General features: G+C 40.8%; 17 protein-coding genes and 4 long non-coding RNA genes across 44 annotated transcripts in view; 9 read left to right on the top strand and 12 right to left on the bottom strand.

Moving 5' to 3' along the window:
- Positions 1-1,048: 1,048 nt before the first annotated feature.
- gcgrb (glucagon receptor b) lies at positions 1,049-26,032 on the bottom strand. 5 transcript variants are annotated; one of them, XM_049720372.2, is made up of 15 exons: positions 25,874-26,025; positions 25,571-25,613; positions 10,537-10,687; positions 10,366-10,462; positions 10,184-10,294; positions 8,470-8,558; positions 8,152-8,258; positions 7,772-7,928; positions 7,006-7,165; positions 6,694-6,754; positions 6,445-6,514; positions 5,144-5,232; positions 3,286-3,430; positions 3,049-3,090; positions 1,049-2,767 (listed from the first exon to the last, which is right to left on the bottom strand). In XM_049720372.2, the coding sequence occupies exons 3-15, from the start codon at positions 10,588-10,590 to the stop codon at positions 2,348-2,350; spliced, it is 1,602 nt and encodes a 533-aa protein (XP_049576329.1). In that variant the 5' UTR covers positions 10,591-10,687; positions 25,571-25,613; positions 25,874-26,025; the 3' UTR covers positions 1,049-2,347. The 5 variants fall into 5 exon arrangements, with proteins under 5 accessions (XP_049576329.1, XP_049576333.1, XP_049576332.1 ...); XM_049720376.2 differs by having other exon boundaries at positions 8,152-8,255; positions 10,184-10,291; positions 25,571-26,032; XM_049720375.2 differs by having other exon boundaries at positions 8,152-8,255; positions 25,571-26,029.
- Positions 26,033-26,495: 463 nt separating this feature from the next.
- slc25a10b (solute carrier family 25 member 10b) lies at positions 26,496-32,797 on the bottom strand. The gene is made up of 11 exons (XM_049720377.2): positions 32,280-32,797; positions 29,919-30,038; positions 29,700-29,814; positions 29,569-29,617; positions 29,449-29,490; positions 29,317-29,360; positions 29,173-29,243; positions 28,394-28,486; positions 28,229-28,306; positions 28,099-28,155; positions 26,496-27,987 (listed from the first exon to the last, which is right to left on the bottom strand). Exons 1-11 carry the CDS (start codon positions 32,367-32,369, stop codon positions 27,886-27,888), a joined length of 861 nt encoding a protein of 286 aa, XP_049576334.1. The 5' UTR covers positions 32,370-32,797; the 3' UTR covers positions 26,496-27,885.
- Positions 32,798-33,707: 910 nt separating this feature from the next.
- scamp3 (secretory carrier membrane protein 3) lies at positions 33,708-37,361 on the top strand. Of its 2 annotated transcripts, none has more exons than XM_049720279.2 (10): positions 33,708-33,835; positions 33,931-34,051; positions 34,236-34,316; positions 34,521-34,643; positions 34,715-34,826; positions 34,919-35,047; positions 35,170-35,329; positions 35,416-35,517; positions 35,608-35,725; positions 35,875-37,361. In XM_049720279.2, the coding sequence occupies exons 2-10, from the start codon at positions 33,998-34,000 to the stop codon at positions 36,022-36,024; spliced, it is 1,029 nt and encodes a 342-aa protein (XP_049576236.1). In that variant the 5' UTR covers positions 33,708-33,835; positions 33,931-33,997; the 3' UTR covers positions 36,025-37,361. The 2 variants fall into 2 exon arrangements, with proteins under 2 accessions (XP_049576236.1, XP_049576237.1); XM_049720280.1 differs by having other exon boundaries at positions 33,726-33,835; positions 34,015-34,051.
- Positions 37,362-38,228: 867 nt separating this feature from the next.
- On the bottom strand, positions 38,229-40,630 carry LOC125968837 (claudin-9-like). Of its 2 annotated transcripts, none has more exons than XM_049720285.2 (2): positions 40,323-40,630; positions 38,229-39,818 (listed from the first exon to the last, which is right to left on the bottom strand). In XM_049720285.2, exon 2 carries the CDS (start codon positions 39,735-39,737, stop codon positions 39,069-39,071), a length of 669 nt encoding a protein of 222 aa, XP_049576242.1. In that variant the 5' UTR covers positions 39,738-39,818; positions 40,323-40,630; the 3' UTR covers positions 38,229-39,068. The 2 variants fall into 2 exon arrangements, with proteins under 2 accessions (XP_049576242.1, XP_049576240.1); XM_049720283.2 differs by having other exon boundaries at positions 38,229-39,879; positions 40,323-40,629.
- Positions 40,631-41,326: 696 nt separating this feature from the next.
- On the bottom strand, positions 41,327-43,672 carry LOC125968836 (GTPase IMAP family member 7). 2 transcript variants are annotated; one of them, XM_049720281.2, is made up of 3 exons: positions 43,252-43,667; positions 43,016-43,087; positions 41,327-42,496 (listed from the first exon to the last, which is right to left on the bottom strand). In XM_049720281.2, the coding sequence occupies exons 1-3, from the start codon at positions 43,259-43,261 to the stop codon at positions 41,565-41,567; spliced, it is 1,014 nt and encodes a 337-aa protein (XP_049576238.1). In that variant the 5' UTR covers positions 43,262-43,667; the 3' UTR covers positions 41,327-41,564. The 2 variants fall into 2 exon arrangements, with proteins under 2 accessions (XP_049576238.1, XP_049576239.1); XM_049720282.2 differs by lacking the exon at positions 43,016-43,087 and having other exon boundaries at positions 43,252-43,672.
- Positions 43,673-44,915: 1,243 nt separating this feature from the next.
- On the bottom strand, positions 44,916-48,350 carry rasd2b (RASD family member 2b). Its single transcript, XM_049721263.1, has 2 exons — positions 47,702-48,350; positions 44,916-46,919 (listed from the first exon to the last, which is right to left on the bottom strand). The coding sequence occupies exons 1-2, from the start codon at positions 48,306-48,308 to the stop codon at positions 46,390-46,392; spliced, it is 1,137 nt and encodes a 378-aa protein (XP_049577220.1). The 5' UTR covers positions 48,309-48,350; the 3' UTR covers positions 44,916-46,389.
- A 1,037-nt stretch (positions 48,351-49,387) lies between these two features.
- mycbpap (mycbp associated protein) lies at positions 49,388-55,315 on the top strand. The gene is made up of 13 exons (XM_049720814.2): positions 49,388-49,517; positions 49,595-49,713; positions 49,853-50,036; positions 50,134-50,249; positions 50,387-50,537; positions 51,032-51,144; positions 51,938-52,047; positions 52,378-52,474; positions 52,566-52,758; positions 52,883-53,070; positions 53,225-53,335; positions 54,018-54,113; positions 54,587-55,315. Exons 1-13 carry the CDS (start codon positions 49,424-49,426, stop codon positions 54,695-54,697), a joined length of 1,683 nt encoding a protein of 560 aa, XP_049576771.1. The 5' UTR covers positions 49,388-49,423; the 3' UTR covers positions 54,698-55,315.
- A 130-nt stretch (positions 55,316-55,445) lies between these two features.
- On the top strand, positions 55,446-62,979 carry epn3b (epsin 3b). Of its 8 annotated transcripts, none has more exons than XM_049720808.2 (12): positions 55,447-55,696; positions 57,678-57,809; positions 57,912-58,070; positions 58,343-58,426; positions 58,718-59,066; positions 59,187-59,308; positions 59,611-59,742; positions 61,389-61,512; positions 61,609-61,734; positions 61,829-61,924; positions 62,025-62,297; positions 62,375-62,979. In XM_049720808.2, the coding sequence occupies exons 1-12, from the start codon at positions 55,688-55,690 to the stop codon at positions 62,671-62,673; spliced, it is 1,905 nt and encodes a 634-aa protein (XP_049576765.1). In that variant the 5' UTR covers positions 55,447-55,687; the 3' UTR covers positions 62,674-62,979. The 8 variants fall into 8 exon arrangements, with proteins under 8 accessions (XP_049576762.1, XP_049576763.1, XP_049576765.1 ...); XM_049720809.2 differs by having other exon boundaries at positions 59,190-59,308; XM_049720810.2 differs by having other exon boundaries at positions 55,448-55,696; positions 59,190-59,308; positions 59,656-59,742.
- Positions 62,980-64,632: 1,653 nt separating this feature from the next.
- LOC125969098 (uncharacterized) lies at positions 64,633-66,779 on the bottom strand. The gene is made up of 2 exons (XR_007481441.2): positions 65,832-66,779; positions 64,633-65,422 (listed from the first exon to the last, which is right to left on the bottom strand). It is a non-coding gene; the product is annotated as an uncharacterized lncRNA (long non-coding RNA).
- A 109-nt stretch (positions 66,780-66,888) lies between these two features.
- On the top strand, positions 66,889-77,247 carry b3gntl1 (UDP-GlcNAc:betaGal beta-1,3-N-acetylglucosaminyltransferase-like 1). 2 transcript variants are annotated; one of them, XM_049720378.2, is made up of 12 exons: positions 66,890-67,424; positions 67,582-67,698; positions 67,895-67,994; positions 68,601-68,665; positions 69,320-69,385; positions 70,600-70,695; positions 73,225-73,320; positions 73,699-73,823; positions 74,470-74,605; positions 74,707-74,775; positions 74,845-74,919; positions 75,681-77,247. In XM_049720378.2, exons 1-12 carry the CDS (start codon positions 67,299-67,301, stop codon positions 75,759-75,761), a joined length of 1,152 nt encoding a protein of 383 aa, XP_049576335.1. In that variant the 5' UTR covers positions 66,890-67,298; the 3' UTR covers positions 75,762-77,247. The 2 variants fall into 2 exon arrangements, with proteins under 2 accessions (XP_049576336.1, XP_049576335.1); XM_049720379.2 differs by lacking the exon at positions 67,582-67,698 and having other exon boundaries at positions 66,889-67,424.
- LOC125968883 (uncharacterized) lies at positions 68,079-72,182 on the bottom strand. The gene is made up of 2 exons (XR_007481381.1): positions 70,789-72,182; positions 68,079-69,898 (listed from the first exon to the last, which is right to left on the bottom strand). It is a non-coding gene; the product is annotated as an uncharacterized lncRNA (long non-coding RNA).
- A 3,364-nt stretch (positions 77,248-80,611) lies between the features above and the next one.
- Positions 80,612-85,918, top strand: metrnlb (meteorin like, glial cell differentiation regulator b). The gene is made up of 5 exons (XM_049720380.2): positions 80,612-80,912; positions 81,819-82,002; positions 82,667-82,892; positions 84,073-84,132; positions 84,460-85,918. The coding sequence occupies exons 1-5, from the start codon at positions 80,806-80,808 to the stop codon at positions 84,774-84,776; spliced, it is 894 nt and encodes a 297-aa protein (XP_049576337.1). The 5' UTR covers positions 80,612-80,805; the 3' UTR covers positions 84,777-85,918.
- Positions 85,919-88,109: 2,191 nt separating this feature from the next.
- Positions 88,110-91,974, top strand: tekt4 (tektin 4). Its single transcript, XM_049721154.2, has 8 exons — positions 88,110-88,387; positions 88,608-89,151; positions 89,501-89,571; positions 89,692-89,835; positions 89,911-89,997; positions 90,087-90,222; positions 90,416-90,570; positions 90,646-91,974. Exons 1-8 carry the CDS (start codon positions 88,332-88,334, stop codon positions 90,857-90,859), a joined length of 1,407 nt encoding a protein of 468 aa, XP_049577111.1. The 5' UTR covers positions 88,110-88,331; the 3' UTR covers positions 90,860-91,974.
- Positions 91,975-93,033: 1,059 nt separating this feature from the next.
- On the top strand, positions 93,034-109,220 carry LOC125969514 (lysyl oxidase homolog 4). The gene is made up of 15 exons (XM_049721682.1): positions 93,034-93,146; positions 93,832-94,100; positions 94,177-94,739; positions 95,136-95,347; positions 99,377-99,415; positions 99,480-99,687; positions 99,960-100,140; positions 103,178-103,332; positions 103,408-103,575; positions 104,014-104,176; positions 104,263-104,506; positions 105,222-105,337; positions 105,470-105,606; positions 107,864-107,975; positions 108,435-109,220. Exons 2-15 carry the CDS (start codon positions 93,833-93,835, stop codon positions 108,503-108,505), a joined length of 2,637 nt encoding a protein of 878 aa, XP_049577639.1. The 5' UTR covers positions 93,034-93,146; position 93,832; the 3' UTR covers positions 108,506-109,220.
- On the bottom strand, positions 99,495-100,662 carry LOC125969526 (uncharacterized). The gene is made up of 3 exons (XR_007481611.1): positions 100,495-100,662; positions 99,945-100,130; positions 99,495-99,634 (listed from the first exon to the last, which is right to left on the bottom strand). It is a non-coding gene; the product is annotated as an uncharacterized lncRNA (long non-coding RNA).
- Positions 109,221-110,934: 1,714 nt separating the features above from the next.
- Positions 110,935-115,612, bottom strand: r3hcc1l (R3H domain and coiled-coil containing 1-like). 2 transcript variants are annotated; one of them, XM_049721697.1, is made up of 7 exons: positions 115,463-115,612; positions 114,748-115,217; positions 114,235-114,422; positions 113,736-113,806; positions 112,662-112,757; positions 112,434-112,574; positions 110,935-111,798 (listed from the first exon to the last, which is right to left on the bottom strand). In XM_049721697.1, exons 2-7 carry the CDS (start codon positions 115,180-115,182, stop codon positions 111,746-111,748), a joined length of 984 nt encoding a protein of 327 aa, XP_049577654.1. In that variant the 5' UTR covers positions 115,183-115,217; positions 115,463-115,612; the 3' UTR covers positions 110,935-111,745. The 2 variants fall into 2 exon arrangements, with proteins under 2 accessions (XP_049577654.1, XP_049577655.1); XM_049721698.2 differs by having other exon boundaries at positions 114,748-115,207; positions 115,463-115,606.
- A 121-nt stretch (positions 115,613-115,733) lies between these two features.
- crtac1a (cartilage acidic protein 1a) lies at positions 115,734-119,766 on the top strand. The gene is made up of 14 exons (XM_049721687.1): positions 115,734-115,859; positions 116,188-116,393; positions 116,476-116,672; positions 116,834-116,970; positions 117,048-117,204; positions 117,283-117,417; positions 117,535-117,671; positions 117,746-117,882; positions 118,062-118,144; positions 118,286-118,386; positions 118,460-118,628; positions 118,721-118,866; positions 118,933-118,972; positions 119,043-119,766. Exons 2-14 carry the CDS (start codon positions 116,197-116,199, stop codon positions 119,048-119,050), a joined length of 1,644 nt encoding a protein of 547 aa, XP_049577644.1. The 5' UTR covers positions 115,734-115,859; positions 116,188-116,196; the 3' UTR covers positions 119,051-119,766.
- Positions 119,763-123,997, bottom strand: golga7ba (golgin A7 family, member Ba). Its single transcript, XM_049721701.2, has 5 exons — positions 123,760-123,997; positions 121,587-121,712; positions 121,347-121,499; positions 120,864-120,965; positions 119,763-120,777 (listed from the first exon to the last, which is right to left on the bottom strand). The coding sequence occupies exons 1-5, from the start codon at positions 123,769-123,771 to the stop codon at positions 120,694-120,696; spliced, it is 477 nt and encodes a 158-aa protein (XP_049577658.1). The 5' UTR covers positions 123,772-123,997; the 3' UTR covers positions 119,763-120,693.
- A 3,087-nt stretch (positions 123,998-127,084) lies between these two features.
- Positions 127,085-132,722, bottom strand: zfyve27 (zinc finger, FYVE domain containing 27). 5 transcript variants are annotated; one of them, XR_007481609.2, is made up of 15 exons: positions 132,462-132,722; positions 131,489-131,726; positions 131,007-131,077; positions 130,757-130,943; positions 130,522-130,617; positions 130,111-130,223; positions 129,920-130,038; positions 129,675-129,746; positions 129,316-129,336; positions 129,101-129,121; positions 128,457-128,598; positions 128,330-128,376; positions 128,151-128,232; positions 127,794-127,934; positions 127,085-127,753 (listed from the first exon to the last, which is right to left on the bottom strand). XR_007481609.2 is itself a non-coding variant. In XM_049721693.2 (14 exons), exons 2-14 carry the CDS (start codon positions 131,722-131,724, stop codon positions 127,864-127,866), a joined length of 1,278 nt encoding a protein of 425 aa, XP_049577650.1. In that variant the 5' UTR covers positions 131,725-131,726; positions 132,462-132,722; the 3' UTR covers positions 127,085-127,863. The 5 variants fall into 5 exon arrangements, 4 of the variants coding, with proteins under 4 accessions (XP_049577650.1, XP_049577652.1, XP_049577651.1 ...); XM_049721693.2 differs by having other exon boundaries at positions 127,085-127,934; XM_049721695.2 differs by lacking the exon at positions 129,316-129,336 and having other exon boundaries at positions 127,085-127,934; positions 132,462-132,721.
- Positions 132,723-132,829: 107 nt separating this feature from the next.
- On the bottom strand, positions 132,830-133,684 carry LOC125969525 (uncharacterized). Its single transcript, XR_007481610.2, has 2 exons — positions 133,131-133,684; positions 132,830-133,042 (listed from the first exon to the last, which is right to left on the bottom strand). It is a non-coding gene; the product is annotated as an uncharacterized lncRNA (long non-coding RNA).
- Positions 133,685-133,800: 116 nt separating this feature from the next.
- slc25a23a (solute carrier family 25 member 23a) overlaps positions 133,801-134,580 on the top strand; it is a 5,004-nt gene continuing 4,224 nt past the window's right edge. For 2 of the 4 annotated variants that reach the window (XR_007481608.2, XM_049721688.2), the window contains exons 1-2: positions 133,802-133,990; positions 134,134-134,344. Coding sequence is in view for 3 of the 4 variants with exons in the window: in XM_049721688.2 (XP_049577645.1) it covers positions 134,150-134,344 (195 nt within the window). In the remaining variant the exon portion in view is untranslated. Of the gene's footprint in view, positions 133,991-134,133; positions 134,345-134,580 lie in introns of all 4 variants that reach the window. The other 2 variants (XM_049721692.2, XM_049721690.2) reach the window with 2 other exon arrangements.

Raw genomic sequence — 134,580 nt, forward strand, 5'->3', positions numbered from 1 at the left:
CAATCCAAATGGAACTGGGCAGGACTATGTTTGGTACACCTAATGTTGGATACCGTAGTCTCCCCTGACAACAGAGTCTAATTAGGAACTTAAAATAAAGACATGGAAACACTTTGTACTAACACCATCACATCACAGAATAATGTCCCAAAATGAGCTTTAACCAGAGCTGCCAACCTATTGAAATTCACTTTCAGGTCGATTTATCCGAATTGTCACATTTAAAAATTCTGCCATGAACATTACAGTGAATGAATACTGCTAAAACAAGAACATTAGGTTTATCTTCCATTGTATCATCTCCAAACAACTCCAAATCTCTCACATTCAATACATAAAATACATTGAAGGCCACTCACCAGCGTAAGATGTTACAAAGGTGACTACATTCTCTCCAAAATTCTGGAAAAAAAGAGAAATACTTGGACTTCTGTAACAGATCGGAATGAAGCAGGGCAACCAAATGCAGTTTGAACCAGGGTTTATTGAAGGGAAAAGGGAGTTGGAAGAGAGGATTAGGGGAACAAACAAACAGAACCGGCAAATTGACATATCATAACGGATCGACCGACTGCCTAACCGAAACAGAACTGACAAAGACAGGAAACAAGAAACAAGAAGACATGAGACGACATTAACAACCCGACAGGAGTGAGGGGCAGACTGGGCTTAAATACAAGACAGGTAACAAGAGGCAGGTGACAGAGATTGAGGTAACAGGAGGGGAGGGGCGACGCCAACAGTAACCATAGTAACAGAAGATACTAAAGCAACCGGGGACGAGGTGTGACACCTCCTTGCTAAATCATAAATTGTGACATGGTAGCTAATCACAAGTTTCAATTGATTCTCGCTCACCGCCGTACTCAAGCCTGCTTACTGCAATGTTTTCAAAGAGAACGTATGATTAATAAATCATCGGTTATGCTCTCCAGTTTATAGATTTTGCACACATTAGATTTGAATACCATCCATTTGTCAGCTGTTGTGAAAATAATCATTATCATAGCATCTTGTTATGTAGAAAAGAAATACACTTGGAATACACTTGTTTTATGGACCAGAACACATTTAATTGAATGCACAGAGACACAATCCAACACAAAAATCGACTTTCATGTACTACTACTACTGTTTTCACATAGCTAAATTTGTTTTCAGGCTCATCTGACTTTTGAAATGATAAATGTTTTTTTTAAGACTTGAGTCTGCTGTCCTTCATTTGTTTTTATAATATTTTATTTTACCAACCATATACATATTTACAGACTAAATTCCATGTTGTCATACTCCAGTACAACAAATTAATCTTTGTCATATAATCTGAAGGAAAATAAATAAAAAACAAAAGATAAATTCATTTTTTACTCATATATATGTTTTTAAATAATAAAAAAGCCATTGGCTACACGTGGCACATTCTGCTTCAATGGAAGAAGAAAATGTGTACAAAGATCACGTCAGTGACTGTGCTATTCTTTCAAAAGAACTGCTAGTGCAGCAGCAACAAAATGCATGGCCTTCCCCTTACAATGGAAAGTTATTGTGCAAGGACTTTTGAGCAAACGCGCTCCATACAATTATGCGTGTGCGCGCATCCTTCCGATGAAATAGAGAGGTGAAAATGTGAGCGATGACAGAATTGCATGATGTTGGTGATTTAAAGCAGCATCACCTACTGCAACACAAGCGCTCAATTTGTGTTACATTGCTTTTCAAATCTTACAATGCCAGCATGATACTAGGTATTGTCTTTGAGTGAAAATGACACTATTTCAAAACATCTAGATGTGGCAGCCAGTACAGTCAAACATTACACCCATATTTCACCATTATACATTTACCAAAATATAGATAAAACATTGAAAAATTTAACAATAAAGACACACATTGAAATGTATACATAATTCTCCACCTATTTGGCTTTGGTCACTTAAAAAAAACACTTAAACAATGCGACAGACGCGCTAGTAGTCATTCTGCTGTAATACTTTAAGGACTGCTCTAGGTGCTGATGCGTTCAAGTGATGCATGCCGTAGTTCACATTCAGTTCCATCAACTTTTTTCAAAGGCATTGACACTGAGAGAGTCGTGTTGTAGAGTAGCACAAATGCAAATCCAATGCAACAAAGACACACAACAGAAGCATATTTCCAACAACATTAAAAGTACACCGTCACTAACACAGTCACACACATGATTTTAGTTGGACTCATCAATTTGTCAGCATGTCTGATGTCCCTCACGTCTTGTTTATTTTTTTCCCAAAGCATTACATGTTCCTTTTAACTCGTTCATTAGTTTAAAAGCATCAGTCTTGCTGATCAGTGCACATTCATGTAAGCTTCAGACATTGGTTTCTTTTCCTTCCAATGGGTAAGAGTGGCACTGCGCTCTCTCTTTTAGACACAGGTCCTCCGGGGTGCTGCTGGCATGGCTGGCGGAGCCTCGCTGGGGCAGGAAGGAGAGGTGAAAGGTGTGTTTGCTGACTTTCCCCATCTTGTTGCTGTAGGACACGACCAACTGGCGGTTTTCATCAGTCGCTGTGGGGCTGGATGAGCCTCTGTCAGCTTTTTTGTGTTGAGGTGTCCCCAATGAGCCCCCACTCGGGTCACTGGTGTTATTGTCAAGGAGATCAGGCAGGTTTCCAGTGGCGATGCTGCCGCTTTTGACGTGTGGCGTCTGGCTGTGGGTGTGTCGGTACTCCTCATCAATATCTTTACCCAGCTTCCACCGCTTCCACTTTTTCAGCATTTCTGACTGCACCTGGGGGATAATGGGATTGCTGATGGGATTGCTGATAGCTGCCGGCAAAGAGCCATGTTCACATGATGGGGGAGATTAAATAAAACACTCAAGTGGATGGATGTTCCTAGTCAAAGGGTACATTTCAAAGTTTAGTGATCACTGGAATGCCAATACGCTTGCACCATTTAGTGGTGAAGGCGGAAGTAGAGCAAAGCTTTCAAAGATGAAAAAAAACAACAAAAACCAAGGACGGTGATAATGACAGCCTCAGGCCCTCAGTATATGATCACCTTTCTCACCTCTTTGTTGACAAAGCAGTACAAGATGGCAACGAGCAGCCCCTGGGGAGAAAAGTAGAATTGGCAAGTGCGAGAAATTTTTTTCTTCCCTTTGGCTTGTTCAGAAAATAAATTCAGCAATGGAAATGGTACACTATAACTTTCCGTCTTTTTTTTTGTAAGATCATAGAATTTCATTGACCAAATGCAAGCCTCCATATTGTAGTAGTGTATTTACGACTGTGTACTACTTCAGACCTGGAAGGAGTTGAACAGGAGATCACAGAAGAGCCGTATCAGGCGCAGCATGGAACCTTTTGGGACGGACTCGTCGATGACAAAGGTGAAGAGAATGGCGTGAATCCCCAGCAGAGGGATAAGAGTCAGAGTGGACTTTGCTAATCTGGACCAAAATACAAACATTGAAGGATGTACAGTAAACAGGCTACATTGCCAATAATATTTCAAGATCATCTTTGTATGTGATGAAAACTGGTAGGTAAATCCTCCGTAATCCTGCTTTTTACATCTACAGAACATGACAGCTGTAGTTACATTTTATAATGTACATTTTTAGGACATGATTACTGAGACATATAGTATATTGTGAGATGATACTTGTGTTTGTTCGGAAAAAACAGGATGCATCAGACGGATCACTGTGGCACTGCATTTTGAAAGGCAGAGCAATGTTAAAGATACGAGTGTATGTAGTGTCATTTAAGTGTTTAGTGATCATAGTTTTTTTTTTTTAATATTTGTGGGCTAAACCATTGAAGCGTCTGCAAGACTGAGGCATTCCAGCATGCCTCACGGCTCAGGTTAGTCGTTCCCATTTAATACATGTGTACTATACTAATATAGGCTACAGCTGTTGGTTGCGTGCCAATTGGGGTACATTCTCGTATGTGCTTAAGTCAGGAAAGGCGCACAGCTGCACACTTTTCTGGCTGCTCAGATCCTCCCGTGGACTTAAGTGTGTTACTTATACACTATAAATAAAGGGAGTGACCCTGAAATGAGCATTCTTGATCTCTCCTCTTGATACCTCACTTATGCCGCCTTCTCTCATAGACTGAGGTGCCTTTCCTCTTGCACACTCCAGAGGCTGAGTAAGGCCAGCGCCCCAAGGTGAAACATCATATTGAATGTTTGGAGTCATTACAGCTGTCACAGTGGCAGCTGTCACCCGCCGATCAGCTGACTCGAGCTTCAGCGTCTCAGGGGTTCACCGACTGCACTAATGTGTCCCGACAACATTATGTCCCTGGCCAAACATGAACATTTATGGCGAAAAAAGAAGAGTTCAGTGCTGGGGGACTTTTTTTGTATCACCTTTTTGCAGGCTGGGTGTTTGAACGCGTTGCTCACCAATAATTGGAGTCCTCGTAATGGAGCCATTAGTCAGATTTGAATCATTTGCTTTCATTTAATCTATGCTGATCGAAATCCGTTAAAGTGCCTCACCCACGGGTGAGGCACGAGCAACACAAATGTGTGCAAATGCATGTTGCGCTTACTCATGAGCACAGCTTGAATCTTATTAAGTTATTGTTATTGGATTTAGCAAAATGCAAAAACAGATGCTCACTCAAAGTAGTCTGTGACCATTAAGATAACTTCTCGATCCACAATGCAAGTTAATTTCACAATAAAATTTAACTTAACAAATGCATTTTTATGGAATATGAAAACTCCACGCTCTGGAAATTGGGGCCACCTTCACGGAATCACGCCTCTTTGGTGGCCGTACACAAACTTCCAACTTACGCAAGGAAGGTGTGTCAGATGTCTGGATGGAAGAATAGCCACAACTTGAAGGTGTGCTAGCCAGGCGCGTAAAAAATAAAGACTTAAGCACAAACAGAATAATATGTTTTTTGTTGGAATGTTGCCTTGTTGCTCCCTGTTGCAAGCCAGTGGTCATCTGTCCAAGGCAATTATATCTATACCTGGCATCAATCTTAGGGAATTGTCAATTATTTGTGAAAAATTACTATTCATGGTCTGGTCCAATCCCTTTCCCCCATGAATAGCAGGGGTTCATTATACAGCAATTGTATGCAATTTGCAAGTCGACGTGTTTCGACTGAAATTACATTTAAAAAAATCTAACCTGAATTTGTAGTCTGTGTATCTCATCTGATGAGCTCTGAGCTTAGACATCAAGATTTTGATGATTCGTACAAAAATGAAGAAATTTATCTGCAATGACAAGAGACAGTGAATGTATCTGGGTTATTGATTTTATAACACTTACTCCCAGTACTTCCTGTCCAGCTTAACATGCAACACAAATGCACTTGCACATACGCAAACACAGAGTTACCATGGAGAAAAATAACAACATGGGTAAATACACATAATCAAATATTCATTAACAGTCCATATGATCTCGAAAAACACACTACAAAACACTACATCAATCACTGGAAAATATCTTTTCATATGTGAGCCTTTCATGGGAAATGTTGTTCGGGTACACTTCCTAGAAATGCTCAAAATGTTATCGGTCAAGTGGACACAAAAATACATTGAATCTTGAATCTCATAAACACACCAACATAAACGCAAGTGGAAAGCTAACAACATGCTCTTCCTATCAATTAATGTGTGTTGTCATCAGAGAGGGTGCTTGACGATGTCCGCAATGTGTGTGTGAGTACGTGAGTGTGTGCATGTGCCCATTTTGCTGTGTGTGGAGTTACTTTGTTCCATTTCTTTTTGTAACATATCATCTTTAGTCTGATTACAAGAAGATTGATTGTAAACCTAGCAGTTTAAGATTATATCATTACAGCACCTCGTAATGATTTGTAAATGTTGTTTTGTCACATGGCAGTAATCATGTTAAAATGCCACTTAAACCTGTTCTTCAATACGCATAATAATAAGAACCTATATTGTCAACACCATATTAAAATTAGGATTTTCAAGCTGATTCCTAAGGAAACGCTTTACCGTATTTTCCGGACTATAAGGCGCACCTTCAATGAATGGCCCATTTTAAAACTTTGTCCTTATATAAGGCGCACCGGACTATAAAGTGCATCATGTCAGATTTTTAATCCAAATCAAATCATTCTTTATCTTTTTTATTTCAACTTCAGATGCAACAAATTACTTTATAATCACAAAATAATGATCCATAGTCTTTTTGATTCATGATTCATAGTATTCAGTGGGCCACTTATGATTGATTTCATGACCCAATGCTTCGGGCCAGTTTAAATTTAGAAATTTGGTCCATATATAAGGCGCACCAGACTATAAGGCACACTGTCGGCTTTTGAGAAAATTTTAGGTTTTTAGGTGCGCCTTATCGTCCGGAAAATACAGTACTTTTTTTCCTGCCACCTGTACTTGATTCACATATTGCCACACAAAAACAAAGACAGAATCAGTGAATAGACTTACCAGGTAAGCAACCAATATTGGGGAACGAATGATCCACCAGAATCCCATGTTAATATTTCTCTCCCAGCACCTACACACACAAATACACAAACGCACACACACGCACGTGGGCATGCACACACATACAAAAGAAACACAGACACGCTTTAGTCGGTGTCTTAATACTAGGAGCTGTGCATAAATGAAATTAACATTTCTCCTAAAGTTAGATTAGAGAGGCATACAATCCCATTGAAAAACATGACTCACTCTTCATTCTCATAGAGGTACTTCACTGTGATCCAGGGCGAAACAAATACGAGTGGTGCTCCTGAGAATGAAGGAGAAATGTCAGGGTTGGATCATCTAAAGAAAAACATTACAAAGGCATAAAAAGGGACACATCATCGATTAGCCCTCATCTAAAGACCTTTTTTTTACTGGGCCTACTTGCATTTTACAAGCCTACCCAAAATTCCAAAATAGTTTTACTCCAGTATACATATATGATACATAACCATGCCAGTTAATGATGACTCTGAGAGTATTATTATGTGATAATGCCAAAAAAATGCTATTTACCCCAACCGATGGCCATGTAAATGTAAAAGTACTTCTTCTCACTAAACACAGTGATGACGAGCAGACTGTGCAGATAGATGCCCTCTACCAGCAGCCAATAGTTGTTGGCCATCACGGTGTACTGCATCATCACCATAGCGCCCCGACACCACATGACAGCCTGCACAGTAGTGGGGGACAAATAAGACAAGAACTGCAACCATGTTCACTCTTGTGCTTTCATTTTGTTCTTGCTCATTAATCAGAGTCAATTGCCTCATGATCATGGTCATTTCCGTGTGATTTCAAAAGGATGTGTGTTTGTTGCAGTGCGCGTGTGTGTGTTAGTGTGCACATGTCACTTCTTGTTTGAATAGTTACATAATAAAAACAACAATATGAAAAATTTACATTAAAATAAAATTGCAGCAAAAAGGCGAACTGTCATTGCTACGGCAACCCCTATTCACTTATTTAAGTGGTCTACATTATTAGTGGACCAGGCAGGGCTGCTGTCAACACTAATAATGTATGCATTATAAATGTGTGTGTGCTAGAAATAGTTCAAATGGTCAAAACGTAGCTTTAAATATAGTCAATCCTACACCAAGATGATTTTTTGTTGTTTTTGTTTGATGCTTATTATAAATTCGTCTCCATTGGGACCCTTGATTTTATTGACCAAAGTGCTTTAAGTGAAATTTATCTCCTTGAAATGTCATTAAATGAGCTTAACTGCCAAGGTATCAAATTCTCCTAGAGGCTGCTGTGATGCGAGTTCTCTCACCGGTATGTTGATCCAGGTTTGAACCCGACTTTCACCACTGCTCCTGGGGTCCAACGTAAGGGTCAGCAGGGCGTCTTTGACCAGAATGGACACGGCTCTCAGGATGAAGGAGGCAAACAAGTTCATGTGGATGTTGTTCCTCATGCAGTGCAGCTTCCTGGTGTAGAGTTGAAACTGTGTGACAAGGTTCAACTCATAGAGGTCCTGTCACTTTTCTTCTCATTGCAACCCTATCTAGTGGGATGTAGCACGACTTTCTCAATCCTCATACTTGACTCCCGTCTAAGATTAGTTTCTAGCTTCCATTGTTCTGGCTAATGTTAATGATTTTATGACTGTTTCTTCCTCCTACACTTGTTTTGTTCCACTGGATAATTTACCTGAAGCTGATGAGGATTCCCAGGGCCAGTAACAGAGCTCCCAGAGAAAGCGAATATCCCACAGTATACATGATCCGAAACTGACTGAGGATGCGACCATACTGCTGCTGTAAACAAAGCAGAGGTGGGGCTTTATCATCATGCAAAGCTTTTACTCCGCATAGAAAAGAGCTGTATGAACAAAAATTTCACATAGACTTTATACCACAGCCTGTCCTAATATTAGCTGCCCATCTGTGGTTTAAAACTGCCTTAAAGCAGTTGAAGAAGTCACATATTAGCATGCATCATTTGTAACACGGACAAACGCGCACTTACCTGGCCAGGGTCATCCTCACATTCACTCGTATTCTTCTGGGCCCATCTACCATCTTTGCCACAGAATCTGTACACCAAACCCTGCTGGACTGTTCAAACAAGCACATACATACATGATGAGGACCCCCACAAAAAATTAAGAGACCCCCTTTGTTCCTTCAATTTAATCTTCATTTTAAAAGCATTGTATGAATAAATGTACATTTGTTTGGACCAATATAATAAGAATAGCTCATGAGAGTTGAATTTAAGAGCTGATTGAGACATTTTCTAAAAGCAAACGAGGTGGTCTTTTTTTTTATGTGTCTGATTGCATCAACACAATACAACAATTCAACTTTTGTATTAGATTTTTAAATATACAGTAGTTTTGCATAGAACAGTCAACTGGGATTTTACGAAAAAACTTCAACTTAAAGTCAAGATAAAACACGTGAAAACATTAACATAGACATAAAAAAATAAATCATGAAATAGACGTAGTCCTTGAAATTATATATACTTATCGACTCTAAAGCACATTCATCATCACCATAGTGTGAAGGTTGACCAAATGATTAGGTAATGACATGGTAACAATAGTCTCTATATGAGCTCTGGGCTCCTTTCAGCCACATTGACTCAAAAGGACCGACACAAACTAAGCGTGCAACTGTGGAAGAAAGCCTTCATTTCTATAACTCAGATTTTCTGGACAATTGCTACATTTGTCCATGCTCATGAAAGACACGGACAAGAGATGACCCTTTTTCAAAGTGAATTATCCATCCAAGCATTATGTTTTCTATAGCACTTATCTTGCTCAGGTTTGCAAAAAATCAAATCTTATCTGTGAGTTTGGGGACTACAGCCTGGACTGGATTCCAGTCAATCTCAGGGCACATGTAGAAAAAGATGGCCTTTAAAAAAAATGTAAAAAGTCTTCATTTTATAACATTATTTTTTGGTATTTTTGTCATCTTCTGTCCTTGCTTCTGCCCCAAAACACTGGCCTTGGTGACAAAATAGATTCCACTGTTAATGTTTGGAAGTCAAGAAAGTGGAGGACAAGGAGAGCCACTACTTATTCTCAAACAGCTCAGAGTCTGAAGAAATAAGCCAACTCCATTAAGAAGAATAAAATCATTTGTATTTCCACTTACAGAGAATTAATTAGTGTCGCTCTGTGATTCCCAACCACTATGCCACATCATAGTGTCCCTGATTGCCATGTGCCACAGATATTACCCAATTACAATTATTTAGTGAGAGAATTATTCATTATTATCACAAAAATATTTAAAATTGTACATCATCTACTTCCACTGACTGGGAAGAAAATCTCCCACAACGACGCCCATTTCTCTACAAAACAATCAAAAGAACGAAAACACCACCCATGTGCAAAACCATCTTAACTTGAGCTGACTATGAAAATAGGGCTTTTATGTACATAGAAGAGTATACATTCATCCTTTTTGTGGATTATTTTTGTGGATTTAGTCACTCTTGATCCACTAATGCTTTTGAAACAAAGGCTCATTTTAATTAATGAGTTATGCAAATTAACAGTCAATATTTTGATTCTCTCTCTGTCTTCATTATTCTCCAATGCAAATCAACAGCAATTGTTTTGATTCCTTTGCTGTCTTCATTATTCTCCGCCTTCACCTTTGAGCACAAAGACGGCACACACTCGCACATTTCTTTTGATGCCATTCAGGAAAACACCGACCTTTATAATGCCATGGCAAGAACCAAGGGCATGAGACATTGACTGTGGTTCCAGGGAGTCCATCAGGCCAGCAGGCATACTGGTCAAAGGTCCTATTACACACTGCCCCTGCTGGCATCACAGCACGTTAAATTGGCAAAAGCAGTCGTTGCATTCGTCTGCATTCTTTCCAAAGGGCTCACCTGTTGTGGGGGGTACAGAGTTTAAAAAGTCTAAACACTGGTTCTTGTAGCTGCCCCACTGTTCCTTCAGACGCTCCAGGGATGTAGCTGAAGACACCTGTGGAAAGAGTTAATGTCCTGACCTTCGCTCGAATGTGACTGTGGAGCTCAGAATCAGGACGGAGGTCGTACCTTTGTGCAGCTGCAGAGCACGAGCAAGGCCAAGAGGAGACCCACCTGGGACATCCCACTGAAGCTGGGAGGATGAAGGAAGGTGGGGACGAGAACACAGAGGAGGAAGCCCCACACATGAGGTGCTCCGGGCCCGATTTCACTGTCGGTCCTGTACACACCATGGGGAGCGAGTTGTCAGACAGCACGGATGGAAATCACAAATAACAGCAGAGAAGAATTTGGAGGCCCCACGTCGCTGGTAAGATGATTTAATGGTTTAGGTCCTGATTAAATTAAAGAAATGATCATGAAACATAAAGAATGTAGAGGTCTGAGGTCTGCAGACTTGGGACAATTAGTTAAGCCCAGAGTTCAAAGCAAACATGGTGAAGCAGCATTTAGCTGTTAAGCTGCGCACAAATGTGAAGTGAGTTTAGCACCAAGTAAATGTTTATAAATCCATACCTATGATTAACGTCTTTCAAAGCATTTTCAAAATACTTTTCTCCAAAAATCTTTTACACTGCATGTTCTATTTGTCATTTTAGTAAGGTACTTTCATTTTTTTACTTTGTGTTTAAAAATGTATTCAGCTTTTTTCTATGTTAATGCTGCTAAATGTTTTAGGCTACTTTTAACTATGTGAAGCACATTGACATACATTTTCTATGTGCTTTTTAAAATAAAGACGCGTTGCCTTGTCTGATGTAACCCTCAGATTTTTGCCTACTTTTTCCGTCCCTTGAGAACTTCATTTGAAACTGTGCAGATGTGATTTTCTAGGCGTCAACACATTCAAGAATTTCAAAAGGTTTTTGTGTCTTATGCTGATATGCTACTGGCCAAGGTTCCCCATTGGTTATGTTGACGTATAAAGTTGAGTCACTACTTTCCACTTTAAAAGACCTTCTTCACTCATCATGCTGCATGTCTTTGTTCCTCCAAATGTAGTCTTTCACTGCCACCAAGGCTGGCTGCCAATAAACATTATAATTAAAATAAAATAAAAAATAAAAATTTAATTAGTTGAGTTGAGGTAAGGCCCAAGTTATCCCAAATGAGAACAGGCTGGAGAAAAAAAAAAAGGATGGATGGCTACCAAAAAAAAAATACATGATTTTTACCAGCTATGCCTCTGAAGACAGGAGACGTGGTATGATTTAGAGACACTGGTCAGGCATCTTCACATACGAAGTTGGAGAACAAAACGGAATCTGAAACGTTTCTGCAAAAAACACCTTATGTGTGAAAACATTTTTGGCTAAAACGTTTCAAATTCCATTCTGTTCCAATCTGTCTGTCTTCACCTTTGTTTGCCCAGTCTTGAGACACACATCGACAACTCGATGCGGAGGCATCACAACATATTCAGTCCCGGTAGTTGTCACCTTCACTTCAAAACATCTTCGAGACAAATGTCAATGCGGTATTGTCGACTCCTGTAACATTCTACTTCTTCAAAACAACATGCAGTTCTTATTTGAGACAAAAATGTCAATGACAATGCTCATTTCCAGAGAGTGCATCATTTGTTTGCAGACTGAAAAGGACCACAAAAGCATAAACAGAAGATGGAGCCATAAGATAGTTACGAATAAAGGTAACAACAATTTTATTTAGTCATGTTGCTAAGGTCCCAAATGTCAATTGCTTTTCAATCACAATTTTTAAACTACCGTGAAACATTAGGCTAATATTATCTTTCCAAACTGCAAACAATAATGTTACATTCGATTGCTCCTTTTCCCAAACAGTGATTTAAGGAAGTCATCATATCCATTCAGGATATTGCTTCTTTTTCAGCCTAGGGCGTGCAACATCGTTTTAAAAACAGCACAAATTGCATAATGAGCACATCTTAATTTTATGCACTGCAGTTTGCAATGACTGAATGTCATTTATGAGGTAATGTGTGCCTAAGTTCAACAAGTGTGTATACAAGCAAATGAAAGAAATAAAATAGGTACGAATAAGAGTCTGTATAAGAAGGATCCCAAGCAGTAACATCAATTTCTCTTTGTGTGCATATCGGTGTGTGCGTGGATCAAGGTGATCTGTTGGAAGGTTATCATCAATGAACCAGCATTTTGCCGAGCTTCATGCATTTGCATAGTATGTATGCACACATGCATATTACTTCTAAAACATTTATGTCGACGATTTGCAGTACCGCCCAGACGGCAGTGATTAAAAAATTGGACTTAAACATTTCCATGAAAAAAAAACCCATCATTTTAAATTTGATTTTATTTTTCGGCTTGTCTTAATTGGTTTTGTGTAAGTGAGAATGGTTTGTCTATGATTGTTTAAGAGTGCCCTGCGACAATTATGCAATTTTTTGAAATTAAATACAAATGTAAAGCAAAGCAGATGGAGTACAAAAAAACAATTGTTTGACGAAGACCAGACAAAGCAAAAATCTGGCAAATAAATATGAATAGAATAAATAACTAATTAAATACAAAGTGGAAAAAGAGAGCTGGTTGGTGGAGATAAAATTTGCACTGCATGAGTAAACACATAAGATATCCAGGAAAAGTGAACTCTCACAAAATGTTGTAAGAACCACAATCATTTTTCATATCTAACAGCACAAACTTGGTAAAACTAAAATCAGCACAATTTCCTGAGAATCATCAAACGCCTCATGGAAAGATTAAAATAATCAGCAGTCACATAAAGACAAATAGAGGGGCATCTTCCATTGTTGTCTTTTGCTTACTGTTCCTCTTCTTTGTTGAATTAATTGGCAGGTTACATTGTGTCATGCTGGGCATACACTGTACATAACTGACTCAGCTATCCGCTTTCTATCCACACAGCCTGCAGTGAAAACACTAGCCACATCAGGGTTTACTGTTACAAACCATATTGTTGCTGAACTGAAACGAACCTTTCAGTGGAAAAATGTAGGAATTTCTTTTTCCGTTTGCCAGTGTCATGTCATGTTTAAAGGCAAGCGTCCAATCAATGGTTGTGAAGAACTTTTTAACAGTTAACCGTGAACGTAGATAAGGAAGGAAGGAAAACGACAGAGCTGAGAGCAAGACGAATGTTCCATGCATTGTTAGTGTCCATCAAGAGCCACATCAGCAACCAGAAAACAAGCAAAAACGTAAGTTCAGATATTGGACAGACGTACACAAACATACCCGAATATATGTGTGTATACATATATATACAGGACTGTCTCAGAAAAGTAGAATATTGTGATAAAGTTCTTTATTTTTTGTAATGCAATTAAAAAAACAAAAATTGAATTCATAAATGGCTTGCAGTATCTCCGTTGATTTGTAATGAATCCAGAATGTATGACATTTTTGTTTTTTTTAATAAAAAACTTTATCACAATATTCTAATTTTCTGAGATAGTCCTGTATATATAATATACACACACACATATATGAGATTTCATAAGAGTGTGCGTCCTGTCTGTCATGCAATGCTGACCGCATAATCTCAAGTGTGACAACTGCCAACATAAGGGACACAACAGTCCTTGAGAGTGTGTTCCTCTATCTGCATGTGCATGTGTATGTGTGTGTTATTTCTACATACATGACAGCACATGTGCTGTTTAATAAGACAATCGCAGTACCCAGATGAAAACACACGCAAGATGTTGGATACAAACATTGCACTGGAAAAAACTGTTTTCACATTTGTAGGTCCGTCGATTCAGTGCAGATTTGGATGTAAAATAAAAATGATTAGACATGAAATCAAATGGGTTCATCACAAGCAATATTCAGCCTGAATAGAATGTAGCTTTTTTTACGACACAATTTTGATAAAATTGCATCTTTACAATCGCGGTGGTTATCTTTTCTATTACTGGTTGTTTGCGCAGGTGAATGACTGCCCAATTGCAGAAATATAAACGTATACGAGCTGTGTCAGAAAGGTTCAAGGCTGGTGTAAAAAAAAAAATAAAATAAAAAATAGATGTTTCAAACCCAAGCTACACATAAAATGTTTTCCCCTTCCAAGTAATTGTACTGTTGTGTGCGTGTTTATATATATAAACTTTAACGTCAACCTCTGAACTTTGCTACCCTCTTTGTCAATCAATTAGCAGAGAAGGATATGATGAGACCAACGAGAACAGACTTGCTGAGGAACAACATCAGCAGTGATGAGAAACCTAGTAAGCAAACCCAACATGACCCTCTGACTATCAATGGCGTTGCTGTGGAAAAGGTGAGAATGTGCACATCATCAGAGGCCAGTCCTGGACCAACAACACCTCATCACGTGTTAGGAAAGCTGTCGTGCGGGTGATGCTTCTTCAGTCTGCTGCCATCAGGGAGGGGGCAGACTGAGTGCAAAGTCTCAGGAGTCAAGACCAGCATGCTGAAGGACAGCTTCATCCACCAAGCTGTCAGGAAAGTGCCCACGTTCCCACCTCTTCCCCTTTTGCTCTCAAATCAAACATTCTCCTGGACTTTGACACACTCACAATTCTACATTTATAAGCGGCATATTTAGCTGACAACTTCAACTCTTGAATTAAAGTTGGTTATATTTAGCTGTTAAGACATTTTATGAATTCAAGCGCTGTATCCAAGCAACAGATTATACTACATGGTGCTAACAATATCCACTCATTCATTCATTTTTCATACTGCTGATGGTCGTAGGTTTGCTTGAAAGCCCAAGTTTAAACCACGCAAATGAATTCAAATGGCCTCACTAAGAGAAGGACACTAGTGTGTCACCTGTAGTGACAGGAATTGCAGAGGCAATGCCCCCACCCTGAAATATGAACTCCAGCAAGGTGCCAGGCCAGATAATTGATTTTGGGGTATTTTCTGATTTGTTTTTCCACATTTCCACCTGCCCATGGTAGGGAACATAAAAATAATTAAAATAATCTTTATGGGCTTTGTAAAACAAAACAAAAATGTGTTATGTGGAGTGCTGAGATATCCTTGACCCGCGCCCCCTGGCAACACCAAAAGGGAAAAAAAAACTATCGTCACCACAGTTATCCATGTAATGCTAATCCTTTGAATTTTTAATCACAGTGTGACCATAGGTCATTTTAACTTTTTTAATTATCATTTTAACATTATTCTGATGGTGCGCCTGCGTGTGCACACATTCACCATCCAGTGTCAAAGAAAATGATTTTTCTGGCTTGCAGGGAAACAAGGACTCCAGTTTGAGAACCACGAGTTTGAACATTTTAATTCAAACTACCATTGTTGATCATGATAACATATTGCCCTCAGGGGACTTGCGACATTGAAAGAAGTGTGTGCGCCCCCCAATGACAAAATTTAAGCATGTGTTGGAGTACCCACCAGCTCCACGTCTGCAATCCTAACCACTGCATCACCTTCAAGCTTTCCTCTACCCAACGTGTCAACCATTACTTTGTGTTGAGCAAGCATACTCACTAAAAGCAATAAACTATATGAAACATGACAGAAATGCAAATTTCTCCCCCTAAAGTGAATTAGTCATCAGTGGCGCTTGGAGATTGAATTGTATTGTCAGAGAATGTGTTACCATGGCAACAGGCAGTGAGACGTGCATAGAGTATGCAGTAGTTAAAATTCTTAAACTGACCATTTTATGGCTATTTTTTAATTCTCAAATGCTATCAAGGGTTCAATCAAGTCATTTTCTCCACTTTCTCCGCTCAACCCATTTTCATTTAATTTGACTTTTTACATTAGTTTTATTTCTTTCTTCATGAGTCATGTCTTTCCTAATGATTCTTTTTAAAATGTATTTTCTGAAAACAAAATTCGGTCATTAATTTTTCCTTTAATATCTTCTGTTAACTTCATCATCACATTGCAGGCTTACTTTCAATGCCTTCACACTTAACTTCTTGATGTCTGTGTACCTACTATAATAAGTTGTAAGAAGAAATTGCTCTATGGATAAAAGTCACAAAGACAAAAAAAAACCTTTTTCTGTATACATGCTGAATATTAAGATGAAAAAAAACCACACACATTAGCATTAAGCTACATCTTCCTCAAACAACAAGGGGACCTATTGTTCCTAAAAAAAATTGTCCAAATTTTCTTGGAGTAAAGAATTCTGGAGGTTAATTAAGGAGTCTCATGACTATCTCCCAATTGATGAAATAATTAATTGATAGGCAGACAGATAAATGGATATGCTGTAGAATATACTCCAAAATCTGTCCACTTGAGTCTCACGTTAAAATAAAATGCACTAGTTTGTTTTCTCCTTCCGACACGCTAAAATATAAGTTTCATTCATTGAAAACTCGAAAGCTATGCTTTTTCTCACTCCTTTTCGAATATCTTTTTTACCTCTCTCTTTTTTTTCTCTGTGTTTATTTTGCTTCCTCAATTTCATTTGGTTTTATGAAAGGATTTTGTCTGATAGCAAACAGGAAGCTCAGTATTGTTTGTGTATTTGAATGTTTGGAATAAAAGTTGTCAATCAATCAATCAATCAAAAAACTGTCTAAAGGTGAGAATTTATGTGTGAATGGTTTATACCCCGTCCCTTGCTTAATGTCAGCAAAGGCCTAAATGAGGATAGAAACCTTTGAGAAGGGAAATATAATGTTTGATGCCTCCCTGAACAAATGAAGCGCTACGATAATCAACATGATTAGTTCACATGAGAGTATGTTGGACTCCATGATGGCCCTTAAAATAACAAGAGGGCACGTGTGTGGCCAACAGCTAATGAAAACTTAATTTTCCACCTAATCATCAGTGATAAAGCGTGCACCCACTGACTAACGGCACACACGCACAGGGGAGCGCTCGCATAATTTTCAAGCATATGTTCCCATGTATCCAATGCATAAATTAACAATCCTTCACCCATGGATATTAGACACACAAACACAAAACCTATTACATCTCATTTATATTATGCAGTGGCTTGCATGGCAGATGTGAACCAACAAAGTATTTGCAATATGCAGCTGGTCCCATTTCACAGCACAATCCCATCTGATCATGTGAGATGTAATAAACTGAATTTGCTGTCATATTAATCCATCCATCCAACCATTGGATGGATCTGTACCGCTTGTCCCCATGGGGTCGCGGGTGTGCTGGAGCCTATTGTCATATTAATGTTCCGCAAAATAAATACGTACACACATGCTTGAGGAGCGCATAGTTTGAGATTATAAGTGGTGTACTGGAGCTATCTAAGACACTGAGGTATCTGCAAATGCTTGAAACTGCAGCGCTTCATAAAGTCTGTATCCATATGAGTACGACTGATCAATACCTACTGTATCATTTTTCGCTTTGGGCTTGGCTGCGGGGAAAAAAAAAACTTTGAGTGCATGCATAAAATGCCTTAATGCCAGACAAATAAATAAATAAGTAGTAAATACATCAATAAATACATAATAATAAATATGTATAAAATGCCTCAATGCCAGACAAATAAATAAGTAAATGCATCAATAAATACATAATAATAAATATGTATTATTACTATTGTTATTACTATTATTTCAAATCTGGCCCGGTCCTGGAGATAATCAAATACTATTATTTTTATTAGTATTAGTATTATTACTAACCCAAATTCAACCCAGTCTTGGATGTACATCAAATATGTACCCGATGTATTCGCGTTATGGCCGCTCACTCCACACTCATCTGACCAATACATCATCAAAAGCCAAATATGTGCTGTGTGCAGAGCTCACAGGTTTGGGATTGACCACTCCTGATTGTACAAACCAAAAGTAAAAGTGTTCATTTTATATTTGATCTTACATGAACATACGTAAGCATACAGTGGACATTTGTGGTGATAATAATGATTTAGCCGCGCAGGCACTTCTTTTGTGTTGCATGTCAATGACGTGACAACATCTTTAGGAATGAAATGAAGATATAGAGAAACGAACATCTCATTTCTCCAGAACATTTCGACCTCCTCCGCCCTTGCTCTTCTATCAATCTCTTCATGTCCTTGATGGGATTTCTAGTGGGAGGTGAGCGCTAGAGGAGCAAATACATGTGATGTTATGTTTCATGAGCATTAGAGTCAGTTGGATTTGTGTGCGTATATTTCACGTCACAAACACATCGGATTTAAAAAGAAATCCTAGCTGGGCTTCGTGTCCTGCAATGTGAAAGTAAATTGAGCTTCATAAGCGTTTTGATGTGATCCCCTACTATTGGTGGAACAGCAAAAATATTTCGTAGCTCTAGCATCTGTGCTGACTGTATTATTGTGTGTATTACTAATAAAGATTCACACCCTTAGGGAATTATCAAGGGAAACTATTACTTTTATACTACTAATTAAGATTTTTGCTTATTGCATTATTATGTAAATGTGACATTTTAATTGCTTCAATGTAAATAATTTTAATTGCTTGAATATAATGTGCAGCGCTACTGCTAACCTATCATGTGTGAAATTAAAGTAAGCTTTTGTGGGGTGTTTACTTTTGTCAGTGCGGTCGCTGTATGCGCCACATGTATGGATCTGTACATTAAACTAGTAAATCTAATTTAGTAATCTGGCGATGATGTGCTGCTCCCATGAGTGATGTTTGTCTTTTGAGGTCTACTACTCGCTTCTTTCTCCAAGCTCGAGGCTGTTTATTAACAAGTCGCTGCTTGAGTTATTTCAACCAGAATTTTTTCTGCTATTTGCGTTGCAGAATTTATTTTGTCCTGGTATAGTCTTTCATCTTATTTCCTTATTTGTATGTTTTTCTTGATAACACAATAAAACTAGGTGCAACCCCAAGTTTCCTATCTATTCTTTAAGTGAACGTTTAGTGCGTTGTAAATTTCTATGCTTTGTGTTTTTCGACCTAAGAAACAGACACAAAGATTTTTGTTGTTCGTAAAGACTACCATTCAAAAGTTTGGGGTCACTTAGAAATGTCCTGATTTTTTAAAATAAAATATCTATTTTTCAATGAGGATGACATTAAACTAATCAGGAATACACTCCATACATTGCTAATGTTGTAAATGACCATTCTAGCCATAAACGTCTTGTTTTTAAATATCTACATCGATGCATCAAGGCCCATTTCCATTGAGTTTGCTAATTGGACATGGCCCGGAAAATAATGCTTAAGTGGGGTTGTGGGGATTGCTGTGGATGGCCCCCAAAGATGGTGGCCCACTGCGAGCCCCTGTTTGTATAGATGAATGTATATGAAGCTGGAGAAAAATGTTTTAATACGACCGCCGAGAATAATTTTCAGCATATTTCTGCGGTGCTCACATAATTGCCTTGTCTAACAGAGAAAAAAGTAATTGGCATTACATTACTCTGTGTGCCCCCCACTCTCTCTCGCTTCCTCCGAGGTGTGTAAATTTTGAAAGAATGTCACTGATCTCTGATTCCTCCATTCACTCAGCGTAACCAACATTGTTTGATTCTATTCATAATAACCTGACATGCAATTAGCAGCATTATTGGAAGTGCCCATTGTGCAAGACTGATAATGGTTGTCAGAACAACAGGAGCCATGACAACAAACAGGCAGCATGACTAAAACATTAACTGGGAGTAACTGAAAGACATGAAAAGTGATATCCCAGACGGTATAAATGACTACCTGTCAAATCCGATCCATGTGCACTTGTTAGGAGACAGTCACATACTTGTACACAGTAGCTAAATTATCCATTCTCAAATCATGTCTTGTGGGAGTAAAGGGCAACACTTGAGAGACTAGACTTATTCACATTCTATTCACTGCATTCGATATTTGTCTCTCATCATCCTCCCACTTATTCACCTGCCTTTCCATGTTAGCCATTCACACTATAGAATATTATGTCCTCTTATTACATCTTCAACTGTAATTACATGTTCCAAGTATGCTAATAACGGTTCCTGTTGCAAGTCAGGCTTATCCAAAGATTTCCACCATTCCTCTGTTGGTTCTTTTTAAAGATGTGTGCATTCTTTAATATATTTCAGAAAATACATTTTAAAAAAATCAGCCAATTATTAAGTTCCAATTGGAATCCACAGAAATAAGCCCACTACCTTCATGTCTATGTCAAAGTATTCGTATACTGTAGGTCAGGGATGGGCAATGCCTCAGCTGGCATTGGGCCCCAAAACACACTGTACGAAGCCCCTGGATTAATCCCCACCCAACCCCCCTCCAAATTATTATTTTTTTTATTTTTAGGTCGGAACGGTGACACACTGGTTAGCACATCCGCCTCACAGTTCTGAGGTGTGGGGTTCAATTTCGGCTCTGGCCTTCCGGTGTGGAGTTTGCATGTTCTGCCTGTGCCTGTGTGGCTTTCTTCCAGGTACTCTGATTTCCTCCCACATTCCAAAAACATGCATAGCAGGCCTCTCCAAATTTGGATTGTTAGCGTGAATGTTTGTTTGTCTCTATTTGCCACAATTGGCTGGCGACCAGATCAAGGTGTACCCCACCTACTGCCCTAAGCCAGCTAGGATAAGCTCCAGCACACTCGAGACCCTCGTGAGGACAAGCGGTTTGGAAACAGGATGAATGAAAAAATATCTAAAAATATATCAAATATGTATTGACTGAAGTTTAAAGTTTCACCACTGACATTGCTTGGCAGACATTGCTTGGTTGCCCTTATGCTCAGTCTTCTACTGCAACTTGGATTTGGAATGATATACAGAACAAACATTCAAAGAAGCGAAACCTCATAGTAAAAGAAAAATGAAGGGCCCCCTTATGGTGGCAGCAGTGCATGTAACTTTAGTCACTTCTCGAAAAGGTTAACGGGCAAATGGAAATAAAATCATGTGAAGCAGCGGATATTTGTACACAAACAGTGCAGTAGCACGAGAAGACAGACACACTCCATTTGCCATGTATTATTCACACACAGTAAAATAAATAAATGAATAAAAGTATGCTTTTACACTGACGTATAAACTAAACTAAAGTATACACTGACGCCCCGCATAAAATCCAATAACAGCAAGACCGCGAAAGGTGAACTGTAATGCAGCGAGGGAACAATGCATATTTTTATAAAGTAAAATATTACTGAGTGCTGTGTCCATTATTTTAAAAAAACACATAACAAAAGAACTCAGCCTTTCCATTAATTTCAAAAGGGAAAAATTATTTGAGATTTAATGGACGCATCAGAGGTAAATGGCTTTATCAAATTTATGCTCAGAATGCGTGAAAGCATGTTGAGGAATAAAGAAAAGAGGTGATTTGAAAAGGAGCCATCAGAAAAATGGGAGAAACTGAGAAATGTAGTGGAGGACAGAAAGATGGTTCATTTCAAGCAAAGGGAAAATGTGGATAACGCCATTCCTCATGAGGCAGCGAAGATGATCACTATTATGGAGTGAACAGGACACATGAGAGACTTGGATGCAAAGAGAGGTGAGATGAGGTGAGGTGACAGATGACGCAGGTGCATCATGAATGTGACAGAGCTCTTCCAGCATTTCCATTTCACTGGCAGGCAGAGGCATTGACGAGCACAATGAGAATTAGATTTGTGTGGATTAGTAACAATTTTGTCAAACAAACATCGTGTAACACATGCGCAAACATCATAACTCATTAACATGCACCGCCTTGACTACATTATAACAGAATGTGCCGTTATGAACTTGTGCTACAACATTTTCCAGCTCGGTATTAATTTGCATATTTCAGAGGGCAAACGGAGCAGTGGTTGAGAGCATTAAGCAGAATCAACATGTGAACTGTTGTCATTACGACAACGTTTGCAAGAAAGTAACGTAATCCTCAACATGGGGTCAAGCACAAGCTATAAATAGTCATTTGTAGGATTTAAATACCCTTTTTAATTGCATAATGTTGCAAGATGAGATTATGTTGCAGACTCAAATGTGCTCACAAGTACAATTCTAGATCGCCAAGCAAGTGTAAAATATGTTAATATCTAACATGGAATGTGCCTCATGAATGTCATTGCTATTAAAAAAAAATAATTACACTGTAAACCATAAAAAAAAATTGTTCATAAGGGAAGTGAATGACTTGAATGAGCTGCGTCTTTGTTTCTGCCAGTTTTCGGCTCGTGTAAAATTATGAATTTCAGCGATTGCCTGGGCACAGATTTACATAACTATATATAGAGATATGAAAATGCACCTCAATTTCACTAGTGTGGAAAAAATATATATCCTGCAAGTCTCTTCCTCTTTGCTGCACGGCAAGGGGCAAACATGACTTTCTTTTCCCTGTGGTCATTTACAGACAAATTAGTGACATCAGCTTTGGACTAGGAGGAACATTATTAATGTGATTTTGTCATGAAGAGACACGTGTGTGTGTGTGTGTGTGTGTGTGTGTGTGTGTGTGTGTGTGTGTGTGTGTGTGTGTGTGTGTGTGTGTGTGTGTGTGTGTGTTGGTTCATGTGTGTGCAACTGTGCATACATGCATGCACGCGCGTGTGAGGGAGACAACACGCGTCAAAGGCCAGTCTCGGTCTGTGTTGATTAAATAAACAATTCTGTTTGTAGCGCAGACCTTCTCTCACCACGCATGCATTGAACATACACACACGAGCATGGCACGCCTCTTTACTGTACTTGTCACTAAAAAGTAATTTTTCTAAAAAGAGAATAATGGAGAAAAGGAACGAATCCAACCTACAATCCTAATACTGCATCTGCAACAAATGTATTCATCCATCCTCCAAACTGTTCATCCCATTCAGGGTCACGACATGCTGTGCCAGCTGACTTCAGGCAAAAGGCGGACGCTGCTTACGCGCTGACCTGGTTGCCAGTCTGGCAACAGGCACATATAGAAAAAGACAACCTTTCTCACTCACATTCACACCATCACGGGATGGGAAACGAAGCAATGTTGATTATGGGCACCACTACACCATCATTGACTACATCAAGCTCATCATGGCTAAGTGTAAACAAGCAACAACTCAGGAACAATAAAATAAACACTTTAACCAGCATTAACATTGCGCACTTGTTAATGATATACTGACTTTGCGTAAGAGAGGCGTGACAAGAGTGCTCATGCATGATCAGTCAAGCAGAACCAGAACACACTAATGAATAAAGAACAGAGGCAGATCAAATGGAAGATCATACAAAGAAAACAGATATGAAATATTCAGGGCAAGCTTTCACATGAGTCGGTTTCACATTCCAAACACATCAGCAAGGCTGCGAAGCCGCTGCAAAAAAAACCCCAAAACAATCAGCTTTCAATCAGCAAGAACTACAACAGCATTTTCGTGTGCAATTACGTGTTGTACTGTGTTTTTTTTTTTTTTCTTTTCTTCAAACTGGCAAGTACAATAGTGGAGTCTATTCTGTTATGCTTGAACAGTAGTGACTGGCATCTTCTCTAGCACTAATCGTCAAACTGCTTATGTGGGATGATCGATATTCTGACAAAAGCAGATGTTGCAGTTTTCATTCACGAGTTATATCATATCGCGCATATCACGTCAGTCATTTCACAGCGGGAAGATCAAATAACAGCAGAAGTGATTACTGACAATTCAGCAGTGGACCATGACATCCTCTTACATGTTGAACCTGGGGTGTCAGGCATGTACAATGAAGAGTATATAGAGAATATACAATGAGGATATGATCGAGTTAAAGAGCTGCTACAATGGACCGACCTCGGCTATTCACTCATCTCTTTTGCTATGTTAGTACTTTAACATTCGGTTCAACATCATCATCACCATACAGTGCTACCTTGATAAATAAGTTTAACGTTTATATTAATTCGCTATACCCTATTGAAATGATCTGAAATAGAAATACCATTTCTCCTATTTGTATTAAGCACGGAGTGACTGACCTATTCAATAGAGGCGAAAGTGTGGCTTTCATTCACCCTCCACTCAGCAAGTATGTATATATGCCAAAGTAATTTCATTCAATAGATAGAAAAGCAGCAAATAAAAAAAATAAAAATCTATTTCGAACAAATTGACACTGTGGAGTACAATTGACAGCAGACAGAGCATTAACGAATCCGTTTCTGCCTTCTGCCATGTCAAGAACTACTGAGCATCCTACACACTGTATTCAAAGGGAAGGACATGTGCTGTTCTGTGTGGCGGAAAATTGAGACATCTGTGTTCATTCCCACAACAGCGCAAAATACCCCATTTTTGTCTGTGTCAAGCTGTGTGTATCTGCAACAAAAAATAAAAAATCATTCTTGCCCGCAGATTTACACCGTGTCTCACTTTGGCTGGGGGAAAAAAAAAGCCCTCTGGGGCACTTTGACATTTTCTTTTAGATAAAAGGTGCTTCATAATTTAGATGTATTATTAATCATCATCATCATAAATCTGTGGTAGAAATGAGACTGCGATGTGTCCCACAGCTCGTATCAGGCTGATTCAAACATTAATAGATTCAGAGATCAGAGGAGCAATCACTCGCCTGCCTTTTGTCGCAACTCTCTCCCCCTGTCTGCTTTTTGATCAATAAAATGTCATCAAAAACTTAGCTTTTAACTTCAGCAAGACATTAGTGGACATCAGGCAATTGGTGCACTTTGTGCCTATTTTAAGACTCATATACACCAATAAGTTCCCAGCGCGTGTGTGCGTGCGTGTGTGCGTTTCTGCTAAAGAAACTTGAGTGGAACGCAGCAGTTTTTGCACAATCCTGCAGACTGGCAGAAAGGCCGGTTATTGTCATGTGGGTAACAACAAAACCTCTTTGGACAAGGTTATTAAAAATGTCTTTCCTCATGTGATGACAATTTATAATTTATATTAATGTGGGCTTGAGAACAAAAATAAAGTACTGCTTGAGGAAAAGAAAAGCAAAAGGAATTGCATCATCAAATAGATCGTATTATGATCACATGATGATCGGCATTAAACAAAAGGGTATTTAGTTCACTATCAACTGTACAGTAATGCGAGGCAAACCGCAATCTGTTATAATAGCAACAATACCACGAGTGAGGCAATAACCTTCGCCATGTGGACTTGCATTAGACAAAGTTTTAATCATACCATAGAAAGTGATCTAGCAATTCCATTTTAGTAGCCTACATTCGGTACAATTGAAAACATACACAAAATGTAAATGTTCAATGAAAACTAAGACTTTTTCTTACCTAGGCTTGCTGGTGTCCTCTTGCACCCCGGGGACACAGACACCTCCAGAGGTCCATCACACACCAGGCGCAGTCCAAGGCACGCAACCAAGACGCATCACAGAGTGCAGCAAAACAAAAGAGAAAGAAAGAAAGAAAGAAAGAAAGAAAGAAAGAAAGAAAGAAAGAAAGAAAGAAAGAAAGAAAGAAAGAAAGAAAGAAAGAAAGAAAGAAAGAAAGAAAGAAAGAAAGAAAGAAAGAAAGAAAGAAAGAAAGAAAGAAAGAAAGAAAGAAAGAAAGAGAAAAGAAACTGAACTGACTGACCTGTGTCGTTATTAAATTAACTCTTCTGAGCTCTATTTGAGTGTCTTGCAACGCTTTTTCTGGTAATGCACTTGCGAATGTTGCAGAGGGTTTGATGAAGAGAGTCTTGGCGCGTTGCACTCGAATACGATATCTGTCAGAGCAGGCAAGACATTTAAGAGGATTCCCGGCTACTACCTTCAAAATAAAAGGTAGTGTGCATTATTTGTCATTGCAGCCAAGATGAGTAAAGAAATTCCTGGTTAGACTTTTCAAAATAAAGCTTTTCCTTTCTAAACAGCTTTGCTCCTTTTTACACTTGGTACAATACTGTGCACACCAGTTTTAATATTTTTGACCCCTGAGTTCAAGTTATTCTACACAAATAAGCTCCAGTTAGTTCAGTACATCCATGCGGTCACCCTGATTTACTATACCTGTATTAACAATGTACCTGCATGCGACGGATGCTGTATGTTCATCTGACCTTTGGAACAGAACCATTTACATGCATTGTATGTACTGCTGATCTTTCTACCCACTGTTTACCTGAAGTGCATTTTGCTGGGCTTTAGCAGTTGATTCATAAAAGGCATACATAGAAGATGCTAAGTTAGATATACATAAATATTCATTTGAAACCTCACTTTTCATTAGTGTTTTAATTAAAAAGTTGATCACTTATTTGCAATAAAAATGCATAAACAACACAGAAGGCAACAGTTGTGTGTTCATACAGTTGGGTTAGAAAGGCTGATCGTTAGGTCACATTATCCAGGACAGGCAGCACAAGTCAATCTGGTGTTTTAAAAAAAAAAAAAAAAAAAAAAAAAAAACTGGGATGAAGGCGCAAGGCTGATGATGGGTGTGAAGCTAATCGCACAATGTCATACTGTCCCCTGGCGGACATACATAGTAAGGCAACATGACAAGGATTCTCATCTCGGCGGACAAACGGGCACATTTTCACAATTGATCGCATATAAAACTATTGTTCTCTTTTAACCAGCAACACTTACATTTCCCAAAACGTTTAAGGGTAGAACAATTTAGGTAATGTCTAGTCCGCATTTCAATAAAGTTCAGCTCTCAAAAATGATCAGATCCCAAGTCATTAAATTGACAGGCATGCAGCTCTGCACCACGGCTATACAAGGTTTGCATTAAAGAGTTCTTTCATTTTTCTATTTAAAAGTCAAAGTCATGTTTCTTCTTAAAAGTCAAGTGGGGGATATGGGGGTTTACCAAATGTACCATTATCATGTGATGTTAATGAGGCATCGTCCAATTGGACTGAATTATTAACAGATTGATGGAATAAAGCCACAAAGCTGGATAGACTACTACTTGACTTCCAGTTCTAAATCAAGTACAATACCAAACAATAGGCTCATGTAAAATAAAGGACTATAGGACATTTGGTCAGTACGGCTGGGAATGAATAATATACAATCACATATCTGACTACATGTATTAACTTCAGTTGTATTTGTTAACAATACATATGCTATTTATGTGGCAATACTGTGTGTTGACCTAATTTGGCACTCATTTGTTTTCCTGGCATAAACTATTACAACAGCAGTATATTATCGGCATGCTTTTCGTCACCTGCCCCACAAAAATGGATGAATCTAAATCTAGATGATGGCATTAGAAATTAGTTTAAGTCACAAGGAAGTCTATTATTTCCATGAAGATGTCATCAACTGAGGCTTGTAACTAAAATTTGGAAAAAATTGAAAAAATTGAAATTAAAACCACATCACATACCTGAAATCATACAGGACATGTTTCTCTTATCTTATGCTAGCAGGCTATTCCAATATTCCTGTCAGCATACCTTTGAATTTTCATTTTTCACAAATGGCTGGTTCCAGTATTTATCCCTCAAAATGTGCAAACACTCAGCTTCACGCCATGACGTAAGGTCGAGGTAGAGCAAGAGGAAGCAGCATGCCCAGGCCATGGCTTTTCCGTTCTTCTGAAGTTCACAGCAGAGTGGTTCAACACTGGCCGGTCACACTTTCCCATCAGGAGACAATTCGAATCCCAAAGTTCTTTTTCAGTTGCTCCAGGAACATGAATGTGAGCACTGTATGAGGAATCAAGCGGATCCCTGCTGGAACAAGGCCCTGACACACAATGTCAGCAGATCACTTTACAGTGCAGCTTAGAGAGGAAAAAGTCAAGTAACAACAATACTGCTGAGTCCTGTTATTTTCAAACAAAAGTGTCAGCACTACCTTATAAAATGCCAGGGGACCCAACTTGGCAGTTTCTTGTAAGCAATGCCGTACCCCCTGAAAGTAAACCTACACTGGTTAGATCAGTTCAAAATTACTGGATGAGAATGAAGAGGAAGTGGGCACTCACAGTATACTCTCCCTTTGAGTTCATGAGTCTCGTCTTAAGGACGTCAAGAGGCTGACAAAGGAACGTTGCACAGCCTCCCTGCACACATGAAAACACCAAAGAGCACGCTCTCAGATACATTTTGAGTACATGGTGAGCAAAGCATTTGATTAGCTCGATACTTACGGCAATGAAGCTGGAGAGGAAGTGTGTGAACATGTTATCTCCCAGCATTCCCGTTCCCAACACAAGCTGCTTGGCCTGGTCATAACATGCCAACTAATGGGTGGAGAAAAGATTAGTGAAATAACTCATCGGTTCTTTATCACCTCACATCTGAGTTGCAGACTGACAGCCACATACTGTAATTATCTCAGCCTCAAAAGTCAAATAAAAATATCCTAGGTCAGCATTGTCTGAGAATGTTCTTAGACTCAGTTTTATGAATATAAGGAGCCCTGGTAGTAATTTGTTAGGGCAATGCAAATATAGATGTATAGACACCATCATAAAGAATACGACACATTAGACACAAATAGAGACACAAACATGCCACTTCTTGCGTACACCAACAAGAATCTTGCCCCTGGCAATGGTTTTGCTTCAACAGCAGCCCTTGGTAATTCATGGTAAATTCAGAGCCTTCACTCTTTCATTTGAACGTACACTATAATGCAGACAAACGTGAAGCTCTTGCTGATTGCTCCATTCACTACTCATTAATATTTAAATGGAACCATTTCATCCACTTCTCAATTCATTTTAAAGATTGATTTAACAATAATGCATGAATGTGCCTTTAAATGACTTCAATCCAATTTAGTTATTATAATAGAGATGAGTAATGATTTTATATTAGTCATGTTTTGTTTAGTGTTTTAATTAGTTGGACAAAGTAAATTAAACATGAATTTTGAAGATGCCAAGAGGATGCATAAATTGGACTGCACAATAACTGGACTTGCCTGTCCCACGGTGACTAAGGCTCCTCTGCTGGACGCCATGGTGGCACCTGAGAAGAGCTTCCTCACACCCTCTGAGAGACAGCTCAGGTCAGAAACGATCAAGTTTTATTTTGCAGTCGCAGCACTCGTTATCCGTGCTCTTACCTTCTCTGAAGACTCTGAAGAGCCCATCGATGGCATGTTTGTAGCTAATGGAAGAAATCGCGTTTACGTAGGTGCACATAGAGGTTGAACATTAGGTCATTTCATACTTTGGTGACAATATGCATCACTTACTTTCTCCTGAGTTCAGCTGGTAGTTTCATGTCATTTTGCATCCTGGAAAACAAACATAAAGAAATAATATATAAATGATCAGACTTTACTTTAAAGCTAAGTGTGGTCAGGGCATGTTACCTGACATTCACCATGTCTGCTGGCGTGCCAACGAAGCCCCCAGTAAAACCTATTAAGGTACGATATATTGTTAGTTGATTGTTGTACGGTATTACTGAATGTAGCATATGAGTGGGTGTGCATGCACAGACCTCCAAACGCTCCCAACATGACTTTTTGGTAGAAAGGCATGGGGCCCTGGCTTTTGTTTCCAAGCATGTCCCTTACAGACTCATAGATGGCAAATCTGGTCAGCGAATAGGACATCTGAGCAGAAGAGGATGAAACAAATGAGACCTTAAGATACAAATCAACAACAAAAAAAAGGAAATTCTTTTCAATACATTGGCAATAACATGCACATAGCGCACCTGTCTGCAAAGGGAGGCAGAAAGTCCATTGTAAAGAGCAAGCACCCCATTGTTCTTCACCACATGGACAGCCATGCCAAACATTCTCTTCTTTACTTCCTGTTGCGTTTGGAGGTGCACCTGCAAACAACACACACACAACGCATGATAAACTTGAAATTAAAAACTAGTTCTTTCTCTTAAGTCAGTTGTTATCACCACTCTGTCTTGACTTCCCTCCCAGACAGAAGAGCTTTCAAAGACCACAAGCCATTTGACATCATATCATGAGCAAACTAGGTTACCTAATGAAAGAGAATGTGGTAACAGCTTCAGAGTAACGTAAGTTTTCTAAAGAGGATGTCCTGAGGGGGTCAGCAATTTCACAATGTGACCTTTGTCCTGCTAACGGAATTTCTGAGTCGTCACAGCAGTATTGCTGACAATCATTTGGTCTCCTCTGATAGATCTAAATTCTACACATATTTAAACCAAGTCAGATTGAAATGAAAAGCCACTAAATATTTTTAAGATTGGAAATTGCAGGTTTTGTATTTGTGGGTATAATAGACAGAAACACTGAATAGGGCTCTTTTCTAAAATAGAAGCCGGGTCCATATGCCTTTACTACATCCATAAAACACAGCATGTGGTGTGTATTCCATCCAAGATAAATTCCTTCTCCTGTGAAGTGTATATTTACTTTGAGCAGCCGAGACACATTACTCCCCTGGTCTATCACTCTAACTGCTTAACTACACTTCACTGTGTCACAAATGTAACAGTTACTTTTGCCCTACAACTGCTATTTTTTTTTTTTTTTTCTCAGAACAACTTTTAACATGCTGCAAAAAGCCCATGTCTCTTTAAATGCCCCCCTCCTCACTGCAAACCCACTGTCCTCTGATTGGTTTTCAGAAGTTGGCAAAGTGAAACGAAGCCTCTCTGCACTTTGGAAGAATGCCGGAAAAAGATGGCCAGGGACCAGACAAGTAAAAGTTGACTAAGCATATTTGGTTTAACTCTTCTTCTTCTGTCTCTTACAGTCTTAATGTGCAACGTGACTGGCTCCATAAAACTAAATGGATAACAGTGTGCAACAGATGACAAATAAACAATTCTTGCACAAAGCTGTTGAATAAGATAACTCATCTATAATGCAGCTTTGCTAATGTTCCAGTCGAACATAGAGCAAATTCCAATGAAAAGACAAGTGACCACATTAGGTCTCTTCACCAAACGTTAGTGATTATGTGCCTCATGTCAATAATTACACCTCACATGACCGCACCCACCCCCAGGGGCCAGTTTGTGTTGTCAAGGTCATGAGATGCAGCCTTTGCTATGTCATTGACATGCTAGTGTGCACTCTGGTAGTTTGCCCAGGAGCAATACATAAGAAGCAGCATAGATATACAGTAATTGATCATATGAAGCAATCAATCAATTAGGCACGGATGATAAAACTGCTATCAATTTAGGATTCAAGATTTTAGAGAATACTTGCGCATCACATAAATGATCTGAGTAAATGAGTCACACTGATTAAGGCTAGTGCTGCTCTTCTTTTGGCATTTCCTTAAATATTTTAAGTATTCCCAAAAGTTCATGAGAAGTTGCACAATAAATAAATAAATGAATAAATCAATGTAAAAACAAAAATAGTCATGAGCCTAGTTAAAAACTTAACGCAAGTAATGACTCAAATCCCCATATATCGTATAAAAAAACTCAAGACATATCAATAGGTTACAACAAATTACAAAGATAATGCACAACTTCGATTGACTGACAAGTATTTATTTGACGATATTTATTTTTGTAGCGGTTGTTCGTAGCAGTAAACAGGCTCACCGTTACACATGCAATTTGACTTGATTTTTTTTTGTTTGGTTTGTTTGTTTGCTATCATCTCACTGTTCAAAATAAAGATTTCAATCAATAAATCAAACTCCTCTTACATTTCATATTCAGACTCAGACTGTATTATGTTGTTAAGTGTAGAGTTGTCATACAATACCACAGGTCCACTCAATAGTAATTCCTGCACCCACATCACATGAGAAAACAAAGCATTGCATGTCTAACTAGGCTTCTTTTCCTGGGCCATTTTGTGAATCAGTCTGCCATTACTATTGTTATTGTTATTCTTGTGTTACCACCTGCACGACACCTGTGATCGTTTAGCCAAGTGCACTATGACAGACTAGTCACAGTAAACCCGATCGCTTTACACACTTTGTGCATCCCTCGCGTCAACGATATACAGATTAGAGAGGGAATGCTGTAAATCATGATTGTTGTTGAAAATAGCTGCAGGCTGTGTCAAGGCCTGCACCCCACGCCACCCCACTGGGAAAAGGGGGTCACCTAAAACCTCACCTTGAGGAGATCCAGAGGATGCGTGCAGCAGGCGGCTCCACAGGACGCCAAGCCGCCGAAATACCACCGCGACATCCGTTTCTCGGTCATGGCTGCGTCCTGTACCGTCTCACGGTGCAGCTACAGCGGTGGCAGCCTTCGTTGCTTCCCCGTCAGTCCGCTTGGATGGACTCTGCGCTACCACTGGTAATAGTGGTGGTAGTAGTAGGTGCACGTCCACGGACCCGCCGATAACCTCGTTAATCTTCAAACATTGTGCACTTTGGCTCCAGATGTACCGCGCACACTCCCGTCACATTTATGGAGCCGTACAGCGAGAGTGAGCGTGCATGCAGAGCACTTTACTGGTGTGCAGCGATTCAGGAAGCAGCTGAAATCCAGAGGGGAGGAGCAGCCAATTGACAGCGTGGACGCCGGAGCTGTCGACCCTCCCCTTGACAGTCGTGCCAAAGACCTCGCTGGACACACACACATGCAAACACACGCGCATGCACGCACGTAGCTCCATGCCACTTGTCACACACTTCACGGTCTTGTGTTGAGAATCTTAAAGAGGCATGTCCTCCGCCCTGCCGTGGGCCTCCATTTGTGTGCGATGTCTCTTTAAGAGGGCTCCCCAAGGTCTAAACCAGGGGTGGGCAAACTTTTTGACTTGCGGGCCGAATTGGGTTCTAAATTTTGACCGGGGGGGCCGAACCAGGAGCAGATGGATGTAGTGTTTGTGTGAAGTAATATAAACGACTTGTAAAGGTCATTGCATAAAAGGTTTTGGCCTTTAGTAGGTAGTAAAGCATGGATATTCAAAAAAAGTTTTTTTGAAAACAAATGCATTTATTAACAGCATTAAAAAAAAAAAACATCCCTAAAAAACTGCTATTTGGGGGGGGGGGGGGTTTAGGTTTCTCTCTGTTTCTCGAGATTCACGATATTAAATCCAGAGGCCCATCTAAGGCACAAGAGTGACATCTACCGTAAATTGTGTATATGGTGAAAAAATATATTCGACACAAACATTAAAATAGGTGATTTTGTTTGTTTATTGTAATAGGCTTTATTTATTATTGCTTTTCGCAGGCTAGCCGAATAACAATTATTTGCAAATAACAGGTGTGTTATTGAGTTGATCGTGTTTCTTGCAAAGTGTATCGGAATAATAATAATAACTCGGGATTGTTTTATCAACCGCGTGTAGGTCGACACTTTATTGACATTATTTCTACTATTTAGAATGTGATACAACAAAAATAATGAAATAATTACGGGAGGGCGAACAAAATCGCAATATATGCATAAAAAGCTTGAGTCTTTAATCAGCATAAAATGTCCACAAATTAACGGTTTACAGAAAATGTTTGGAAAATTGATAAATATGTAGATAGGTGGGTGGAGACGCATCCGGTCATCCGGTGTTTTTTTTTTTTTTTTTTTTTTTTTTTGCGCCGCAGTGATCACATGACTTTGGCTCATGACTTCCTGCTTTGTGTTTTGCTCCACGGTAGGGAAGACAAACGGATACTTTGGGCTGGCCAAAAAGAGCATATCCACTAAAAGCATCAGTGAGTGCGTGTGTGTGTTTGGCCATTAGTTCCAAATGCGATGCCAATGAAATGCCAGCTAGCCGCATGGCCTCTCTTCTTTTTCCCTATCAAAGAAGCTAACTGACGTTGCCATTAGCAGCAAGTGGTGCTGACACTCACCACTTTGTGTTTTTTGCCATTATGTCGAAATACACCAGCTTTCCTGAGCCAATGGACGATCACAACCCTTTCCAGGTGAGTGATATGCGACGGGGGGGGTAAAAAAGCTCCATTTAACAAACTTGGCACAAATATGGGTGGCGAGAAATAGTTGGCGCGTTGCCCCTCATCATGTGACACCATGTGGTTGCTTTTCCTGACTCCGTGTGTCCTCCTCAAGTTCTGGCCAGCAATCGATTGAGATTTTTGTTGTTGTCAGGACCCAGCAGTGACCCAACACAGCAGCAACACTGGCTATGCCACTTTGGACCTGTACAACCCATTTGAGGGCACGCCTGAGGTATGTCGCTTACTCTTGATTGCAAACGGATTTATTCTGCTTGGGAAAAGCTTGGTTTTATCTCCATCGATCCATCCGTCCGTCCATTTTCTGAACCGCTTTATCCTCACGAGGGTGGGTCGTGCCTATGCTGGAGGAGCCCAATGCCCATGTTGAGACTTTTATTGTGAAGCACCTTTTTGGTTAGACTCGTTTGTATTTCAGGCTCCACCTCCATACGAAGCCACCTCTCCCTCTGCTCCATCTGCGCCTGCACAGAGCCCACCTAGCCGGACGACGCCCACCGAGCCTCGTAACTATGGCTCGTATAACACCCGCAACGCCCAGGTAGAATTGACAGATGGACTTGTAAGAAAGCATCTGTTGATGATGATATACGTATGTCTTTCATCTGTCAGACGGCTACCACGACAGAGCTGATGAAGAAGCAAGAGGAGCTGGAGAGGAAAGCCCAGGAGCTGGAGAGGAGAGAGCGAGAGCTGCAGTCTCACACTTTGGGCCCTGGAGCCGGTAAGTTTGCCAGGACATTTCAAAAAAGCTTTTATGTCCCAAGGATTGGGGAACTGACTGGGGGTTCCTTCCATCTTTGTGCTGTGCTTCAGCTCGTCAGAATAACTGGCCTCCCCTGCCTTCGTACTGTCCCGTCGGCCCTTGCTTCTACCAGGACATCAACGTGGAGATTAGCCAGCGCTTCCAGCGAACCGTCACCAGCATGTATTACTTTTGGTTGTGTGAGTTTGTAATCATTTTGCTGCCGCTCGCTCGTAACCAAAATGGAATGATCAGAAATCGGAACGAGGAGAGTTGCCATAGGACTAACTGAGCAATATTCTTTGTCGTCGTCTGCATGCAGTCGGCACGGGAACTCTGCTCTTTAACCTGATCTCCTCGCTGGCCATGTTCTGCATCGACACTTCAGTCGGCGTCGGTCTCGGTCTTGCCATTCTCTGGGCGCTTCTTTTCACTCCGTGCTCCTTCGTCTGCTGGTATCGGCCCGCTTACAAAGCCTTCAGGTATTTATCTCCCTCTTAGGCCAAAATGGATGTCTCTTTCAATTCCTTTGTCATTCTGAAAGCATTCTTTTCCGTGTTCCCTCTAGGAGTGACAGCTCCTTCAACTTCTTTATTTTCTTTTTTGTTTTCTTTGCCCAAGTCATAGTTTACGTCATCATGACCATTGGCATCCCTGGATGGGGCTTCAGGTGATGACTCGGGGTGGGGGGGGGGGAGCGAGTGGCTGTCCTTCAATGAAAAAGAAAAGTATTCATGTACGCATCTTGCGTGCCTTTCAGTGGATGGATTGTGAGCTTGACTGCTCTCAAGCAAAGCGTCGCCGTCGGTGCCATCACCATGATGAACGCCATCCTATTTACCGCTCAGGCCGCCATTGGAGTGGTCATGCTGAAGAAGGTAATCATTGAAAAATGCTCAGCTCTGTCAATGCATCAAACGGTGGACTTGACTTTTCATCCGATCAAAGTGTCATCAGAATAAGAACTAAACCAAGAGGTCACGCCTAAGAAAGTGCGGCCAATAACGTCTAGTCTTTCCCCGCTCAGGTTCACGGTCTTTACAGGCAGACCGATGCCAGTTTCCAAAAGGCCCAGGCGGAATTTGCCACCGGAGTCATGTCCAATCAGGCCGTCCGCCAAGCTGCTGCCAGCGCCGCGAGCAACGCCGCTCAAGGGGCCTTCGCCGCACCCCGTTGATCACGAGGGACGTTCAGGGTGGGTGCGATTGAGAAAAGGATTGATCATGTTCATTTTCCCATTGTGGTGATTAGATTTCAATGGCTGCTGAACCCGACCGACCGACCGAGTCCCTGTAATTATCCCAAGGAAACCAAGCAAGTGCCGCGGCGAGACTATGGGCTTATATAATATGTGTATAAATAGGCCTTTGTGTTTATTAACAAGTCAACATTTATTCACACATGGCGTTGTATTAGTAAGCTGTCTGAAAGTTTGATTTATTGCAGTGAAGAAGCGTTTAAAGACAAGACTGCCAGATCTATCCTTCATCACCCGTGAGACAGGCTGTCTTGAGCTCATGCTAAAATGTTTACATTGAAACATCTAAATCCTAACGTACCAAATGGTACCTTTTTGTTGTATGAAACTAACAATGATGCTTATGTACGTATGTTGCAGCCAAAATGCTCACACACTGTAAGAAATTGTGTTTGGTGTCACACCGTTTCCTTGGTGCATCTTGTTAGAGATTTGCTCACTCCAACTTATTTTGCAAGAACCACACGGGAGACAGGCAAGTTCTTTTAGACACCTGCAGGTGGAGAGTTCACTCGCTCCAGAATGAAGTCTGAAAAGTCTCCTTCCTGCAAGGGCATATTTATTAGGAAGAACAGAGTGGGGGTGAGAGTGGACAGGTTTGGTGAACCCCCGGCCTCTGGTAAGATCAGAGCAGGGGGTGTTTTACGATGTTGTGGGAAACAGAACAACTTTGATTGCTTCCTCTGCAGCTGGTCACTCAAGCAGAGGAAGCAACCACTTTACTTTACTACGTTGTGAGAGCAAGACAAGATTGGTTAATCATTATAGTCTACATTCCAACATAATCCTATGATAAAGATAACCTGGAAAACCCTAACAATCATGACGTGCTTGCATAAACATGACGTACAGATCGGATACAAGAGCGACTTTTAAAAATATAATGCTGAAAGAAATGAATTGTTTATCTCAATCAATTGAAGTACAGCATGGAGTGAGCTGAATTGATGTCACATCCAGGTGAGCTATTAGCCAATAGAATAGAGACGCAAATGCAAGAAAGAGGAGTGGACGTATCCGACCTGGCTAACAGCGTCACACACGCAGAGTTCGTGCAGAAAGAAACAAACCATCTACACTCTAAACCATGATATCATACTTCTCAGCTAAAGACCTTGTGCTCTGCATTGTTAGAGATGTTCAACCTATACTCAGACATGCCAGACATCCTTAAATAGAGTAACTCTAATTTGGGTTTGTGTAAAATAGCCAACGTGTAGTAAAAGGTTGTGCATCATTAAAATGATGAATCTTCACAGCTGAGTGGTAATATACATATTTCGCACATGTATGGCGCGAGGCCCCCTCAGTGAGGCATTTCACCCTGGCCACCCCACTGAAAAATATCTGGCTACACCCCTGCTTGCAACAATACATAAATACATCATTACTAGATATATTTAAAGGAAAAAACATAACACAATGATTGCAGCTGTAAAAGTTAGAAACATGATCCGCTTGAAAAAATGCGGAGCCCTTTACATAGACTATCTCAAGCATTTTACACATTGCGGACAAAGAAATGTACTGATATTTTTCTCCCTGATCAAATTCTTTGCTGGTTTGATAGTATTTCGCTTTAGAGTTGAAATGATGCAAACGCCTTGTCCTCCAGCGTTATAAACAGCATGGTGTCAAACTGACTCCAAAGAAATGTGAGCTGTTCAGGCGCAAAGTCAAGTTCCGGGGGAAGGAAGTTGGTTGGTTGGTTGGTTGGTTTCGTCTCATATAGGTCGTTCATCCCCAACATCTCCTGTGAAGCATACCAGCTCTATAGCCTGCTCAGTCCTCCCAGTTAACCTGTGCATCAATGTTTGGCATTGCTGTTTTCTGTGCACAATCCTTCACCTGAAGTGATGAAATTATTTCATCAACTTCAATTGGAGAGCTCAGCTTTGATGTCTGCTGCCCTCGTGTGACGCAATTGATAATTACAGTAATTTATTATTCCTTGTTCAAATTCAGATGTGCATAAATTATATTGTATATTTGTTCGGTCTTTGACAGCCTCCTTTTATGTGACAAAACAACACCGTTCCTCATAAATGAAAATATGCAGTGATGCAATAATAACAATTTTGTTGTTTTCAGGACTATTCAAAATCACTGCGGACTCACACAGATATGTTTGTACATGTTTTATTAGATGCTAATTTTTTGTTATATAATCTGTGGTGCACAAACAAAAAAGAAGAACACACTGCAAGTCTTGACAATACCAAACGTCCAAATAACACTAATATTGGATTTCAAACGGGTAAATACATACTGCATCTATGTGGACTCCTGTATATACAGGTCCACTGATGCACGGACATTAGTAGTGAAAAGAAAAACATTTAAACAGTCCCTTTGTATAATATTATTTTATGTTAGATAAATTAATAAATTGGTTAAATGATGTATTCCAACAAAAAATATTTATTACATTTAATATATAATATAAAAAACTCAGAATTATTTCTGTTAAAGTAATATAGCTCAAATCTACATTTGTAAATAACACTTACATTTAAGGAAAATAATGACGAGTGAAAATAAGCCTAAAAAATAATTTAAAGTAATGACAATTCGACTGCTTCACCCTGAATAAAAAAAAATCACGATTGAACAAGAACAGTATTTGTTTCTCTCACTCTTTCATTCTCTCGCGCTCTGACATGAACACACATGCACAAATACATACCCAACACACACTTCCACAGACAATAAACCTCTGTGTGCTGTCAACCCACTCAAGTCACCATTACACACATGCAGAGGCTGAGCGAAATTTGACAAATGCACTTTATGCTACACACATTAGTAAACAGCACAGCAATTAACACCCTCATTCTCTCAAATAAAACCATTTATGAATTGAATTTTTTATCCTGATGTGATTTATGAGTAGTTCATGGAAAACAAAACATATGACGGTCAAAATTCAAACAGCTGGTACATCCGATAAAATCAAACACCTCTTAGACATAAGCTTTTTCCTGTGGCTTTGCTTCTGATCCCGCTGCCCCCGAATGTGGGTTATCTTTTGGCGCTCTTCTAACAGGCAGTGCTCCTCTTCCTTTTGGAGAAGAACCAACGTGCAGTAGCACGCCCCCTAGCAACAGAAGCACACTGGCCACCCAGCCCAGATAGAGCGCTGGTCCCAGCTCTCTCTTTAGAGGTGCTGCAACATTTTGATCGTAAAAGTCCCTGATGACTGCATAGGCGGTCCAACATATGGGAATCAAGAAAGCCAAACCAGCCACAATGAAGAGCACTCCTGCGAGCCTGCTCAGTCGATCCTTGAGCGCTTGGTTAGCATCACCAAGGCAGTGGGTGCACTTTGCCCCCATCACCCCGAGTAGGTGGGCCAGAATGCAGAGGAGCAGAGAGAGGACAGTGAGGCTCCGTGCGGCTTGAGTGGACGTGGGCAGAGCCAGCGTTGAGTCGTACGTCTTACACTGGATCTGGCCTGTGGTCTGAGATAGGCAGTTCATCCACAGTCCTTCCCACATCACCTGGGCGATCACCAGTTCCCCACCCACGAAGGCGGACACGCGCCACAGAGGCGCCGCGCACACCAGAATCCCACACACCCAGCCGAGCACTGTTAAAACCAAGCCCAGCAGCTGAAGACTCGTCGACGCCATCTTTGCTGGAAAAAGCCCAAGGTCTCACTTTGAAAGAACTCTCATACAAAACTCCCTAGGAAGCCTTAGCGTGAAGAAGTCCTGGAAAGATGCGTGAATGTCAAAAGAAACCCAGATGAGTCCACTTCTTCAATACAGTGATCTGCAGAGGTAACATGTATTGCCCATTTAAAATCAAACTTCAAAAATTGCATGTGAGTACTGAAAAGATTATGCTCCAAATCACAGCCATCAACAACAAAGCCTGTATGTCTCACGGTTGCTAAAAACAGGATCGAGTTGACATCAGGAACAATGGGATTGATAACTTCTCTATGATTTTCTGGCAGGGATTTAGGGTCAGATGAAAATTATAGTCTTTTCCTCTCCAAATTTCCAACCCTTGTCTCCTCGTTATTACAGTAGTGCCCTATCATTGCTTTACTATCACCAATCGCTCCTATGAGTCAGTATGTTCGAAACAGTACGAAGTGTTGCGGCAAATAAAAGTAAACTAAAAATTTGTAGAGTTAAGTTACTTGATAAAAAATAGCGAACCAATCTCTTTTCTAAAATGTATTAATCTAGTAAATGCAAGTTTCTTACCGTTTTGATTGGGTCAAATGTGAGTGTCCTCACAGTCTTTGACTCTTCTCTTATGACTGGCCAGATTATTTGCACAGGCCTCGTGCTGAGAAGTGTAGGAGGGCTGGAGTGTGTCATACTGCATACTTAATACTCACACGCAGAAAGTTATGCCACAAATGACAACACAAGGAGACTTTGTTAGAGACGCATGCTTCAGAAGAAAATCCCAATTATGTCATTTGTCCGAAGATAAAGTATTTGTTGTGCTAAGTTCATTTTATTTTCCTGAATTTTCTTGAAATGCTTTTTGTAAAATTAAGCATGGTGTTTAAAAGAAGAATGGTAATCTTGCGAAGTTCATGATCAAAGTTGTGGTTGAAATAAGCGGGTCAAAATACTATACAGGCCGAACTTTCAAATTCAGGTCCAGAAAATAGAGAGAGTGCCACAGTTTAAACAACTGGTGCTTTTATCAACCTTGACCTCATTTACTTGCCAGCTCAGTTGATTAGAAGTACCTGTGACTAAAGCCAAACTGTGGCAGACTTTTTACTTTTACTTATCCTACCAGAAAGAAACACTAAAACCCCAAAAAAAGCATATGCCTTTAAAATACTGTAAATATTTTTCTGACAATGTCAATAACATCAACAATATTATCTTTGTAAAGGCAAAATTCACATTCTGTTGGCCCTCATGTAATGGATAAATTCTGTGACCTCTTGCTGCACACTCATTGAAGTCACGAATAAGGTCACAGTAGTCTCAGTGGTCTCTCTCCCAGGAATCCAATCTTTTTCCTGCATTCTTATGTTTTGTGTTTGAGCGACGTATATTGTGAGGTTACTCCTCAGGATGTTTCCCCTCTCAGTCTTAAATACAAATGTCGGCCGACAGACATTAGCCATTGTCTTTCATTTCCTTAAGGGAAGCAAGCTTGTAATGTTTCTAAGTACAGCACATGACTGCTTCAATAAAGGATACGACGAAAATGATTATTTAGCACAGTTGTGACACTTGAATAAAGCTGCTGTAATGTGCTTCATTTATTTAGATTCACACTGTAACTTAAAGGTGAGAATTATCATGGCGTTCACAGTTTAAATGAGAGTTCGTATCCCGAGGTCGTTGCGTAGTTCGGTGAAAATGATTTAATTCGGTAAATAAATGATGCCGAAATAACATAATTCACTCATTTACAGTCAAAACAAATACTGCATGCTGAATACGGAGCATCATGTCCTTGGCACTGACCTCCTTCTATACTGGAAAATCAGATTTAGCTTTGCATCTAATTCCTTTCCAAAACCAAAGAGCAGCTAAGCCACATAAAACTCCCAAGAGTAGAGTAGGCGCTCCAAGCGCCAGCGCCACAGTGGTCTCGGCCCCCACCGCGATCACCATGCCAGCCAACACCAGCACCACGGCGGCCGCTGAGGCCACACGGATGTTCCTTCTTTTCGACTTTTTCTTCTTTTCCTTCTCTCTCTCTTGCCTCTCCCTCTCCGCATCCCACACTTTTCTCTCCTCCTCCTTCTTCTCTTCCTCCTCTTGTTTCTTCCGTTCTTCTTCCTCTTTGAGCTTGCTTTGGGCTTTCTCATACATTTCGTTTGTGTAATGTTTCCCGCCGTTGTCTTGTATCATTTCCTTGATCATGGTAACAAGCTCTTTGACCTGGACTCGATCATCTGCGTCGTTGTTATTGAAGGCGTGATATCTGCGTCCGAACGTGATGGAGAGTCTACGCAGCTCCTTGCACTCCTTTAGGGCGTTGTCAGCTTTGGCCTGGTCTTTGCATGTGAATAGCATGATGGTGTACATGGATGCATCATCGCCAAAGTTATCCTGGATCCACTTCACAGCATTTCTCTCCTCCTCGGTGAACCTCACGCCAAGCCTGATCACGAGTAGGAAGGCGTGAGGGCCCGGCACCGACATCTTGACACATTCTTCAATTCTTGACTTTAATTCTTCCTCCGTGATGGCTGTGTCAAACAGGCCCGGTGTGTCAATGACCTGCACCGCGGTGCCATCCACTTCCCCGCTCTGCGTCTCACAGTGTTTGGTCACCGACACCGGGCTCGGATCCTCTCTGAAGGCAGCTCGGCCAAGTATGGTGTTTCCTGTTGCGCTCTTCCCAGATCCAGTCTTCCCCACTAGGACTATTCGAAGACCTCCAGACAGATCTACAGCTGTAAATGAGATCACGATGTAGTCATTAAGCCTGACCATATCTTTCAATTTACAAGGCTGATTGTGATTTTGTATAAACAGCATTCTAGCTGCAACTGAAGAATTAGGTCCAAAAAGTATGACACAGAGTCCAAAAAAAATATATATATATATAATAAAAAAAAGATAATAAAATAAATAAAATAATATTAAAAAATATATACATTATGACCATCTGTAAAACAAGAGTAATACATTTCTATAATTTTACTGAACAGTTAGAATGTAATAAGATTTCACTTTAATACTTCTCCAACTGTGTGACTCAATATAAAAACTGTGATGCGGAAAAAGGTGGAAGATAGTGTGAAGTTAATCTATTCAATCTACTAAACTACAATGATTGCAAGTACATTGTACAGCCTGGAAAGCAACAAGCAACATTAGTATGTGAGTATTTAACTTGAAGAAATTGATTGATCAACTTGGGACTCACAATAATCATAAAGACAAAGGATAAGGATATAGGATAAGAATACCATCAACGTTATGCAGACCACACCCATCGGATCGAGGTAGAGTTTTCTGCTTCTTTTCTCGCAACGGTATTGCTGAAAGGTCAAATAATCACGTAGACACACCAAGGGAGATGCATTATTCATCATTGTTCAAATTTCTGTTTCTCTGTCTTGATTATCATATCCAAAGTACGATAGAAAGGGCAGCTAACCATCACACAATCAATCTGTTATTTCTGATCAAATCTTTGTCTTACCTTCTGCCATTACTTTAAGTTTAATTTCCAGTGAGCCAATCTTCCTCCAGATTTGAATTGAGATCAAGCCAGCTTTGCCCGTTTGTTTGACTGGCAAACTTCTGGAAGCCCGGGATCAGCACAGGGGCTTCCTATTTCCTTGTATTGTCTTTAAATTCAATTTGAGACTGAATCCCCACATTAGCAGTCTGGCGCGCTCTGTATAACATAAGAGGGTTGGAGAATCAACATAACTTCCATATTTTGATATTATAAAAGTAAACACATGACCAGCACTCCTCCTCTTCAACTAATTAACATTAGTTGATTTGACTTGTCCTTTTGCTGAGCCGGTTTGTTGCGAGGGGAGGGAGAAGACATCACATCCTTCCTTTGGTGACTTCCCCTCCCCTCAAAAGCCAGACATTATAATATCTTCACTAGAGCCTGGAGTGGCCCCTCGAGGGCATCAGGAGAATTCCCACTCAGCTGGGATTTTGTGCTTTTCATAGACCTTTCTGAGATGCCGCTTTCTCGTTGCAACGACATTTCTACTGGGAAACTCTATTGTTCATCATATTTTAGAATTCTAGGCCGTTCTCATGCAAAGTGTGATATACAATACACAAAAATTACATGATCTTGTAACACTGATTTTTTTTTCTCATTTTTGTGACCGTCTCCCCAGTTTCCAGTCACCTTAGAAAGCATCATTTCATTCAAATTCAACTTTTAATATTAGGGGACGCCCAAGGCTTGTAAAATCCAATTTATTTGTTTCCAATAGCAGCACATGAAGGCCTTGGTAGTACAGTACCATACTCTGAAGCTTTTCAACACCTGTACTTTAATCTACAGTCGATGACTGAAAAGGAAAATTCTCACTAAAAGCAGCCCTAAAGTAGATTTGTTTCTAGTACAGTTTTGTTGTAAAACCCAATTAGGTTTTGTATTTATTTGTGCTACTGATTACAATCAACACTCCCAGTAATATGCAACAGCATCAACAGCATCTTTAATTTGACCTAGTTAACTAAAAAAATGCACATAATTGTACAATAAAAAAAGCAATTGGAAATTAGTATTAGTACAACCATGTGGTATAGCAAACACACATTGCACATAATTGTATAATAAAAAAGCAATTGGAAATTAGTATTAGTACAACCATGCAGTATAGCAAACAGACATTGACCACAAGCAGTAATTAATAAGATAAGATGAGTGGGTTGGACACTGACAGGTGGCAGGCTTATTTGTTTACGTATGTGCTTGTTCTTTGCTTCTGATTGAGCTGCCCTTTCATATACTTGCGTGACTAGTTGTCCACATATCTCTGTTGAATGATATCTCCCAGCTGCTGTGAACTAGGGACTGAATGGACTGTTGACAAACACAACGCCCTCACAATGATCCGACATGCTAACATTTCCACCAGATGTCTGATGTCATACCGAGATCCACACTGACTAAAAAGCGGTTAAGGTTATGCTCCATCTGTGCTATGTCTGTGATACAAGTATATATTTAAATGGGTTCGCGCACCCAGAAGCAGTCAACACAATATTTGTTTGGATAATTTCCTGTTTGTACAAGCTCAAGAAGCATTGTATTTAGAAACTGAATTTTTATGACAAAATGTATTGATTTTTAAGAATTATATTATTAAACATGGGCATGGATAATCCAGCAGTGTTATATTCTTTAATAGAAAGAACACACTGATGAGCTCAACAAAATCAAAACACCTCAAAAAAGGAAAAGACAAATAGTCATTGCTCAAAGAATCATTGCATTATTTCAGCAGAAAAATGAGCAATAAAGCTTATATTTTTCAATAAAATCAATAGCTATTTTTATTGCAAAAAAAAATAAAATGGTACACGCAGACGGACATATGGATGGACGGCCGGCCGGATGGACAGACGGATTGATAGATGGATAGCTGAATGGTAGAAGGGCGGAAAATCACAACAGCTTCAACTAAAAAGTTAAAAAATTACAAAGGCACAGTCCAAGCATCGTTATCATCATTTTTCTTTTTCCATCAATGAAATATAATACAAGACTGAACTGAGCATGAATTTCTCTGAGTATCTGAGTTTGCCATATGTGGCATCAATCAGTGAAATTTGATGCTGCATATTCGCAAACTGTTTACCTTGTGCATTTCCGACCCCACTATGGGAGAACACAGTGTGACTTCTCATTGTTTACAGATGACTGTTCACCTGTTCAAATGTGTGTGGTTTTGTCCGTGAGTACATAATTGACACTAAAGTGTGCACTCCACCTTACTCTAGGCACAATATGTGTCTCTTAAATAACTAAAGATCACCTACCACTAAAATGAATGGCTGAAACCAGTCAATGCATTTTTATGTTTCCATCAATGCAGCTGCTATTACTATTATTTATTTATTTATTTAGATCTAGTGAATACGACGGGCCGTGATAATCATGGGAGTTGGGATTAATTGTTGTATGGTTGTATGAATTTTACAATTAAAATCAATTAACATGACTAATTTCATTACGCGGACTCATTGGTTGCTGCAAGCTGCTCTGAATCTTCCTCAAGGGAAAAAAACTGAACAAGAAATCATGATTAGTGTTAAGTCGACATCACACCAAAGATGTCAGAGTCGAGTAGTTAACTTGACTAAGATTTAATTGCATACTGGTTAAGAGTGGCTGTAGGAACACAAGACAATTAAATGACTGGGCAATCCTATTTCTTTGTCACTGCTGTTTTTATGTCCTAAAACACAACATTGTCTTTATTTGTTGAATATAGTGATTTTTTTAATTTTGTTTTTATTCACTAACTTGAGCTTTTTTACTATACGGGCAACCTCCCCACAATATCATGACGATTATTGCATTGTGATCCTATTGTGACATTTGAATATAGGTCGACAATACAAATAAGGCGACAAGTCGACTACTCTGTACAAATCCTAACACATATAAACACAGAGACACACAAAGAATAAGTTGAAAGGAAAATAACAGACTTCTTCAAAACTGAGAAAAACACAAGATTTATTCTAATTTCATGTGACGTGCAACCAAGAAAACACACTTTCTACATAACGTCAGAAATAAAGTTTTTCATGTCAGAGGATTTTTTTTTTTTTTAACAGTGTGTTTGGTCTCTCACTGTATCTGACATCTTTCTTTTGTTTTGCCGGTCTTGTGTGCACTTTGTGGTCCAGTGACTTGTCGTAGCTCAGCGCTGAAGCTCGGCCTACTGGCCAGCGGGTACAGCAGGCCGCAGGCGTCATCGTCCCCCATCAGTTGGACTGGAAGGTGACCGGTGCGCATGGCTTGATATGAATGGAGTGATAATTTGCGGTGTTGTGACGGTCCAGTTTCAGCCGGAAGCCCGCCTCGCTTTGCCAAAGCCTCAAATACTTTCTCCAAATTGGTGCTGTCCTTTGCTGAGGTTTCAAAGTAGGCACAGTTTTCACCAAGAGCACGGAGCACCTCTGCACGGGAGACTTCCCTCTCACCTTCCTGGAGATCGACTTTATTAGCGCAGACCACTAAGGGGAGCTTCTGCTGAGTAAAATTGTGTGGGACTTTAGTTAGTTTGGATTTGGCTGCCAGGATCTCCCGTCTGAGAGCGCACACTTCTTCAAACGAGCTTCTGTCATTCACGCTGAAGACAAGCAAAAAAATGTCCCCTGTAGAAACAACAATATGGATTTATTACTTTCAATTAGTAATTTACACTTTTCATCATGGGTGTCAAATTCATTTTATGTGAAAATATAGCTTGAAACAATACTTCCTTGACTTCTGTTCAAATCTAGTTACACATATGTGATATAGTCAAATAGAAGCGCAATTATTTAATATAAAAATGTAATGCCGCATACTCTAGTCGCATGCCACTGACTCTACCCTTCAATTCCTAAAACGGCAGTTGACAACAATTTCCTAAAAAGACAAGATTTACACTGTTGATTCTGTTCATTTTAAATGTGATTAAATCTTTGGATGTTTACACAAATACCAATCTGTTTGCTTGGCATTGTGTTCACTCAATATATTAAACAAAGAATGTAAAAAAAGAAAGGCAGTACCTATCCAAGTGATTTTTGGCACAGGGTACATTACAGCATAGCAATCAAATGAGAGATTATCATGGCTGCTGTGAGGAATTGTCACTTTGTCTGAAAATGTTTATTTATTCATTAGAAATATTTCATTCCATCTCTGTAAGACAGCAACCTGCTGTGACTGGCAGAACGTTTAAATGCTCGTGTATTAGATACAAGATCACCTTCAAAAACACCTGTTGTCATTCATACAACAGAATAGCCTCCTGCAAATGTTTAAACAGGCTCAAATTGTGAGTAAATTAACACGAAATTTCAGAATTCACTTTTGAGGCTGATTTTTACCATGTATGAGTGCCTTAATGGGGAAATACGACGTGCAATATGATAAATAATATACGCACCAGTAAGGATAGACAATCGCCGCTTGGCTGGGAAGTCCCTCTCCCCGGATGCATCTAAAACATCAATTTGGTAAGTTTGCCCGCGTATGCGGAACAGTTTTCGGACAAAATCCTCGGACGTGGGCTGGTACTCCTCCACGAATCCATCTCGCAAGTACCGCCGCAGGATGGAGGTCTTGCCGACTCTTGGCGCGCCAAGAACCACGATGCGTTTACTGTTTTGAGGCTTGGTAGAGAATGAATGCTCATGTTGGGGTTCTTGACCTATTTGCCGTCGCCGCGTTTGGCAATGAAGAAGCAAAGCTGCCAGCTGGTCTAGTGGGGAACTCTTGCACATCTCACAGTTAGTCGGCTGTCTCGTGGTCGCGCCCGGGCGCGTCTTCTTGTCCTGCCGCCACTGAGACGTGGCTACTTTAAGTATCCCCAAACCTACTTTGATCCCCGACGAATTGAGGTTTTGCGATGCGTTTTTGTACGCCAACAGGACTTTGGAGGACCCAGAACTCTGTGCGTCTCTGCTGTCAATGAGCTGGGGGCTATCCGGAGAAGAGCATATGCAAAATTGCTGGTGTGTCTTTGCACCTGTAGATATGCTCCCAATTTCCATCGTCTCTGTAAAATGTTCTATCCGTGTGTGAAAGAGCGTGCTAATATTTGGCTCCGTGACGCCTCTGTTCTGCTCATTTATAGCCTCAACCACGTGATCCATCTGCGTGCGTCATGATGCTCGCCGGAGTGCGTTTTTCACCAAGCACTCAAGACCTTTTGAGTGATGTTCTGAATCTTCTGGAAAACCTGAATGATATCACTGAAGTGACTCATTAATATTTAAATTCTCTGACGAGCAAATTGATTTTTTTTAAATTATATTAATTTTATTTAAAGAATAATTTTGGCCTGCACAATAGTGTGTTTTTTACGTGTTTTTGCAAAATATTGGTGATTTCTAAAATTGCAGTGTAACAGTAACAGGTGACTGCATTTCCCAATGAAGGACCGCTACGATTTGTAATTTACATTCTCTCGTCACACTCACTGACGTGTGTCAAATATAAGTGTGCTGCAGCACTAAGCATTACGGTAAACACGTGCACGCAGTTGCTAAGTGCGTTTGACAACAACCCAACATGCGCAGCTCACTGCCTGACGACGGCAAGTATTTGAGTGAAAACTAAAGAGCAGAGCTATGTTCAGTAACTCTGCTTGTTTGCGAATTGTTTGTATGGGTGATGTTTTTTTTTTCTATTTTGTTTTAGAACGTATATCCCCGTGAATAGTTATATCCAATGCATAAAGACGTCATTGAAACGATCAGCGTAATAATGACGCAATCCAAATATCTTTCCTGCACAGTAACGAATCCTGCAATATGTTGAGTATCCGTACATGTGTCATTGATCACTTTGGAACGTTGCTGGGATACATCAGTGTATTTACCATCTTGGATGTGGCAGATCTTGCCAGTCTAAACTATTGCATGAAGTCGTGAACTCTATAAAGCATCTTTGTACATAGTAGTGATGTTATCACAATTTTCAAATATTTTTTGTGTGGTGCTACATAGAGGAATGGGTAGAACTACACAAAGATAAAGTGCTACTAAACGTTTGCCAAAAATTGTGGTTTGTGAGATTTTGATGATCGATTCCAGCTGACTACTGTTTTTGATTTTCCGTTGCAGATTCATAAAACAGCAAGCCACAAACAACAGACAACAAGCCTATGGCTCATGCGTTCAAAAATCAGGCAGCAGATGCGAGCAAAAACACTCATCCACTGACTCGGCACCTTGCATCTCAATCTTTGATGCATTTAGGTGTGTTGTGTTCACAATGGCACAATTCTCAGCACGGATGTTGTACTTATGGAGAAAATGTGTCTATTCTGCAAAAGGCATGTCTTCAGCGTCTGAAGGCCTTCAGTACGATGACAGTGGGATGCTTCTTCCTCATAGCATCCTGGGTACTTTGGATGGCTTTCGAAAGTACCTGGAGATGAGAGGAGAGACAGAGGTGAATTCTAAATGTTACTTTTACATTTATACATATTACATTTATAAATATATCTTTGCACGTCCTTGCATGAACTGTTCTAAAATTATTCAAATTATTGTTTTTTTCAATCTTTGTATCCATGTTAAACCTCTTCCAGTTGGTTAAAAAAATACCCAATTCTAGAAGAGACCCTCCATCCCAGGTTCTGAGGATGCATCCTCCTGAGGGAGTACACAACCAGCAAGATGTTCCTTCAGGCCAAAGAAACATCCAAGCTAATGCCCTGCAGAATTGGGATGAATACATTAGGCAGCGCAAACGACAACAGAACAATTTATCTGGTGAGCTGATTATAAATATAAATATATTTCCTGTCAAAGCGTTTGGTGAACTCGTGGTGTTTTTTTTATTTATTTTGACAATCCCGTCTGTCTCCAGGACGCCTCCACAGACCAGTAGAAAATTTACTGATGAACCGAGATTACCCTTTCAAAGAACTAGAGCAGCAAAGAGAACTTCTACGTCGAGTCTTGCCACTCGTCCAGTCAGGATATGTATGGCCCAATTTTTTATCTGTTTTGTAATCTGGATCTGTTTAACGTCACTTGCCAAATAATAAAATATAGAGATTTATTTTGACTGTCTTGATAGGATCTTCAACCTCGTGTATTTTTGCTTCAATGCCATATAGGGGGACCGTGTGGGAAGTGAATTTTGGAGTTTCCCCCAACGGTATGGAAATGAATTAAGTGGCATCAGAGCCACTCTGACACAGACGGAACGAGGCATTCGGAAGCCTGTCACGATTATTGGACAACCACACAGCATACTGCAGGAATCTGGTAAAGTATCTCACACACAGAGTCACACACACACAAACACACACACATGCACACACTGCATAAAAACAGATCCAAGCAATGCGAGTGACATACTGCGACGAGTTTAGCGACACCTAACGGGGGTAGCTGAACATTGCAGTATAAAAAATATTTCAGTTAAGGAGCTTCTAGATACCGATTTATTAACCATAACAGAACCATAATAATGAGTCTGGTGATTACTGTTATTTTTGAGCAACTGTGTTATAAACCTGCATTTGGCATTGCAATTATACAATAGTGAGTCTTGGACCTGCTACCTTCCATTCCCAATGGCTGACATAATGTAGTGGCTGAGCAGTAATACACTCGGCCAAAGCCTTGTTTATTTATTTATTTATTTATTTATTTATTTATTTATTTATTTATTTATTTATTTATTTATTTATTTATTTAATTTTATTTTATTTTTGATTTATTTATTTAATTTTTTTATCCTTCTGGGCAATGCTTAGGAATCACTTGTGCTGAGTTGCTGTATCCAGCCTCTCAGATTGTGGACCCAAATAAGGACATGCATCAACGTGCACTTCAAGAAGTCCTGCAGGGCTTGGAACTCAACAAGAAGGTAATGCAAATTAATCTATGCATTTCATCCCCAAATGCGTTTTCTATATGTCAGTCTGGTTCACCTTAATATATCAATGCAATCTTCTCTTCTGATTTGGTGTTTTACTTTATATGTACATAATGCCAACTTGAAATGTTTAACATTTAAAGTGATGCTACTAAAGTCTCCAAGAAATTTCAGTGTTTGCATATTTCATTTAAAAAAAATCAACCACAGAATTGACACAAAAATATTCAAGTTCTTACATATGCAGTGAAATTCCTTTTCTATGTGTTACGGATGTCCAAGTGTGCCCATGCAGTACTTTTGTGCAACTTAATTAGTTTGGCTGAGACAGAAGGGAATGTCCAAATTATCAAAAAGATTTGTTGATTGGCCACATTAGCCGGTCCCCAGCTGAGGTATCAGAACATCAATGTTCTGCATTATAATTATGATATCAGCAGGGGCAACCAGTTCCCAATTACGCGAACGTACCAGATGCGCATTATGGACTCATTTATTCATATTCCACCCTTTTCAATTATTTGTGCTGTTGACATAAGCAATTATATCAACGTGTTCTATTGAGCTATGAGAATCTTCTGAAACACCAGAAATGATTGCAACATGGTGAGACCACAACTTCATGTGTGGTAAAAGATGAAAAATTATTGAATCCGTAATTAGACCTGAGATTAAAAATAGGGAGAATTCTGAGTCAAAAAATGCCCATACTTTATACAAAAGGCATGCTTAGAAGGTAGAGTGTAATCATTTAAATAATCTGAATGTGCCATTTTAATTTTAGGATCTCAGTAAACTGGAGGTAATTGGTTCCAGCGTACCTGTTGTTAAAGACTCCCACGATGTACTATTGGAAGAAGAAGAGAACGATTCCGAGATAAAAAATGAGAACATGTGAGTAATGTGTGTCATCAACTGCGAAACAATCCTGATGTCCAAACATCGCTCGAATTGTGGGAAAATTGTTGGCTTACGTTCAATATAACAAATCAATATGTAATTAAAATGATTTAGAAGCTAATTTTAAAGATATTATTTTTGTTGAATTTCCAATGTGATATGTAATTTACCACCATGCTGAATATGGATTTCATATAATTTGTAGCTCTCTTCACTTTATGTGCCAATACCAAATATTTGGTAATAATAATAATAATAATAATGACTACCATCCTCAAAAATCTGATTATCAGCATTTGTATTTTTTGTTTTATTTTCTTCCAGTAAGTCACTGGAAGATCAGTCTGATACTCTCCACATTCCTGCCATGATGTTCGCTGGTCGGCGTGCAAACTGGACCGGAAACACTTCCAGTTTGCAGGTAAAGAATGGCTTTCTTCTACTATTGTGAGTATATTGGTAGTTCTGTCGAATGTCTCCTACTTTTATCAAATCCTATATGTGTTGACCAGGGAACGGTAGGAATCAGCACGACAGTAGTATTTGAGGCTCCTGTCGGGGAACGAGTTGCGTCTCAACTAGAGATATCAAATGTGGGCTGCACAGCCCTCCTCTTCAGCTGGCAGCAGCTTCCTCGGCAGCAGAACTTCTCAAAACTGCAGTCACATTCAAGCCGCCCACATTTCTACTTCGACACCTCCTCAGGTCATATCATCACTTGTTTGATGGACACTACACGGTTACAGAAATGTATCTTTGAGAGTTTTGTCTTGACGTCAAAGCAAGATTCAAATTGCTTAACTTTCCATCATTCTTCTCTTCCATTTAGGGGTCATCCTTCCAGGTGAGACCTTTCAAGTGGAGTTCATATTCAAGTCCTCAAGGCCAGGCATTTTAACTGAGCAGTGGCAACTCAAAACCCACCCTTTGCTGCTACAAGGAGCCTCAATTCAGGTCACACTGAAGGGGGTTTCACTTTTGCAGGACAGAACAGCAAGTCAGAGACAATACATAGAGGTATGATCCACACTGTCAGGGGAACTAAGTACATTATTTTACTTTCTGGTATACTCAATACAGTGGCGCCTTGAGATACGAGTTTAATTTGTCTGAGAAGGAGTGGAATGCAGAAAAAAAACAGTTGTTATTGTTGTTGGTGGTGTGTCTACAGACGAAGCTGGAAGAGACAGCTCGACTGGAAATTTGCCGGAGGATTGTGTATGAGCTACTGCGGGGAATTCAGACTCCAGAAAGGTCCACCTCTCCTGCAGAGCCATACACGGTATAAAAAAAAAAAAAAAATCACCTCTTCATCTAATTTATTAGTGCATAGCTATCTGATGATCTTGAACTTCTCACTCATGTCCCTACACTATAAAAATAGTTATGTTGCCATGTTACCTAACTGGGTTGATTGAGAAGTTGATTAAATTGTTTAAAATAGGACCTAGCCAAGAGTCTTAAATGACCCAATTACAGAGAGATCCATCATGAAAAGTGTCATTTGAATGATGATAATATGATAATATGACGTTATTTTGTGTGGTTTTGTCCGTGAGTACATAATTGACGCAAAAGTGTGCACTCCACCTTACTCTAGGCAAAATATGTGTCTCTTTTATAACTAAAGATCACCTACCACTAAAATGAATGACTGAAACCAGCCTTAACTAAACTTTACGGCGAACCCATTTTTATGTTTCCATCAATGCAGCTGCTATTACTACTATTACTTATTTATAAAAATATTATTTATTTATTTATTTATTTATTTATTTATTTATTTATTTATTTATTTGTTTGTTTGTTTGTTTGTTTGTTTGTTTATTTGTTTAGATCTAGTGAATTCATGACCCTTTATCCAGTCAAGCTTGCATTTGATTCTTGCATCATCGCGACATCCTGATTCAGACAGGTTGTTTTGGTGAATTTTAGTCCAACATTTTATCCTTCTTTCTATTTAGTTGCAGTATATTGATCAATCAGAGGAGGACCTAAATAAGCTTCTGCAAGAAATGAATCCAGAACACATCTGGGACATCTCTGATACATCCAGACAGGTAGAAACATTATGTGATAATGTCCTTTAATAAGACATATTTATATCCTCTTTATGTTTGCTGTGCTTTCTTTGCCCATTAAACCATTTGAGAAAATAACACAAACTTAGACTGACCAATAGTATAGTTTTGCAAATAAATTGTGAAATTGAGCAAATTTTCACACAGGAGGTTTTAGCCCAATGCCAGCAATTTTATATTCAGTGTTTTTTTTCCCCCTCTTTCTAACAGATGAGTCACAGGTAAGCTACAACCTACTACTCTCAGGGGAACTATGGTAACAGAAAACTAAAGATTTGGAGCTGCATTGGTCAAAAGCATTTTGCTTTAAACTGCCTCAAACAACACTGTTTCCAATCTCCCAAATTTACTTAAGCGGTAGAAAATGGATGGATGGAAGTCACTCAAGATCTCTAGTTAGAAACAGTTCACTATTCAGTTAGTCGTCATGAATATAATTATTTTTTTGACAGGCTGATCCTCTGGACGATGAAACGGACTCTTGGCGTGCTTCGATGGACAAGCTCAATGATGATGAGCCAGATGCAAACTGTGATGACACGCAAGACAACACAATTGAATGATGGAATGAATGATTTGGGTGCATCAGAAATAGAATGATAAAAGTATACTGGACTACAGTCATATCTCTGTTCAACTTTTGTTACATAAAAATATAGGGCCAACATCATTTTGGGAATTTCAATGTCTTGGTGCATCATCTGATATATTTATCCATTTGTTTAAACCAGGGGTGTCAAACTCTTTTTTTTTTTGGCGGGCCGCATTGTAGTCATAGCTTCTTTCGGAAGGCCATTATGACTGTCAACCCAAATAAATGTATGAGCACCTCATATTATATACAGTAAAAGCCACAAAACAAACTGACAAATAAATTGTTTTCAAATCAGATGAGTAAAACCGGTCAAATATTTAAAAAAAATATATTATCAAAAGTGAAGACAATTTGCAATTCTAGTAATGACACACAAATTCGCTGTACAATTTGTCTTCGCGGGCCACATAAAATGATGTGGCGGGCCGTATCTGGCCCCCGGGCCTTGAGTTTGACACCTGTGGTTTAAACACTGCAGGACTGCAATTTCTCTTTAAATTGTGAAGGCTCAAATATGGGCCGGACCGTGCTCCTATTTAAAGCATCATGATCATGAAGTGTATTAATAAATCTTTCAGTTCTCCCAGTGATGATCCTGGTGAATCCTGACTCATTCATCCTCGCAACAGTCACGACTGTGGGCCGGTGCAGCGCTGACTCTGCACAAAGTAAAACAGACGCCCCCTTCGCACTCCCCTTACTCCACGCGTGTGTGGTATTGGTGTGTGTCGGTGAGTGAGGTGGGGAAAGGCAGTGGGTGAGCTTCCTATGCGGATTTTACTATTGACTCCCCGCCCGGCTTCCACGCACCAAAACCGGGATTTAGACAGTCCGGGGGGGTCTTCACCTGGGTCGGCATTTGTTATCAACGCTGCGTGTTTCACTGTGGTCACGAGGCAAGGGAGGACATCATCTTGGACCTGCAAGGGGGAGAGGCAGTGCGGCGAGGGAATGAGCAATGGGAAAGGTAACCGGAATGAGATTGATTGATTTGTGCTATCGGGTTCATTTATTTGCGAATAGCATACGTGAATTGTATTTATTTACATATTACGTTACGCATAGTCACTAACATTGGAAGTAAAGCTGTTTGTATGAGGGGGCGTGTGTTATGTACGTGAGGAGGTGGTGGTGGTGGTGAGGGGGCGCCCTGAGCGTGCTCACGCATGATGAAGACCTACTATGGACGCCCTCGGCAGTCGCCACCTGAAATATGCAGTAAAGAGCTTCTGCTTTATACACGCGGCTCGCTGTGCAACGTGGTGACGTAGGCATCAGTTCCTTCATGGACTTCATCATGCGAAATGGGCTGTGGCAAGGATGTTTGTACAGTCACATGTAAAGGTCACTGGAAGACTAAGAAGAAAGAAAAAAACAGATGCTACCATGAAGACAATAATAGTTTTGGTTGAGCTTGCCATGACTATTTTTCATGTAGATCAGCCTTTCCCAAACTTCAGGCATTGTCAGGTATACAGGCTGGAATAAAACTCTTGAATCTTGAATATAAGCTACATAGTATCCACCATCAAGCAGTGGCAACTTCAACAGAAAGGATAATTGACTATCCAATTGGCTGGTGAACTGTCCATGGTACCCCACTTCTTGCCCAAAGTCAACTGGGAAAGACACCTGTTACCTGTGACCTCAAAATAAAGACAAGCAATATTGAACATGTCAAGGATAGATTAATTGTTTTGTATTCTGCAGTGATGTTAAACTGCACTGCATCATACTCATTGCTATTTATAACAATTTACTTACCCTATGAGAAGGCAAAACAATAAACATCATGATCATCACATACTCTATGATGCAATTCAGTTTCAATACAAGCATTGTTACAAGCATGTGAGCATTTGTGTCACCCTGGGTGAATGTGACAATGTGATTAACTGGTGACCAAAGGAGGATGTAGTGTACCTTTTGCATAAACCCAAGTGGAATAGGCTCCAGTTTCTGCAGGAACAGGATAAGTGTGGATGGAAGAATAATGCTAGTTTTGTTGATGTTATAGCAAGCCAAGATGTTTTTAAGGGAGTCCATCTTCCCAAGAGGAACAAAATTCTGTTATTTGGGGGAAACCCAATGGTAAATGAGTCGGATGAGAATGCTCCAGGTTTCTCAACAGGCATTTAAGGTAACCTTGACCAAGGTATCTAATCTAACTTAGTTGGTGTTGTGACTGCTGCAAAACCCAAACAGTGCTCAACTTTGTCACTCATCATGTCAGCACTATTGAGTGAGCAGTTTTGACGACTGTCATGACCTCCTATGTCCAATCTTGAATAGTACATGTAAAATAAATACAATATAATCAAAACTGATCTTAATTGTTGTGCATCAAGTCTACAAAGTGCTAACTGCAATGCCTATTAAGCACTGTCAGTGATGCCAAGGCGTATTTAGCAGAAAGTTGATCCTTGCGGGAGCCGTGCCCTTCAGTGCTTTCCGTTTATGTATAAACAATGAGACCACTAAAACTGCCCTCCAAAAGAGGACTGACTTAGTTAGGTTCAGGAGGATAAGTAGACTCACATTCTTTTCACAGGAGCCCCTCATAATCAGGTCCCTTGTTCCTGCCTTCATCATTTTCGTAGAGAAAAAAAATATGCTGTGCACTGACCTCAATAAACTAAGCTATGAAGAAGCTTCATCAGACACCTGATTGCCAGTGCTTCTGACCTACTTCCTCCTGAGTGTGCACCATATGTGATCCACTCATTCACCTACTACTACCATCAATTATTGTTCCCATTGCTTTTTGAGAATAACCTGTCCAATTCCACATACGTGGGGATGCTGTGTAAAAACAAATAAAAAAATCTGACCTGAAATCTATATTTGACTGAATATAATCCAAAGAAAAATCCTACACCAGGTCTCCTGATAAAGGAGGAGCATTCATTTGCTCTAGTTGCTTCTTCAGTCCCTTTTCTCTTTTTCAGCTTCACCTGTTGAAGGCCTGCTCTTCACTTACGATCACTCTGACTCCTCCATCACCTGTCAACATGACAACCTCAGCCCTGCGTAGGCAGGTGAAGAACATAGTTCACAACTATTCCGAAGCGGAGATTAAGGTACTGTGTGGTCTTTGTGTGTCAGTGATGGAGGATGAATAAAAAAAGTGAATGTTATGCTTCGGAGCAAAGTGCTAGTCATTGTTCTTGTCTTGTCTGTAGGTTCGTGAGGCAACCTCTAATGATCCATGGGGGCCGCCATCGTCTCTCATGTCAGAGATTGCCGATTTGACCTTTAATGTGGTGGCTTTTGCTGAAGTCATGGGCATGGTGTGGAAGCGCCTCAATGACAGTGGCAAGAACTGGAGACACGTCTACAAGGTGAAAGACACAGCTAACTTGCATGTGTTACACTTTACGGATAGGTGCTGCTCATATTTTGGTCGCCCACCAAGCAACACGGGGGCAGGCAAACACTACACTCCTCAAAACTGAGTGTGGCTATCTATATAAAAGCTAGGTTTTTGATTTAGCCCTCATATCGGATCATTTTTCTCAGTGTAAGGAGTAAGTGAGCTCCAAGCTTGTGTTTTGCTTCAATATCAGTCTCGTGAAGGTGTAATGACATTGAGCAGTGTGTATTTTGACTTCAGTCCCTGACTCTATTGGACTACCTACTTAAGACGGGATCCGAGAGAGTGGCTCAACAGTGTCGAGAGAATGCATTCACTATTCAGGTACGGCACAGCAACTACAGAAATACTAACGCAGACTGTACTGTATGTTAACAATTTAAAACAACCTGCAAAAAGTTAATGACAGCATTAATACATATGAAAAGTTATTTCTAAGAATGTTTCTAAGTATTTATTTTTTGATTGTTTTTACAATCGTGCCTTACAGTTTTAAATCATCACTGAATTTGTTTAAGTAGGACCCCAATTATGGCGATATCATGAACCCATTGAAAATCCATCTACTGTAACCATGTACAAATAAACCAGAGGATTGTCTTTTTCTTGGTTCAGACGCTTCGTGATTTTCAATATGTTGACCGTGATGGCAGAGACCAAGGGGCCAACGTCCGAGAAAAATCGCGCCAACTGGTGTGTCTTCTCCGGGATGAAGACCGTCTTCGTCAAGAGAGAACTCAAGCTCTGAAGACCAAAGAGCGAATGGCCGGTGGAGCTGGTAGTGGCGGAGGGGCCATGTATGGAGGAATACCCTCATCCTATCACCCGGGCAGGCGGACTAGCCAGCCCAGCATGGCGGCACTCTATGGGGAAGAGTTAAGCCGCTCCAGAGGTTCTCCATCCTCCTTCAACTGTGAGCGTTCAGTCGATTCATTACACTGCGTTGGGGTTTTTACGACAATAGGTCAGCATCACTTTGCTGTCCCAGAGCTTCTGCTATTGCACACACACCTATTTGCTTTGGCCTTACACCAACACACAAACCCATACATATCACCATGGCACCCTCCTTATTGTCCCTCAGCAGCCTCAACTTCATCTCCTCAAGATGCCTCTGAGCTGGAACAGGCTCGACCACAAACCACTGGGGAAGAAGAGCTTCAGCTCCAGCTGGCTTTAGCCATGAGCAGAGAAGAGAATCAGAAGGTACAACAACAGTACACCTACTCCAGATGGTGCATTAGCTATCATTGATCAGTTCAGTTATGCTATACATTTTTTTCCAAATGGACCACACTTTATCTTTGTCAACCAATTTTATATACTTTAAAAAAATATTGTACTGTATTGCATTAATCTGTTCCTCTCCCTAACAGAATCTCGGTAACATACATACATTTTACTACAAAAAATAAAAAAATCTCTAAGCTACCATTGTGATTCAAAATCAACCTACGTGATATCAGCAAAAATAATTACAGAGTTAACTTCATGTATCTTTCACAAAGAATCTGATGTGCTCACTGATGATGTCAAAGATGCCAACCCTGCAGGAGCGGCGCTGTCGCCACGGAGACGTGTCTGTCCTGCAGAAGGTCGTGATTGAGAGCAGGAGAGCGAGCCAGTCAGGGACACAGGAGGTGAGTAAGAAAACATTTGTGCATGCTTTTCGTGTGGGCGTATATCTATGATTGTGCGCTAGCATATTTGTTCACTTGTGTGGACTTGGGTGGTAGAGAGTGATACGAAGCAAAAAGACATACATCAGCATAATGAGAGTGAAAGGTGGGAGAGGTGAAAGAGGTGCAGCTGAATGATAACACGTTTGTCTTGTCTAACCTTGAGGACAACGTGACATTACCCGCAACACGATCTCCTTATCTGGTTGCACAGAAGCCCCTATTGTCATTGGCCGGTTGGTTGGCAGGCCAATTAAAGTTGCTTACTGATGTATACAACAGTTTATATCCGTCCTTCTGTCATTCACATGCATGTACATAAATACTGTACATTAATCTACTTATGATAGCCATTATTCTGAAATTGCAAGACTAACCCATCTTGCATTTTAATACCACTTTACATTACCATAATTGATTCTTTTGTTTCAAAGTGCCAGGAAGAATATGGTGAATAAATGAAGGTGTGTTTGATTCACTGCATTAGGAAACACCCACACAGGTTTGAAGCTTAGTGTTGCCACATGACTTAAAACACTCTGTTGGGGAAACTGCAGTGCAGTAGAGGTGTTTGTTTTAACACAGCACTTTCCAAGTCTCTTAATGAAGTAAGTGAGGAATGCGTCGCTCCTTTGTCCCTCGGCTTGTACTGCTGCAAACATCATTACGCTGTCTCTTCATGAGGGAATGCCCAATTTTCCCTTGATAAACAATCAATCGTTGGGGCTTCCAGCAACAAAGTCACCTTATGTGCTCATCTGCCTCCTCACTGCAGATGCATGCCTTTCTATTTGACTGCTCTACAATAGAAAGTTTTAATTGCAGTTGGATTCCAATTCAAATACAAGTGCGGTTGTCCTTACGTCTTTATATGAGCACATTGATGACCAGTCCAGGGCGTAGTCTACCTTTTCCACCAAAGTCAGCAGAGGACTTCAGCTCTTCCCTGAACAGGATAAGGGGGATAGAAAATGGATGAATGAATGTATTTGATTTGAATGCAGGATTTGAGTATTGAAGGGTTATACATCTCAAATGTCATTCCATTTATTGACTCTAAACCAGCCAGTAGGCTAGAGTCAGCACTATATACAACAAATAAAAAATATTTATATTTATAATAAATAATTTATTATCATTATGAATATTTGATGAGATGATGAAGACGATCCTACTTCTCCCAGTTTGTCATCTTAACTTTGTTATGGTCTTTAATAGAGTCCAATATTTGTTTCTCAAAAAGCCTCATTGTCATCTGACCTGATCATGCAGCTTGTTATGTAAAATTGTTATCGGGATCAAATTCAACTTCACAATTTATTGCTATTGAAGCATATAATGAATCATAAATTATGAAATCAGCATGACTCGGACGTTTTTTAAAATATTGTTTGTTGATCAATTCTCATTTTGTACTGTGTTTATCGCTGCACTAAAAGCAAACCAACATGCAGAATTGCAGTAACTACATTTTGCATATGTTCTCTTCATGAATTAAAAGCATTTTAGGCTTGCACAGAAACTACAAATCATCAAACATTGTGCACAAGTCTATAAAAATATATTTGATTATATTATATATTCATACCATTTTATTTCTTCTATAGTCGACAATGCTGGACCTTGTAGACGTCTTTGGTGCATCCTCTGAAAGGCCACCTCCGCCTGGTGACCCCTGGGACGCTGCCCGGCCTTCCTGTAACATCACTTCTGACCCTTGGGATTCTGTAGGTGAGTGTCCTGTCATGTTCACACAACAGTGAGAGAGAAAAGGGATCATGTTTCAAACATCACTACACACGAAGCTTGCTTTCTCCATCGTCACAGCCGTCCCATCCTCGAACGCTGCTAATCCATGGGCCCCTTGGGCCGACTCGTGCAGAGAGCCATGGGAGGCGGCGCCCACTTGCAACCCTCCAGTCAAACACACGTGGGAAAGCTCAAACGAGCGCGGTAATTTCCAGAATCACTGGCTCGTTTGCTTAACCTTCTTTTTATTTGTTCTACTATCAAAGTGTATTTCATCAATGAAACATGGTTCATGCAGAGAGTAATGGGACATATATGGAGAGTCCACATGAAACGGAGAAGCCTCAGCAGGATGTTCCTCAATTGTCTCCTCCTCAGCCAGAGAGTCAAACAGGTAAAACAAGTCACAAATGTACAGTTTGTGTCGTATACAAATTCATCAAGTGTAGTATTTACTCTCTATTGCAATTCCACAATGACTAATCTCTGTGCAGATTCTGAAGGACGTGAGACTGAAGACATGTTCTGTGGAGCAGATGATCCATTCAGAAATGAAGCTCCGGTGAAACCTCTGCTAAATGGTCGGGACTCTGACAGTCCAGAGATGTTGGATCCGTCTCGACTCGCGCCGCCTGTAAGCACTACGCCACGTATGTGTCAGACCCCTGAAGCCTTTCTTGGACCTACGGGGGCCTCATTGGTCAATTTGGACACACTGATACCCCCAACTCCGCCAAGCAAGGCGCACAACAACCCCTTCCTCTCAGGTAATAGCTTCGAGTGAACTTATGAGAACAGAATCGAAGTTTTAGATTTCTAACCAGTGAAATGCCCCCACCCGCAGGTCTGAGCAGTCCATCTCCTACCAACCCCTTCCACTGTGACCAGCCTCGCCTTACCCTCAACCAAATGCGCCCATCCTCGACATCACCGCTGCCCCCGCACATGCTGTCCTACAGTCCGTCACTTCCACTACCTCTCCTTCACAGAGGGTCAACCCTTCCCTCTTCGCAGACCCAGCCTCCCGCCAGACTTATGGACCTTCCCTCCAACCTTCTCCAACCAATGCTCCCCCTCCCTTCGCAGCCCATGGCTAACATTCAATCCCAAGCACAGACACAGAGGCACAACCCGTTCCTCTGAGACTTCATTTGCTTTTGCCATTTGCACACTCTGGACTATAACTTGAGCCTGAACCAGAGTCAAGATCTTATTAAATGTCTGTCTGTGTGCACACATGAAATAGATCAAACATCGACTGGAAATTCAGCAAGCCTCATGATATTGCAGGAACGTTTTTGTCGAGGTATCTTCAAATCTAGTATATTACAGTGCACTTCTGTTCCTGTCCATCTAATGTTCACATTCATCAAAATGCTTATTGCAGCATTAAGAATGCTATGGTTACAATAGCAAAACTGTCCATTGATAAATTGTTCACTAATTTGACAGGTTGGGCTCTGTATTTTCATTGCTAGCACAAAGCGCTGTCTAACTGCACACAGGTGGAATTTTTTTTTTTTTTTTTTTTGTATTATGCTTGATCACACAAACAGAATAGGCTTTGTGCTACTGTGCACTGCTGCGAGGGAAGCAGGTGACTCCCAGCCAATCCGAAAAACTCCCTTTATTAATGCATTAAATTCAGCAGAGGGAGGCATGCATCACAGAGAGAGGTGTGCACGCGGTCTACCTATATGAGGAAGGACTTTCTGGGGTGCAGACAGGAGATCGATCTCGCAAAGTATATTTACAGTTAAAGGAACCGCAAGAAGATCTCTTGAGGATGATGTACTGGGCTGCACAATATTTGTGCCGTGCAGTCAGAAGGATGTAGAAAATATCTTCAGTTTGACGTAACGCAAGATTTATTTCCCTCCTGGGCTGAAGATGGGCTGACTCAATACATATGAGGACAGAAATTTGTTACAAATATCGTATATTAGAACACCAAATAAAATGCTGGAATGCTTATTTAAAAATGACAACATAAATCAGGAAATATTTCACTGTGTAGTGATTGAATATGAGTTTCACTTTTGAATTAAATACTGAAATAAATTAGGTGTTCCTCATAATTTAGTGAGATGCACAAATAAATAAAAAGTCTGACACTGTCCAAATACTTCTAGAACCATACTCGTTTTTGTTTTAGTACATGTTTACACATGGACAAACGTGTTGGTAGCATAATAAAATAAAACCCACATTAAAAATACCTTGGCACTAACATATGGATGTTATGACAAAAAAAGCACTGAAATTTAATAATAAATTTAGTTTTGCTCGGTTTTATAGATCTGCTATCTTGATGCTTCCTCGGTGCCCATGATAATAACAATTGCCTTATTGTGGACACAATACTTGATAGCAGCCGGAGTTCTTGACTCTCAACTTGCTATGCACCAAGTGTCCGTTAGATGGCAGAACTGATCCCATCTACAGATTCCAAGCCTGTGCTGCTCATGATCAAGGTGGACCTTCCCTGTAGTGGGTTTTATCAGTGTGCCAATGAAGCCACAGAGTAAACATACAGTAAAGCCCTCAATTATTTTGATCATAGCATGTCGAACACTGAATCTATATCTGAATATCTGCTGAATTTGGTTGTATCTATCTGGAAACGATGCAAGTAAAACTAGAAGTTGCCTTAAAATTAAACATGCAAACATGAACATGAGTTTCATATCTGGTTCTCTCCTTCCTGTGTAGGGTTTGTAAGTTCTCCTCTTTCTTGCATGTTTTTTTTTTCAGGTCCTCCAGCTTCCTCCCTCATTCTAAGAAAATGTTTCCTAGCTTAATCAAAGACTCTAAAATTGCCTGGAGATGTGAATACTTGATTGTCTGCATATGTCCCGTGACTGACTGGCAACCAGTTACAATGGACCCCATCTCTGCATTTTACATTAAATTGCAAGAGATTACTGTATTACGCAGTGTCGTTTCTAAAACAGTGAGTTTAATTGCTTCAGTGTTTTGTAGCTCACTCCAGTCACGCTTTTAAATGATATTTCAAAGTAAATTGCATAAATAATACATCACTGCACGGCAACGAGACCAAGAAACCATGTTCCAGGAAATACTGAAAACAACCTCATGACCTTCACTTTTCAGTAGGTTTTATTTTTTTAAGACTTCATCAAGTGTTAGTGTAGCAAGTTCCTTTTTATGTCCCTTCAAAATATACAGTATTCATTCACCAATGTCATCTTGCTAAATAACTCTGCATGTGGTCTTGCACACTTCTTAATACGGAAGGATACTGTACCTTCTATGATTAAGTTACAAGTCCGTGTTCACTTTTCCAAACATCTGGTTCTGTCTAAATAAAAAAAATTTAAAAATCAGGTGCAGTCTGAACTCCAACTCAACCGCTGCAGCCTCGACCTTCAGATATTTCTAGGTTAAGTGCATACAAAAGTACTATATCATGTTCGTTTGATGCAAAGCGTGACCTGTACAGACGGCAAGGAATGATTGAGCAAAAAGACTTGTAAGCGCTGGTGCCAAATATTGTGAATTTTTGTAAAGTTACTACACACTACATTGATTAGTGAGCGGTATGTGCCACGACTATAATTGGTTCAGGACCCCAAATGGAACTCTTGAGACTAATACATGAATGATATTTTACTTAATATATTAGCATAGTAGCTCTTATTCCCTGTCTGCCTGCTTCTGTCAATCTCCATTTGTTCAAATTAAACATCTGGTTTGCCTTTCTTGTCAAGGACCAAATTCTAATGGTTTGTCTGGAGTTGCTGTGATTCGAAGGCCAAGATGTAGTCCAAACGAGCCAAAAGTTCTCATGATTACACTTATCATGCACTCAAGCATGACACTATATTTCCTAAGCTTGGCTTCAGTCTTTTCTCCCCCGGAGTTGTTGTTCCTGGTGTCAGGAATGAGTTGAGCCAGGGCGACCAAATGCAGCTTGAACCAGGATTTATTGCAGGGAAAAGGAGTTGGAAGGGAGGCAGGTGGGGAACGAACGACACAGACGGGAGGAAGACTCACGGCCAGCAAAACAGACAGACTGACCGACATGAAGTCCCCTTGGACAAGATTAAAATTCTGACCGTGAGCCTTCAGACAGACCGAGGGAAAACCAGATGACACGAACAGGAACACTGGGCACGAACAGGAATGGACACAACAGTAGACACCGACCGGGAGAAACACACGGGCAGGGCTTAAATACACAGGGTAACAATAGGAAGCAGGTGACAGACATTATGATAACGAAAGGGGTGTGGCCGAGCAAAGTGCAGGCCGAGCGTGCTGTGGCACGGGCGTGACACCTGGCCTGCAATAAGATGACCCATCAAGTTTAAAGCTGATAAAGGTCAGTGTGATCAATGTGGAAACAATTAGTCTGTGCAGAGACTAATGAGATGAACTACATGAAGTATATAGAGAGCTTCTGTAGTCAAGTTCACTTCAAAACTGTATCCTGTCTTAAGTTGTGCCCTGATTGGGGTGGATTGAGCGTCTATGCAGATGTGGAGTAAAATGTTAAAAGAACACACATGAGAAGCAATATGGAAGGATATACAGGCTGCTGTGTTAAATGGGTTTTTTTGATTACATTTGTTCAGTTGTTCTTGGGTTAGCAGTGTGCCATAGCATCCGCCTTACAGTTCTGAGGTTTGGGTTTGAATCTCAGCTCAGGCTTTCCTACGTGGGGTTTGCATGTTCTCTCCATACTTATGTGGCTTCCTCCTGCAGCACCAAAACATGTGGTACCTGTTAGGTTAATTATAGACTCCAAATCATCCATTGGACTGAATGCGAGCGTGAATGATGGTTTGTCTACATGTGCCCTTGGACTGACTGGCAACTTCTACCGGGTGTACCTTTTGAGCTAAATGTTGCATACTCAGGCAACATTTAAAAAAATTAAAAGCACATTTGTTTAGGGCGGCATTCTATAAAAACTAGATCATTTTTATTTATTATTTTTCACATAGCTTGTTTAAATTTTATTTTTTCCTTGTATTACTGTAAAAAGTTATAATTCTGTTTGCCCAGTATCACATTTGACTAGTTTTTGAATAACTAAAAAACAAAATAACAGTTTAGAAAGCAGATTGGTACGTTTTTTTATTTTTTATTATTATTGATTTGCTAACAGTACGTTGAAACTGACTTTAACACATTGCAATTTGTTGTACTACGTTCATTTTGCCTTCACTTATAGTTTATTTTACTGGTTGTTTTATCACAGACAAATTATTTAGGTTGATTTACCTGACATGTTTTGGCGTGTACTTCCGCCTTCATACACGGAAGTACACGCGAAACATGTCAGGTAAATCAACCTAAATAATTTGTCTGTGATAAACCAACCAGAAAAATAAACTTTGCAATTTGGCTAACGATACGTATGACTATATTCTATAACTAAGTGAAGAACTTTATGAGTACTCTACGAAAATTGCGAAATGATATGTACTCCATGTTCATTCACACTCCATTCATAGTCCATGCACATAAACTGGGCGTTTACTGTGACGTCCCCACATTTTATGATTGACAATAGTAACCGCGAATCCAATGTCGTTGTTCGTCTACGATTAACCAATCAGAGAATGAGTTGGATTGTTTACGGAAATCATAGCGGAGCGCACACGTGAATGAGCTACTCACGTAAAGAATACCCCATAAACTGCCAGTACTTAAAATAAACTTGTGATCAAAGTGGTTGGATGAGTGAAATAGCTTCTATACTGAAATATTAGCCCGCGATTGTCCGTTTTCACATTGAGATGACCATGGAATGTTCAGACGAGGTGTTCGAGTTGAACGTGAAGCCTCCAAAGCGTCTTCGTACCGTACAAACTGGGGCAGAAACAGAACCTGACGCACAGGAGAGCCAGAGTAAAGTTGACGTGGTAGGTGAGAAACAAATAAACACACAAATATAAATAATAATTTGAATTTGTATCTTTCAAACTGCTCATCCACACTAGAGTCGCGGGTGCGCTGGAGCCTATCCCAGCAGTATTTTGGGCGGTCGAATGCCGAATAAGAATACCTTATGTGTCTCAGAGTATCATCATGCCCGTGTACAACGCCTCCTGTTGGCTGGATGAGTGTCTGCAATCAATATTGGACCAAGACTTCACTGGGATTATGGAACTATCCATGTTTGATGATGCCAGTACTGTATGTTTTGTTAGATTTATTCACATTTTTGCATACCGTGTGTGGTTTGTCTTGTATGTATAGAATTTCAACATGCATCAATCTTCCAACATGGATCCATCATTTCTCTAAAATAATATTTTTCTCATTGAATTATCATACCACATAGTTTTCTATGTTCCAAAGCCATCTTGTTATCCATTTGCTTGTTCTCTAGGATGACTCCAGAAAAGTGATGGAGGCTTGGAAGGGGAAATTAGAAGCAAGGGGCATCTCAGTGGTGATTAGTGGCCATAACTCCGACCAACCAAGAGGAGGTCTGTTCTGTTCTGTTGTACTGAGTGATTCAGTCCACATCTTAGAAGCAATCATTTATCAGAAAGTTGCATGACACAATAAGCTGTGTTTTTGTATTCAGCCAGTTTTGTTTCCACCCCACTCCCAGTTTTATACAGCTTGAATGAAAATGACTTCCATCTTGACATTTTAACATCACATCATGTAATTGAGATGTGCGTTGCTTGAGGAGCTGTTGAGTATTTGCATGCGTGTAAACACAATCTGCATTCCTGGCTCCCTTAATGATGGCATCAGTCATCGAATTATTTCCAAAGATGCATCATGCAAGACATTTGTTTGTCCTCAGCAACTTTGCTTTTTAACATAGTCATACTTAATGATCAGTTATTTTCAGAATAGCATAATTATCTTCACATAAATCAATGGAATCATGCAAAAATGTCACCATTTTCTTCTAGTACTAGTGTGAAAGCATGCATGTTTTAGTACTTTGTGTATTTGAAAAATACATAAAGAAGTATACTGATCTACCGAGTACATCATGTTCTAACCATTGTCGCTCATACAGGTCAATGTAAAATCTCCCAAATGGAAACTTATGGAAATGCTGCTTTTTCTTTCAGTGGGATATGCAAAAAATAAGGCAGTAGCGCAGAGTTCTGGAAAATACTTGTGCTTTCAGGATGCGGTAAGTATGTGTGCAGTCTTATGTTAGTTCTATTAAAACGTCACTTGTCATCCTACGTCCAATTTGAAAAACCTGGAATGGAAAGACCATCTGGAACCCTCCGCCACTAATCAAATGAAGTTGACCTCATCACTTCTTAGTTTTGCTTTTAAACTCCACATTAAGACTTTTCTTTGTTCCAACGGAGGGTGTCCATCAAAACACGGTGCCTGACAGTCCGACTGCATTCTCATAAAATTCCTCCATTAGCTCGCTTGTACTTGTCCCTCTGCTCGACACAGTTCAAGTCCTACAAAAGACCAAAAGTAGATGAAGCGAAAGCGTTTCTTTTAGACTTTGTCAAGCACATCTTAAATGTTATTACAAGTCTGATCTTTTCCTCTCCATGCATGATTACATATACATTCAGAGAAAATCGGTTCCAGATGAGGAGATGAGGGGGGAAAAATCTGCTCCTATTCTTTCATGTTGGGGTTCTGTTCTCCGAGAGCTAATCAAGTTTAATACGATTTATAATGAGTATTCTCTCGAAGAAAGAGAAAAGGTTAAAAAAAAACGCCTCTACCATTTCAAACAGAGATCACACGCTATTATATTTGCATCCTCACTTATATTTGACGTGCATTGTGAATTACTGTTCCTCGTGTGTCGCAGGATGACATCATGTTGCCCCAAAGAGTTCGGTTGCAGTTTGAGACATCTGTCCTCCACTCAAGCTCCGTAAGTTTTGCTACACGTGTTTTTTACATTAACTTCCTTTCCTTTATCCTCGCCCGACTTTTTTTTTGTCTTTTCACTTTCTGTCATCTGTCCTTCACACCACTCGCTCAGACAGAAGCCATTTTTGTCTGCATTAATGTGTTTTGCAGACCTGTGTGCAGGAAGTGAATCTTATCCAAATGTTTGAAATATTTGCACAATAAGAGCGACTGTGTCCACATGCCATGATGTTGGCATGCAGAGCAGTGTGAGTATCCGGTGTTGATGCTTTCTGTGGCCCTCCAGGTCAGGGGTTGGGGGTCATATGTGTGAGGGAAGTGAGGGAGACAGTACAGAGACAGCAGGCCTGCCGCCCTGCACAAACAGCCTGTCCCTTTCTGTTACGCTTGTCATTTTTTTCACTTGACAGCTCTGTGTCAAAATGCAGAACATCAGAAGGTCTTTTTCTTTTTGGACAAGGGCCTCGGCTTCTCCCATCTGCTAGGTATTGACTGTGGAATCTGGGTCTACAATCTGCCAAAAAAAGAATATTAAAAACTTCATATAAACAAGTGGTCTGATTATGAAACCATATCTTCATTGGATTACAACTGCTGCCAATGTCAAGATACCTATGTAAAGAAAAGCTAGTAAATATGTATTCATATTTTAAAAATTCCATACCACTCTAAAAAAAGAAGATGATTTTGTGGTTTCATGGTAGTGTTATTTTTTTCCCTGGTCTTTGTAACATTCATGCGCAAAGGATAGTGGTCATGTTTTTGTGTGATACTTTTCTAGCAGCAAACTAAGATACACAATACTTTGAACAATTAACTTTCTGGCAAAGGTAAACCTGTTATAGATAGACTTTAGGTTGATTAATTGTAAAAAAGGGGAAATCACTGTCATTTGTTTTTAAATGTTTCTTTAGAGGTGCAACGATTAATCGATTAATTGTCAACTATTCAATTACAAGATTATTCGGAAAATTCTCCAAACCCTTTAAACATTTGTTCTCTCATTCATTAGTTAATCAACAAAATAATCGACAGAATCGAATTATTCAAACAATTGTGAGTTTCAGCTGTAGAACTTTTTTTGTTTTATGTACTGTCCTTTTACAGTCACAAGGCCCTTCCCCAACCACTGGAAGCTGTGACTGTGTATTACAGTTTCAAAGTTTGAAAAGCAGCCATGTTGACTTTCTCATCAATTTGTGTTTTTTATTACAGTTGATAGGCTGCAGAGTTCGCCGGCTTCCAGAGAGCTCCACGGAACGCTACACGCGCTGGATCAACACAATCACTCAGGATCAACTCCTCACACAAGTAAACACTCTGAGCTCACTGCACTCTGTATGGGCCTTTCAGAGGGGTCATGTGGCAGGCACTGAGCAGGTCAGTTTAAAACAGGATACATACCTGCCCCTTGCCGTTTCCACGGAAACGGCCCGGTGGACGGACTGGATATTAGCTACGGATCGCTGGTGACCTTTCTGTCACTCAGTCCCACCAAAGGAAGCGGCTCCCGCTGTCATCTGTCATTAGTGGAAAGTGTCGGTCCTGGAACTGTTAGGTTTGCAAACCAAACTGCACTGTGAAGTTTACTGAGGAGACTTTGTCTTTCATTTGCAGGGGACATCTGGGTATGCTTATAGTGCTGCAATAGTACATGACGTTCACTTCCACACTGCCAGCATATTAAAGTTTAACCCAGATGCTGTGTAAGGAGCAAAAAGACAAGTAAAAGCCAAAACTGGAGGAGACAGCCAATCCTCTCACTGGTTAGAAGTCAGGTATTTCAACGGGAAAACAACTTCCTAAGGTTGAATGTCATCCAACATCATCCAAAAATAAAAATAGTGGCTCCAGGACTATATGGGTCATTGATAGTGTACTGGTTCACGTACTTGACTTTTATGCAGACCTTGAAATCACTTCGAGTGGTTGTTTCCTTTCCATATGTGCCTTGTGATTGACTGGCAATCAAGTTGTAGTCTGCCGCCTGTCAAAGGGGAGTTGACATGGGCTCCTGCTCCCCACCACCATAAACTTGAATAGAAAATGCACAGATCATTTTAGGATGATTGAGTCAAGAAGTGCAATTATACTGCAAACAATAATTTTGGGCTGGATAGCCGCATCTTTGCACCATAGTTGTGGATACTCAAAAGTTTACAGAGCGGAGAAGCTAAAAGCTGGAAAATAAATTTCGCTGCGATAAACATTGAGGAGCGTCTCCTGTATTTGAATTTATGTAGCAGTGGAATGTAGCATTGCAACTGCAGTTGCTGTCGGAGCAAAACACACTGTCACCAAGACGACAGGTCTCTTGATTACACACACAGACACACACACACCGTCTGGATAATGCTTTGCCAGGCATTCAAGGATATTTATATGATATTACATTTCATGAGAATGTGATCATTTCTCCCTTCTTAAAACAACTCATTTTCCTCGCGCTTCTCTTTCTCCACATTCTGCATCTTTGCCTCTACTTGTCGGGTCAAAAAGCCGGGCCTAGGTAGACGTAAACCAGATTTACTCAGGGTGGTGCTTGCTTCACTTGATTCAGAGCAGGACTCTTGAGTGTTCATCTGCAGGACATTAGGTATGGTTATCAATAGCCTTCCCAACCCTGCTCACTAGTCACAGCCTCAGACTTTCTCATGCTTTCCCACATTCTTATTCATCCGATTCATGCATTTGGCTTTAGTTTACATCTGCAAAGTGTTGAAATATTGCAACAGAGGAGCCACATGCACGTAGGTGGATGCACATAAACACACACATGCTCATATTTAGTAGATTCGTCCAGCTGACTCTGACGTTTTGGTCTTTTTTTCATTTTGAGCCAGGCAATTGTGTGCACATAAAATTTTACGTGCGCACATTTACACATCGTGTGAAATATAGTGAGGCAACTGAAGAAAGACAAGATTAACCTGAAATCATCCCCACACGCTAAACACAACAACTGTGACAGGACACCCAGAGGATGGAAAGAGGAATAAGGGGGGGCTTGGAGAGCAGTGAGGTGGGGGTCTGTGAGAACGTAAATATACAGCTCATCATGGCGTTTAGTTTAGGAGATGCAGCCAAAGAAATAAAAAACGGTAAAAAGAAAGGCATTAATTGTGATTCCCTTGTATGTGTACGTGTCTGGAAGCACACACCTTTTCATGTTGTTCAGGAGCACATTTCTTTGCAGATTTTAAAATCAACATGTGCACATGGTGGGACTTTGTGAGGCCACTTCATGCTTATCATGGAGGTGATGCGTTTGCTGCTAGGACGGACCATGACATTATATTCAAGCACCATATTTAAAGTAGGACCATGCTGTTTTGTTATTACCATGGTGACCTCAGATCACCTTCTTTAGCCCACAATGTTGGTTGGACCCGCCTTTGTGGTATTGTTTGTGTTTCTGACAGGACAGCACTTCACTCTCACTTGAAGAATTTATTTTTCTTTAGTAGTCAGTGTCTGTCACAGTCAGATTTGACTGATTTAGGCACTGGTGATTTGGATTTGCCAGTCACTTGAATGTAAACAACACATCATAACTATAGAGGGAGCCCTTGATCCAAACAAGAGCATAATTAATTCCTCCTGAATGATCTGTAGTAATATCTTCAGCCAGTGATAATGTTCATTCTCCTGCCTTTGGTGCAGGCAGAGTAGCTTCACTCTAATTTGATATGTTGTCATCAAGGATGGCGCTCGCTCCTACAATATTTATATCTGTGAAAAGCTGACAGAATTTCCTTATATGGTCAATCCACTTTGCAGTGTAAACACTGTTCTTTATATCTTATGAGCTGATGTTTGAGGACATTTCTTGCACTTTAGGTATACACCTCACATGGACCAACAGTAATCATGCCGACTTGGTTCTGCTCGAGGGACTGGTTCTCTACTGTTGGATGGTTCAGCGAGGAGAGCAAAGTAAAGTACAAAAACTTTTACACTCCACACTGCAAACACATGCATGACATACATTTCTTTGTTAATTTGTGTGATTATTATTAAATTAAATTGGACAGTGAGTTTTGAAGTGATATTTATCCTTTTGCTTTTGACTGACTTTCGACTGTTACGGTTCTGCAGTTGTATATTAATTTGTGTTTCACTTTACAGTTTTCACTGTCTTTGTGCTTATCCCATTGCTGTATGCAAAACGCTTTGTTACAGCTGCAGCTCTTGAAAAATGCGTTATAGTATAAATCAAGGTGTATTGTTTTGTTTTATTTGCAAGATCTTCTCTTGCGCAGGGGTTAACAAGTTTTTATTGTCTACTTCATTTTGATTCGTCTCTGTCTCCAGGGAGTCCCAGAGGATTTGATCTTCTTTTACCAGAGTCTTCGGGAAGGAGGACTGGTGACCCGGGTTGACCAGTGCCTTGTGGTGTACCGTTACCACGAGAAGGCCACAACACACTCCGTGAAAGAGTCAGTTTCACCATCTCACCCTTCTCCACTCAGCTACTCGTGCTCAAGCACATGCACTTAGACATACTGTTGATCCTCCACCTCCTCACAGCTGCCCGCTGCCATCCTAGATTCCCTCGGCTCAACACAGACATGCAATGCATCACTTGGCCAAGACGTACTCAGCTATATCATACATTTTCTCTTTCACTTTTTTCCCTTTTCTTCCTGAACTTCTCTTTATTATTATATAAAATATTATTATTATTATCATTATGTACAAGGCCCTTCACCAAGCATCCTCCTCCCTGTCATTATCTATTAGCCGCCTTATTTTGGGAAGCCTATTTCAAGCTTGCCTACTTTCCACCCAATCCCCCCCCCCAACTCCTTGACACCCCCTCCTCATCCGCTACTTCCTTTGACAAGTGAAACCTGGCCTCGCACACGTAAAGTAATTATAGACAATGTTTGTGAGGTGAGAAATGCTTTCTTAAAAACTTGGGAGGGTGACAAAGACGTACTGAGATGATTGTCTGACACATGAAGACGTGTGAATTTATGAACGTGATTGTGTGTGCGTTATGTAAAAAATGTCAGCGTGTTGATGAGCCAGGTTAAAGGGACACATACGAACATGCTTATTATATGCCATCTCCATTGTTAGGGAAACCATTTGGAACCTGCGAGTTGGATTCCTTCAGGAGAGAGTCATTAGCCAATGGGAGAGCTTCACCATATGGAATGCCGGGAAACAGGGCCGGAAGCTGTATCGTTGCCTTAACGACACTAATCGGAACAAAGTATGTCGTCATATATATTGCAAGAATAGAAAAGATGAATGGATGCACTATAGATGTTCATGGGCACCACCAGTTCTCTATTGTGATGTCATTTTTGTAAGGTCAAAGCTTTCTGCGATGTGGACCACAACAAGATTAATAAAGGTTTTTACACCTATGAGGACTCCAAGGTGAGCTTAACTAAACACTTATCTGTGCATCTAGAGTTAGCACTAAGCTGTCTTTTGCCTTCTGTTTAGGAGCGACCAAAGCCAAGAATTCCCATCCTGCACTACAAAGATGCGTCGCCCCCGTTTATCATCTGTGTCAAACTGGTGAGCTGAAAGTGTTTTTGTGTGTTTGCTGTTTCTAACCCCCAGCTCAACAATCTGCGTTAACGACATAATGAGCGAGGGCGTGTGCCCGGCACAGGACGTAGCACACAGGAGGCCTGCAGGAAATGGCTAGAGACAGCAGCCTGATCTTTGAACACATGGCGCTTGTATAAACATCAACTGATCTGCTCATTTTTAAATTGTTGTCAAAAAGGACTTTGTCAAATCTTCAAACCAGTTTCATTTTTTTCTTTTTTTTTTTTTTTTTTGCAGTGTCTGGTCAAATGCACACATAGGCAACCAAGAAAAACATTCTCGCTGCCAAATGACAAATAGCATCCTTATCTCCCAGACTCAGACATCAAATCTACGCTGACCCCATCAGCAGGCAATACTAATTGGTCAATTATGGGAATTAGATGTGGAGTCGGTGTAATTTTCTGTGAAAAACACCTGGACTCGATCCCATGTTTGTCAGCCAAATGCTACATTGCTCAAAGCAACAATAGGACGTCTTTGAACTGTGTTCACAAAGCCAAGGTTAAACTTGATTTGTAGGCTTGTCAATGTGGGTGTAAATTTTAGCGCATTTATAAACTCCAACGCAAACTCAGAAGACAGGATGTCAACAAGATACCTCCCAAAAAAGTTTGGTTCTTAGAACAAATACTGGAGAATGTCAAATGAGGTTTTGCATAAACATTTTTGCTTTGTCTCTCTTAATGTTTTTTTCTCATACGCACTGTTTCTTGTGTGTCTAGGACATGACAGGTGGTGTTCTAGAAGAAAACCTCAACTCGTTGCAGTTGAAAGAAGGAATAGATTTCTTCCATTTCAACTGACCGCTTGAGAAAATCTTGAGTCTAGCTGTTATGGGGCAAGTTGGGGGAGTTTTTCCATTTTTGGAGGTATCAGGAGGAATTAGGGCCATATCGCACAGCTAATTAAATTCTTTCTGTCAAGCTAGGAAATGATTGGCTTATGAGAGTACTTGAAATGGCTCCGTGTGAGCACACTGGAAACATCAGTGCAACATTATGACAAGGTTGAATAAGCAATATGTTTAGCATTGATGTGGTTTATGTAAATAATGACATCTTTCTGGACTGTCAGTTTCCTGCAAACTTGCAATGAGGAGACCAGCTTGGTGCTAATGTCCATGCAAGTTGATTTACTTTGGGACAGAAGCATCCCAGCTTTTGGCAATCTCTGCATTTAACTACTCTCACCTGCTTCCTGACTTGCTGCACATTTCATACGCATACGTAATGTATTTTGTATCCATAGTGATGTTCCTAATGGCAAGAAGATAGAAACAGCTCATCAATTTGGACCTTCCAAAGCTATTCCTTCATTTTTAGCTTATTGGAGTAGACACATTTTCTGAAAAGATGACTCGATGATTACAGCTGCAAGTTGTTAGTATCAAAGGTGTGACCTTTACACTTGAACTTTTTAATGTTAAAAGATGTGAGGGAGTGCGTGGAGCATCAGAGCACTGAACTCAACAATGGGTGTGGCCTCCCTGTCTGATGTAACCACATGGACACATCTGCTACAAACATGGACACGGCCTGTGCTTGTTTGGCATTCTCCAAGACTCCTATGAAACAATATTCTCTCCAAGAGAGCACAGCTCTGATACGTAAACCCTCCAAATAGTTTATTCTACCTCACGGAGCGTGAACCTTTTCTGCCTGGAGCCAAACAGACCTTTAACCACATATTTCCTTCAGTGTTCCTGCCTTTCTGTAAATCTGCACTCTGCAACTTGGAAGGAGGCAGCAGGGGCACACTGCAGCATTGTTTTCAATGAATAGGCACGACTGTTTGGGCCTGATAGTGCTATTAGTTTTTTTTTTTTTCTTGGTAAGATAGTCACGTTTGCCGAGCACTCGTGGCAATCAAGCATTTACAGTGAAGTAAATAAAACAAAATCTGATTGTGGCTCAGAGTTTGCCCTGCAAAGCAAACCCTAGGGAGGTAACTGAGAATTTGGTGATGTTCAGACAGTTATTTGACTGTAATGGACTTTCATCCAAGTATTAAAAAAAGAATAGTTATAACTACAATGGTGTCACTTTGTCCAAATACATTTGAGCCCATGAAAATGGAGTATAAAATGGCTAAAATCCCTAAATGGCAAATGTTTGTGAAACTTCTGAAATTAAAGCACATCTTTATTTTTTATTTGCAACCTCATTGTGTTGGCAAATTCATCAAAATTGTCCAACAACAACCTCTGGACCTAATATTGTGTATTTTATTGTGTTTTCTCCACATAGTTGTATCATCATGCTTCTGCAATTAAAGATGATCATCACCATCGTCTGTCTTATCCATCTTGTTTTCAATTAGTTGATTCATTTCAGTGTCTCTCATCAAAATAGTCAAACAATGACTTTAGAATAAAGAAAATGAGAAGATGTTTACAACTAATAGTTTGGAACAAATGTTGCCTCCTTTGATTCTTTGTCTCTGAGCCACTTCACATCTTTGGTCCAGGATGATGCATTTCAACATCTGCTCGCTCCAGGAGGCTCCTTGTGATTGGTTGAGCTCACTTGTCTTCGCCACTGCCAGTATCAGAGACGCGCCTAACGTTCCAAACGTCCTCGTCTTCTGTTGCACGAATGGTACGCAATGTTTTAAAAGCACCTGATAGCATCACCATTTCTCAACTGATTAAAATCAGTAAAAGAATCTCATCCCGTGCTTATCCAAAAAACAACTCATTCAAACTTTTATTGGTCCCATAAAGTTGACTTTTTGCACAAGAAAGTCATGAGGAGATAAGCAAGGCTGTGGCAAGAATAAAACGTGAGTCGATAATATAATAATGAAGACTAGCGCACCAAAATTAAAAGAATCTTTCTGGGTTAGCATGTTTTTTCCATGTGTCCCTAAATGTTTGCATGGAGGCAATGGCTGGTTTATATCACCCATATGATTGGCCTCATCTTTTCAGCACATCTTTTCAGTCTGCCAGATTGACGCGACACATTTTAGAGAGTAACAAACCAAAGCCAGTTGTTTGAGGGAGACCTTGCTCTGTCCAAACACAAATTGTCCCCTCTGCAATCCTTCATGATAAAGCACTTGATCACGATGAACCCTAATGGAGAATCCATGAAAAAGATCCAAGTAGAGAGTAAACATAGCTTTACTTTGTGTTTACACTCCATCCCTCTGCAGACATCAGTTCTGATAACTAACACACACAGGCAGAATAAATGACACTGACCCCAGAGGCTGCTGGTCAAATAAACTTGCACCAAGCAGGGCAACTGATAAGAATCGGGTGTGTTTGGGTGAAGTGCGCTCGTAAAGGTCAGACACTGAAGGCCTTTTAACACATTCCTTTGTTTCCTGGTCTCTTTTTTTTTGTGCCGTCACGCTATGCAAGGCCAAGGAACACATGCACAACATGGTCTGATGACATCTGCCTTTGTGACATAAATCTTCGTATTGCAATGACAGTAACGACAGAAAGGAAAGAAACCTTGTGATCTATCAGTTGAAATTCTTTTCTGATATGTTTCAAGTCACGCCCCACAGAGGATAATATCCTTTGTGCTGCACATTAGTGGTTCACTCATTAATAATTAGCTCAGTAGTGATTATGTGTCCATCATCCAAGCGACAAAGTCAGAAGATAAAGGCAACAAATTAAAGAACACAAACACGAAGGTAGTTCAATGCCATGAGTGGGAACATGTCTATTATGAAATGTTTTGATTGTTTGCAAGTTTGTATTTAATTCTTTCCAGTTTGCTTTGCAATAATTACTTTTAAACATAGTGTACTAAATATGTGGAAGGTCTTGTTTGTTTCTTACTATTTCAACATTCATAAGTAATTTACAAAAACATGTTTGCAAATTGTGTAACTCAGAAGGTGTATGTGGATCACTATGACTCAGATGCTCCCTGCGGGTATTTTATTTTCAAGTGCACCCTCAGGGGAACCCCCCCTTCCACTTTCCAAGAAAGGAGAGTGTGCCATGTGAGTGTGGAGGAAGTTAGAACCATGAAGGTTGAAATCAGAGACTGAGGAATGTACGTGTGTGTGTGTATGTGCGTACGTGCGTGTGTGTGTGTCACCATCAGGAAACAGTGTGTGGACTGACAAAATGTTTCCCCTTCATGGGACTGCCTGAGAGGGGCCAGGTGAAACATGGGAGCGGGTGAAATCTACTTGCTGTACTATGGTGAATGAGCAATGAGGTCAAAACACACATCACTGGCTTCCTCTGTTGTGGTGGCAGGATGACACTCCCTCTGCTGCCTCCACATCTGGCAGCAGTGATCAAAGTCTGTGAGTCTGTATTTTTCAGAATTTCTTCCCCTTTATTATACTCAATGGGAAATTCAATCATACTTCAGGCGAGCAACTCTCAACAACTAGTTGCCATTGTGCGGGACTCAGCTACTGGGGGCACTGCCCCCTGGCCTCCTCCCACAAAATATGCTTTGAACCCCCAGGTTCCAGGCCAAATAATTTATATTCATGTATTTACTGATTATTCCGGGAATTTTTTCCACTTATCCCCCATGGGGAACATAATGTTCATCAGCCTTCTTTGAAGAATGTTTTGGGTTTGTAAAAAAAAAAAAAAATGTTTGTTTTGAGGACCCCCTGAGATATCCATGGCCTTAGTTAACGTAATTGTCTGATCGTCCGCTCCGATTAAAAATGAAAGTTACTGTCGCCCATACTGCTTAGAGAAATGCCTCCTGGGGCCGGGCCTGGCTCAGTGATAGAGTGATCATCTTCCAACCCAGAGGTTAAGAGTTCCATTCCCAGCCATTGAGACCCTATTATTGAGCAAGACACTGAACCCCCTACTTGGTCATGGTGTGTCATCAGTAGGTGAATGGGGAAGCAGTGAGAAGTGTTTTGAGTACCAAATTTACAAGTGACAGCCCACCATTCATCAGTGATGGTGGTGTGTGTGTGTGTGTGTGTGTGTGTGTGTGTGTGTGTGTTGAGGGGAGTGCAGTGGTCTTTAGGTATTTCTCGAAATACACTTCATTGCTGTGGCACTCAGTGGGAATGTGACAAGAGGGCAACATGCTTGCCGTTCCGACTGTTTTCTCACGGGAAAACCTAAGAGGCGTTTAGAGCACACGTGTGACTTTTCCTTGTCTTTTTCCACCAATACTCATCGTGTCGAGATCTGTAATTCTTCTATGCTATGTACAGTTTGAATACAAATAGTTAATACTTGAATTAACGTAGTAGTTTGGCAAAAGGTCACTACTATCTTTAATACTATCTAATGATAACATCAGAAAAAATACCTCTATGTGTTTATTCACTATCTTTAATGCTATCTGATCATAATATCAGGAAAAAATGTCTGCAGTATATCCCAATGCCTGTTTTCAAAATACAAAAGACGTCAGAAGAATACTTATTCAACTAAAATCCAGCAATGTGAAAAATGCATTTAACGAGGTAAATGCATAATTTCTTACTTCCTATTATTCATTGAAAGAAACAATGCCCCAACTTTATTCACTTGTGTTGAATCTAAAATTGGTTCAGTATTTTTGGTCAACAGAAGCTCATTTTGCTGACCGCAGAAACTCCACGCACGCGCGCACACCAATTTGCGCGGTGCACGCGTACTGCAGTTTCAAGGCGAGTAGTGTGGGCGTGGCTTGGAGCAAGTACTCGCGTGTCCAGTCAGCTTCTGGCACGCTCCCACCGTGCACGGCCAAGAAAACTTATTTAAAAAGGGCTGGTGGTGCGCACACTCCCAGTCCCCACACGAGCCTCTAACCCGCAATGTAGCTGACGCGGATCTTTTCACCGTGCGTTGTTATCGGTTCTTACGGCTTGGAGAGGCACAGTACAATCGTCGGGATCCGGACCGCCAGGATGATCCGGCCGTGGGCTGCACTCCAGTGGGTCACAATGGCGCTTGTGTACCGGGCCTTGTGTACCGCGGCTCAGTACTCCAGCGATCTGTGCAACTGGCGAGGAAGGTAAGGATGGAGCCCACGCCAATAAACACACGATGCGCGCAATCACGAGCATAAATTCCACTTTTGCCCTCTCACACCATATTGTTAACATTGTTTGTCTGCTTCCAGGTAGGTAGGTGGTCGCGTCTTTTAAATAAAGTGAACAGGAGCGTCTTATTTTGAAACTTTTCTTTCGGAGAGATTCGAGCGCTTCAAGGTTTTTTTTTTTCTTCGTTCTTTGTTCCTCGAATTGAATTTCAGCGTGCAGTTTAACTTTTTCCGAGCCACAAATTTTACATAAGAAAAATCCCAAGACGCACCCGTAAACAAAAAGTTGCCTAAAGTTAAATATCTGCCAAGTTGTTGCTGGCATCGATGGATAAACTAACTGTATTTGTTTATATGACGCGTTGACGGGAATATAAATGAGTAACTTTTCTTCTTCCACTTTGATTATTGTTTACAGCAGTAAATACCCTTATGGGGATTATGTAGACGTCATATTTATGACTGCGTGTTTGTTTAGGTCAGACTAATAAATAACATTTATTTTTGAGGATCTGCTTATAAACAAATCCTGCTCCATCTGTCCCCAACTCTTATTTTTTACTTAAGATGCTGATCTAAAATGTTGAAATGCAATCCACATTGCCCAGCACAAGAATGTCTAATCTCCAGTTCCTATCTTAAATAAATAAAACCATATGGAGCCTTTGATCACTTGTCCCCCTCCTAAAGTTGTAAAGAACGAGAGGGATGACTTCACATGTGGCGCTGTAAATTTTAGCCGACTTCTAACGACTTAATAACCCCCTTGTCATTTGGATGTTGAGGTTGCTCGTGCACGCTGACCACATCAGTAGAAGAGAGAAATTTTGTCTTTATTATCTTTGCGCCCCATGAACTAAATCTTTTTTTTCCCCTTAGTGGTCTGACCCACGAGTCGCATCGCAGAGACGTGGAGCAGGTCTACTTACGCTGCTCCCAGGGCTCGTTGGAGTGGCTCTACCCGACTGGCGCCATCATCGTCAACCTGCGTCCAAACACAGAACCGACATCGGCAAACATGGCAGGTCTCCATGCGTGCGTCAAACCCCAGCGTCACTCACAGGTAGTGTCTTTATTATCAATATAGTGGTACCTAGACCTACAAGTTTAATTTGGTGCATGGCAATGCTTATAACTAAAAAAAAATCGTATCCCAAATCCACTTTCCCTATTGAAATGAACGCAAATGCCGTTAATCCATTCCAGCCACCTAAAAAACATCAACATTTTTATGTAAATGTTTGTATAAGAACATTATAAAAAAGATAAAATTTTCCCACTTCACTGTCACTGAACAGTTTTTTTTTTCCCCCAATCAAAAAAAATTGCATAAAATGCATAATATCTGTAGATCCGATCCAGCCGATCAGATCATTGGAAAGTCTGACATCATCCGCTCCTTCTTCTCTGCATTCACCTTTTAAGGACCCATGGTTAGAAAAAATTAAATTGACAAAATCCTCTAGGTATTTTGATAGCTGAAAATGTGAGCACCAAAAACAATAAATATCTTTCAGTGCAGATGTGGTGGGCGAATGTTGAGAAGTTCCATATGGCGATGTGGTGTCAGGCATTTTGAGGCATTTTTTTTTCTTCTAAATCATAAAGACTCAGCGACAACTCCTAATCGAAAACCGTGCACGTTGGAACACATGTTAGTTAAGATACCACTATAGAAAGTCCATTTTACTGTACGTGCATAATACAAACTGTGTATCGTCATCAAGGGTTCTCACCTGTATTTGGAGCGAACTGGTGATCTGAGGCTGCTGATGGCCGAGAGCGAACAGCCGCAGGGAAAAATACGTTGTTTCAGCCTGGCCAACGGCGCTCTCTTTGTGGAGGCCGTCCACCAGGCAGACATCAGTCGCAGGATAACTGCTTTCCAATACGAGCTGGTGTCCACCAAAGGGCCCGGAGCACACCTGTACCCACACCTTCAACCTGGTTTTGGTAAGAATCGTCCACCATGTTGTATGCAGTTCTTTATCCTGACCAAAAAAATGTCTGAGGTCTTATATTAAAATACATGGGAGCTATTTTGAGTTGGCTGGAAAATGTACGTATATCTTAGTCTATGCAATCTCCTTTAAAAAAAACTAAGATAATGATCATATTGCTGATGCCAATGATTTGAAGTGTTGATTTGCTGCATTCACTATCCATCCATTCATTTTAAGGCCTCATTTGGGTTGTGAGTGAGCTGGAGCTTATCCCAGCCCACTCCTGGCAAGAGGCAGGGTACACCCTTGACTGGCCGCCAGCCATTTACGAGGCACATATGAACAAACATACATTTGCACCTATGGACATTTGAGAGGCTTCATTGAGCCTTACATGCATGTTTCTGGAATGTGGGTGGAAAGCAGAGTACTTGGAAGAGCCAGACTTTTTCCCTAACCTCCCAAATTCCACTTCTGTTATTGTCATTTCACTTTTCCCCTTTACTGACTTTGGCACCCTTTTGTGGTGGCACCAAAAAGATTTCCAGAAAATGATGGTTGACTTTGCACTGAGTTTCAAAAGCAATAGCTAAGTATAATAAAATCCTTGCAGAAGTCTCAATTTAGTTTTGAGGAGGGAGTCTGCACAGTTAATAAAAACGACTAAAATTCAATGTAAACAAAGTCAAAAACAGCTGTCACAAGTCAGGTTTCACATTATTATGTAGTTGTCCTCAATTTGTAGTAGGTGATCATCTCTAATGAGATGTTAATCTGTTCAGCACAGGTCTGTCTCAGTGATGTGAGCAAAGGTGACAGGACAAAATTGGGTGATTTTGTGCATAAAAGGCCACATTGCCCATGTGAGCCATCTCATCCAGCATGAATGACTCCCTTGCCCCCCGCCATCTTGTCTCAGCCAGACTTGTAAAAACAAACAGGCCAATCAAAAGGTCATTTTGGGGTCAAGCATAAAAGTCAGCCGATCATCCCTCGGCTGTCAATCAAAGGATTGAGGCATTTTGGGTAGGCCACCCATAAGAGTCAATCAGCTTGGAGGCAAGGGAGGAAGTGTGCTGTTGGTCTTTAATATGTCCAACCAGTTCAAAGAACCTCAACCACACAATTATTACGTTGACGTTCGCTACAATGCAATGTTAGCTAATTCCAATTTCCTTTTCTTACTCTAGTCACTTGTGAACCGTGTTCGGATGAAGAAGTCCTCTTGGCTGTCTGCACCAGTGACTTTGGTAAATATAAAAACAAAGCTGTGCTCATGTTGATTAGTCCAAGGATTTTTTTTAAATGTATTTATTTATTTATATATTTATTTGCTGAAATTATACATGTGGTGAGGGGCAATCCCCGCCCCCCCATCTTCGTTGTGTGTGAAGTTTTCAAAAAATATACATATATAAATGTGTTTATCTACTTCAATCAGAACACTGACCTATGACAGCTTTGAAAATTGCCTTCTCCTCCATTGCGATGTCGATTTGAATCCGATTAATTCTTCACACTACACTGCTAACATTGATGCACTGAAAATAAGAATAAGGTCTCTGTTGTCTCTGTAGCGGGCAGCGGCACCTTTGAAGCCGTGCTATCGATCGGCGACGAGCACTCCCAGGCCGAGCTGACTCTGAGCCGACTCTTCCGCCAGAAGAACAGAATGTTTGTCAGCGGTGGGGCCAAAGTGCGGCGCTGGACGGGGCGTGTCAGCATTCCCACAAAGTGTGGCCTTCCCCACAGAGGAGACGAGTACCTTTTTACTGGCTCTGTCCATTTTGGTGAAGCGTGGCTTGGCTGCGCGCCTCGCTATAAGGACTTCCTGAGGCTTTACGGCAGAGCGCGGAGTACAGGAAGCAACCCTTGTCAAGTTGACGTTGACTGAGGGAATGCAAAGTGGAACAGCCGGAAAGCTTGAGAATGGAGGTCATCTACAACCTTGTATTGTTGCTGTGCAGCAAATCTGTAAACAATGGACCTCTCCTAAAGCTTTCTCCTCTACAGAATGTTATTGATGGTAAAGGTTGGGTTTCGTCATCTGGTTCCAATGGAATCAAATTAATATCTTAGAGCTTATTACTACATGATTTGAAGAGACTAGATGAAATATTTTATGAAGTATTATTTTTCAATTGCTATTGAGTTTGTCTGGCATTATGAATAGGAATCATTTTTTCATTTTCATGTTCATTCATTTTTATGACTTGTAAATTCTTGTTTAAGGTAATGTTCTTGCAAGATTTAGAAAAAAAGACCTTTTGCTTTATCAAACAAAAAATTGACTGCTGGTGAAAAGTGAGCATCCTTCGTGGAGGCAACAGGTAACATAGTGAGCTTGTCTAAAATGTTCTGTACCTCGAGTTACTGAAGTATCAAATGTCATGTGCTGTTATCATACCTGCCAATCAATGAATTTAATCAAATTATTTGTAATTGAATATAATGCTGTTGCCAAGTCATTGTACCAGGATAAGTGTTTGTAAATAATGAGATATGAAGCACTAACTTGTTTGGAACTTCCTAAAATAATGGCCTAAGTACTTTTTCAATTTTTTTTCAGCAAAAAAAAAAAAACTTAACCAAATACTTATTTTTAGTTTCATTTCAGGAGACGTTAAACATAAAACAAAAAAGCTTTTTGTCAAAACACGACTTAGTCCATTATTTTTAAGAGGTTGATATTTTCCTCAAGGGGATACTTTGTTTGATCATTCTTGAATTGAATGTTTGCTTTGTAAAAAGCTCTGTTAAAAACAGTATCATCTTCTTTCAGATGTGTACAATATTCAACTCTGTGAGTCTTTATATATCATATGTATTTCGCCAGTTATCCTCGTGTTTTGCTGTGTCTATATTTACAGATTTTTTTTTAATTGATGTCCCTGTTTTTAGACTTTTTTTGCGCAGAATTGATTTGGTCATTCACAAACTTGTTGTAAATGTTATCAATTGAAAAACTACCAGAATTCCCCAAAATAAATGTGTTGTGCATTGACTGGAGAGCAATAAAACATTTTGGCAGTTTCATTGCTTGCATGTTGGGGTTAATTAAATAATTTTATATCTCAAAATTGTTTTGTTCCCTTAAGGCTAATGACAAGCCTTTTGTAACTGAATCTGAATTCAAATTGTATTAGTGATGAGTCATTTTGTCAAGCACCAACGGCTGTTTTCGGTTTTTTTCCAAGAAGAATAACTGCTGACATTTGATTTTAGTTGAAAATCATGGGGTTTTTTTTTTCACCAACGCAAGCCCGCATGACCTCTGTGCAAACAAATACTGAAGAAAAATAGTGAGTCTTGGTGCTAGACATTCAACAAATATGCAGCCACATTTGCAAAACAGCTGTGCTATGGGATTATTCATGAGCCTCATGAATGATTTCTGAAACTCGGGTGTATCCCAACTTTTACCTCCAAGGGCAGCATACAGAAAAACAAAGGCCGCACTGGCCATACTGACAAATGTAGCAAATGTAGCCAGTTTTATGTATATTATTTTAAAAAATCGACATCATAACTTTCTGTTACAGGTGATAACTAAGAGTATAGGATTTTTCAAGACTTTGGGTGACTTGAGGCCCCATACCCTTCTTAAATAGATCCGCCCCAGTAACATCTTCACATTCAGAACTAAAACAATAGCAATCTGTAGTAAACTGACCATCGTTAAAGGCTCATGTTATGTTCACAAGTCAGATGTTGCAGACATGCACCAGAAAGAAAAGTTTTTATGAAGTATTGAAGTATTTTGATATTATTACCTTCACGTATGAAAAAAAAATCTTGATGCAACCAAGTTGATGGTCTCATCAATGGGAAATGTGAGTTTTGCAACAATTTGACACTCACTTTTCACACTTTCTCCTCGTCTTTTTGTTTAAAGAGTCATACAGGCCTTGTCAAAAGTTATGTTTCTAAAAACACATTTAATACTAAATTTGTTATAATAATTACATACAATTCTCGGGGGGGGGGGGCAGTTGTGAAGTTAAGGGTAGTACGGTTTTCCAGTCGTCAAGTAAATGTGACAAGGTGTGGAGACAAGTGAAAGGAAGCAACCGAGAATAGACATAAAGCAGTGCGAAGGTTGGAGGAAGGCCCTGGAGCCTTGGAAGGATTATCTATAAATATCAGTACGCCTTCCACCACTACTTGGCTTCACATTTGGGGATATATTAGTCTTAGCTTGTTGTTTAAGAAAACTTAAAAGGACTCATGTCATGTGTGTTGCTCACATGTCAGCAGCAGAAAGCCAAGCACCAGCTGGCCTGCAACCACCCTTGGCAATTTCCCTTGGCAACAGGCACAGTTCCCCTTGCCATACTCACTAATTCGGGACACACTTATCCCTCTGCTATTGCTAACCTTTGGGTGGGTGAGGTATGGAAACAGTTTGACTTGCGGTATGCAAGAAGCACAGCTGTGTGGTCAGATGGAGTCCAGGGAATGGCTGAGCTCAGGGAAAATATCAGTGCATGCGCAGCAAACGCGGCCATACTCGTTCACGATGCACCGGCCAGGGCATGGTGGGGTCAGTCGTTTTAAAAGGTGGCAGAATATTTTAGGCTTTTGCTATGTCTGGATTCCATCGAGTACCCCGAGAAGCACAGCATGACAGATGCACACAATTAAATTCATGTCAACTTCCACAGAATGATTTATTGCTGTTAATGTACACAGGCCACAATACTATTTACAGGCTATCACAAGTGTGTGAAAGTCGTAGGAATGAACCTAATGGTTTTTGCTGGGGGCTGGATAACTGACAATTAATGACTGTATAAAATTGATTTTTGAAGGGAAAAAACAGTCTAGACAACCGATTCGGGAAGTAGGGTCAATTTCCCAAAAACAACACATTTGTCTGTACAAAATAACCCAACGATTCAATTGTTTTTTAACAAAACCCGAAGTTGGGTCAAACTGATCGAACTTCCTGGGTCGGTCCAATTTTTAAACAAACTATACTATGTTAAGTCAATAAACCTCATTCATCGCGTAGTATAACACTGCTGCAATATATTTCACCATTTACCAATATTATTGGCAGATATAGAGGGCCCCAATATCCACTTTTGCTTGGGGCCCCATGCGTGGGTTCCGCATCTTAAAAAAGTTCAGGCTCCCGGATAAACATGTCCAATGCTGTGTTTGTAGGGCAACGGCGCCCTCTAGCGGTCAAATTTGACATCTTGACAAAAATGGTTCACATTGCGTATATGACGAGTTCAAATCGTGGTCCGACATGCTTCAAAGGTTTCTATCTGAGATTAGATGAATAGACCACACACAGAAGGGCTCTGCTACAGAGCGTCGTGGGGGAAAGTAGAAAAGGTCTTCAGAAAATTGGGGCATATCCACACGTTTTTGTTTTTTATACATTGTGTCCCACTTGAAGACTGATCCGCTATTTTTGGATTCCTCCAGCGCAAAGCAAATGATGACTGAACCACAAGTTATGGATTCCTCCAGCGCAAAGCAAATAATGTGCAGGTCAGAAAATGTCTAAGAGATAAAGGGACATCTTACTCTGCACACTTGAATAATTTAGGGTGCTGCACACATTTTGTTTATTGGCTACACTTTGCTCAAATTACCACACTTGCTTCTTGTATCTAGGCAACCCGTAAACAAACGCCGCATATGCTGCAGTTCCTTGTCACCTTGTAACTAAGTGTTTACCGCTGCTTTTATTCCATTTGAATTGTTTTAGTCGTTGTCGGGAAATGAGAGGGGAAGTGTTAGTGTCAAAGTCACACTATGATGGCGGAGCGGTGTCTCAGGGGCTCCTGCAGGAGCAAGGGGCCCCTTTGGAGCCGTCCTCGGGCGTAGCTACCGCGGACTTAGCTTCCGCGGGCTTCCGCTCCGCTAAATACACCCCGGCCGAGTGGTTCACCGGCTACCAGAGCCTCCTCCGGCAGGCCGGTACTGACCACTACGACGCCCAGACCATTCAGGAAGAGTCCAGGATCCTGCGAAAGGAGACCGAGGCCACCACAGTCATCACCCAGACCAATGGGACCCGCCTGCTTGGAGAGAGGTTGCAGGACATCCACCGCTGGAAGTCTGAGCTGCAGGAGCACATCGGGCGGCTGCTGTCCGACACGACGGCCCTGCAGGGGCTCAAGTTGAGGCTGGAGAAGGCGCTGGATGCCACCGAGACTCCCTACGCCATCGCCATCGACAACCTGACTTGCAGGAGCCGACGACTGGGATCAGACCTCGTCCGGGACTGTGTGGAGGAGGAGCTGTACAAGGTACATTGAACAATCTTTCTATTAACCCATTGAGCCAAGGAAAAACTACATCACTGAAGCAGACTCCCTGACGTCACACACCACTCCAGCAGACTCCGCCTCTCAAAGGCTACACAGACATTTTATGCTTTTGTTATTTTGGGCGTGAGCTCGAATGTGTTTACAAAGTAGTTAAACCGTGAGAAGTGTGCAGTTTTCAAACCAGTGCAGTGTGTGCCATCATTAAAAATAAGGAGGAGCCCCTGAGACAACTATTGCTAATATAGTTTAAGCAACATTGATCGATATGATACTGATTCTGACATGGCAGCACGCATGGTTTATACGTCACATTTGTGTGTTCAAATAGGAAGTGGACTTGATCAGGAATGTCCAGACTCTTCTGAGAAGAACCATTGACCAGGTTGCTACTCAGATCAAGTAAGTATCACGTTCTTGATGGTTCCCCCTTGATTGACATGATAGCTTTCAAATATTGTTGCGCTTCATTATTTAAAAAGAAAGATCTGAAGAGTCTCATTCCGGTGTCGTTGGGATCAGGTTGAATAGAGATACCAAGCAGGCATTGGAGTTTGACTGGTCGGATAAGTACGAGTCCTACGCCTTGGACCTCCAATGTGGAAGATTCAATGACAAGAGTACAGACACGCAGCACCATGCCATTTCAGCCGCTATGATGGAGCAGTGAGGAATACAGGACATAGAATTAATTATCAACTGGAAGTGAGCATAGCCGTTAATGTTCTTTTGGTCTTACAGGATGTCTAACGTCCCTTCGTGGATTAACTTCACCCAAGACAACCTCCACAGGGCCTTCCGAGAGGAAAAGGCTTCTAAGGATCTCAGGCTAGAGCATTGTTTGAAATGGACTTTTTGAGTCACAACAGACAGCATCACTGGGGCACTAACGGTTGTGTGTATGTGTTGTGCATCAGTGAGTTGGTACAGAAGGTGCTACTGGACACCACTAAGGACCTGAGAGTTCAATGCTCCAATGTGGACCAAGCCTTCCTCCAGCGCTGCGCAGAACAGATGGATGCCAAGATCCAGTTGGAGGCACAGTTCAAGCAGGTCAACACACACATTGACAAGAACACACTCAGACATTTTGGCATTTGTGGGGAAGCTGGGCCAGGAAGGCTTCTCTTGGTGCCACTAGTCATATATCGATGACCTGGTTTGGTGATAATTAGGTCAAGTCGGTAAAAAGGTACCAAATGCACAACTCACGACTGTTTTGTTATTGTGTTCCGTGTGTGTGCAGACCCTGGTGCAGATTGGATTCCAGGAGAGGAATATAGTGGCTTTGCAGAAAGCCATTGATGACAAAGATGCCCCACAGAGAGTGGTTGAGTCCAGGCTGTACCGCCGCTATCACAGACCCAACATGGAGCTCTGCAGGGACGAACCCCAGATCAGGTACACACACGCACACACACACTTGTACACACAAATTGTACGCCGTCTCACTTCCGGTTACCTGCCCGAGTACAGCTTGGAAGGAGAGGTGAGGGAGATTGACACAACCCTGGCATCTCTAAAGAAGCAGCTGAGTGATGCTCGCAGCTCACTAGCCCACCTGGAGGAGACCCGCATGGCACTCGAGAAGGACATTACGTGTAAATCTAACTCGCTTTTCATAGAAAGAGAGAAATGCATGACTCAACGCAAATTGTATCCGACAATTTCCACTCTTTCTGGTTACTGAATATATGTTTGCTTAGATTTGACTCCTATAAGAGAGTAGACGATTATATTGCATGGAGTGGGTTTATTTTCCAATTGCAGTGTGAGCAACCATAACCACATAACCACACGGCCTGAAGCGTCATGATAGAATTCACTCATCCTGAGATCATTTCAAGGAGCATGATTTGTGTCATGTCTCGTGTTTTATTTCCACCCAGAACTACATTTGCTCACATAACCAAATATTCTCAATAGTGTCCAAGTGTGCACTCTGGGGTGGTCATTTATATGATTTAAAATGTTGTTTGATGTTCCCTGAACCACTCATCACTCTCCAAGGGATGTTGCAATGTCTGTGAGGTTCAGGGAAGGAATAAAATGCTCATTCAGAATATTCAGACTGTCTGAAGACCTCACTTTTCAAGATACTAAATCTTAGACTTTTTTTTCCAACCCCATTCCTCCCTGGAATGACAGGAGCTCTTTACAGTATCTCATCTACTACTTTTAAATGTTCATGTACAGCAGTGATTCCCAACCAGAAGGGTTACTCGAGTATATGCAAAACATTTTATTTCCAAAATTATTCTCAGTCGTTCCATAAGCCCTTAAAAATGGTATTTGCACGCATCCTGTTTTTTTTATTATATAATTATACTGTACTTATTTTGAATTAAATATTTTCAAGGCAACATTTGCGTTAAAAAGAAAATAATACCAAAATATTACATGTACAAATGGAGGTGAGTAAAATAATTTTCATATCATTAGTTGTGTTATGTTCTTCTTTTGGTGAAGCATTAACCTTTTATGTATGTACTCCGAGTGTGACAAAAGGGCTCGGGGATACACAAGACAAAAAAACTGTTGGGAACCACTGATGTACACGATGAATAAAATGGATAGAATTTTCCAAGAAATGTCATTGAAATTGCTTATTAAACAAGATAAGTGTTTACTTGCATAATTCTTTGGCAATCTGATTTTATTTTAAGTGTTTCAACCGCATGTTAATCTCTGGTGTCATCTGCTGGATTTTTATCTCTGGCTGCTTTCTTTGTGTTGGCTAATCTGAGCCGTGTTTAAAAGAGAAGCCTATTTGCTATTGGATTAAAGCAACAATTTGAGACTGCTTCTTAGAGGCAATTATTGACTACTTTATTGATTACACTAGAGGGAGCGCTTGAGCCTCATTTTCCTAAACCGCCTCACACGGGAATTCAACCCAAATTGCGGGTTCACTGAACAGTGTAGAGAAGTGTCCAAAGGATGCATTCAAATTGAAAAATGTTGGATTTAATTTGCATAATTTACTGGAAAATTCAAAACAAGACATTCCCTTAGGTTCGTCTGAGATTCAATACATTCATTCTGTCATTACATAGATCAGAATTTTTCAGTTGACACGTCAGACAGAATCATGTGTTACGTGACCTTTTGCTGCAGTGTTGTGTAATTGTAACTACATTGAACTTAGATGTTATTAACTTAGCCCTGCATACAAATTCAAAGAACAAGAACAATTGGACACGGCATGTCTGCAAAAGCATCATTATTTTACAAATTTTGGTGAAGTTGTCACCTCATGGCTCATTGAGAGACCAAACTGTATTTGAAGGGTTTACATCAGTTGAGGGTGTGCCACGACTAAAGAACTTATAAATCTTAACTTCATGCCAAAGGGTGGAATTGGCTTTGGTGAGAACATCTTACCATGCCTCCACCACCAATGCATGACTGGTGTGTGTCTGTCTTTGGACCTTGTGTTTTCGTCATTGTGAGTGATAAATGACCGGGTAGTAAAGCAGCATTTAACTTGTCACCTGAGTGATTTAGTCTGATTGAGGATTTGAAATCAGTCCATACAAGAGTGCTTGAGAAATGTTATAAAACATGGACTTGTGTAAGTTAACATACTCACGTGTACTCAGACCATGTGACCATTCCGAAAAAATGGGAGGAACCTTATGCTTCCTGTGGTCAAATGCAATAATATACATACAATATGGAATAAGATTTAAGAAGCATTAATGGTAATATAACATACATCACCTGTGCACATACAGAAAACATTTTATTGTTTTTTCCGTGTCAGATATTTTGATGGAATATATGAGAATAAGTAATGAGCAAAATGGGAGGGAGATATAAAAAAAAAGGCCATTTGAGGGAGTGACAAAAAAGGGAAAAGAGGGAGGGAAATGTGGGGAATAGGGAGACAGAAGGAGCAAAAGTCATTGCTTTTTTCATCCATTGCTCCCTCGCTCCTTTGCCCCCAGCGACTCCAGGCTGAAAACAACAGATAGGTGAGTGCCTCTTCATCCATCTCTCTTATTGATTTAATTTTTGTTTCTCTTCATCTATCAGCTCTTAAATCTATTTTTCCTTAATTAATATTTCCTCATTGCAGCAACAATACTTCTTTTAGCTCTTTAGCAACCCAGAAACATTTTGAATTATGCTTCTGTAAAGTCCAAATGCAACATTGTCTATCTGTGAGCATATTAGAAGGATGATTCACAATTGCTTCTTAAGAAAATGTCTCCTACAGATGCATACCTGCTGTTGACAACATTTTTACAGTGGTGTTTGTTTGCTTTTGTGTCTGCTGGCGGAATGCATGCAGCCAAACTTTGGGGTTTGTGGAAAGCCAACATTTTCTTTGGCTAGATAGAGGGGCTACTTTTAGCCATGTTTGCCCCCAATTTGTTTAGACTGTTTTTGAACCATTTCTCAAACTTCTCACTTTGCCTAGATCACTTTGAGAATCAATAAACATTCCAAATAAACTCACCTATAAAACTCTGAATGCCACAGTAGGGAAAGAGGAGTCATTTGTAATTATATGCTCTGTCAAAGGAAGGAATGTCAATCAGGCTTTGTATGATAGAAAGGAATTTTGTGGTGTCTTCTATTCTGAAGCAGCTCCTTTGCATTCTACAAGTCTTCACCTAAAGCTACGCTGCTTCTGTTTTATAACCACCACTCTAGGATGCTGTTCCTCAGCTCCCTATCCACTGTCTTCCTGCTGCTGCTTCTGTACCCCTCTGAGCTGCCTGCACAAGAGGTGAAAGTGCGGCTTGCGGGTACAGGCCGCCGCGATGCCAACGAAGGGCGCTTGGAAGTGTTCTACAATGGCGCCTGGGGAACTGTATGTGACGACCAGGTGGATCTGAACCTGGCTAATGTGGTGTGCAGACAGCTAGGCTTTCAAAGCAGTTTGACTTGGGCACACAGTAGCAAGTTTGGTCAAGGTCAAGGTAAGTTCTCCCCAGTGTTGAGATACTTTTCCCATGCAGTTGGTGTGTAACTTTATCTCCGCGCTCTGTCGTCCAGGTAAAATCTGGTTGGACAATGTGAACTGCAGAGGCCACGAGCGTTCAATTGCAGAATGCGGCTCCAATGGTTGGGGAGTCCATGACTGCACCCATGCTGAGGACCTGGGGATCATTTGTACCCCAGGAAGAAGCCACAGCGGAGCCTCTTCCTCTTCCACACATGAGCCAAGACAACCTAGACAGAGAACTCCACAGCAGCCAGCTACGCCACCAGTCTCATCTTCCCTCAATCGAGGCCACGAAATCGCCCTCAACCGCAACCTGCCGTCTTCACGCCGCAACAGGATCTCACCGCAGGAGAACGGCCACGAGATACAGATCCCACGAAGATATAGAGGGCCAACAAATTCACAGCCAGCAGCCAGCACCACTGAAAGGCGGGAGGAGGAGACACCAAGGAGAGGACCACCTGCGCCGAGACGCCAGCCCGACAGACAGTCCAATAGGCAGACGTATTCCCCGCCCCAGCCCGAGAGGCAACAGCCGTACAGTGGGAACCATATCGAACCTGACCCTGTTTATCCCGACGTGGGACTGGAGTCGGATACCCAGTACATCCAGGTAAAACATACCCTATATACATAGTCTCTTCAAAAATGTTACATTTTGGGTACCATGGCCTATCAGTGGCATGATGGTTGTATTTCAGGGCATATTAAATTTAACTAATTCTACCCATCGGATCCATTACTGTAGACTGTTCTGGAGGGACAGAAATGGATTACTACTGTAAGTCTATTTCAGACAATCTAGAATCCGGCAACTTCTTGAGCACACAGTAGTTCACTTAAAACTTATGTAGACCCCAATACCCACAAGTGACAAATCATCATGTGTTTAACTTCTTTCAACTGCATTGTCTCATTTTAGTTCTCCAAGATTCCAATCCCTTTCTAATTAAAAACCTTTTACTGAAGATGAAAAAAAAAAACTAACTCAAGCTTTTTACGTTTTCAGAACGGTGAGAGTGTTCAGCTGGCCGAAGCCCGTCTACGGCCTGTGCTGTCCGGCAGCCGCGGCGGTCTGGTGACCGAGGGAGTGCTGGAAGTGAAGCACGCCGGGAAATGGCGTCATGTGTGTAGTAACGGCTGGGACCTCAGCAGCAGCCACGTCGTCTGCGGCATGTTGGGATTCCCTTCTGCCGAGACCTTTGATCAAAATGCCTACAGGTGAGTGAGACGGTGTGTGTGTGTGCGTGCGTGCGTGCGTGTGCGTGTGTGTGTGAGCAGGCACGTGCACAGACACACAGACACACACCGACACAGGCTATGAAAGGGATGGAAAAGTGTGGTCGTAGACACTTCCTTTTGCGGACGAGCCTGAATCGCTTTCCATCCGTCTCCGGGATGGTAACCACAACTGCTACCGTTAGTACGACCACACTTGGCATTATTCGTCCCCTGTGGCATTAGCTAAAGCCAAGTGTCCACCAAGACTGTCTGGCCCAATAGCTGACTAGGCCTCAATGCAGGCCTTGATAAGAATCCAAGGGAGTCTGTTATTAACGTCTGATGTTGACTGTTTCAAAGTGTTATGCCCTACAAGAAAAAGTCTGCCATTAAAATTGTATTTGTCATGTTTTAAAATGTTACTTATAATTAACCAAAAAGTTGCAGTGGCCTACAAACTACATAAAAAACTTGAGACGCATTTAGCTTGTATTGACAAGAAGGAAACAAAAAGCTCTTATTTGCAAATGTCTGCTCCATATGTAAATTCGGCCCTCGCGAACGCAACATTTCTAAGATCAGCCCTTTTGCTTCCCTCACAAACGCCAAGACACAAATACAAAAACATCACCTTCCCCTTCATAGAAAAGCATCTTACGAGACTTTACATAAACATGCACACAAATACACGTGCCAGCCAGTGTGCACAAGCAAACAGTCCTCTATGTGGCTGCCCACAGAGGTCTTTTTCGAGCCTGGCTAGAAACACAACTAGACTGACCGCCTCTTTGCGCAGTGCCATCTGTCGCCAATAATTACCCCTTGTCCTTGAACTGCTCAGCAGCTTGCCAATAAGACACACGCTGGAGTCTTGTCTAGCACCAAAGGCAATAACTACCAATGATCATCTCACTCTTTAATTAACATAAGCAGCATAGGAAATGGATCTCATGAAATGATTCATCATGATGACAAGGTATAACACAATGTTGAATTTTAAAAAGGATCTGCTTCATTCATCCAATTTCACAATAAGTGAATATTTAAAAATTGAACATAAATGTGATGATGAATTTGAAATATAAGTTACATACAGTAGTCAATCCTTCAGTTCTATTGTTATCATTTGTTAGCTGTCTGATTGAGCTGCTAAATACCCCTCAAGGCGCTTTTCAAGGAGAACGTTGTTGCAAGGCGTCAGGCCGCCCGGGAAGAAAGTGCTAAAGTAAGACTTTCTTGAAAAGCTAACTTTGTTTTGGAGCAAATAACTCAAATGAGTCTTGTGATGACTTCTGGTCAAGTTGGTCAAGTTATTTGAGATCAATATTTGCTTGAGGCTTCAAACTTTGATGTGTTTCACCAATACAGCGACAATGATCCCTCTGACACGTCAAATTTTGAGGCCTTGTGACTCACTAACTTATGCGTTGTATTTGACTTTGGACGCTTGGAAGTTACAGTTTTCTTTTTCTCGTTTCGTGGTGGTCTTAATTTGATAACCCGCCAACCTTGCGATGCTCACAAAAAAAGCAGGGAGCCACTCAATTCCCCAACTTCTCCTTTTGGCTTCTCTATCGTGTATTCTCTCTTTGATGTGAATTATGTGAAGTTTAACGTTCTGTAAAAAGGGCGTGATTAAGAAGCCCTTTGTGAGTTTGCTCTGTCTCTGGTGCATGTGCGCATGGAGTCAGTCAGACCTGCCACCACTTGACTCTGCCAATTGTTCCTTTCAGGCAGCTTCATGCTAGCACAACATAATAACAGGTTATTTTTTGAGCTGCTCTTTCCAATCTTGCTTTTGGAATTGTGTGGTCGGGCTTGCATAAAGGAATACTGCAGCCAGCTTTTTTCAAGTTAAGAACTAAAAAACACTTTGTTGATGATGTTGTTGTTTACCTCCTTCACTTCAAATCTCCTACTTGACAAAGATGACCACACGGAATATATCTAGACTTGAACCCAAAATAGTGTGACTTTTCTTAGGTTGGGCAAATCCTATTAAAAGTTCAGAGAGAGTCTTACATCACCAGCCTCTTGTTTCCAGGCACACAGTCATGACACTTTGTAACCATGTCGCTTTAAAGGCTTTTTAAAGAGGCGGCGACGTAGGGAAAGCTGATATGTACGTGCATATTTCCACGTCTGGTGTGTGTGAACCAACATGCTAGTGCTCGAGTCAACCGCACGGCAGACACTGCCAAGCACAGCAGGCAATTATACGGGTGACTCTCACCTCCTCCTCCCCACTAACCTCAGCCTTCAGAACCCCGTGAACTAACACCCCCATTGCCTCAATTGTTCCTCAACTATCAGGTTATGAAACGTCTTCAGCAGCAGGCATAGGCTGATGCCGCAAAAAAATAGTCGAGCATGAAACAAAAGGCCTTGCTGTAAACAGTACTGAGCAAAAGTCTTGGCCCACCGCTCACTGTGTTGTCCGAATAAATAAACTTTTATGGCGAGTAATTTTGTCAGTATGAAATGCTGCATTTTAGATATTGATATAGCGAGCACCAAAAATACAAAAGTAATTTGTAATTTTTAGAGGTGTGCTTTTTGCTACAAGAGTTTATTTTCACTGAGTTATAACGGTATGTCTGGAAACCCTCAGACACCCAAAATATAATGACAATACATTAATTGTTAATTATCTGCCAATAAATAATGTGCAAACATCCATCAATCTATTTTTGAAACCCCTGAATTAGTGACCTGATGTCAAGGATGTGCAATGTTGCACTGAAAAACGGGACTTTAATTACAAAACATGCAAAAAGTAGGCATATAAGGCACTTGGAATAAAAAAACAAACTAAATCAACAAAGTCCAACACACAAAACACAAAATAAATCTAAACTGGGAATAGACTCATATGGGAACTAAATACAAACAAGCTGATGAGACAACAAGGAACACCAAGGAACCAGACTTGACACAAAAAGCAAACATAAAACCAAACTAACCTATCCGAGCTGACTTTAGGCTAGACATGGGGGACAACCTGGTCTGGTCGCCAGCCAGCCAATCACGGGACACTCAAAAGACAAAACACATTCTCTCCTGTGGACTATTTAGTCTTCAATTAACTATCATGCAAAATGTTGTAATGGTGAGGAATCCATACATGCAAAGGGATAACCCAACACAAATTTAAATCCGTGCCAATGAACAAACAAGCAAATAGCTGCAATTCTTTATTTTTTCCTATTTTGCTCTGACAGTCTAATTACATATGCTCATTATAGCTCTGCAAAAACAACACATGTATCAAGGTGCCAAGCCATCATAGCAGCGCAAGAGTTTGTCTGCATCGGAATTCCTGATTTAGTAACAGTCCCGATCCATCTCCCACTTTAGTTTGCCCAATATTTACATTTGCATCACTGGTCTGGTGGTGCAGGTAACCAACTTGCTCTCTGAAGTATACACTTGTGTCTGTTCTGACTCACTGAATTCACAAAGGGTGTCCGTGAAGGCTGCACCTGCTTGTGGTCGCGTTGGTTGATGCAAGTGGTTTGGTGTGAGTGTGCGTGACAAAATGACACTCTCCAGGCCTTCTCTGGCTCCGGAAACTTTTTATATCTAGTGTTCCCTTTTTCCACACATTTTTAGCTGAATGTGCATGTTGGCGTACACAAATGTTGGCTCTATTTTTCCCCACATAAGTTAAAATAAATGAATACAAGATGTGTGGATATGTACAGCATAAGAACATGTACAATGTTTTTCTGACTTTGAGATTGATGTAGCCTATTCATATCTGCACATTTTTAAATCCCACACGTCCCTCTATAAAGATAAATACCATGTATGACAGGAAACATTTGGAGAAATATTTTAGTTCATCCACAAATACAGATGAGTCCAAAAGTATGTTTGTATTTTAAGAACCAAACAAGAATGATTGAGAGTAGTCATGTGAAAGCCAGGAAGTAGCTCAGACTGTGTGAGTTTGATTCTGTCTACTAGATATCACATTAAGCAGTTTAAGAGCTTTCAAAGTTTAATTTCAATGCTGTTGTCTTTCAGGAAACTGTGGGACTCCAAACTTGCAGATCCATCATCCAGGTAAAGCATGTTCACAAACAGCATTCACACATGCCTGCACTTTACATCCAACATTCCTTCTCAGACTGAGGACACAGATCACCAAGAAGGCTTACTGGGTGGAGAGAGTGCAGTGTCAGGGAGTGGAGGTCTCCTTGTCTCAGTGCCAGGCCCAGCTGGCTGTCCGCAGGAGAGACGGACCATGCGCGGGGGGCATGCACGCTGTCATCCGTTGTGTACCTGGAGCACAGTTTGCGCGTAACGGCCGAAGACATTCAACACACACCATGTCGGTCAGTGTGGGGTGCCTAATCACCTTCTCATCTTTAATATGGGAATAGTTCATTACATTTGAAAAGTATAACAACCTAGTAGAAGTGATCTTCTACTGAGTAAAAATATTTGTTGCCTTCAGTTTAACTTTGGGTAAAACCACAAAGAGGTTTGAGAAGGAAAATGCAAAAAAAATAAATGAACTGAAGATGGAAAACTCAACATTCTAAAATAAAAAGCATTCAAATATGCTTTAAAAGAGCAAATGTTAACTCACTCCTTTTCCTACCAGACCAATGTGCGTCTCAAGGCGGGGCCTCGCCTTGGGGAGGGTCGTGTGGAGGTTCTGCGAGAGGGCAAGTGGGGCACCGTGGCAGACCACCTGTGGGACATCACCGCCGCAAGCGTTGTCTGCAGAGAGTTGGGCTTTGGATCAGCCAAGGAGGCCCTGACCAATGCTCAACTAGGAGAGGGTGAGACCAGACAGACAATTGTACACTGTCACACTTAAGTGTGGAAGCACCTTATTACAAAACGCAGATCTTCTGCTTTCCAAATCAATTTCCGTTATTGCAGGATTACAATGAATTTGAAGTCAATCCATCCCATCTGATTCCGATAATCCTTTCCACTTGCATTCACACCTATATGGACAAATGAGAGGTTTAGCTAAACCCAGCTGTAATGGATTGGAATGGAGCAGGGCGACCAAATGCAGCTTGGTATATTGAAAGAAAGGGAAGCGGGCAAACACAGACAAAGGCGGGATAGAGACTCATGGCCAGCAGACAAACAGAAGTCCACTCTGACACGAAACAGATCCTTACCGTGAGCCTCAAAACAAGACCGAGGGGACGAGCAGGACAGGAACACAAGGCGGGAAACAACAGTAGACACCCCGGTGTGGAGACTGACAGACAGAATTTGATCTGTGTCCAAGTGGACTTCTGTCCGTCAGTCTGTCTGTTTGCTGGCTGTGAGTCTGTGTCTCTGTTGCCCACCTTCAAACTCCCTTTTCCTCTCAATAAACCCTGGTCAAAGCTGCATTTGGTCACCCTGTCTTCCATCATTCCTGACAGAAGACAGCGACCGGGAAAAACACACGGGCAGGGCTTAAATACATAAGGTAACAAGAGGAAGCAGGTGACAGACATGACGGTGATGAAGGGGTGTGGCTGAGGGAAATTGACGGCCGAGCGTGCTCTGGCATGGGCATGACACCAGCGTGCACATTTTAGTACTGTGGGAGGAAAGAATTGAGCAAAGCCAAGATTTAAGACTATTCCTTCTTTGATGCCACAGTGCTAATCGGTGTGCTGAGTGACTTTAAAACCATGAAAGTCAGTCAAGTTTCTTGAGATATTTGTAAATATCCTTGAATATATCAAAGCACTTCTGTGTAAAGCATGGGATTAAATTGATCCTAACTATCATTGCATCGTGAATACCACTGGCACACATGCTGTGCTGTTGACACTGTATTTGCCCATAATTTTAAAGTGGTTAGGGCGTAAGAGTTAGGCCATATTATTTTCATTCATTAATTTCAAGAAAAGATTTAAGCAATCCCAAAATACGTTGTTTTTCTACTAATTACAGTTCATTACTTTTATTATGACAGTTGACTGAAGTCCCATGAGAACAAGGTCAGACTAAACACTCTAAGGGCCCTATTTTTATGCCAGGCACAAGTCTCGCGCAAAGCGCAGTATAAATGTGCATATGGGTGGAGTTTTTTTTCTTATGGTATTGTGCTAGACTTTGCGCCAGTGGGATTAGGTGTAACGGGGGCAATTGCGCGCTGTTGTGTGAAGAAAGTAGACTTTTCGCCCAGCCAACGTTTGCAGCATCACTCATTTACAGCACATTCACAGCTGTCATAGCGCACGCCCAATCGTGTCCGACATTGCGAAAACAGAAAACCACCCAATTTGGAGATCAAACCCGAACTGTTGGAAGCACAGAGCACCAACCACTGGGCTAAAAGTTCCAATGACCAATTGAAACACTTTGGCGCCCATCACACAAATTTGGCTGCACCATCTCATACACCAAAATCGCATTAGACCACCTGCGCTACAAAACAGACCTCCTTTCAGCCTGTCTAAAATTAATTCTACGTTAGCATTCTGCTGATATAAGCCATTTCTTCTGCTACTTTCTGTTACCAAACAGACGGATGTGTCAAGGGCAAGGCAACTCCATGCGCCGAAACACCCAGATGGGTGCAACACAGCCCCAAACACACTAGAATAGACTTGCGCTGGCACGAAAATAAAGTTACACCCATTTTTACGCTGAATGCACCGGCCCCAGTCTGCCAAAATAATAATAATAATCCCAAAATTGTAGACGCAGAGAAATGAACTCTGACGCAAAAGCTAATGGTCGACTGCGTCTACCCATGACCAGGATCTCACAATGCCCTACATTTTCTAGATTCTGCTTCCGTTGTGTCCCTGGAAACACTACCATGCAGTTTTCTAACAAAAACTATCAAATTAGTGTTTTTTTTTTAACAAAAGGGTCTGACTTTCATAAACTGGGTTACTGTCCACTTTTCTCGCCCTACTTCTTCTGCAATTAAATTCATTTCCTGCCATTATCTTTCTGCCCAAATGAGAACATACAGCGGCATGACCCACAAGGGTGGCTGCATTTCCTTCTCTCCACTTGCCTTAATGAAGTCATTCATGGAAACCTTTTAGGGTTCTTAAAGTAGGTGCCGTGCTTGTGGTATGTCTAAATAATGATGATGGTAAATGTCACAGCAGAGCATTGCGGGTTGAAATGGTTCTAGTTCAGGCAAATTTAGCCGTATTGCACAAACACAGGGGAGTGGTCTGGGTCTTGCTGGAGTTCTGGGAGGGCTCCTGGGTGGTGCAGTTTGAGAAGTGACCTGATTCAAGGTTGGTGACATCATTGGCTATTTGAGAGAAAAAATATAGAGCTTAATAAAACTTTGGCCTCGTACACCTTCGCAGACTTCAGCAAGTTCAGAGATTTTTGGCTGTGGTGAGCAGAATGGAGTGTGCAGTAATAAAAGGACAAAAGGCGCTCTCTCTCGCTCCCTCGCTCTCAAAAGGCCCGTTGCATGAGCCACATCACAGGACTGAGCATGACTCACAATACTAATCTGTAGAATTAGACTATTTTTGACTTTATTCCCGGGTGGATGACTGCCATTTTGTTGTATACAAGCCGCCGTTATCGTTTGTTGCTCAGACTGAGCAAATGAATTCTTATAACGTGATAAAATGAAAGGTGGTCAAACTATTTGTATAGGTCTGGCTCGATGTTGTTTTCAGGAGGATATAAATTGATTTATAGTGTTTTGAAAAGCAGCTTTTCATATGTACACTGCTTGAAAAGAAAGGGGCAGCAGTCACACATTCCAATGTTGCCATAAACTAACCAGCGGTTTTGCACATTCCCGGGATACATTTAGTAGAATTCCTGTTTTTTTGTTTCATAAAAGTTCCAACACTGTCTGTAATTTTACCATCCTAGGTTCCGGTCCCATCCACATGAACAGTGTCCAGTGCACAGGCAGAGAGAGGTCCCTAACAGAATGTCAATCCAAACCGGTTCCCCTGTACACCGTCAAGCACAACCAGGATGCGGCGGTCCGCTGCAATGTCCCCTACACTGGCACACAGGCCACTGTAAGAAATGTGTCCACAAGTTCCACACGGTAATTTATGAGAGCGTGAAAATCACACAAAACAATTTGTCATCAGGTGAGACTTGCTGGAGGCAGAGACAAAAGCGAAGGTCGCGTGGAGGTGTTGATAGAGGTCGGAGGAGTGAAGCGCTGGGGCTCGGTCTGCAGCGAGAACTGGGGCATCAACGAGGCCATGGTGGTGTGCCGACAACTTGGCTTGGGTTTCGCCTCCAGAGCTTACCAGGTGATCAGCGACATCAATATGCATCATATTGTCTTTGACCTCCTCCTCCTTTTCTTGGTGTTTTTCCTTTGTACTCCCACATTTGCCTTGCCTCTGGGCTGCTGTTTGTGTGCCTGTGCTGTGTTATTATCGAGGCCTGAGGTAATTATAGGCTTCTCCAAAGTCCACTTCAGGCGCTCTGAAAATAAAACAGGCAAAGTAAGGCAAAGAGAAATCGGCAAAAAATTCTCAGGAAAAACAAGCTGAAAATAAGCATGTGCATGGAAAGGCCAGAGCAGTTATGTTGGGACATTTAAAAGGCTGATTTAAATTGTGGAAAAGAGTATAAAATGTGTGATCATATGTACTGACAGATTCTGTTAAAAAAGAGGGCTTGAAGTATTAAAGGAGACAAAGCCATCAACTGTGCAAAAACATTCCCCTCCAATGTGTGTCCAGGAGACTTGGTACTGGCCGGGATCCAGTGATGCCAGTGATGTGGTTCTAAGTGGAAGTCACTGTGTGGGCTCTGAGCTGTCCATCCAGCAGTGTCGCAAAAACACACACGTTTACTGTCCCAGAGGTGGAGATGGCAGAGCTGCTGGAGTTACCTGTGTGGAGAGTGAGCAAAAAAAAAAAAAAAACACATGCTGGGGGGTAGATATTTGTGTGCAATGACTTGCAACTCCCCCTCGTCTACCCTGACAGTTGCTCCTGACCTGGTTGTGGATGCCCAGCTGCTCCAGGAGTCATCTTACCTGGAGGACAGGCCTCTTCACCTGCTCACCTGTGCCAATGAGGAGAATTGCCTCTCCTCTTCTGCTGCCAGGATGAACTGGCCTTACGGACACCGGCGTCTACTGAGGTTCTCCACCCGTATCATGAACAATGGCCGTGCTGATTTCCAACCTCGGGCTTCCAGGGAGAATTGGATTTGGCATCAGTGTCACAGGTGGGTCATACTTTCATACTAAAAAAAAAAAAAATGCACGCATCATCCCTGTTGATATCATATCGGATCGATATTGGTATCGACAATCCGAATTATATCAGAGCCCTCCTCATTGATTACTTGTTTGTTGTGCTAAAACTGACAGAGCAGCTTGATTTCTTTACTCAGCTGCTGAGGTTTTATGTTCTAAAACAAAAGAGGCATGCAGAGCTCAGAGTTTCTTCCAGCCTCAATCACTACCTCCCCAAACAGCCAGCACATTGGTTTGGTTTCCCATTTTTGCTTGTGCTTCTTGCGGGAATGGTTCTATAACGAGCGACAGAAAACAAATAAACAACCCGCTGTGTGACGCCCGTGTAACTGCATAACAGAGTTTATCCTTACTCTACTATTTAGAATTTGAAACTTCAAAGCCCAAATCAAATTGAATGTTGAGAAACAATGTTTTGGTTCAGATAAAAGAATAACATAACAAAGGAGTTAATTGTGTACCGCAACACAAATCATCATTATGAAAGCGCAGTTTTTGTATCGTTTATAGAAAAAAAATTACAGTTCAGCACCATGATGAAAAGCATTACATTCACCCATCCTGATCAAATTGTATTTCATTGAGTCCGTTGAAGAACGTTCTAGTAAATTAGAGAATTCTGTCAGCATTCCCACTATTGTAGCTGTCTTCATGAATAAAATGTGGCCCTCTCCCATTTCTTAGGCACTACCACAGCATTGAGGTGTTTACTCACTACGATCTTCTGACCCTCAATGGAACCAGAGTGGCTGAGGGGCACAAAGCCAGCTTCTGTCTGGAGGACACCTACTGCCCTGATGGTCAGACAATCAAATTCAAATTACAAAGCAAAATACATTTTGTCAATCATTTCAAAAGACATCACATCAAAACTATCCATCCATGTTGCCTGTAGAGGGCATCCACGTGATATTATTTATTTTGATTCCCAGGTCTCTACAAGCGGTATTCCTGCTACAACATGGGACAACAAGGCATCTCAATTGGCTGCTGGGATACTTATCGCCATGACATTGATTGCCAGTGGATTGACATCACAGACGTACGACCTGGTGAATATGTCTTCCAGGTAAATTTTGTATTAAAAAATATCCCCCAGGAATATGTCACTTCATTCTTTTAAGTTTCAATGTAAGCAGGACTTTTAGTTTGGACTTCTGTGTTGGCCAACTAGATCGAGATTTTTTAAGAGATCTGGTTTATTTTTCTTTGCAATATACCTACTTACTGTGTAAAATCTAAACAATGCACACACTCACACAGGAGCTGTTGTTGGCCACAGCTCGCAACCAGACACTCACGCTTGCTGATGTAACGCGCAAGATGATCAGGCCCGGCCTCTTAAAGGCACACACGTGTACACAGACATCTTTTTGTGTTCCAGTATGTTTGAAATGTACATTTAAAGTGTGCCTTATGGTCAAATATGTTCAGAGTGTATGAAACAAGGTTGTTACAGCTGATAAAAATAACAAAATAGGTTATTATAGCTGATAAAAATAACAAAATAACTATAACTAAAATTGAAAAGAAACAAAATAAAATAAAAATGAAAAAAAAATGAAAAACTCAGCAGAACTTTAGTGAATTTATCCTGTCACAAGTGGTGCACTCCAACTTCACTGCAAACTTCAAGTATAAATAAACCTTATAGAATAGATGGGTGAAAGCCCAGCCATGTGGCAAATACGCCCAAAATGAATGCCAACTTTCATGCAAGTGTGCGGAAAAAAGGGAAACACAGAAGTTTAAATCTGCAAGCCCATGTGGGATAAAAGCGATAACCAACTATAATTGTAGCAAAGTGGCTCTTGGCTAAGCATTCAGCCATTCAGGTATGCCATACACGTGTTGTGTCAGGGTGTGGGTGTGTGTATTTAAGGCGAGTACATTTAATGTGGCTTTATATAGAAAGTAGACCTGCTATTAGCGAGAGAGTGCAGCTTATTGGCCAGTGGACAAACTCTCTACAGTTCACATAATTTTTTTATGTTCAAGTTGGTTGGTCTCGTCTGTTCCTAAACATCCAATCTACTGTGCCGGCCCACTCATCTGTTCTCCCGCTCTGTTATTTGTTCTATTTTTGACTGCAAGCTAAGTGGCACCACATAGATGATGCTTATGGTTTCTAATTAGTTCCCAAACGTTTGCATTATCAGAGATGCTTTCATCAAACATGCGCACGTCCTTCTGCATGGCACATATGGGGCAACAAGGTGACAGCTGGACATCAAACCACGTAAGAGTAGAGATTTGTGACTACGTGTCCCGGCAGCTGTCCATAAATTTCATAAGGCGGGAGGGAGATTGCAGATGCTTGCTCAGGTTTCTTCCACCAGCTGGGTGTGGCTTTTACCAGCAATGGCAGACAATTTTAGGACCTTTTGTTGTTTGACGCAATGAGTCACGTTGGCGCGCCTTGATGGTCAATTACCATCCAATCTCTGCTGTCTATATAGTAGAGCTAGTGACAGCCTCGACTGATGTCTAAAATAGGATCTTTTTACATTCATATTAAAAAAACAAAAAGTGTGCTAAAATCCTTGGATGACTAATTTGGTCATTTTGTCAGAATAATATGAATAAGTAGGTTATGTTTAAATAGGTTATGTATGTTGGTTATATCATCAACCTCAGGATATTAAAAGTGGGTTTTCATATGACATTGTGTGGTCAAATTATCTGTTTGATGTGTGCACAGGGAACATTAGTTTACAGTATGCTTTGCTCATATAGCAGCAGGCAGGACAGACAGGGTGGAAAACATCGGGTCGTGGCAACCAAGCATGGCTACAGTCTAATGACAGGCTGCAACTTCAATCTAAACCAAAACTGTCATCTGCATCCCTCGGCTGTTTTTGTTTCCTGCACATAGATAACAGTGGAAAATGATGTCATCCATCTCTTTAACCCCCAATTTGAGCTATTTAGAAAAAGAGAGAACAATAATCCTGTGGCTCCTCAGAGGCCGCCCCTGTGGATAGCTGCCTGTTTCCTGACTGTCAAAAGTTTTTTTTTTCTTCTGTTACATTATTAAAAAGATCCTTGAGGCACTTTAGGGCCTCAATGCTGCAGGGGGGGAAAGCTGCATCAGCTTTATAGGGCTGGAGTAGGAATATAATTATAGCAAATCAAGTGGAATCAAGCCATTGCCCAAAGGCTGAGATTAAAGGACACACCCATTGTATGTCTACAAATATTCTTGGATGTATTCTTATGGGAATTCAGTTGTAGGTCTTTGAAAAATATGCATCACAATCACCAGAGACTTATTTGCACATGGGTTGACTTGCATTTGTGTAATCAAACGTGTCTCTTCTTTACAGGTGGAGGTCAACCCGTCTTTGGATATGGCTGAATCTGATTTCAAGAACAACGTGATCCGCTGTCGGTGCAAATATGATGGAGCACGCGCTTACATGTTCGGATGCCACGCAGGTAAGGTTTAAGATGATGAGATGGTATGCCCGAGGGTGATGAGTGGGAGGAGGAGATGTTGATGAAATATAATGAGATGAGAATGAAGATGGGATGAGGCCATAGGAGGACCTGACATTGAGAATGAGATCAAATAAAGGATCAAATGAGATAAGGGATCAATTGAGATGACATTGCGGATAAAACTGTATGCGATTGGGAATGAGATGATGTGAGATTGAGAATCAGATGGGATGTGATGAAATGAAATTGGGGATGAGAAGAGATTGAGGATGAGAGGAGATTGTAATGGATCTAAGATTGGGGATGATATGAGATTGGCAATGAGCTGTGGTTGAGGATGAGATGATATAAAAGGAGATTGGAGATGAGATGTGGGATGAGAAAAGAGTGAGGATACAATTGAGACGCCATGCCAAACCGCAATTTTCTCTCCTGTTTTTTCTTGTGTTTCCTCAGGTGACGCTTACAGTGCTGATGTCGAGGACTTGTTTGACCACCAGCGTGAGATCACCAACAACTTCCTGTGAATGGATGATGACACCAATATAGGGACAGAAGAACCATTCAACTCCTCAGTACACCTCAACACAACAAGACAAAGAGGTTGAGAGATAAGAAAACATGAGAGGGCGAGGGCGATTTGGAAAGGAAATCATGAGAGGCAGTTCAAGTCAAGATGATTAAAGGAGAAATGTTGAAAAGTACAAAAAAGGAAAGCGCGCATCGGACCAAATGTTGACTCATTTTCATTTTCCAACCTATTAAAACAATTGAATCCCAAAGACTAAAACATGACAATAGTACATACAGACACGAAGGCCCCACATTGACACAGGTGATATCTGTCTGCTTACATTCACTTTCCAATCGCAAATGCATTTTTTACTGTTACACCTGTGTGCTTTTTAATTTTGAATGAGAATCAATATTTTTAACTCCATGGTGCTATTTTGCCCTATTTGAATAAATATTGTAATGTATTGCACATGTATTGTCATGTACAGTTTTATATTACCTCTCTGAAACAATGTCTCTAATTTATGCAGATTTTATTGTACTTTTGAGTTGGCATTGTCCGTACGTGGCTGTGTTTTGTATTGTTAATTTTATTCTGAGAGATCATTTACTTGTTTGTTCACCTGTTTAACAGTGGTAACATCAGATGAGACCTGGAGGCACCGCAGTAGTGCGCCATAATCATTACTTAAATGGTAGAGCAAGAATAAACATCAGAATGACAAACATGCTTATTTAAGGAATGGTTATTTTGCCTGCAGATTTTGCACAATAAAGATAAAGGATAATTTAGGATTTAACTGAATCTGCTCAGCCAAATATTTTCTTTAAAATGGACCTTTAAAGTGCATGATAACATTACGCAATCAGATCGCCACAGTGCTCAGACGCAAATGTTGCCTTTGGCCGTTAAAAACGACATCGTAAAAAGAGTGACTGCCATTGCCAACCAGCTCCACTTCCACATATACATTAGGTTTATTTCCCATGACCGCGGGCTTTTAGATATGGGTCATCTTCAGTGAAATGACAACCATCATGGTTACAGTTACATGGTTTTTAAAATACTATATCTTGAAAGTCAGAGTTCACTGAGTAGAGGTGAGTGAGCACTACTGTTTGATAACACATCAGAATTTTAATGGGAGGGAAAAATTATTGTTAGTGGACTGTACAACACACTGAGGACCAAGCTGGACCATCCATCAATTCCTGAGTGTTGGTTTATGACTACGTGTGAAGCATCCAGCTGGCCGCTTTGTGGCATATGCAAAGAACCAGCTTGTGACTCAGATTTTGGGTCGCACACGATGATGATTCAGCTGCAGGAGTGACCTAAGGGAAGGATACAGACGAGAGGGAGATCCACCACTTTGTTTTTGGGCCAATTTAGGAAATTTGGTCTATATTCACTTTAATTCCACAGGGCAAGTAAATGTTCACAGAGGCCTCGAATGAACCACAAGAAAATTTTGATGAATGGGGTATGAGCAATAAAGTTGCATACATTTTTATATTTAGAATTAGAATAATGGCAGCCATGACAACTTCTATTTCAGGATAGATTTGCTGACCATATTCAATTTAGTTTGGGTCATTTTAGCAGGAAAGTACAATTTTATAACTGGATGTTTGCAACATGAGAGTTAGACTGTATTGTCCAAGCTTTGTGCACGTGTGTATTCAAACCCAGGTGGACAAAACTCCAGACAATTGAGTCCACGTGCCACAAAACCATCCACTATCAACATGCTTGCTGCTGCATCAAATCATCAATTAAAAAGTATGCTTGTCCTTCTTGACTTTTACCTTTCTGCACTTTGATTTCTTCTATGCCTGCATCTGTGTATAACTTCTAAATTCATTTTCCTTAAAGTCTGAGCAAGAACTGATCATGCAAAAGGCAATGCATTCAAAAATATATAGCCACAAATCTACTATTTGTTCTCCATTCAGCCCATAAATTTGAAAACAGTCAGATAAGCTGAAATAAATGGCAGCATACCATGTGTTCAGTCTTATATTTAGGTGTTGTGCCGTCTCATCCAGCAGACTGCACTTAGCTTACATAAATTGTTTTTCTCCTTTGCTTTGGGAACAACAGAGTGCTGAGAAGACAAAAAGTGATTGTGCAAGAGTTGAGTTGTTGTGAAACACCAAGTGGACAATGTGGCATTTACACTCTGCGGGAGAGCAGAATGCATTCAATCATAAACGTGAGGGTGAGCGCTCAGGCGCTACTGATTGATGAGTCCATTGGAAAACTGTGCCACGTGGCGAGCTGGAGATGAAGAACTTGATATCAAATACATCTGAAACAAAACTTTGGTTGAAGTTTTTTTTTTTTTTATGTTTGTCCTCATGTCCTTTACTTTTTATGGCCAAACACCATCCCAGACTCAATTTTGCTCACTGGCTACGAAATCAGTGTTTCATGAAATAAAAAGCAGGCATGATTTTTATTCCCATGAGTATATTTCCACAAATCAGTCGGATACAGAATCCTTAGTTTATATAATCATGTGGCAGAAAAACATTCACCTCAAGTGACTCCCAAGAGTCAATGGGAGGTTCCTCATACAAGTGATTATGTGCATGACATGCTACCATTGCTCCTTCCTTCATTTTAAACTAAAAATATATGTACTGTAGAGCATTTATATCACGATGAGGTTTGAGAAAAGACATATTACAGTATTAATACTACTGTACACTACTGAACAATGACACCGATACCCTGAATTGAACAGTGATGAGCACTACTTGTATACACACAAGAAATCGGATATTATTTTAAAAAGTAATACATTTACTGCAACTCAATTTATAGAAACAATACAACGTTTAGCCACTTTTGAAAATCATTTCTTTACAACTGTACTTGTCTGACATGACAATAAAGGATTAAAATATTATGTGCCAGTGTGGATGGATCATCTAAATTGCAAGTGCATGGGACAAAACCTTTCATCTTACAGTTGGACAATAAAAATGGATGAGACACATTGTTGCCTATAGCTTTTGGTGAATTAATGAATCTTTGAAAAACTAGACGACTTGAGCACAGGCAAATGTTGAGGTAAGTTAAACCTCAGCGCAGCATCCGGCCCTGCGTTTAAAAAAAAAAACATGATGAGTTTACAAACTTGAGTGATGCAACACTGCACACTTGGATAATGGTGCGACTTCACGTCTCCAGGCGTGGCTTGAAAGGAGTCAAGCGAATCAAAGTGGAGAACTTTTCGCTCCAATTACTTTCCCTCCCAAGCATCTTCCCTCTGTTTGGCTGCCAGACGCTTTTGTTCTGAAGGATAAATCAACAGAGATAATTAGATTTATGTATAGCAAAAGACATGTCACTCTGGCATGATTGTTAAAGCCAAAGCTGCATGGCTGATTTTGCCACACAGATTTGAGCATGAGCATGTTCTGACTGTGGACACGTGGCATTAAGGCTGGGGACAAAATGTTCAGGACATGATGCATTTGTGCACTGGCTCCTTAAGAGCACAGGAGGCCATCCATACTAAGGACAAAGGAGGCTGTTTTTGCCTTCCTGGCTGGCAGTTCAGTGGACAGCCACTTGTGGTTTATTGTGCCTATATACTTATGTTCCCGCTGTGAAGGGAAAGGCTGCTGCACTGATTATAGACTTGCTTTGAGCCACACAGCAGTGGACAGAGAGCAACTTCATTTTGCCACAAGCTGTAACGCCAATTTGCACTTGATTTGCTAAGTGGGGGAAGAGCTCCCACTCGTGGTAAAAGCATGCTGATGCATGATGCAAACACTAAGTTGGTCCAGCAAGGCTTTTAGGGAAATTGCTGTCCTCTGGTGGTCAGTATGTTCTTACGCCCGAAAAATCAGCGACTAAGTGAAACGGTGAATGCTGAGCTACGAATATCCGAGTAACCACCATACTCCATTTGCTGTATGTACCTCTGGCCTCCTGGAGCTTCCTCTTCTCTGCCTCCCGCTGCTCCTTTGTTACGTTGCTTTTCACACCGAGGGCACCAACCACAAGCCTGCGAGCCAGAGCTGCACTGGTCTGAGGCCTCTCTTTACCAGAAATGGGGGACTCTGAAGATGGAAGGAAGAAATGTGTCTTCCATGACAGAAGAAGAAAAAAAAAAAAACAACGCAAGTCATAGAGTATGGTAAATATACCAGAGAAGCTGCGAGCCGCGGCCTTTGTCTCCGGAGTGGATTTGGAGAGTGGTCGCACCTTCATCAGTGGATTTTTGGATCTTAATGCTTCACGAGCTATTTTAGAAAAAAACAACACACACACAACAACAATATTTAACACTTTAAAATTCTAAATGGTGCAGGGGGGGCATGAAAATAATAAAATATGATTTAAGTAATGTCTGATTATTACTCAAACATAACTGAAATTCTGTGCATTTATTGTATAGTAAAAGTAGCTATATTACTGGAGGAATGGCTGTGTTCTGAATTAACAAATCCCCATTTGTCATCTCTAAAAAAAACTTTTGTTTTTCAATTAAGTTGTACAAGTTAAAGGTAGAAAAAAAAGTTGTGAAATTATTTAACCATCTCTTTCTAAGTAAAGATCAGCGGATGTTGTTAATAATTGTCAACTGTAGAAGCCGTTTGAGACTTTTCTATGGTTAAGGCAGACCCGGGCAAAATACGGCCCACGGGCCATATGCGGCCCTTTGTGCGGCCCTTTGTGCGTCTCTGTCCGGTCCGCAATCATAAATTACAATTGATTACAACTTAATGTGTCACTCTCCCGACGTACCGTAACAAGGCGGGTTGAGGACACATTGATATGTTTCTATAAATATGTTGTAATTCACAGTTTGAGGAAAAGTTAAAGAAGTTCAGAATAAATTGTACTGATTAATGATTTTTTTTATTTGACCTATACACCACAATTTCACATAGCCTAATATAAATATAAACAGAGTAATTGTATTCTTCTAATTACCAGTACCAGCTATTTAAAATAAATAACTTAGAGCATATTACAATGGAATAAAGTTGAGCAGGTTTAAATTATCGTTGGTGTGGCCCTCTGACATAACTCAGGTTTTTCATGTGGCCCCTTGTAAAAATTAATTGCCCACCCCAGGGTTAAGGGCTATATAATGAAAATTTGACTTTGATTTGACTTTTTCTTTCAAGCAAAAAAAATTAATTTTAACAACAATGTGAAGAATTTTTTATATCCTCTCTAAGTGGTTTGCTCTCAACCACTAGTGCGTTACTTACCTGAAGATGGGCTTGAAAAGATACCTAGAGCATGGGTATCGTCAACCCACTTGATATCGAATCCTCTCTGTCTGAAAAGACATTAAATAAAGTGTGTGAAAAAAAAAAAAAAAAACGTTGTTCAAAAAGAAAAAACATACTTCAGGTCAATATCTGATCCATAGCACTGTTAGTCAGCCTCATTTTATTAAGTCCGAAAATAATATATGTATTTTTTGGTCTATCAGGATGAGCTTCATTGATTGCTAGAATAATGCTCAGTCATGAATCCCTGCGTTGCAAGAGTCTCAGGGATATGTTTAATATCAAACTACCTTAGATGCTGCACCAGTGAGAAGTTCAACTGGATGACATTGCCATAAAAGCTCTCAGTTTGATGCGTTTCAATCGTGCTAGTGCTTTATCTTAATTTGATGCACCACTTTACATTATATCATGCAAGTGATCAGCTACACTTGTTGAGAAGACAGTGAGTGTAAATGATGTGAAATTTACATACTGGTATCCCTGAAATAACTTGAAAAGATCCTCGGTTTTACACTCTGGAGCAATATCGTAGATCTCGATGACATGAGAGAGGTCTTCGTCACTCTCGTCCATGACGTCATCATCAAACCGCTGCATGTTGTAGTAATCAAATCTGGCCTCTTGGATTGACGACTTCTTGCGACCTTCACTCAAAGATAGCTGGAGAAAAGAAGAAAAAGGAATGACAGCAACTGAATATCAGAACTTAATTAATATTTAAATTTCCTTTGAGATCCTGAACTATTCACAATGTGCTGACCTTATTGGATCTTGAGACAAATAACTGTGAGAAAAGCTAGCTGAACTTTAGAAAGCCGGAAAAAAGTTTATAAAAGTTATCAACAGATGAGAAAATGAAAGAGTGGAACATTTCTGTTTTTGTTGATACTAAATCACATGTAAAATTGTAAACATTTCATTTTTCTATAAACATGGGGTTGAACACATCCCCGTTGACTTATTTGATTGCATTGATTTTACCAACCTCTTCAAGCAGTCGCTGATTGAGACAATCTCCATCATCATTAAATAAGGTGTCCCAACTGTCCTCTTGTTCTTTTTCGTCATGATGGGATTCATTGGTTACATCAGAAGACTCAAGCTGTCCATTGGACACCTCTGCACCCTGTAGCCGCTCAACCTCTCCGTGAGCAGTCTGCAGCTCAGCTCTATCCATTTCAACAGGCGCTTGCCCATCTACTGTTCCTCCTGCCTTGTCTTTCTTGTTTTTGGCGTTCTTTCTAGCCTTGTCCGTGTAGCGAGGCCTGGGTCTTGGTTTTACATCTCCCTCAATGTGAGGTTTATCTTTCGATGCGTTGAGTCGTTTCTTTGGCATATGAGGAGCCTGGCTTGGCTTCTTGGACTGAGACGTAGTCGGTGCGTCTGAAGCACCGTCGTTCTTTGGTAGTTCCGTTTCCATTGTAGTTTTGACAGTGTAACTGGAACTAAACGACACTGATGGGTGAGGGTTAACAATAACACAATCAATATAAAATATTGATTCATTTATCGTGTGAAAAAACCCTGAACATGGCTACCATAATCGCTGTGTGCTAAGGTACAACTAGCTAAACATAGCAAGCTACTTTTCCATTCATCGTGGTTACAACGAAAAGAACATGGATACAATTTCACCAGATAAATATTCTGATCTATACTTAATATTTAATGCAGCTAATTGAAAAGTCTCACTAACCTACCTGTGTTTTGGTTAGCGTCAGATTTGGTCGCAGGATTGACGCAGGCAGTCTTCAGAACGCGAAGGATTGTGGGAAATATAGTTCCCGCAACCTGTTATGAAATGCGGAGTGATTTAGGAGAAAATCAGTTTTCTTGTAATTATTTTTAAAGAAACATGTACTGTGCTGCAATTAACCATCGTGATCAGTAATAAACTATTTTTCCTGACAATTTACATTATGTATCTTATTCGTCAGCCATTGGACAACATGCTGAAATTTGATTGGCTAATTACGCTTCATACGTAACAATGTTTCGTAAAGCTTGTGCAATGCAGTTACGTAGCTCACAGCATCTTCGCTCCTGCAGAAGCTGAGCTTACTCTTATTCATTTCTACTTACGGATAAAACAGTCAGGTAAGGCACAAGACTGTGTTTTTTTTTTGTTTTTGTTTTTTTTTACTCAATGCACGAGGCTCCATAACATGAAGATTCTTTAGGTATCTCACAAAAATAGTCATCCAAAAATGTTGCAACAAATATTACAAAAATCTGAACAAAACATGCAGGTCGATGCTTGGTGGGCATTGCAAAATAACAGAGCAGTACCCAAATCCACTACTTTGGCCAGAGTGACCATGCAGTGTGATTTTAAGTCCAACATATTCAATATGCTCAAGTGAAAAATATTATGTATTTTGTATAAAAATGAATCATCCATAGTAATCTCTCTTTGTGTCACCAGAATCCAGAAATGCGGGCTGTAGGATTGTTGGTCCTCCTGTTTGGACTCTGGGAGCAGTCCCACTCTCAAAACAGCGAACCAATGTTTCAGGAAGTTACACAGACCATCCTTCCTACCGACAGGCTGCATAATCCAACACAGCTCAATTATGGGATGGCAGTAACTGACGTGGATGGTGATGGCGATCTCGAAGTTGTGGTGGCTGGGTGAGTGAAAGGGGTTTGAAACTGAAAAGCTGACGAGTGTGTCCGTGTCTGGATTGTTCAATTTTTTTCCTCCTACCTTCAGATACAATGGGCCTAACCTGGTGTTGAAATATGAACGCACTCAGAATAAGATGGTAAACATTGCTATCGATGATAGTACCTCACCTTATTACGCTCTGAGGGATGTAGCTGGGAACGCTATTGGGGTCACAGCCTGTGATGTGGACGGAGATGGACGGGAGGAAATCTATTTCCTCAACACAAATAATGCCTACTCTGGTAATTGTTAATCACCAATCATCTATTTTATTATTATAGGGTTGCAAGTGAGCCTATTCCAGCTAACGTTTCAGAAGGGGGGGGACACACACAGTTGTGAACGAATTATTTTTTTCAGCGTGCAGAAAATTAGATTAAATGACCATCGTCTATCATTACAGGACGAGCCACTTACTTCGACAAGCTCTTCAAGTTTCGTAATGGTCGCTTTGAAGATCTGCTCAGTGATGAGCTCAATGTACGCCGTGGTGTTGCTAGCCGCATGGCAGGACGTTCTGTGGCATGCGTTGACAGAAAGGTTAGTGACCCTTCACATCCCGATTTTCCTCCTGTTCTTTTTTTCAAACTGTCTCTGCCTCTCGCATTTTCCTTCAGGGAACAGGCCGCTACTCAATCTATGTGGCAAACTATGCCAGCGGCAACGTCGGACCCCACGCTCTCTTAGAGATGGACGTGGCCGCCAGTGATGTGGCAAATGGCGTTATTGCCTTGTCTGATGTTGCCGTCACAGCCGGAGTCAACAAGCTCACTGGTCTTAAAATCAATTTGTCTTATTTTGAGCTTGGCAGTGTGTGAGGGGCTTTTGAATCACAGTGGCATTTTGTTGCAGGTGGACGTGGAGTTGTGGTTGGACCCATCCTCAGTGATACAAAATCTGATGTTTTCTGTGACAATGAAGGAGGGCCCAACTTCCTGTTCAAAAACAATGGGGATGGGACTTTTGTTGACGTCGCCAGGCAGGCAGGTAACAATGACGGAAATCGGGGTGGCCTCTGAGTGAAAAGTTTACAGAGTGGATGTTTTATCATAGAAAAGAATTTGATGAATGAATTCTATTTTAACTCTGTGTTGACCCTTTAAGGTGTGGCAGACCAAAGACAACATGGTCGAGGAGTAGCACTGGCTGATTTTAATGGCGATGGAAAGACCGACATTGTCTATGGCAACTGGAACGGCCCTCACAGGCTTTACCTGCAGGGGAGCAACTCTAATTTCAGGGTGAGTAAGGAGTGCAGCACAGCGAAATAAACGGAGTAGTCTGAAAAGCACTGAGCCAAATATCCTCCTTGCAGAATATCGCCACGACAGAATTTGAATCTCCCTCTCCGATTCGCACAGTTATAGCTGCTGACTTTGACAATGACAGGAATCTTGAAGTGTTTTTCAACAATATTGCCTACAGAGGCAATGCCCCCAACAGGATCTTTAGGTGAGTCCAAAATGAAAAAAAAAAAAAAAGCATCCAATTTATTACATCGACGAAGTAGTTATTTGAAGTTGTTACTCATCAATAATATCCGATTGCTGCCCTAATTGACAATTATATTTATATTGTGTGAAACTGAAGAAGGCGAAACTCAAGTTCTACATTTCTGTGTGTGTTTGCAGGGTGTCAAGAAGAGCTACCGCTGACCCTTTAATCCAAGAGCTCAATGTGGGAGATGCTGCAGAGCCTCAAGGCAGAGGAACAGGTCAGAATAAAATACTAGTCATCCACGTATTTGCCCCGATTAGCTTTCTGTCTGATTAGATGAGTTTTCCCATGCAGCAGGTGTTCCTCACAAATAGAGCGAGGTTGTGCACTCAACTTTCTTTGCCTTTTTTTCCATCAGGCGGCACCGTGACCGATGTGGATGGAGACGGGCAGTTGGACCTTCTGCTGGCACACGGCGAAAGCGCAGCCCAACCAATTTCTGTCTTCAAAGTCACACAGGTGTGCAAGTGTTTTGCTTCTGATCCAACTTATCTGGTCCGCTATTATCCTAACCTGTCACCACGGTTATCAGGGCTCGACCAATAAATGGCTTCGAGTCATCCCTCGCACCCAGTTTGGCTCATATGCTCGAGGTGCTAAGGTGACGGTCTTCACCAAGAAGAGTGGAGCCCATATGCGCATCATTGACGGAGGATCCGGGTACCTGTGCGAGATGGAACCCGTTGCTCACTTTGGTTTAGGTAACTATGCTGTAACATGGCCCATTTTCATTTTATATTTTATATAATATTGGGTAATATTCTTGACATTGTGATGGTGATTTTTTTTTTAGGAAACGATGATGTGTCTGTGCTGGAGGTTTCTTGGCCTGACAGTAGCGTCATCACACGTGTCCTTCAAGCTGGTGAAATGAACTCAGTGGTGGAAGTAGCATATCCCACTAACACGGAAATGTCCACGCTTGGCAATGACACAGAGGTACGCATTGTAGCGCTCAATTTACTTTCTTTCTTTAAAATGTAATAAATGTGCTTTGTTTTTCAGTGTGGTGAAGGTTTTACTGTGAAGAATGGCCGCTGTGCAGGTAAATCTTTTTTCCCCCAGTTAGATAATTAAGTTTTTCCTTTAATTTTCTTTTTTTTATGTTTCTACAGGCATCTGAGGATATTTTCCAACTAACCCTATTTGCCTTGCCAACCTATGTTTTTTCTTCTTTACCATGAGTTTGTTTTTTTCTATTTGTATTGCACTTTTAAATATGTCAAAATTTACAAAACATGATTGATAACATCTTGCTTCCTTTATCATTTCAAAAATCTGGAAAAAGAAATGCTTACAATCAACCTGTTGAGTCATTTGCTGCTCGAATGAATACTCATTACAGTTAGTCAACATATGTCAGCCTTACCACTTGATGTTTTCCTCCTCTCCTGTTTTTGCTACCTTCCATCTCAGCACCAGCCTCATTGTTCAGCATTTCAAGCCCCAGGTTGAAGGCCTCCAATTTTCAGATGCTTTTATTACTGTTCTACTTGCAGATCTGAGAGACCTGTCGTCTTTAAGGCGGCAACAGTAAGATATTTTCCCAGGTCTGCATCACTTTTTAGCATGTTCTCTAGAACTCAATCAAAGTGTGTCACTGTCGTGAACAAGCTACATCAAGAGACTCATATAAACAAATGCCAAAATAATTTTGGTTTGGTATTTAGTTACCTGTTAATTCTATTCTCCATCCACTATATTCACTACTGTGATGGCATACACTTAAAAAAAATATGTCCATGACAATAGAACAAGCCTTTATGTTCATTTGTACTTGCAGTTTATAAAAAGTGTCCCATTTGTTAACAGAGTAAAAATAAAAGTCAGTTGAATGCATTTGTGATTACATTGTATTTATTTGACAGCAGTCATAACACAATTAAGCTGCACCGAAGTTTGAGTCAGCACAAAATGTCACCGACATACTTGAGACATTTGCACGAATGATTCCTTTTTTTGGCAAATATTTGTCTTTGGAGGTTTGTTCAGATATCAATTATGCATACTGTATGTGTAATTCAACACATGACCGTGACGATTCAGGAAGACGATTTGACTTTGCCTCACATGCTCATTTTGCTACGTCCTTGCATAAATACAATTTTTGGAAGAGTTGATCAAAATCAGAGAAACTGGGGTTTTATTTGAAACCCCTGTGGACTTTGTAAAATATAGGCTTGATGTGCGGGAAATGGAAGACTTGCTACATTACATACATGATGAACGACATTCATCTGCTACAATACAATAAGATGTAGTGCCTTGATCTTCATCTGGATTGGTTTTGATCTATCGTGTGGAGATATGGGCAAGGTTAGGTGAAGCACAGCCTTCTGTGATATGTTTATAAAAGCTATAAAATGTTCAAAAGCCAGCGTGAGTGTGCCTGGATACTAGTTATAACGAGTGCAAGTGTACTTTCTCCATTTAGTACAATTGTGGTTTGAATACATCTACTCATATCCATCTTCTCACCAATGAGATGACACATCACTTGATAAAATAAAAATGTAAGGAATTCGATGTTCCCATCACATCAGAAATACAAAATATGATTTTGTTCATCAGGTGCATTGCAACAAATGACTCAAGTGCATATTTGGCATGTTGGCAATGCCTTATAACTAATGTAGTACAGCTGAGGAGAAACGCCTTTCTTCAGGAACATCTTGGGGATCTGTGAAGCGATGGAGGAACGGTTCAAAAGTTGTTCTCCAGGGTGATGAGTGATCAGAGGGACATTGTTTTGCCAGAAGTGCTCAATCATCGAGCTGTGCTGCTGGACACAGAGCTGCTCCCCGAGCTGCAACCGCTGGAGCCTCTGTCTTCGTAGATGGAAATCTCAATCTGGGCAAAGCCGTTAAAGACTGAGATCGTGTCGCTGGGGTATGTTTAGCAATGTTGCGGTTGTACATGGACATGGGTAAGGATACAACTCGCATTCCCCTCTCTATGGGATCAGTGATGAGCAGACCCCTCGGAGCATAGATCTTTTCATTCTGCTCCTGAATGTACTTGGAAATTTTCTTCAACACCTAACACACAAGCAGAGCACCAATGAATACTACGACTCACATAAGCTGTTGTTCGTGGAATAATTTCGAATGTGTGCTGAATTACCAAAAAGAAATACCCAAATGGTGAAAAGAAGAAAAAGAAGCGATTTTTCTTTTTTCTTTACACTTTTTTTTTCTTCACACCAACATTTAATGAGCTCTCCTTTGACCCTTTTATTGGTCGATAGTTGACAGGATTTTTTTGTACCTCAGATAAAAACACTAGGTGCTTGTAGTTCCATTTTCAAAGCTTTTCATCTGATACCGTTGTGTGTCACACAAGAAGTAATAAAAAATGTTAGAGTTGAGTGGAAAGTGTTTGTAATTATTGCATGCGAGTGGGGGAACAACAACTTTCACCTTTTCATATCGTGTCTCCATGCAAAGGAAGATAAGATATGCTGTGGCACAGGCCAGACAGCCTTCTAGGTAAGACTGCCCTCCAATCTTTTCTGCTTCTGCGTAGAAGTTGTTGAGGGTCTTCACAGTGTCCTCAAATAAAGTCCGCTCAATCTGAACATATGCGGTCCATGAATTACGAGGCTGGCTGAAACACCAAATATTGTGCAACGCAAAAGGAAAGACAACTCATGTTCTCACCCTGCTCTCCAGCTCAGAAGGGAACTTTGTCTGGAATCTGCAAGTGGTTCCCTCACTGTAGTCCCTCTGGATGAAGACTTTGTTGGCCAGGGATGCACTGTGCCTCAACTCCTGTAAATTGTGGAACTAAGGAAAAGAGAGCATGAAAAGGGCCCATTTTATTTATTTTGCAATGAAAGAAAACTACAAGTGCCAACGTGACAACAGTTAAAAACCACGGTGTGGTGACGAAATTTTTGTTTTAGTAATCACTGGAAACACTTCCAACAAATAAAATTATGTAATTTTTCGTGTGTTTGCAATCTTTCAATTAAATGATAACAAATGGATTATTATGAAAGGTGTATTTTTTGGCTGATTATGTTGAAAATATAATACAATAGTGCTGGAACACATAGTCATGTCCATAAAAAAATATTTTAATGTCATCAGTTATTCATTAATTAATTGTATCTACCACACTGCACAGCACATTCTAGACAATATACCATATAATACTCCGCCTTGAGAGACTATTAAGGAGTGTTGTTTCTCGACATCTTTTAAACAGGTCCCTGGGGAAAGATGCCTCGACTATGCTCTCATTTCACCAGGTCAGTTGTACTGTGTGCAAATAGTCGCTGTTGTTTTGGTTTTGTAACGTGTAGGATGTTATAGGAGAGGTAGGCAGAGCGTGATGAGCTATTTGTGCTCTGCAAGCTGCTGGAGAGAAGCCCGTTTGATACACTATCCTTACCCATCACTTCTCTCTCTCTCTCTACTGTGAAGCCAGTGAGGTCATGCAAAATGTGTTGTCTTACTAAAAAAATCGTCAAATGATGCAGCAGTAATGTTAGAACATTAATGATTCCCAAGCAAGTGTTGGAAATCATCAAGTCTGCCATGGGAAATAATACAATTTAGTTCTAAATTCATGTATATTTGTTCATCCATCTATGCCACTAACATGTGACAGCCAAAATAATTAAATGCACTAGAAAGCAGAGGGTAGAGATGAACGATATTTGTTTGTACTTTTCGGATCAAACTTTTCAGATTTGGGATTGTATGCAAAAAATGATCACCAAAAGTGCATTTTTGTTTTTTTCAGCACTATCATAGCTCTGATTTAAATATGAATGCATTTACAATGCCGCTGGAGATCCCACCTGTACGAAAAACAACATTGGGTGGGACATTTTGTTTTATTTACCACCGCCTCCTTGTTAGTCAGTCAAGCCGCATATTAGATTGGCTACACTGAGTTCACATCACAGTCCGCGGTGTCAAATAGCTCAAGAGTAGACGTGAAGATTTTTGGTCCTAAATATTAAACAATTTTAATATTTAAGATTGTTTACCTTGACTTGTTTTGGAATTTAACACACCTATGGCAAAAAGATAATCTTACAGGATAATCTTAAAAAACAGTTTTGACATCCTTGAGGCAAAATCAAGAAAAAAAAACAGCCTGATTTGCTTTGTGTGTAAACCACCTCAGCAAGAAGATGCTGGATCATTCCTGTGTCAATGTTTACTGCGTGTGCATTTTGGCTTTCTTCCATTTGGATATTTCCTACTCTCGTTGTATCTGGTAGCACGTTTTTTTGTCTGGTAATATTCCTTGTTTTACTCATTTCTCTTTAGTCACTATTTGGAGTTTTAGTTGGTTTGTGACATTATTATTATGCGTTCCCGTGTGCCATAATCTTTTTTTTTCTTGTGTAAAATATGTGCCCTACCTCGTGTTCTATAGTCATCTAATCATCTCATAAAGAAAAGCGGTGGCAGTGTCATAGCCTCTGTCCGTAGTGCTGAACGAGCTATGTGCGTGTGTGTGCGTGTTTGTTTGCAACCACTCTTGGGACACTGTCATCGGATTATTAGGGCGTCCAAACCCACACGAGCACAACTGCTTAACATTTAGGCGAGGGGTTTGTGTTTTTTAATCCTACGTACAATATCTGCGCTCATTTAAACTGTGCCTGTTTAACACTGTTGGTAAGAGTAGAAAACATCGCATTGGGGCGGAACGAATGGGGAGGATGCCCTCGCGTGTCCTCATTCCACCGTCACCGCGCCTTGCTGGTTTCAACCGCGTCCACTCCACGAGATCAGATTTTGTACACAAATAAGAGTGGCGATGATGATCGTTTAAAAAAGCAGGATAAGGAGCACATTGTGCCAGTCTTACCTCAGTCGCCATGTTGCTGTTCGAGTCCCGGCGTGCACTGATGACTGACACGGGACAGATTAAATGATGGGGGAGGGGCTAGTCAGTAGGAGGACAGGATTTAGCTCTACATATATATGCTTTTATTTACCTCGATTTAACTAATCCGAGTGACATCCAGGCATATAAACCTTTTTCTTATTTCTAACAGGTCGGCTGTCAATGTGGTTGCCATCTTTTTTAAGAGGGGGAATGTGTTGGGGTTCACTACGGAATGAATGAATGAATGAATGAATGAATGAATGAATGAATGAATGAATGAATGAATGAATGAATGAATGAATGAATGAATGAATGAATGAATGAATGAATGAATGAATGAATGAATGAAAACAAACACACCTATGGACAATTTTGAGTTCTCAATTCACCTACCGTGCTGTGGGAAGAAACCAGAGTAAACGGAGGAAACCCACACAGCCACGGGGAGAACATGAGAACATGAATTGCCTCATTCCTTGTGGTTCAGGTTGTTGTTGTTTTGTTTTTTTGTCTTTCGTCATGCGACTGTGTTTCCACAAGTTCTCTGTGTGAGGGGCAGCTGGGCACTGTGCCCCTTTGTTGCCATGGCAAAATAATAAAGAGCTACAGTGTAATTCTTAAATGTAGAACAAATAATTGTGTCTGAAACGAAGGAAGTAATTACCCTCTCGAAAACGAAACGTAAATAGTTTATAAACTGTTCATCATAAAAGGTAAAAACGAACAGCAATAGCTCAACACGACCAATAGGAGGCAACACTTGATCAAATCGTTTTCCAGGCTGAGTGAAAAATGGGGAGAAGTCGACGAAGAAGAAAGGAGGAGGGAAAAGGGAGAACAAAACATTGCCCCATCAGCCAGCTATCGAGATAAAATTGTGATTGTTACATTTCATCATGAATCACGTAGACTTTTTGTTGTGCGTGCGGTTTAGTAAATTGCCGATAGAAGATCAGTTGGAAATTAAACGTTTGGGGCCGCACAGACCAGAAGACTTTGTACTGCTTCAGTATGGAGATATGGTGACCCGTACCTTCAAAAAAGACTGGTTTGAAAAGAAGAAATGGCTAACCGCTAGCACAAGCAAAGGTGCGCTCTTCTGTTTCCCCTGTCTACTTTTTGGCGGCTTGGACTCCGTTTGGGCATCGATCGGCTTTAAAGACATTAAACACCTGTCGGAAAGAACGGCCAAGCACGAAAGCTCCTCGTCTCACCTGAGATGTGCCATGAAGTTGGGTTTACTTGGGCTGCCCGCCGTACGGTCGTACCTCAATGACGCCGATCGCCTTGCCACTGAAGAGCACAACAGACTAACCGAAGAGAACCGCTATGTTCTTGACAGACTGATTACGTGCGTCAAACTTTGTGGCAAGTGCGAAATGGATCTGCGCGGTCACGACCAAACATTAAACGCGTCTCTCTTTACCTGCATATTTGAGACTATGTGTGAGGGAGACACCAGGCTCAAAAGACACTATAATGCGGAGCCTTTCTTTCATTTGGCTTTAAAAACCATGCAGGACGAGCTGCTAGATTGCATGTATGAGGTCTACAGGGAGGAAGTGGATAAACAATTGCAAAAAACCCAGTTTGTTGGGTTACAGGTCCATGAAATTGCTCATATGGCATGCAATTCTCAAATAGGCATCGTGTTGAGATGCGTGGTCAACAACACTCTGACTGAGCGATTCATCGAGTTAATCGAAGTCACAGATAAAACCGCCTTCGGCCTTTCCGACGCCATCCAACAAGTTCTCGAGCCCTTGCGGCTGGGTGAGAAACTCATCTCGCAAACCTATGATGGAGCGGCCATGTTAATTGATGGCAAAGGCAGCGTGCAAAGTCTGATGAGTTTAAGATACCCCAACGCAGTGTTTGTGCATTGCTCCGACCAGTTAAATGTTACCCTGCAGCAAGTGTGCGCGTCTCGAATCCCTGAACTGAAAGTGTTTTTTGCCGACTTGACTGGCTTTGCAACCTTTTTCACCTCACCCACAAGAACAGCTGCCTTGAAACAAGTGTCGTGCAACAACATCCAGCGACCGCAGTGGAACTTTCAAAGCAGGACCATTAACGCCGTATGGGACAGTCAGGACGCCATACTGGAGTGTTTGGATTGCATTCGCACTCAGCCGGGATGGGACAGCGTGACTGTCAGCGAGGCATATGGCCTGTCCATGCATTTAAGAGACCCCAAGTTTCTACAACTGCTGCATTTCTTTGCAGAAGTCATGCCGGAAGTGGATGTCCTGCAGAACATTCTGCAGAACCAAGAGATTGACGACTCGGTCGTGAGATGCGCCGTGGAGAACTTCATCGGCAACGTGAAGGAGGTGAGAGAGAGGGCAGATGTGATCGCCGACCACGCTGGCGACGCCAAGCGCAGGAAAACCAACACGGCTGAAATCATGAAGAAGGCTTGCGACCACATGACTGCACAAGTAGAATACCGGTTCTCCAACAGTGACTATCTCATTGCAGCGCAACTCGTGGACTGCTCACTTTTCCCCAAATTCACGACATCATTTCCAGTGGCCCAACTCAGTTGTGCTGTCAAGTTGTGGCCTTCAGCTTTAAAAAACAAGGAAAAGTTACAAAGTGAACTAAATATTCTCTACCAACACGATCAGTTGTACGCGGGGAAATCTGCACTTTTGCTACTAAAGACTATTATGGAAACCGGCCTGCAAGACATCTTGTCTGAAACATGCATTCTGTTAAACATCTTCCTCGCAACTCCCATGGCGACCACTGAGCCTGACAGGAACCGGTCCACCATGGAAAGGATTAACACATTTGCAAGGAACACATTAGGAAAGGAGCGATTGAATGCTCTTTGCATGCTTTCCAGTGAAAACCAATTTATCCAGGGACTGGTGGATTTCAATAAAAAAGTCATGGACAAGTTTGCTCGTGCTAACAACCATCAAGTTTCATTCCTGTTCAAGTGATTGAGGAAGTTGGCTTATTGTTCTTAGGTTTTTTTCCTGTGAAGAACAATTTGGATGAATGTAGTCAGCCACTTACTGTACTGTAAATTATTTATACATGTACATTGAGTATTGTTAATATTTGTCACTTTCAGAACCATGGACAAGGCCTTGCCATTTTAGAGTTTGTGATGGTCTTCTATGTTGATTTTTTTTTTTTAATTTTACACTTGATCAAACTTTAGTTTAGAAAGCATGCCTTAACATTGATAACACTAAGAATTGTGCTGACTTGGTTGCCTCCCACCAATAAAGATAAATAATGTTAACATAACACACAGTACAGCTAAGCCGCATTGTCAACATACAAACCGTTTGGGATTTGACAGTTTATTTCAACAATGGAATATTTCACCCATAAAAGATGCAGCAGTATACATGACCAAAAAAAATCTATCAAATAACTTTAATTTTCAAGCATTTTAAATTAAATATATTAGCTCTAGAAGGGATTACAATAAAAGCAAAGCAAACAATTACAATCATCAGTGCCAGCATAAAGGTTAAAACGACATTGCATCGATCTCGGGTCGGTCCAAGACTGCCGCCACATCCATTCTTTTAAGTCCTGCTTGTACGAGTGTGAGGCATGTGATTATTTGACCCAGTTGCGTTGTCCAATCAAGTGACTCCAGTGAGCTGAATTTTGATCCAGTTAAGAGTAAAAAAATGTAGCTCAAACAACCCAAGAAAAAAGCATGCTGGTCAAAAACGCCTTTTTTTTTGTAAACCCAAAGCCTTACAAGCATGTCACTTGTGGCAAATCATTTTTTGTTTCAACGTATGTAAACCCTCCAGAGTTCAAATTTGATCATGTTAGTGGTCAGTCAACGAGTTTGAATGAAAACCATTGCTCTTGTAAACCAGCACCGGTAATCCAACATTCTCTTCTTTCCCTTTGCTCAGCAAAGGGACAAACAAGGGTCCTTAAACTCAACACCCAGTGACACAAGGATGGGCATAACACAAAAGGCAAGAAAAAAATCTTCAAGGGTGCATGTGCTGAGGGTTTAGTAAAATTACATCAGGGTGTGCCGAGCGGAGGAGTAAACAGTGATGACCATCCCTCTGGGTCACACGGCCAAACGTCAGGTCATTGCAACTTGATGAGCGAGGAATTACAGGCAGCACAAACAAACACAGTCTCTCTCTGGGCCTCTGGAGCTGGAGGAAAAATGAAAGGGGTTCAACAAAACAGGACAATGTAAATAGCAAATACAGTCAAAAATGTTAGATTGGACCTACTAAGTCCATGATTCATTGTTTACACCGGGTACAGTAATATTTCTGTTGCCACTCACCGTCAATGGAACTAGGTCAACCTAATAACTAAAAACGAGTCCATTTATTTCTAAAACGTGTAATTTTGCAACGTCTTACCGGTGGCCCCCATGCAAGACCTCAGCACTTTGAAAGAACAACATCTTGAACAAAAGCTGTTGCCACAGTTACTGCAGTTCTTCTACAATTGGAAGAGAGAGTTGCGTTCAGACTTGGACTTAGAATTTTCATCCAACACAACGTGCACAGTTCGACGATCACTTCTCTTCAAGTCTCACCCTTTTCTTCAGCACTGAGAAGACAGCATTGCAGCTAGCACAGTTGCCTTTGGAGAGAGGGGAAAAATAAGACGTCATTTCCGAGCATTATTGCAGCTACTTCAAAATTTTGTCACAGCACTCTGACCAATGCTGGTGGTGGGGTAACGTTTGCGCAGTTTCTCTGTCAGCTTGGACACTTTGCTGCGTATGGGTTCATTACGACTCAGGAGGCCATTTTCAGAGATGGTGTCAAACTCAGGAGCTCCAAGTGGACCATCTTCATCCTCCTAAAACAAGGAGGGGGGGCAAGTGAAGTCCCACAGTGTGCACCAATCACACTATGTAACTATTAAATACATGAAAATGACAAGTTTAACTATACCTCGGTACCTTTACCTTCAAACACTCACAAGGATGTATAGTAAGGCTTTCATGACCACTTAAGAACCTCACTTAAATTATTGCCTATGTAACTTAATAAACATTTTATGAGGGTAAGAGTTTCACACTGGAATGCAAAACTTGAATTTCAACTTCCAATACTTACTACATGCAATCGTTGGGAAATACACCACAGCGGCCCATCTTAAATGTGCCCTTCATTTTTACCAAATAATAGACTAGTGATGATCCAAGACACAGTGACAAAATGGTGCACAAATACTCACATGCAATATAAGATGAGTAAGATTGACAAAACCCTCATGCACAAAGCATGAAAACAACAAGCCCCTTACACACACATCACTTACGGGTGCATAAATGGAAGATACTGGAAAATCCACTTACCACTAACACCAAAGGGGTTTCCTTTGTGGGATGGAGTATAACAGTACAGTTATACACACAAGCTTCCATGCTACCACATAAAAACCATGCTACAGGGTTTTAAATAAAGTACAGTAACAGACCCCGGTCAGTTTACACGATTTGGACACGCGAGTGATAAGTAGATCAGAAAGGGTAAGATTACCAAGTGTTAGCGCAGATTGGGCAACACTCACCTGCAGGGTGATGGCATTTTCCTGATTTCACAGGAAAGCAGGAGATAAACAGGAATGATATAATTAATATTTTTATTCCACCCAGGGATGAGGAAATTAAAACCATTTAGGATTGTTGTGCCAGTTAAGCGTCTGATTAATACTATTTTGTGATAATGTGTATAATGTAAAAAAAAATCCTAACTGTTAATGATTGATTGATTTTTAACCCTTTTAAATTTTAAAGTAAAACCATTGGATATTTTAGAAGTTATGACGGCGGCAGGCAGCAAAAACTTTAAATACAATACAGTTTAGTTGGGACTCCTGTGTAAACACATACTGGAAATGGTCAATACACATAGGGAGAACTATATTACCTCAATCGCATCTTTAAATTCATCATCAGGCTCAGCTTCTTCTGCTTCCTCCACACTCCCAGGTGATATGTCCTGAAAGCAAACATTTTATTTCAAACTGCATTCAGATAAAATGAAATACGATCATTATAGCATTCTCAAATGAAAGCTATGATAAATATTACGTTGTATAAACACAGTGCATCATGTGAGTGCTGACAACTTGTACATGATTATTACTATACTTCCTTTTGAGTGTCCCTCACCTCCAGACTGGTTGGTGTGGGTGTCCTCTCCACTACATTGCTGGGATCCAGTTCGTCACACGCTGCCTCTGATGTTGGAGCCTGGCCGGCATGGAACAGCTTCTTCAGGTCCACCAAAACTGGAACACAAGTAACAACAAAAACATTAGCTGTGAAAAATATTTGAAGTTCATTATCATTGTTGAGCTGACCTCTGTGGAAGTTTCTGTTCCAAAGGAAGATGACGCTGTTCAAACCAGCAAGCACCCAGCCGACAGGAGCGAGGTAGAGAAGACACACCACTGTAAACAATCCTACATAAAACCTAGGGGGAGATGATGAGATGTAAATGTTGACTGGTCCGCCAAAATTTACAAACAGCTTCATCCACACATAATGTGGTCTTCTCTGGCGCTCGAACAATTCTTAAAGCTAAATAAATACTGAGAAGAAATGAATGTAAAGCAGTCCGCCTGTGATTCATATCTTGGTTTTAAGGGACCCAAAAAAAAGTTTGGAGAAGCATCAGCATTCGGTCTAAATAAATATGGATGTGCCGGGCCCTATTTCCAGTAGTAGCCGTTTTTATGATTATAGACCGACAATTAACTAGCACACTTTACCTTGATGATGTGGTGTGATTGTCCCAGTACAGGACCTTGTAAAATGTTTCTGCTGATTGACAGGCCGACGACAGCATGTCATCCAGATGCTTCAACCTGGAGATGGGAAAAATAAAACATTTCTCATCCACGTAAGCATGTCGTACTATTTTCTTGTGCCCATTTTAATAGTCATATTATGGACATTACATTACAACTAATCAGTCAGTGAAAGAGAAAATGCAGTGTTTCTTACAGGTCTTTGACTTCCAGCATAGCCTCCTGCTTACTGAGGTGCACATTCTGCAAATCTCTGCGGTGCACGGTGTGAAAGTGCCTCCTATGGAGTTCCGTTTCTGAGGCTCTGCCCCAGCACCTGTCCTGCAGGTAGCCAAGGGCAGCAGGCACTGTGACTGCCACCAAACATAGTGACAACCAACCCACTGATAGAGGAGAAGAAGAAGACAGTTAGTAGTAGCCACCGACGACAGAGAGCCTCCACTTACCTTCATTAATGGTGCAGAAGAAGACATTGAGGAATATACAAACAACTAACGAGCAGAGGGGCATCCTCCACCTGAAAAATAGATATTATACTCTCAACAAGATGTCTCTCTGCTATTGAAAACAAGAATAAGTATGTTTAACAGCTTTTCAGGTAGGGTGGAACCACTAAAATAATGCTAAAATTTTACCATTTTGATTTTAGCCAGACGCCGAAAACCTCAGAGGCCAAATTGTTTTCATGTATAAAAAGGCCTTTGCTTTTTTCATGAGATTGCGACCAAAACAAAATCAGTGTATTTTTAACAAATGAATATTACATGCTCAACTTGCCTTTAGTAACTCACCCTCTCCCCTTACCTAAAAACACTCTTCTTTATGCATGAAAGTTCACAAGTATTACTTCAAACAGTAACAGTTAATGACTAAACATACAAACTATTCTTAGTTATGGGAAAAGGTGTATCAAATTTTGAAAACTCGCCCTAGCAGGAAGCGGGCCAGCTCCATAGCATCTGTAACTGGTTCCAGAAAAAGCGCCATTCTCTTATAGGCCACAACCATGTTAAGCAGGTCAAAATTCAGTGTAGATCTTGGGCTTCCAAGTTCAGAAGCATCTGGAGATCCCAGAGTCTCTTTGGATATAGTGTGCACCATCTCCCCCCTTTCCCCTGGACCTTGGTAAGGGTCAGATGATGCCGCTGCACTCTGCATCATCATTCCTGTGAGGAAAACAAATACATTAAGATGATGGTAATCATGTCACTCCTATTCCTGAATTACTATTGTGACTGCATGTTAGAATTCTGTAAAACCAGCAACATCAGGCTGCTAAAAGTAGACAACAGTTGTCATACAATTTGGTGCATGGAAGATACTGAACGTTTTAGGCACGTCAATACTATACTTATGAGATCACTATGAATCTGTGACGTCATTGCTACGTGGGGCATTTCAGATCATACGTTGACACATTCGTGTTTGTAAATGCAAACCATTATTTCATTCATAACGATGCAGGGCTTATAATGTTATTGATAATTTAAGTAATGGATGTATTGAGTAACTGCAGATGTTGGTGTTTTGGTTTCTGTCAAGGCTTTAAATACGCAACTATGGCATCGGTTGCATCTCCAACACACTACGCAAAGTATTTTAACGCACTGCAACCGTTCCTGAAGGAGATTGCGTAGCAGGAACATTGTTTTTTGGTCATCTTGGGATCAATACAAGATGACACTTTGACCCTCAGAGATGTGGCAATCAGTGCAGGCAGTCATTTTTAAGTTGCTCATTGGAGCAATCAGCAATGGGATAAAGCAACTGAGCTCCAAATTTGCAATGTTTTTAAATAATCAACAACAAGTCATGTGATTGTAACGTGCAGATATACTGTTTAAGACGAAGAAATATACATTGTTATGACTTTATTCGAGTTCGTTGATGAGAAAATTTACCCCGAGCTACGTGTCCAAACCGGAGGCTAGAAGTTCAGGCGACACTAGGTCCCGCGGACATCATAATCCTGGAGGATGGAAAAGCCTCCAACTTCATCGACCCAGTCACCATAACTGCCGCGTATCGCATTAGCACCGACCCGCGCTAACCATTAATAATACCGTGTCCTGCCTTTTAGGCGAGAAATTACGCCAGTGTCTAGCTGCTTCTTCCGGTTAGCTATTCTATGCTAGCTTTATATTGTAAGATTATCTGCTTGGTCTTCCAGGATGAGCAATCGATCATCGAAAAGCCAACGTCGATAAAACCGGCATAAATTATGCATTATTTTTGTTAAATCGTACGTATTCAATGCACAACACACCACTGCATTTAACAATTTTGATTTATTGAGTTCAAAAAATATTCTTGAGTAACATCAAAACCATTTGACTTGAACTTGTCAAATGTCAATCATCTTTGCCGCAACAGCAGAAGCCTCTTGTCAGTTACGTTTTTTATAGTGATCAAGGTGAGCAAGTATCCATCCAGAAGGTCCGAGGGTGGCCAAAGTCAACGAAGTCAGGGCAAACACTGTTTCCTGACAAAAAAAAAAGACAAAAAAAATTATAGAGTTCTCATTGAAGGTGTGACGCCAGCAGGGAAAACACAAGTGTTTTTGGACTTACCAACAAGCCGACTTTATATTGAGGAGGTTTGCTTTGGATTAAGGTAGCTCGCTGATTAATCGTCATCTTTGCACGGTGGGCAAAGAGGTGCGGAGTCCTCAACATTCCAAACATGTTCAAAAGTCAAATAAACTGGTAGTTCACAATTGTAGAGATGATATAGCAACAAAATATATCACACGCACCTGGTAAGTGGCCGGTTTAATTGCGGTACATTTAAATGCTGTAGGAGAAACATGGATGTGTTTATGACCATAAATAATAGAACGGTGATATGCCTGCCTTGAATCTGTTTTCGTGTATAACTCAATTTAGATGCAAGAGCAATGTTTTTGTAAATGTTGACATTGATTCACATTATTTATATTAAGTATTTTCAAGGCAATATATTTATGTTTTTTTTTAATTATGGGAAATAAATATCATTTGTGGTATGTATTTGACAATTGGAAATTTATCAACATGTAGAGTATGAGCTGAGAGCGTAAAAGGTCTTGGTAGCTCTTAAAATCAGGAAAATGTGCTCGACCGAAGAAAAAAAAACACGAAGGCCGAATACAGACTGCAGGGTTCTTAAAGAGACAGCAGCAAGGACATCGTTTTCAGGCACGATCAACGTTGAAGGGCGTCACCATAATTGGTGCGTGTTTCGCTTCCTGGTTCCTGAAGAGGAGGCGCTCGCAAGTTGTCGCGACGCTCGAAGATAGGTTTGTTTTGTGCAACAGCACTACATGGGCAACAAACACCTTCTTCGTATCACCATGTCCACAGAGATTTTGTGTGATCGCTTGGTGTCCAGTTTGAGTCCGTATCCTCTGCATCGTGCCATGGAAGACAGGAGGTAAAGATCGTGCGCACGAGTGAGTATTTTTTTGCTCAGTGACAAGCCAATGAACCAAAATTGTACGTGTATTTTTTTTTCTGAGCCTATATAGTTAACCTGAAAAGGTGTACCCTAAAATCAGGTTCCAGTGATTGATTTCATCCAATCCGTTCTACCCAGCTAAGTGGGCACCGTCATGGCCCCGACAAGGATTTGGCACCTCTTGGCCCATTGCCAGGACAGAACCCCCTGTGGACCAGATGAGGAGAGGGAGAAATTCTGGGGGGAGCTGTTTGATCAGCTAGATCTCAATAAAGATGGATACATTGACATACATGAATTACGTAAAGGGCTGGCAGGTCAAGGACTATCCAGAGCTTCACTGGAGAAGGTAAGACCTATTACCTGCACTCACCTGGATGCCATTTACAAAAGTATGAAGGGAATCTATTATGAAAGCTTTCTCATTCTGTTTGCCTTTTCCTATGGAAATATTAATGCAAACATTCCTAATCGTAACAGCCCAATGTAATTGTGTGCATCGTCCTCTTCGTCTTCCCTGATTTGTTTTTCCCAAAGCATGTGGGTCATGTACTTAGCTGGCTGTCACTTCCTCAGTGTGTGCAT

Source organism: Syngnathus scovelli, chromosome 5, assembly GCF_024217435.2.
Source record: "Syngnathus scovelli strain Florida chromosome 5, RoL_Ssco_1.2, whole genome shotgun sequence".
Classification (NCBI taxonomy): Eukaryota; Metazoa; Chordata; class Actinopteri; order Syngnathiformes; family Syngnathidae; genus Syngnathus; species Syngnathus scovelli.

What these genes read in the sequence shown, in the direction of transcription:
- rasd2b (XM_049721263.1), bottom strand. Translation starts at nt 48,308, where the DNA reads ATGGAAATTGGGAGCATATCTACAGGTGCAAAGACACACCAGCAATTT. An exon ending in GCGATTGTCTATCCTTACTG is followed by an intron (nt 46,920 to 47,701) that starts GTGCGTATATTA and finishes TTGTTTCTACAG; the next exon opens with GGGACATTTTTTTGCTTGTC.
- LOC125968836 (XM_049720281.2), bottom strand. An exon ending in TGGTCTGCATAACGTTGATG is followed by an intron (nt 42,497 to 43,015) that starts GTATTCTTATCC and finishes TCTCATTTACAG; the next exon opens with CTGTAGATCTGTCTGGAGGT.
- scamp3 (XM_049720279.2), top strand. Translation starts at nt 33,998, where the DNA reads ATGTCGAAATACACCAGCTTTCCTGAGCCAATGGACGATCACAACCCT. An exon ending in CATTTGAGGGCACGCCTGAG is followed by an intron (nt 34,317 to 34,520) that starts GTATGTCGCTTA and finishes TTTGTATTTCAG; the next exon opens with GCTCCACCTCCATACGAAGC. An exon ending in GAGTGGTCATGCTGAAGAAG is followed by an intron (nt 35,726 to 35,874) that starts GTAATCATTGAA and finishes TTCCCCGCTCAG; the next exon opens with GTTCACGGTCTTTACAGGCA.
- b3gntl1 (XM_049720378.2), top strand. Translation starts at nt 67,299, where the DNA reads ATGACCATGGAATGTTCAGACGAGGTGTTCGAGTTGAACGTGAAGCCT. An exon ending in CTCCGACCAACCAAGAGGAG is followed by an intron (nt 67,995 to 68,600) that starts GTCTGTTCTGTT and finishes TTTTTCTTTCAG; the next exon opens with TGGGATATGCAAAAAATAAG. An exon ending in ACAACACACTCCGTGAAAGA is followed by an intron (nt 73,824 to 74,469) that starts GTCAGTTTCACC and finishes CTCCATTGTTAG; the next exon opens with GGAAACCATTTGGAACCTGC.
- crtac1a (XM_049721687.1), top strand. Translation starts at nt 116,197, where the DNA reads ATGCGGGCTGTAGGATTGTTGGTCCTCCTGTTTGGACTCTGGGAGCAG. An exon ending in TGACGTCGCCAGGCAGGCAG is followed by an intron (nt 117,418 to 117,534) that starts GTAACAATGACG and finishes TGACCCTTTAAG; the next exon opens with GTGTGGCAGACCAAAGACAA. An exon ending in GGAGCAACTCTAATTTCAGG is followed by an intron (nt 117,672 to 117,745) that starts GTGAGTAAGGAG and finishes TCCTCCTTGCAG; the next exon opens with AATATCGCCACGACAGAATT.
- zfyve27 (XM_049721693.2), bottom strand. Translation starts at nt 131,724, where the DNA reads ATGATGATGCAGAGTGCAGCGGCATCATCTGACCCTTACCAAGGTCCA. An exon ending in GAACAGAAACTTCCACAGAG is followed by an intron (nt 130,039 to 130,110) that starts GTCAGCTCAACA and finishes CTTGTGTTCCAG; the next exon opens with TTTTGGTGGACCTGAAGAAG. An exon ending in AAACCCCTTTGGTGTTAGTG is followed by an intron (nt 128,599 to 129,100) that starts GTAAGTGGATTT and finishes TCCTTGTTTTAG; the next exon opens with GAGGATGAAGATGGTCCACT.
- slc25a10b (XM_049720377.2), bottom strand. Translation starts at nt 32,369, where the DNA reads ATGACCGAGAAACGGATGTCGCGGTGGTATTTCGGCGGCTTGGCGTCC. An exon ending in ATCCTCTGGATCTCCTCAAG is followed by an intron (nt 30,039 to 32,279) that starts GTGAGGTTTTAG and finishes TGTTGTTTGCAG; the next exon opens with GTGCACCTCCAAACGCAACA. An exon ending in GCAGACATGGTGAATGTCAG is followed by an intron (nt 29,491 to 29,568) that starts GTAACATGCCCT and finishes TTTGTTTTCCAG; the next exon opens with GATGCAAAATGACATGAAAC.
- LOC125968837 (XM_049720285.2), bottom strand. Translation starts at nt 39,737, where the DNA reads ATGGCGTCGACGAGTCTTCAGCTGCTGGGCTTGGTTTTAACAGTGCTC.
- epn3b (XM_049720805.2), top strand. An exon ending in AGAATGCATTCACTATTCAG is followed by an intron (nt 58,427 to 58,717) that starts GTACGGCACAGC and finishes TTCTTGGTTCAG; the next exon opens with ACGCTTCGTGATTTTCAATA. An exon ending in GCCAGTCAGGGACACAGGAG is followed by an intron (nt 59,743 to 61,388) that starts GTGAGTAAGAAA and finishes TTTCTTCTATAG; the next exon opens with TCGACAATGCTGGACCTTGT.
- LOC125969514 (XM_049721682.1), top strand. Translation starts at nt 93,833, where the DNA reads ATGCTGTTCCTCAGCTCCCTATCCACTGTCTTCCTGCTGCTGCTTCTG. An exon ending in CTTGCAGATCCATCATCCAG is followed by an intron (nt 99,416 to 99,479) that starts GTAAAGCATGTT and finishes ATTCCTTCTCAG; the next exon opens with ACTGAGGACACAGATCACCA. An exon ending in CAATGCTCAACTAGGAGAGG is followed by an intron (nt 100,141 to 103,177) that starts GTGAGACCAGAC and finishes TTACCATCCTAG; the next exon opens with GTTCCGGTCCCATCCACATG.
- golga7ba (XM_049721701.2), bottom strand. An exon ending in TGGAGACACGATATGAAAAG is followed by an intron (nt 120,966 to 121,346) that starts GTGAAAGTTGTT and finishes CTTGTGTGTTAG; the next exon opens with GTGTTGAAGAAAATTTCCAA. An exon ending in TAGAGAGGGGAATGCGAGTT is followed by an intron (nt 120,778 to 120,863) that starts GTATCCTTACCC and finishes GGCTTTGCCCAG; the next exon opens with ATTGAGATTTCCATCTACGA.
- mycbpap (XM_049720814.2), top strand. Translation starts at nt 49,424, where the DNA reads ATGGCTCATGCGTTCAAAAATCAGGCAGCAGATGCGAGCAAAAACACT. An exon ending in ACAACAGAACAATTTATCTG is followed by an intron (nt 50,037 to 50,133) that starts GTGAGCTGATTA and finishes GTCTGTCTCCAG; the next exon opens with GACGCCTCCACAGACCAGTA. An exon ending in CTACTTCGACACCTCCTCAG is followed by an intron (nt 52,759 to 52,882) that starts GTCATATCATCA and finishes TCTTCCATTTAG; the next exon opens with GGGTCATCCTTCCAGGTGAG.
- metrnlb (XM_049720380.2), top strand. Translation starts at nt 80,806, where the DNA reads ATGATCCGGCCGTGGGCTGCACTCCAGTGGGTCACAATGGCGCTTGTG. An exon ending in AACCCCAGCGTCACTCACAG is followed by an intron (nt 82,003 to 82,666) that starts GTAGTGTCTTTA and finishes ATCGTCATCAAG; the next exon opens with GGTTCTCACCTGTATTTGGA. An exon ending in ACACCTTCAACCTGGTTTTG is followed by an intron (nt 82,893 to 84,072) that starts GTAAGAATCGTC and finishes TTCTTACTCTAG; the next exon opens with TCACTTGTGAACCGTGTTCG.
- gcgrb (XM_049720371.2), bottom strand. Translation starts at nt 10,590, where the DNA reads ATGTCCCAGGTGGGTCTCCTCTTGGCCTTGCTCGTGCTCTGCAGCTGC. An exon ending in TGCTCTGCAGCTGCACAAAG is followed by an intron (nt 10,463 to 10,536) that starts GTACGACCTCCG and finishes CTCTTTCCACAG; the next exon opens with GTGTCTTCAGCTACATCCCT. An exon ending in AAACCTGGATCAACATACCG is followed by an intron (nt 7,166 to 7,771) that starts GTGAGAGAACTC and finishes ACTACTGTGCAG; the next exon opens with GCTGTCATGTGGTGTCGGGG.
- tekt4 (XM_049721154.2), top strand. Translation starts at nt 88,332, where the DNA reads ATGATGACTGAACCACAAGTTATGGATTCCTCCAGCGCAAAGCAAATA. An exon ending in GCAAAGCAAATAATGTGCAG is followed by an intron (nt 88,388 to 88,607) that starts GTCAGAAAATGT and finishes GAATTGTTTTAG; the next exon opens with TCGTTGTCGGGAAATGAGAG. An exon ending in TGGAGGCACAGTTCAAGCAG is followed by an intron (nt 90,223 to 90,415) that starts GTCAACACACAC and finishes GTGTGTGTGCAG; the next exon opens with ACCCTGGTGCAGATTGGATT.
- r3hcc1l (XM_049721697.1), bottom strand. Translation starts at nt 115,182, where the DNA reads ATGGAAACGGAACTACCAAAGAACGACGGTGCTTCAGACGCACCGACT. An exon ending in ATCAGCGACTGCTTGAAGAG is followed by an intron (nt 114,423 to 114,747) that starts GTTGGTAAAATC and finishes TCTTTTCTCCAG; the next exon opens with CTATCTTTGAGTGAAGGTCG. An exon ending in CTTTTCAAGCCCATCTTCAG is followed by an intron (nt 112,758 to 113,735) that starts GTAAGTAACGCA and finishes TTTCTAAAATAG; the next exon opens with CTCGTGAAGCATTAAGATCC.